Source organism: Anopheles moucheti, chromosome 2, assembly GCF_943734755.1.
Source record: "Anopheles moucheti chromosome 2, idAnoMoucSN_F20_07, whole genome shotgun sequence".
Taxonomy (NCBI): domain Eukaryota; kingdom Metazoa; phylum Arthropoda; class Insecta; order Diptera; family Culicidae; genus Anopheles; species Anopheles moucheti.
The window spans coordinates 46,582,763-46,701,400 of NC_069140.1; the positions used below are offsets into that span (position 1 = coordinate 46,582,763).

At 45.4% G+C, this 118,638-nt stretch overlaps 9 protein-coding genes, 1 non-coding gene and 1 pseudogene across 15 annotated transcripts; 5 read left to right on the plus strand and 6 right to left on the minus strand.

The window, feature by feature from the left end:
• The first annotated feature begins 20,117 nt into the window (after positions 1 to 20,117).
• On the plus strand, positions 20,118 to 21,344 carry LOC128298663 (probable global transcription activator SNF2L2). The gene has a single exon (XM_053034432.1). It carries the CDS (start codon positions 20,118 to 20,120, stop codon positions 21,342 to 21,344), a length of 1,227 nt encoding a protein of 408 aa, XP_052890392.1.
• A 4,728-nt stretch (positions 21,345 to 26,072) lies between these two features.
• Positions 26,073 to 46,497, plus strand: LOC128299669 (ATP-binding cassette sub-family D member 1). Its single transcript, XM_053035690.1, has 8 exons — positions 26,073 to 26,165; positions 26,251 to 26,811; positions 34,819 to 35,596; positions 44,169 to 44,580; positions 44,647 to 45,524; positions 45,591 to 45,680; positions 45,753 to 45,878; positions 45,955 to 46,497. Exons 3-8 carry the CDS (start codon positions 34,992 to 34,994, stop codon positions 46,076 to 46,078), a joined length of 2,235 nt encoding a protein of 744 aa, XP_052891650.1. The 5' UTR covers positions 26,073 to 26,165; positions 26,251 to 26,811; positions 34,819 to 34,991; the 3' UTR covers positions 46,079 to 46,497.
• A 1,222-nt stretch (positions 46,498 to 47,719) lies between these two features.
• Positions 47,720 to 61,917, minus strand: LOC128309966 (uncharacterized). The gene is made up of 4 exons (XM_053046487.1): positions 61,898 to 61,917; positions 50,988 to 51,293; positions 48,301 to 48,481; positions 47,720 to 48,168 (listed from the first exon to the last, which is right to left on the minus strand). Exons 1-4 carry the CDS (start codon positions 61,915 to 61,917, stop codon positions 47,743 to 47,745), a joined length of 933 nt encoding a protein of 310 aa, XP_052902447.1. The 3' UTR covers positions 47,720 to 47,742.
• A 5,814-nt stretch (positions 61,918 to 67,731) lies between these two features.
• Positions 67,732 to 69,399, minus strand: LOC128297028 (E3 ubiquitin-protein ligase RING1). Of its 2 annotated transcripts, none has more exons than XM_053032579.1 (3): positions 68,244 to 69,399; positions 68,003 to 68,175; positions 67,732 to 67,924 (listed from the first exon to the last, which is right to left on the minus strand). In XM_053032579.1, exons 1-3 carry the CDS (start codon positions 69,286 to 69,288, stop codon positions 67,880 to 67,882), a joined length of 1,263 nt encoding a protein of 420 aa, XP_052888539.1. In that variant the 5' UTR covers positions 69,289 to 69,399; the 3' UTR covers positions 67,732 to 67,879. The 2 variants fall into 2 exon arrangements, with proteins under 2 accessions (XP_052888539.1, XP_052888538.1); XM_053032578.1 differs by having other exon boundaries at positions 68,000 to 68,175.
• A 126-nt stretch (positions 69,400 to 69,525) lies between these two features.
• Positions 69,526 to 70,789, plus strand: LOC128298109 (uncharacterized). Of its 3 annotated transcripts, none has more exons than XM_053033844.1 (3): positions 69,526 to 69,653; positions 69,874 to 69,977; positions 70,044 to 70,789. In XM_053033844.1, the coding sequence occupies exons 2-3, from the start codon at positions 69,972 to 69,974 to the stop codon at positions 70,500 to 70,502; spliced, it is 465 nt and encodes a 154-aa protein (XP_052889804.1). In that variant the 5' UTR covers positions 69,526 to 69,653; positions 69,874 to 69,971; the 3' UTR covers positions 70,503 to 70,789. The 3 variants fall into 3 exon arrangements, with proteins under 3 accessions (XP_052889804.1, XP_052889805.1, XP_052889806.1); XM_053033845.1 differs by having other exon boundaries at positions 69,553 to 69,685; XM_053033846.1 differs by having other exon boundaries at positions 69,606 to 69,653; positions 69,890 to 69,977.
• A 108-nt stretch (positions 70,790 to 70,897) lies between these two features.
• LOC128309976 (uncharacterized) lies at positions 70,898 to 71,829 on the minus strand (annotated as a pseudogene).
• Positions 71,830 to 72,183: 354 nt separating this feature from the next.
• On the plus strand, positions 72,184 to 83,808 carry LOC128305388 (vacuolar protein sorting-associated protein 72 homolog). 2 transcript variants are annotated; one of them, XM_053043827.1, is made up of 5 exons: positions 72,184 to 72,384; positions 72,457 to 72,887; positions 72,981 to 73,167; positions 73,238 to 73,727; positions 83,690 to 83,808. In XM_053043827.1, exons 1-4 carry the CDS (start codon positions 72,251 to 72,253, stop codon positions 73,707 to 73,709), a joined length of 1,224 nt encoding a protein of 407 aa, XP_052899787.1. In that variant the 5' UTR covers positions 72,184 to 72,250; the 3' UTR covers positions 73,710 to 73,727; positions 83,690 to 83,808. The 2 variants fall into 2 exon arrangements, with proteins under 2 accessions (XP_052899787.1, XP_052899171.1); XM_053043211.1 differs by lacking the exon at positions 83,690 to 83,808 and adding an exon at positions 73,802 to 74,113.
• On the minus strand, positions 76,112 to 98,618 carry LOC128309984 (protein unc-80 homolog). Its single transcript, XM_053046511.1, has 36 exons — positions 98,537 to 98,618; positions 93,528 to 93,699; positions 92,494 to 92,520; positions 91,321 to 91,341; positions 91,093 to 91,238; positions 90,869 to 91,022; positions 90,141 to 90,791; positions 89,874 to 90,064; positions 89,402 to 89,801; positions 89,213 to 89,325; positions 88,757 to 88,774; positions 88,301 to 88,451; positions 88,137 to 88,233; positions 87,783 to 88,064; positions 87,514 to 87,711; positions 85,818 to 86,106; positions 85,631 to 85,727; positions 85,123 to 85,543; positions 84,852 to 85,042; positions 84,575 to 84,787; positions 84,369 to 84,513; positions 84,139 to 84,304; positions 83,888 to 84,074; positions 83,670 to 83,803; positions 83,459 to 83,563; positions 83,206 to 83,401; positions 82,520 to 82,689; positions 81,880 to 82,447; positions 81,246 to 81,806; positions 81,021 to 81,186; positions 79,870 to 80,954; positions 79,656 to 79,804; positions 78,258 to 79,575; positions 78,018 to 78,186; positions 77,312 to 77,950; positions 76,112 to 77,155 (listed from the first exon to the last, which is right to left on the minus strand). Exons 2-36 carry the CDS (start codon positions 93,669 to 93,671, stop codon positions 76,893 to 76,895), a joined length of 9,825 nt encoding a protein of 3,274 aa, XP_052902471.1. The 5' UTR covers positions 93,672 to 93,699; positions 98,537 to 98,618; the 3' UTR covers positions 76,112 to 76,892.
• Trnat-cgu (transfer RNA threonine (anticodon CGU)) lies at positions 82,788 to 82,859 on the minus strand. Its single transcript has one exon. It is a non-coding gene; the product is annotated as a tRNA-Thr (tRNA).
• Positions 98,619 to 100,297: 1,679 nt separating the features above from the next.
• On the minus strand, positions 100,298 to 102,102 carry LOC128298633 (trichohyalin). The gene is made up of 2 exons (XM_053034403.1): positions 101,817 to 102,102; positions 100,298 to 101,757 (listed from the first exon to the last, which is right to left on the minus strand). The coding sequence occupies exons 1-2, from the start codon at positions 102,100 to 102,102 to the stop codon at positions 100,349 to 100,351; spliced, it is 1,695 nt and encodes a 564-aa protein (XP_052890363.1). The 3' UTR covers positions 100,298 to 100,348.
• Positions 102,103 to 106,482: 4,380 nt separating this feature from the next.
• On the plus strand, positions 106,483 to 108,852 carry LOC128309822 (myosin light chain alkali). Of its 2 annotated transcripts, XM_053046300.1 has the most exons (6): positions 106,484 to 106,589; positions 106,933 to 106,963; positions 107,104 to 107,412; positions 107,512 to 107,598; positions 107,886 to 108,020; positions 108,467 to 108,852. In XM_053046300.1, the coding sequence occupies exons 1-5, from the start codon at positions 106,587 to 106,589 to the stop codon at positions 107,936 to 107,938; spliced, it is 483 nt and encodes a 160-aa protein (XP_052902260.1). In that variant the 5' UTR covers positions 106,484 to 106,586; the 3' UTR covers positions 107,939 to 108,020; positions 108,467 to 108,852. The 2 variants fall into 2 exon arrangements, with proteins under 2 accessions (XP_052902261.1, XP_052902260.1); XM_053046301.1 differs by lacking the exon at positions 107,886 to 108,020 and having other exon boundaries at positions 106,483 to 106,589.
• Positions 108,853 to 118,638: the final 9,786 nt, after the last annotated feature.

The following is a 118,638-nucleotide window of genomic DNA, read 5'->3' on the forward strand; positions in this document are numbered from 1 at the left end:
CATCCATGCGGCAGCGCAGTGTTCTGGCGTATCTTACACGCTGTTTTTCTCCTCCCGATACCCCGGTTACGACCTTTCATCGTACCCTTGTCGGTCAATAAATCGTGCAAGCGTGGACCGGTTCACTTAGCCCGTTCACTATTGAGGCAGAAGTAAAACAAAAACATTAAGTGTGCAGCAGCAGCGAAAAAAAAATAGACTAACAGGAATGCGTCGCCCAGATCGCTCGGACATTCTGGAGCTATTCTCGGCTCAACACGCGCTCGGTCGTAGGCACCGGCACCAAACATAGGGGGATGGGTTTGCAAGTGGGGGATAAAAAAAAGAAATTACCTGTTCACAGGTCGTCATCGTGGGCACTCGTCTTCAACGCTCTGGCGCGGCGACGAGTGCCTTCAGGTAACGAAGGTACGTGCAATGATTAATTAATGGTGAAATGTTGATGAGCGAACACCACCGGGACCGATCTCGAGCAATGAACGAGCTGTACACGATCCACATCTACGCTCGACCTCGGCACCAGAGCAGCAGAGATTGAATCCCAATAGCCAATCTCGATCATCACATCCAATTTGCCTGCCATGCCATGAGCAAAAAAAAAAACAGGGGAAAGAATTTCATAATCAATCTGTTTCAGGGTGCAAAACAGAAAAAAAGGACGTTGATGGAAAAACTAAAGCAACAAAAGAGCCGACCATGGTTCTCTCCGCACACTGATGATGGAATATCTAGAAGAACTTTTTGTTTTGATTTGTTAAAAAAAAATTACACAATCAGCAAAGAGAAAAGATTACTTACAGCGTTCTGGTGGTGTTTCATGTGGGGCGAAAAAAGCAAAGCGGAAGCTACGAAACACACCCACCCCGAACTTGTTGCGGTGTTTGGTCAAATCAGCCTACCAAAGTGCATCCATGTAACATATTCTAAAACAAGCAGCTAAACAAAATTTCACAAGAAAACTTAAATATTGTATCAGTACAGAATCACACCGTAATAATAAATACTCATATTTAATATTTCTCGGCCAACGAAGGTTCGTGTCTTTTACGGGCGTTGAAGTCTTTTGTACTATTTGACCATATGTAGCGCTCGCGTCCTTTCCATCACGCAACTAGGAAACGTGCACGCACCAATACATCTTTTTTCGCACGTTCGTACTGTGTACTGTGGTTCGTTGTTCCGTGGCGAAAATGGGAAGCAAGAATTGGCATGCAAAATGATATTGGGTTGTGCCCGTTAAAAAAAAAATCAACCAGATGATGCTTTGATTATATGCATTCAGGTCAGGGACAAGGGTACCACGATAGGGTATAATTTGGTTTTGGACGGCTTAAAAATCGTGTTAATGTTTATCTTTTCTCGCACACTCGCACGTAGGAAGGCATATTCCCGTATTGTGCACACTTCCTACTTTCTGCGTTTATCTATTGCTCCACTACCAAAACCAACTCCGCCCGCCACAAACCAAACCGCTTCGCCCGGCGGGTGCGCGCCTTGTGCACTGAATGCGATTTTCGCCGTCCATTTCACCAATTCACGCGTTATGCGCCCCGTTCGTTCCGCGTTTAACGGAACGCAGCTTTCGTCTTCGCTGCTGGTTCTCCCATCGCGTCAGCACCGATACAGCTCCATTTACGTGCACGGTGGCTAAAAATAAAATCGTTCTGCACCGGGCTGCTGGTGGATGATCCTCCGTGCTTGCTCGATGTCAGTGGATCACGGTGAGCTGGACGTGTAAAGGTCGTAATCATACTGCGGGAGAGTCACTCGCTTGTTAACCTCCTTGCTTCCTGTAAATCACCTCCCTTTCCCTCCTTTCTTCAATACGGTCAACAACCACCAAATCTTAAGGAAATGAACATAAATTTAAAGGGAAAGGAAGCAACATCCACCGCATGACGGAAGCAAGCGAACGTATTTATATGTAGGATAAATTTCATTGTGCGTTGCGAAAGGATTCCATTTGCACCACCCCCCCAAAAAAAGGGGCGGGTTGTGTATCCAATTTCCAACCCCCGGTCCGATGAATGGCACGCAAAAGTGACAGGAGTGGGCCATCGCTGTTTTGAGGTTAGACAGCTCAAATCGGATCATGTCCAGCTGCCCAGACAACTGTCTGTCTGTGGTGTCCCGGTGGTTAGACGGCCGCGATCACGATTCGTGTCCGTTGTCCGGCCGAGTGCGCGTGTGTGTGATGCGATTCCAAAAATTTCCTCCCGATCCAATATGGGAATGGTTCATCTCGTGCCATTCCATTCAATACACACGCACGCACACGCTTCAGCAAACGCAGATGGCTTCCGTTTGCGCTTAGTCATGGTCTTGCCGCTTGCCTCACTGGGCGATTGCATCGGCAATCGGCTACCGCAGAAGCCAGCCAGGTACATGATGTACATGATGTTCCGTTTTTACCGTGGAACCGCACCGGCTTCTTCGCCATTCCCTTTCCATTGGCCATTCCCGCCCGTAAACCATTCCGGGATCGTAATTTCTTCTATTTATTACATTTTGCCCTGCCCTCACCGCTGCTGCTGCTGCTGCTGCTCCGCTCTCTCACTCACCCGTGGTGCGCTCGAGCATTTCCTGAAAGGCCATCACACCGACCGCGGGCCGGTATAGTCCTTTAGGTTTGGAAAACCGCACAAGGGAGCGAACGCACGATTTAATCCACTTTTCTTTCCACTATTTGTGTGGGAAAATGGCGTTCGGCATTTATCAATAAACCACTTTGCTGCCGTTGTTCCATCGGATGGGAGGAGGGATTGCTTCGTTTTTTCCTTCGCATCTTCGTATTCTTCATAATCGCCACCCCAAGGCAGTGGAATGAAGAAGGAGTGGGATAGTTTAGGGAGGCAGGCGAGAGCAGTACGGCACAGCGGTAAATGTGGTGCATTTGCCTTGCAATGCAGCAATGATGACGCAGACGATCGGATCGATCTGATGCCGCTATGATGCTGCGCTATTGTTGACGGTTATCGGCTAGCTGGGTAAGGATTGCTTTTAATTTGTATTTCCCGATTCGAGGCTATTTTTTTAGCGGTACAGTATGATTCATGCGAGGTGAGAATATTTTAACCCTTGAGAACCTTTATGCACCTTATTACATATTTTAGTAAATCATTAAATTGTACATTATTCGATAAATTATGTTTGAATCATGATTATCATTATTGACATCAACATGATTGTTATTTTCATTTTACAATTCCATTTTAACCATCAGTTTTCATTCACAACTAAGTGCAAATAGTGCTAATATTGCTAGCGATTACCATGAATACATTGTCTAGGAAATTTCACGACAGTCTTCTATAAGAGCGTAATTTAATTATAATATTTAACTACAAAACACAAAATGATTCTCGATCCTTATCTCTTATCGAAGATCTTTTCCAAGTACAAGGTGAATATTTGGGAACATTTTCCGTATTCCGTACAGCGTTTAGAGGACATCTTCTATATTTACACATCGCATCATTACCTCGACTCCAAAAATTCATTTTAAACTTATGATATATCTGCAATCCATTTAAAAAAAAACATGCACCCAAATTGAAACATTTCGTGGGTCATAGTCCAGTCATTCTAAAACGAAAAGATGCGCTAGAATGGATGAATATATTCCATTTTACCACAAAAATTATATGTTATATCAACTTTGGTAACATTTTTTGTGTCACGTAAGTTTTGGGTATCATATTTTAAGCATTTGTCATAAATAAAAGATAAAGTTGCCTTACCCTGTGACTTAACTAAAACTCCCCAATTTGTAAATAGTAATTCGAAGAAGAATTGAAGCTGTCTAAAAGCATGCTAATCGAACCCCCTGCACTATCGAGGGTTATTGTACACTGTTAGCAAAGATTAGAACAGCACGAAAAAATATAACTAGAACACTTCCCTGGGCCGACCATCTGCTGCAAGACCGAACGCAAAGAATGGGGTGTAATGAAAGTTTTAATTTCGTTCAAAATACCGGTCCGTTCGAGGCGACGAATCTTGGCCGATGCTCGACTCGATCTTGACCGCGAGCATAGAACCTCTAGCGCTAGCAGATGAACTCTCAAACATCCGTTAAATTCATTTCACGCTCGAATTTTTGCCCACCCCATTCAGTGGTACCAAAAGGGCCAAACAATTGTACCATTCCCTCTACCCCGCCACCAATTTCCAGCAACAAAAGGATTGTAATTTCCTTCCAATTTAATGTGAGTTTCGTCGTCCGTGTATGAACATCATACCCAGCATCGGGGAGGTTTTTTTTTCTCTCAACTACCGCTCGCTATTTTTCCGTTCTTGCCCTGGGTACGCTTCAAAACGGTACGGTTCCGGTGCGGGAACAGTGCTGGGATGGGGAAGCGAGCAGATTGGAGCGGTTGGCGATCACTCTATTATCACCAGCATCACACCGTACCGGATCGTGAGCGGTCCGTCCTTCGCGGTGGCTACCGGCATTTTTGACGTAAGCGACGCCCGTAAATAGGGGACCGTTGGGTTGTGCGGCACGTCCGGAATTTGACCGACTTCCGAAACAGGGCCGGGTCGAGGTTGACGGCTAAATGAGCAACTCCCGCGCGTTGCATGATCGCTTTGGGAAGCGTCCAATTCATTACGCCGACATCTTCATCCTCATCATCATCATCATCATCATCAGTGTCGGTGGTGGATTTTTTGGGGGAGTGAGATGATTGTTACACCTCGCGGGAACCGCGCACCCGCATGCAGTGCAGTTTGGGGAAAGTCGAACCCTTCCGACATGGTGGACCTGGGTGGAGAGCGAAACCATCGAGGGCAGAGGGTTGGGCGGTCTAAGTTTGACCGCTTAATTGACTCATTTGGAAATTGGAGGCAGCAAAAAAAACGATTCGCTCGTTTAGAGCGGTTCCCACGTGGGTTCCCCCTCGTCTGCATCTTCCTTCCCTTGCTCGGCTAGCCCTCTCCACCAACCAAGGAAATGCTGTTAGCGTGCAGATGCGTGTTGCAACGAACGAGAAGTAAAAAAGCAGAGCATTTGAAGCAACAAGAAAGTGTTCCATCCCCCTTTTCGGCCCCGCAACACAACTGCATACAAAGCTCTTTTACAATCTCCGTAAAAAAATACCATCTTAAAATCGAATTAGGAAGATCATTTCTCACGGGCGGGAACCCACTGTTAGGGAAGCTATTAAAGCCAACCAAACGGCGACAAACGAAACTCGGGAACTGGAGCAACCAGCTTGCCGGGTCCATGCGCCCTCGAACGGTGCAGCGAAAAACATCAAAGCGCAAGCAGTTTTACAATTATGTAAACGTTTGTAAGAGAAACAAGCAATCGAGAACATTATTAGGGGGTGTAAAATGTCGAGTGCGGAAGTTTGCTATGAAGCGAAAGAAAACCCAAAAACAACCCGTCGCCCAAGCCACCACAACGGACGGTCAACCATCTTTACAGCCACGCTAACTTTATATGGCTATAACCATTACAAAAACGGCAAATGAAAACCGTTTGCCACTCGCGCGCTGTCGGCAAGGTGGTGAACGAATCTTCCGGGAACTTCCACGCGACAAGTTTCGGGAAGGCCTAGAAAACAATGAGAGAACCCAAACAACCTTGCTTTTCACCACCTTTTTGCCACTCAATAAAAGATGGCTATCGCAATACTAGCGCGAAAAAGAAAATAAACAGGGGAAAAAACAGCAAGATCTTTGGTTTTTTGCAGCGTCCAGACTAAACCGACTAACTTGCAAAAAAAATAAAGGCAACATGAAGCTAAGGGAAACATCTCCGACCCAATTCCGATTAGCTTTGGCTAGAGTGTGGTTTGGGAAACTTTAATTTTATCGCTATTCTATTTTATGGTTTCGCGTCGTTCGGTGTTCGTTCGACTTTTTTGTTTTACTTACTACACCCGACAAGTCATCGAAGAGGATCCGTCTGTGGGCGCGATTTCCTTCCAGACGGTAATGTGTGCTGTTGTTGTTGCTGTGTTTTTTTGTCGCTTATTTCACATCACCTTAAACGATCGATCAATTTTAGCGAGAATTTACAACGCGACCACGAATCCGTTACTCAATATTTAACCGCAGCGCCAAGGGTTGCGTTATACGATTGACACGGATGGCTATGCGCCGTCCGCGAGTACCCAAAAAGATCGGCAAATTAACGTGACGGGCTGGTGGTTTTTTCGTTGTTGTTATTGTTATTTTGTACAATTCCCAATTCGTGTGGTTCTTTATGGCGATTTCAGCTCATCAATCAGTGTACCGTTGACCTACCTTTGAGGTAAGGTGTTTTTGTTCTAGCGAGCGCAAATCGCGAGTGCATTGCGTGTGAAGTGTGTCGGCGCTCTTCGCCAGCTGCACCGACGTTCGAGGACAAGGACAGGATGCAAATTAGTTCCTCTCATTCTTGACGGCCTTCTGATAGTTTGGAGAGGGACAGGGTTTTTTAAAATTATTTTAATGTGCATATAATGAGTTACCTGCTAAATATGGTGATGTAATGAGATTCGAATTGATGTTGAATTATGAAATATTATATACGAATTCAATGTTAAAAAGACTATTAATATTACGATCTACGCTGTCGGAAACAAATGATTAAAAAATTGCATGAATACTGCATATATGCAATGGAACACTCAAAAAATCTATTACTATATAAGGACTTAAGGATATACGAACTTGACGAGCAATTTAAGTAGAAATACGTCAAAGGTGCCGTTTCGTGTCCAAAGAATACATCTATTATTTAATAGAACATTTTTAGCAATGCAGATATTGAGTAAACCTTGTCAATTTGGATAATTTTGCCACGAATAACAATATTCTCGCAAATCAATAGTTTAGTTTAATTAAAACACCTGTTAAGTAAAAAAATATATATAGTTGTGAAAAAGAAGCGGATTCTACAAGATGAACTGTTCTTCTGACATTTATTGGGGATAAGACAAAAAATAATGATCAAAAGATTTTTAAATCTTAAATATTTTCCCCTTTTTTACTTTTATTTTCACCACTGTAGAATTTAGGTTTTGGTATATTGGTTGCAGCACCGGTCTTCACACGACTGGACTAATCCAAAACCACATCAGGACCAATCCTCCAATTCGGCTACGGGGTAAATAAAATCAAAAGAAGCCAGAAATGGACCGGCAAAGCTAGACCTCTTGAGGTTGTTGTGCCGATAAAGAAGAAGTACTTTTTTTCTGCCAACACCTGTCATCTACTATTAAGGCTTTTCTATGTCACACGAAGCGAACCGGAGCGCAGCTTGGGATGGACATAAATTTACGCTGTATAAAAGATCACCCTGAGAAACGAATGCTGCGTGGTTTGGCAAGTTTCCAGCGAAAGCGAAGCGAATTTTTTAACATTCATTTTCTAAACGATCACGGAAAAGATCGCCAAAATGTTCGATCGATTTGTTCCGGTGTCGGGGACCGGTTGTTGTTTTGTTTTGTTTTTTCTTCTAGCAAAATGACTACACAGCCAACTGGTGATACTGGCTTTCGAAAGGCACCGTCACTGTCCGGCCGTTTGATCTTTATGCGCTCAATTTATGCACAACTCCGGGACGGGGCGGATCAGTATTGCGTCCCAGTACGGAAACTTCCTAATGGTCGGCTTGTTTTTCGGGGATGAACGCGATGTTATTTTTTGGCTTGCTTTCTTTTCGCTCGCAGCTCATTGTTTCTTTAGTCATCATCGGCCGCCGTTAACCATCGTGGCCCCTCGCGCACCGGTAAACCGGTAGATCGAAACGATGCCTAGTTGCGGCCTAGCAGTCCGTGCGCATTTCGGTATGCTCCAGTTTAAGGTAGGCACATGCGCGTTTTGGGTTGCTAGCCTCCACAAACTGTGCTGCCCAGCCCTGTGATTTGGCCTTGGGTTATTGTTTTTAGGCGCCACATGGTTGGGGATGGACGGCAGGCGTGGAAATGTATGGAAATACAACCACTTTACGCATGTAGTTACAGTGTGTTGTTGCTACCTGAACGTCTAAAGACAGGCGGGAAGCTTTTTTGATGCCTTTTTATTAGTGGAAAAATAGCAGTGGCGGGTTTCGCTGCCTAACGAGGTGAGAAAGCAAATCACCCTCATTTTTAAACATCCACGTCAACCATTTTCCTGCGCGCATATGGATCGTATGCGCAGTAGCATCAAGGTCAAAGAAATGAATGAACACGGACGTGTCAAATGAAAAGAGGTGGGAACCACAACCTTAACTTTGCATAATTTTTACAAATGGAAATTAGTTTTTCATGCAACATAATAGTGTTGATAATACGAAATATGAAACATGATCGTCTACAGGTGTTTATTTGCATAATTTAATCAGCATAGCTTTTTTTTAAATATAAAATCATTCTCTAATGTTGCCCATTAATATATTAACTCATCTAAATTTCGCTTGTCGTTTAATCTTCGCAGCTGATCGTTTTGCAGTCGTGAAACGAGTTATGACTGTTACTAATTTGACCATAGCTAATTTAAATTATAGAGCTGCTTTTGTTTTGCATTTCGTTTTGTGTTTAAATATTTGCTTCATGCTATGGCCCATGGCAGGAATGAAATTTCAAAATACCTAACAATAAACAAAATATGCTTCTTTAAGCATTTTCAACAGTCTTCATCGATGTCTCGCTTGGCCTTTCATTGTTTTAAAGCCATGTAAAGCAGAGGACTACAAATTAGGGTACTAAATGTATTGTTTTGTTCTTGGTGCAAAGTTTGCTCCAGACAGCTCAATATATTCAATGAAATTGATGTAGTAGTAAATAGGGAAAGGAATTTTCCACATAACTGAAAGTTGATTTCACAATTTGTGCAAATGTCATTTCACACGGATAAACCACAACCCCGGATAAACAATGTCTTATTTCATATTTTTGAACTTATAAGTAACTCGCAGAGAAGCTTGTGTTGGTGTCTATAAATTTATGATTTTTTTTTATTTAACAAAAATAGTTATATACACACAATTTGCTTATTAAGTAGCTGAATGTATTTTAGCTTCATTAAATTTCTACTTTAATGAGATATTTCGCCACTCGCGCCATGCATACTCAATTAATAAATCTCCTAGTATGTCTACCTAAAGGTAAAACATGGAACATAAAGCAGATGACTCATTTATCTCGCCGGTTAACTGAACACCGCCAATCGCGTTTCGAAAATCCAATCAAATGCTCGGAATGCGCAATGCAAGCGGAAGAACCTTTTTAACAGAACTAGCACAACAACCTCGGCACAACAGAGCGGATTCCTTCGCTTAAGGTTTTCTGATTAACGCTTAGTAGGTTGGCCCCATACCCTGCTCTACCGCTACCCGCCTGATTGGCCAACCACATCCTTTCCCGATGACCCTTACCCGCGCGCACTCCCATCATAACCCCCACCGGGAAGGGGTGGCCGCCGGTTGCTTCCCAAGTCAAAGATGAAATTAGACGCCACAATGGACAATGTTGTGCATCATTATCGCTCCCGACAGTCCGATCCGATTTGTTTGTTTGCTACGCTCCTCTGCTTTCAGGCCGCCCGTTTCCACAAAACGGCCAACTAAACGCCACAAACCGAACGCAGCGAAGCGGTACCGATTTCCGTGCCCAATTCTTCGTGCGCCGCGCGAGAAGAATGTGCGCAAAGTAAAGCCCGTGCGCGGGCTACTATGTTGTTTGATGGTGGAAAAATAGCAAACGCCCGAGCAGAAAGAACAAACCTAATAAATCAATCATACGGGCGCACACGCGGACCCCAAGCGAAACCCCGTGATGGATAAGGCAAAAAGCTTCACCAGCTGAAATGAAGAAAAGCGTATACGATTTGGCATGTGTGTGTGTGTGTGTGTTTCGTTTTTCACAATGTGAACACAAACGTGGTGAAAGAATCGTTTCGCCTGCCGATTTTCCGCTCCCCGATAACCACACATTCCCTTGGAGATTCTGGCCCCATCCCTTGCCACGCCTTGTGGCGTGTGGAGCGCGAGGGCTCATCAGCTTCCACACACACCCGCGATCGGCCCGGATTTATTTCTGGCTCTGCTCGAATGGCCCACTTCGCATGCTCCTCGTGGGAGGGTGGTGATGGTCAGTTGGGAGGAGGGGGCGCCAACAGTATGTTCTTTTGCTGGCCCAATGACCGGCGTACGGGTGGTGATGGGATGCGAAAGGAGGAAAATGGGGGGTAAGGGAAAGGGGGAACAGTACCACCGGATGGATGCACACCGACCGGCGCTTCTGGGCCGGTACAACATACAGGGTTTACCAGTCCTGAAAACAACTGTCCACTTGATTATAACAACCGTCTCTTTGATTAGTCACCACTGTCTACCACTTGTACACACGACACACAGCGTAAGCTACTCTGTCCAAATGATTAACACAATTGTCAATTTCAATTGAACAACTGTCATTCTTGCTATTCAAGCTATATCTTTATGATGTACATGCACATGTATACCTGCTTTTCTAGATTGCTTAAAATATTGTGTAAAGATGAGATCTGCGAAAGGATAATCACTTTTTTCTAGTACTTAAAATACCAATTATCCTTTTTATTTCTAAAGATGAAGACGTTCTTTTTATTTTTTGCCTAACTCAACTCTACAAAATAATTTAGGTAATATAGAAATGCTAGGTGCATGTACATCATAAAGATATAGCTTGAATAGCAAGAATGACAGTTGTTCAATTGAAATTGACAATTGTGTTAATCATTTGGACAGAGTAGCTTACGCTGTGTGTCGTGTGTACAAGTGGTAGACAGTGGTGACTAATCAAAGAGACGGTTGTTATAATCAAGTGGACAGTTGTTTTCAGGACTGGTAAACCCTGTAAGAATCGAACAGAAAACATAGCCACACGCGTATACACACGAGTGATGTGTGCAATTTTGACAAAACGACTGCTAATGAGCCCTCGATGATGGTCCTGTTAGGCAGGCCGATTCTATTATCTTCAGCGCATTGGTTCCGGTCGAACGAAAGGGAGAGGGGGCGGTAAAGATGGGGCAAAGCTGCTACCCCTAGTGGTTTGGCAATGGTGTGAGCCGCGGGTAGAATTGGGTTATCCGAAGGCAGTGTGCCTAAAGAGTGCGAGATTCGGCCAGCGGTATTTTTGCAAGGCAAATTTACAGCCGAGAAAGAATGAAACAAACGTTAACTTTGCAGGCCCAGTATTGATTTCACATGGGTTTCTGTTTTGCTGTGTTCGCTTTTGTTTTGTTTAGCGAATTGAGCAGCGAAATTCCGACGTTCTTATGTTTTATGTAAACTCTGCTAGCGTACGGGGAATGCTGCATGAGAAAATGCGCGTACACAGTAGTTTTGGTGCGATCCGGAACCGCCAAAAGGTTATTATCCATGGGGAGTTTCTTTCGTTCCTGCATTTATGTTCGAATAAATTTGCTCTCTAAACATAGAGAATGAAATCCCGCAATTGATGTAATTGTGATTATTTTAACCGACAAATTACTGTGAGCTTGATTTAGCTTAATAAAAGAGTAATTAAAATTTATCTCCGGTTCAATGGATGGAATGGATGGATGGAAATATAATTCATAGAAATCTGTCTGTTCCATTTCTATGCTGTGGAAAAATAATATCTTAATAACTTAATTTAAAAGATAAAAGAAGTGAATTTCCACTGTAAATGTGATTTTGTTTAAAATTTGCCTACATTTAGGCGCATAATGCGATTGAGTGCTTTGTAAGGATTTTTCCATTCGAATTTTCTAATTCAACACTTAACGTCAGTTTATCAACCCCAGAGACAATGACGACCTTTAAGCACATGTACAACCGACCCCCTACCCCATAAGACAAAAAGGTTCTCCAGTACGAAACGCTCTTGTGCCGGGCTTTGTCTTATTCTCATCCTCAAACTTGACCCTCTAGGAAAACACATCCATGCACGTACCGGTCGTGGCACGAATCCGCACACTTTGTTTACACACGCTGCCAAACGGTTCACGTCAAACGGTGCGCGCGATCTTCACTCGCTTTTGTTCGTATCAGCGTCCCGTCATCAGCGTGTTATTGTCGGACGAGATTGATTGCAATAAATCTTCGCCTCGTCAGCACCGGACGGACCCGGACCATTGGGGCACTATTAATGTTCTCGCGAATAGAGGTTAGCTTCCTTTACGGTGCTCATATATATATATGTAGGCCAGGGTGGGTCGACAAGCAAGGGAGAACAGGGTCGTGAGATGGTAAAATTATTTATTTTTCTTCTGTCGCTTGCCAATAAATTCTTCTACCCCATCGTGAGCGCTTCTGGACGGGGGTCTTATGGGATGATTTTTATGGGAATCTTAATTTTATGGCCCTCCTACCGAACGTATGGTGTGGTGATCGATATCTAACACATTCCGATTGGAGCTTCACCGAACACCCACTGGACATTGTGCGATCAAAAGGGCATCAGCTTTAAACGTTAAGATCGTCATAATCCACTCGCTTTATATGCTTCTTTGCGATTGCTTAGATTGATCAAATCAAAGTAAAAGAGCTGCAAAACAAAGCAAGAAGAATGATGATCTATAGGGTATCATGTAGCAGCGACCTTGCCCATTGTTACACGATCATTTCCACATCAAGAAGCTTCGGCTCGAGTCAGTCAATAGATATATTGTTGAAATGTAAATTCAATCGCGATCACAAGATTAATCCACTCACGAGAAAATTCATTGAAGCATGGTCAGTTTATTGATTTCAATTGAATCGTGCGCCTGATGTTGCACAGATGATCGACGATTGTCTGAAGGTCTTCAGTCTTTTATTGCGCCGATACACATCTGGATTTGCGTACGCGCGCCTGATACAATATGTTACTGATGATCTAGTAAAAAAAAAATACAACCCTTCGTCTAATAATACCATCCGATGTAAAGCTTATTTGATTATCTCTCCGTCCATCAAAGTGAGGATCACTTCCTTCTATAACACATTTTTACCCACTTTGAGTCATGTTTCTGCTTCTCACCTTGACAAAAAAAAAAATACAAATATTTCCGCTACAAATTGCACATTTTCGCTTTCGCCAAACAAAGACCGTTTATCGAACATCAAACTTTCTCAACTTGGGACACTAATCATCTCACCGCACCGAAATTTACCAGCTCTCATTTTAAGGGTTTCCACTCCCTCCCCTCTGAACTAGCAAAGAGAAAAAAAAAGGCTCGAAGTAATCAAGTTCCAGAAAAGGCGGCCACGATACCACGATTTGTGTCGATTAATACGAATTAGTGGCAATATTGCGCACCGCACACAATTGGATCCGATTCGGAAATGGCCAATCGGAATCATCTCGTTTGAACGTGATCCACTGGGAAATTAACCGCGATCGTAGGGGCCAATTAGGGGTGTGTTTATTAGTAACTGCAGCTAAAGTAAAAATTCCGCCGCCGGTGTGATGATGATTGGCCCCGAAAAAGGCGGTCGGGAATGTGTGTTTTGTTTGGGGTGAGGGAATGCGACTGCAACGGCATGCACACTTTCCCCGGTTTGGGGAAAATGAACAAATAACGAGTCAAACTAAATATGCTTGATAGGGCTAGGTGATGAACGTTTCGCTCTCGATGTTTCCGGTGACGTTTTGGGAAGAAAGTTTTCGTGACGCTGTTGAAAAGCTGTTAACGCACTATCCGATCCGTCCGACTCAAACGTGCTCCACTGATGGTGGAGTTCGTGAGCTGCAATTTATGGCTCGTTTGGGGTTTTTGATTGATTACTGGAGAAGCGTAAAGCATTTTGATTCCGCCAGGCGTCAAACTCAAACTGCAGCGTCTTGGAGAAGAGAACGATGTCGGCAACACCACAAGAATTACCCGACCGCAATTCGATCGATCCCCAGTACTGCTCCTGTTCCGCAGGTCGTTCTCCCACCATTCGTCATGCATCAGGGCAAATTGTCGGTTCTGTGCTATTGTTTGACAGTTGGAGGCGGTATGTGCGTGTATTTGTATAAAGCGGCACGATCATCAGAACACCAATTCAAGATCGCACGGCTCCACCAGCCAGTTTGCCCACTTTCTCCGCTTCGCTGCACCTTAATCCAGTGGTGGTTATGTTTCGCCATGGTTTCGTTTTGCAACAACAAAAAAAATGAAATTCACTGTGTCCAGTGGGAAAACCTAATTGCCTTCATTAGCTTTTGGAGCACCGGGCCCGCAACTTGTTGGCGGAGTTTTGCAAAAGGAAAGCCACCAATTCGGCCACAGTAATCGCGTTGCTTCAGCACCCCTTCTGGGTGTGGGGTAAGGTTCTTCCCGGTTTCGCATACCGGGTCGGGCGGCTGTACCTTTGCGGAAACATGATCATGCCCGCCAGGTTGGAGATGAGAATTTTCGATTATGAATGCACCACCACTTAACCTGTGATTTGTGTGCAACCTCGCTAAGGGAAAGCCCACCGGGTCACGTTTAACGAGCAAACGAGCGTGCCTTTCTTCGGCGAATTGCAAAACCAGGCCGCACGTCACGAAGCTTGACAGTTTATGGCGGATTACTGACTTCCGTTTCAGGGACGGGTGCTGGGTGCACCCTTTCAAATCGTGACAGCTCATTTGCCCGTACGGTTTTCCTCTGCCTTAACACTCCGTCGGGTGCGGCGTTTCCAACCACCAGACACAAAAGCCTTCTACAAGATGTTAAGTAATCTCGGGCCATCTCGTTGGGCCTTAGAGGGAGAACAACAGAAAATGAAGAAGCATAGGTGCATGTGCAACGGGATGCTCGTGCCCTGTCAGCTGAAACACCTGTACCGACCAACAACGACCCGCCGAACAGGTGGGTTGAAAGGCCGCCAGAATATTTGCCCTGAGGGAACGGTTCCCTCAAGGTGATTAAACTGCCACCTCACCTGTCGTGTTGCTCTCGTTCGAAGCTGTCTGTCATTTCCCGCACGGCGCCTGCACGTTGACGTAAGAATGCCCAGCAACCGAATGGGGTTTTTGAGAGAAAGGATTTACGACCGTTGCCCCTTTGTCAGTGTCAAACCGGCGGATGGAGGGAGCGTCTGGTTGGCGTACTGCATCGAGCGCTTTACGTTTGGTGAAATGTACTGAAAATGAACGCAGCATTGGGTGGAGATGAGCTCGGTGGAGTAACGGTTTGTACGCAACCACAAAGTGTCGATCCAGTTCCTGGTGGCTGGTGGTTCAATAGTCCCGTCAGAAGCATTAATCTGACAGTTACGGTCAACCGTTCTAGCCGGTTTCGAACCGATCGCTATTCTGGGAGCGTGCGTCGTTCACCATTAATCATGTATGATTTATGGATGGCTATCTCAAATGAATAAACGATTTATAACACTTAATTATTACCAGTCTAAAATTGGATTTCCACAAATTCCTCCCCCAAAACGGATCATTTAACTCGTCGCTTGGGTATCTTGATCCCGCACGATCGGATTCCCGACTTCTTTGCCGTTTCCCTCTGCATGGAAAGTCTTTGTTTTTGCTTTTGGGGAATCTTATGAATTTTTATCATCCTAACGCTTAGTGAAATGTTGTTACGGTTCGTTGCAGAACGTTTCGTGGCAAAGGCGTCAATCCGCGACGGAATGACCACTGCACAAAACCGGGCCCCGAACGGAAGACATTACCATCGCGTCAGGAGGAAGGGGTTTATGTGCGAGGGTTAGCTTAAGGTAGTTAATTAACCCCAAACTACGCGGAAAAGGTCATCGCCGATCGCGCGGTGGTACGATCGGAATGGACCATTCTGAATGTGATGGCCATTTAATGCTGTCCTCTTACGAGGTCCGTGCTGGGACGATGTTTAACATTTCTCCCTCCCCCACGTCTCTGTTGGACGGTGGTCGTAAAGCAAAAAACAAATGCTGCTGTTGCTGCTTGGTAATCAAATATTTCACGATGCACGCGACATTTACGAGCGAATCCTGATGAATCTTGCAGCAGAGGAGAACAGAGCGCACCAAGCGGCGGAAGATTTAAACATTACAGCCTCAGAAGGCAAAACAACCACATCAGGTGTACGGACGGTCCGGCATCGGAATGGGTTGTCGGCATGCTAATTACGCTTACGAACGTACCGTAGGGAATGTGGCCGTCCGCGATGCGTTTCGTGTGGATATTTGTGCGGTTTGCTTCAAAAGCATCGGCATACATCGGCACCAGCAGGGAAGGGAGGGTTCCGCCTCCCGATGGGTGCAACACATAATAACATGTGTTATTTTATGCACTGTTGAAGCGTGTCTGAACGGGGCCGGGATAAATGTGCTGCAAAATCGAAACCTCCCTCCGATACGAGGGCCCTCCTCGAGGAGGCTGCGAAGCAATGCCATGGACGCGAGAAGTGCGTTCAGCCCTTCAAAGACCTTGGCATAAACGCATAGACGATCAATGCAGGATCAATGTCGTTCCCGGGGGATTTGTATGGTGCGATAGCATGCAACTATGTGTAATGCTGCCTTACCGGGACGCGTTCCGCACCGGGCCGGTAATTGATAGTGGTGATGATCCACTTTTGGCAGGTTCCGCAGGCCGGAGAATGCTTTACGCACGCAACCTGGAAGTGCTGGCACGAAACGATGGTGTTTACGAGTGCGGACAACTTGCCTGGAAGATGTACGCCGTTCGTGTGCGAGCGCGTCAACACAATTTGTACAAGTTGTTGCCTTCCTTTGCCTGCAGTTCAGTGACTTTGGACGAACCGCACGGTACGGCACATAGTAGGCATTGGCAGGTTAGCAAGCTGTCAGATTTCTGACCGCTCTGCTTACTAAACGTGTTGGAGAGAGAGAGCTCAGTTGTTTGTTTACTAGCTTTTAGTACGTGCTATTGTCATTAGATGTACTTAATCACGTGCCTCACACGTCATCTCACGTAGTTCCGCCGTTTCATCCAGCGAAAAAGAAACTGTCCAATCAGTATCTCTGCTGTATTGGAGCAGATTTCCAGAAACCTCACTATGCCTCACTATGCTGTATTTGTCACCCGGAAGTCATCAATCCGTTCGTGATGTTCCCGTGATGCGTTTGTTGATTCTTGGAATAAGATAACAGCTCGTCTAATACGGTTGTGTCTGGTGATTCTTGTTAATCCGACTACTACACACTTCGTCCCTTTGTGACTCTTCTTCAACTCTTCCCGGGTGTTTAGCTGTCCGCTGCTTCAGACAGGCTCTGTTTGATAGATGTGTCGCGGTGTTCTCCCTACACCGCGCTACCATTGGGATTAGGGTGAATGATGAAGCGCTGCAATGTGGTCTAAAAACTCCAGCAGAAGCTATTTGGAGTGAGATAAATCGCTCGAGCGTGCGTCAGCAAACCTGCTATCGATGATGCACTAATTTCCCTTGCTCTATTCCGGCTGGTGCGAAGCCGATAAGCGTGGAATACAACACGCAAACGAGTCTCGGAAGTCTCATTCCAGTAGCCGAAGAATGTAGGGCTTTCGGGCTACTTGGCAGCTACTTACCTATGATCACCGTGAACTAGAAATCTGAATTCCATGCGTAGAACGATTTGTTTTTACGATCTATTGTTTTCCGCCCGAAAAACATCTCAAATTCCCAATCCCTTTACTGTGTGTGTGTGTGTGTTTTTTTTTGGAAGATAAAGGTTTCATGCGAAGAACTCGCGGGCCCTCGCGCGGTGTGTTAGCTTATCTAAATTAATCAATTGAAATCGCTCCCGGTAACTGTTTTTCCTCGTTTCCATTTCTGCCCATTGTTACCGCCCATCTGTTGGCCCCTGGTTCGTTGAGGTGGCTCATTCCTGTACAGACAAAAAGAAGCTTCGTGATCGTTCAATTAAAAGAAATTAAGAAAATTCAGCCCCAGATAAATGCTTAACTCCTTCAACTCCCACCCACCCAGACCCCGGCATGTCTTGAGGACGCCCGTCCCGGATTGGGCGAACGATTTTCGAACGAAACTCAAACCCACACCTTCATGGTGGGTTTTTTTCTTCTGCGGCTTAGCTTCTTGCCGGTGGGCCGAGGAAATAGTCATAAAATTGTATTTTATTTTGCAAGCGCCCGCACAACATCCGGCCCGGGCGGGTAATGATCCTAGCGAAGCAGTTCAATCGCTCCAGCCCGTGGTAGCAGCGCTCAAACGCTCAAATGCAAATTATACGGTACACAGGCTGAAGATCTGGATCGTAGTAACATTGAACTTTGGCTTCGATTTATCGTTTAAAGGTTACGCTTTAAAACGCCCAACTCGCGGCATGAGATCTTCTCCCCGGCCGGCTACCGTTTTAGCGTGGCAGCTGTGTATCCACTGGGCAGCGATACATTTTCGCCTCACTCGGTTGATTGCTGCCCATTTGTGAGCTGTTAAGGTGAAACCGACGCTGGAGCAACAACAGCAACAAAAAAAGCTTACTAAATCGTTACTTACCGCTCCAGATTAAGATGCGCGGACGGGTCTGTTCCGCGTCTGTCTGTTTGCACCTCGCCACCAGCGCCCGGGGTAGGTGATGCATCCGCATCACGCCCACTACAGCGCTAAGGGCACCGACCGCGAAATGTTGCGATCGGGTGTCATTAAGCGCTGAAAATGCGCAAATGGTGCCCCGGGAAGGGATGGACAGCGCCCAGCAGCAGCGTGGTGATAATTTCCGAGCCTGCACATAATCCTGCTGCATGGGATGCGCCACAAAAGGGTTTTACGTTTACGGCAGATCTCATTAATCAGAATGTGGCAAATTATTAGGTAGCGGTAGCTTTATTGGCGGTTTTGCGCTCATCAGCCGGCACGAATGCGCGTGGCTAAGGCGTGTTCGTTCGGGCACGGGAGGGAAAGGGGATGGTGCCACTCCCGGTACGCGGATGTGTGATGACGTACGGGACGGATCAGAGATAAAAACATAAACGATCACACGATCGCGGCCCGGTGGTTCGTGTGCCTCATCCCGCTTGCTCGAAATGCACTCGCTCAATGGTGCAAAAATAAATAGAATAAAAGAGAAGCACACTTATTGACAACACCCAACACACCAATGATCCCTGTTGGAGTCGGAGGGTCGGCGCCATCACAGCGTTCACACTCGCGACTCCCTCGCCCAACACCCAACAACGTCAATCCGTGCCAGCATAATGAGCGGTTTGGAGGTAATTCAATCACACTTGATTTCAATTGTCACGTCACGCCAAGGTCGTTATGGTCGAGTTATCTCGCCCGCTTCTCACACTCCATGTGGCTGTGTGTGTGATTTTTTTCTTCTCATTATTTTCCTTTGTCCACGCCAACGGAATGCCACCTTCAGAAGGAAATGGGAAAAGAAAAAGGAAATTATATATTTATTTTGTTTTTCTCTAACACCCTGCCCGCCGGGAGCCACCCTTACGACATGGGGCAAAGAAAACGAAAAACAACACACACACACACCCCGTAGGGATTTCGTTTTTATCGCAAAGAATAAATCGAAATCACAATTGCCATTTTACGGCTGAGGTCATAATCGGGAGGGGTGGAAAACAAAAGGGTGGAGCGCCCTCCCTCCCTAGGGTAGGGTAGGGTTGCCGGGCATAAAATTGCATTGCGGCCCGTAATGATAATGGAAATGTGCGGTAAGGCTAGGTCGGTGGTTGTGCCAAGGTTGGCCAACAAACGGTGGCAAACTACGGTAATGATGATGGGCACAATTAATTGGCTGCGGAAATATAATATTTTAAAGTAATCAATTATCGTAAATATATTCTATCGGAAGCGCACCGGTACTGACGAGTTGGAAGAGGGGTCGGGAGGACTTTGATTGGAAGGATATAAATATAAAATTAAAAAAAGAGAGCGAGATACAAGCGAGAATGCAATTTGCTACACGGCAAACGACTTCCAACAGAACAAGCGGTTTCATATCAATCAAAACGATGAAGAACTGCCCACGTGGTGTGTGTATGTGTGCGTGGTGTGCAAGATTTATAAACTAGAGCACCACGATCGGGTCCGTTTATTGAAAAACGGTTTATTGATGAGTTGTTGAAGCTCTCGGACGGAACGCAAGCCAAACGGTCGATGATTCCCGTGGGAAATAGGGAGTCCCTAGATGGTGGGGGGGGGGGGGGGGGGACGATAGATTTATGGGGGCGTACCCTAGTGTAACCGGCACAATTTCTAACAAATGTCTTCTCTTGCTCGTCCAATTACAGAAACAATTATCCACCATGACGCAAACGAGCCATCTGATAGCACTGCTCTGTCTCGTGTCGGCTGTGGCGGCCATCCCCGTACGTCAAAGTCAACTCCTGTCGGCGATGCAGAACATGCAGCGACAGTACGACGCACGAACGGGCAAGGAGGCGGCCGGCTATCTGCAGGAGCTGGAAGGTGAGGCCGCCGGCCCGGAAGCTGACAGTGGGAAAGCATCCCCGGATGTGGACCAGAGTTCGTCCGCTTCGGCCGGAAGTCCCGAGCCCCTGCCCACCGCGCTTCCGTTGCCGAATCTTCGCAAGAACAAGATGTTGGGTTACTTCGGACTGTACTCACCGGCGGCCCTAAGTGCGGCAGCGGCGGCGGCATACGCACAACCGTACGGTTACCCGCTGTATCACTCGATGCTGGACTACTACGATGACTATCTACCGGTGGACAACTATCCGAGCTTGAACATGCTGGCCAACATGCAAACCTACCCGCAGAATGTGTACGCCAACATGGCGAACGGGTTGGGATCGTACCAGACGATGAGTAACCTTTCGCCCAACCTGCAGCAACAGCTCAATAGTCTCGTACAGCAGCAGCAGCAACAGCAGCAGCAGCAACAGCAGCAACAACAGTCTGCTAATCCACAACTGGCCAGCTTGGCTGGTTTGGATGCGAATGCGGCCGCGCTAGGAAGTTTTCAGAGCCTTGCCGCTAGTTTTGCCGCCGGCAATGACAACTTCCAGGGTTTGGAAGATGAAGACATCCTGTCCCGCCACAGTCAAGCCGCCCGGCGTCGTCCAACCGTGAAGAACTCACCGATCTACTACATCCGGTTGCCTCCAACGCCGTACATGTTCGTGCCGGGTGTCGGTTACATCTCGCAGCCACCAACGATTCAACCGATGGCCTCTCCGGTTCCACAGTATCCGCAGCTTGCCCCACCACCGCCGGTAACTATGAGCCCGTTCTATCAGCTCCCGATCAACTTCGTATCGAATGGTAAACCATCCGGCATTTACCAGTGGAATGGTGCCCCGGCAGCACCGGCAGCTCCACCACAGCCAACGTTCGCCCTGCCCTATCCGCGCCCTCAGCGACCCGCCTTTGCACCGTCTCCATTCATCCAAGACTCGAAGATCACCCACCTGAAGGGTCCGTTCCTGTTCAATGGGCGACCGGAAGAGATTTTCCTGCTGCAGAACACCTTCAACCCGCTGTTCCAGAGTCCTCTGAACTCGTACTACTAGAGAACGGCGAATCCCTGCAGCACCCGCCCGAAACGACTCACGCCCACCGGCTTGTGGTGGACCGAACTTTAGCTCGGAATGTTTATAGAAACGCATTTGGCGACTAGGGCCAGCTACGCGGCATTATTGCAATATCACAACTATCAAGCAAACTATACACACAACCGAGACGCCCCGAGGATCGTGTGTGTCCCATTGCGATAGCTTACACACTAGCGCTCGTTTAGGTTTAGGCACGTAAGGGAGAAACTAGACGTAAGGACCCTAAGCATCACAACTAGCTTTCGGTGGAACTGCAGCGTCCGGTTCCTAACATGTTAGTTAGTGGATGGCTTGCTGTATAATGATTGACTTGGAGAAACGTTTCGTCGATAGTTTGCCTGGTTGCTTTCTTACCAGTGTGGCAACATTGTGTTTTTTTTTTTTGGGAGAATTAAGATGAGACTTGACTGCAGTGCATTGCACTATTTCACGGCCAATTGGTTCGACGAGCGTGTTGCCAACTTTCCAAAGAAAGCCACCTTTTAAATTCACACCTACACACAACACACGGGCACGCGCACACTATCGATGAAATGTTTCTTCGACATGACGGTATTTACCTTATTTGGCAGAAAACACACATTAGGGACAAACAAAAATACTCGTACTCGTGATCGTCAAACGAAGACAGCAAAGCGAGACTAGTGATTTAGAAGTGAGGGTAACATAAATTCGATAGCAATTAAAGATACTAAACTAAAATTGAAAATAAACAACTGAACAAAGAACCGATTTGTATCTTGAGTAATTTATGTTTGAGAAAGAAACAGTTTTTGATACACATATTTTCTTGTAGGGGTAAGTAGGGGCAAGATGGATATTATCGTAATGGTGTGACAACCCAAAAGCAGCTCTTAAATTCTAGGGAGTTTCGTGTCAATTCAAAACAATTTCTATCACCATTTCATCGTCCTTTCATCTCACTTATGCCTTTGAGTCATTAAATTTATCCAAAACTGATGAAGTTGCACTAGAAGCTGAAAAAAATTTCCTGAACGTGTCATTAAAATAGTCTGCTGTAGAATTTTACAGAAAGAAGAAAACTCAAAAGAAATTTGCAGAAAACCTCAATATTGTGCTGCATTCCCTTAAGCTTGAATACTATGGTTATGTTCTGACAATGACACCAAACAATCAATTATGTAAAACCATTGACAACTACGGAAGAGGCATGCCTGGTTCAAATCAGAAGAAATGAGATAATGATCATGATAATTAACGGGTGATAACACTCAACGGTTTCAAACATCATCACTCTTATAAATGTATTGTACGATAAGTAAGTAAAGAAGAAATTACTGAGTTCTTCTCTCAGTTTGTGGTATATTTACGAATTGAGAAATAATTGTTCATGAAAAATGCAAGTATTTTTCTAGTCCGCAAAATCCTTGAACCTATCCTTTGTAGCCTTTAAACGAATTGCATATAAATAAAATTAATTACGGTATGAAATATCGCATGTATTATAAAATAGCTAAGGGTATCTTTTCTATTTTGGGGTAAAACAACCCTACATGCAAGAATGCATCTCCTTAGGACACATATACGCCTAAAAGTATGCTATGTAATTCATTTCCAATAGCCTGAAGTTAGGCAATCCAAACGCTTCACAATTACCACCATGAAGCGTTTCTCCCGCACTGTCATCTGTACTGATGGTTGCATACCTCGTGGGAACCAACGGGTACAGTGTACGACACAGGTTTGGTGGATGACATTTTACTTACTGTATAAAAATTAAGACATAAACAATACGGCCTAGCTGTTCTTGAAGAAATAAAAGAAAAAACAAAAATGTATGCAATTTGTTTCAATTTTCAGTTCTTTTTGTGAGTCTTTGGAAAATATATCATGGCATCGAAGTTGTATTAATTTTTACCTATTTTCAAACATTAGTTGATTTCGTGACCTTCTATGATAGTAATGGTCGTCCAACGTTAAGAATAACTAAAAAGTATGTATCTTCAATCATTCGTCGCAAATCTCAGACGAGTTTTTGCTTTCAGTTCGGATGGTGTCCGCATATGTTTGAAAGCTCATTCAGCACATACAAATAAACACGTTTGTCCGGTGATTCACAATAATAAAGAATGGACATGGAGAGCATCATTGTAAACAAATTGATGATCTAAAAATAAAAAAAACATTCTCCTTGATTCATTTCATTAAAATAAACGGACTTTTACATGCTTCAGCATCCGCACACATTTGAACGCTTACTGGCATTAATGCTAGAAAATATAATATGCCTACCACTTCATAATCAACTTCAAAACTCGGCCCAAACATCGTACACATAATTACCGTGCCATCAAATGGTTAACCTGAACCGCTTCCCATGCTGCCACATGCGGTTTTGTGATCTGCTGTTTCCACCCATTATGTTCTAAAAATTTTTGCGCGTTTTCGACCGTTCTGTATGCGTGTGTTTGTGCTGTCAGCATCGATCGCACAAACACTCGCGTTAGGGGGTGTTTTTTTAAGGGATGCCGCAGTTTCGAGTGTGCCGGTTTGGGGAGCTTGCGCAGAACGCATTTTTGGTGCAATCTGCTTCCCGCACACATGATGGACGGTCCAAACTCTATTGCGTGTAGTCGTCGGTCGCGAGCGGTGGTCACGGCACGAGAATCGCGGCACGGTTTCGGTGGCTAAAAATAATGCCAAACATGCTTGTGACTGCACGGCAAAGCCGGAATTCATAGTTCATAGCCGACCATGCTGGTACGGAGTGTTTGGTTTCGTTCGTTTAAGCGGTGGTGCGGTTCGACGTTAGGTGTTTAGAGCAGTGATGATAACTGTTAGCCAACAGCACGGGTAGCAGCAAAAGTAATTCGCGAAAGTAAACGAAAGGAAAAGGCCGGCCTACTATCAACAAATAAAATCTTCGCTCGATTGCTTCACACAGTGTACCGATGCACAATTATCGCATCTTGTAAACATACACTCACACGCACTAGCACGGTGCAGTGCATCTCGGTCCTAACGCTGAAGAGCGACAGCCCGTGGGTGAATTCGTGCAGTATGTTTGTGTACAATCGGCCTGGCCTGGCTCGTAGTTAGTGATGCTGCCAGTGTCTGCCACTGCTTATGGGCATCGTCCGCTTACACGCGACAATCTGTAGGGTGGAGGGCGAGTGCAAAGCGCGGAACGATTTGTTTTGTGCAGAGGCGGACGCGCGCGCACACACAAATTGCCCGATCCACCACTCCCCCCAATTACACACCACTAGCTTTGCTGTACGGCCCGGGCTGCCTGTGTCTAATCTTCCCTTGTCCGTTTTCGAGTCCTTCGGCGCGCTGGAGTAGGTCTGACTCATGGAAGGGAGGCATACGTTCGCTCCCCATGCGGCTATCTCAGTCTTTCCTACCCCCGAGGGAGCAGCAACCTTCAAACCAACAACCAAACCAACCCCCTTTCGCACATACTGAACATCGTTCATTGTGGTAGTGGAACGATGCGCGTTTTGTGTTGTTTATGCCAGTGGTACGCAATCGTAATGGAAGGGCTAATTTGAAATCTTTGACTGGTGAACTGATGAACAATGAATTGTTAATTTGTTGTGTAGATAATGTAAGCAATGTTCAGTTTTACATTACACATAAAACTGAAGGAACAATTTCGTCTTTAGTATTGTTTTAGCTCCATCTATCTGCTAAAAAAAACGACTAAATCACGTTTGGTTTTCGTACTAGTGGATAAATTAAGACAATTTTTTATATATTTTTTTTAAATTGAATGATTTACATGTTGTATATTGTACTGCAGACATAAATGCTTATATGCTTATGCTTATGCGTAAATGGTTTTATTGTAACAATACAACTACCAGACCAGTCATTTTTGCTAGTTGACCTCCTTTCAATTACTTTTATTTTTAAAGTTAAACATTTGTACCGAAGTTGTTGCATGACATTTACAGACCTTTTCCATTGTGTTAACTTTAAAACAATATGGAAGGATAATTTTTATTAAAAAATTGTCTATCAATAAAAATCGCTTAAAACGCTTAATAGTTTAAATAGTTTTCTAGCGTAGTTCTAATCTTTTCAAGACAAATTTGTCCGGTCTTTACTGTGTTTATTGCTTGGAATAAAATCTTTCGTGCGCCTTATCTCATACTTGCAAGCATAACAACTCACTTAGGGATATAGCATGTCGATCGACCTTGAGGAGATTGAACCAAGCGTTTCACTAATGTGCGTAATAAATACAGTTAAATTTTTCTACATGAAGACACGAATAAGATAAAATTGGTACAGTGCTTAGTGTCCGCGACTCACCCCGGTTGACGCCCACTGGCCCACGCTATTTACGTACGCGACGCGCCTATGTACGCAGCAGCTGGCAGGCACGAACAGTACCTACAATTACACTCATTGCATGTAGTAGCATGGGAGCTCGAGGGCAACTCGAAAGTAACATACATACCATTTCAATGCGCACCGCGACCATTACCGTGCAGTGAGCGAACGGGCGTGCGAGAAACCAGTCCCGCCAGTGGTCGACGCAGTACGCGCAGTTGCTGCTTTGCTTCCAGCACGTAACGAAACATCTGACAGTAGCGGTGGAGACGCACCGTACAACACACCGAAGCCGAACATCGAGAACATCTTGCGTTAAATATTTGTCCAACTGCGTCCGCTTTGGTGTGTTTGTGTGTTTCTTGTTGTTATTGTGTTGCCAGGAACGGGTGGCCGGAGAAGCGCATCCTGCGATTTCTTGTCTCCGATCTCAATCATCCGACCCGCACGGATTGAGGTTGGAGATGGCCCAGTCCGGTACGAGTGCATCCGCGCTGTCGATTCTGCTTGTGCAAGGCTGGGTGGATGTGTGAGTTTATAACGCTGGATCTCAATTTCGCAGGAACGTGAAGATCCTGTCGTGTGGTGCTAGACAAAGCCGATTGGCTCTCAAGGTTTATAGCATCGAGTGATCGGCACGGTTGGATCAGCTCGCAGCTTTGGTTCTAAAGATTGCTCACAGGGGGTGTCTTTGTGTGTACTAAGCGATAACCTGTACGGTAGAGCCGATAACATCTAGCAGCGCGTGTGTGTATTTTTACGAGTGATTGTGTGAACGAGCGGCGGCAATTATATGTGCTACAGTGGAGGTGCCCGAAAGTCCGCAATAAAGGGCTACAGTGAGTTGCACAAATCTGTGCATAAAGAATGTACCAAGACCGCACTGGTGGTGTTGCCGTAGTTTTTGGTCCGTGAGTGTACAAAGTACCGGTCAGGTGAAAGCAAAAGCTGCGGGTACCGAGGTGCGTAAAGAGTGGGTCGCAACACCGTGTAGCCGAGTCCTTTCTAAACCGTAGAATCACCCACCGAAAGTTCCAGCGCGTGTTGTACCAAGTGCGCGAGTGAGTATTGCATTCAGCGGTGCGCATCATGGTGGTGTGAGAAATTGGTTGGCGGTAAAAAGGTAAGTGCATTTTTGCGATACTTCAACCACAGGAAGCAACTGAGCGTTACCCTTGGCGTTTAATGGCAGCGAACTGAATGTGTGCGTGCGGCGGACCGAAAAAAAAAACCCGAAGTAGGCCGCAGTATGCAGCTCACTCCAGAGCATTAAAGCGGGAGCTCAATAATCGATAGGAAACCGGGGTGGCTTTTTTGTAAGGTAACGCTTCAAGGCTTCATTCAGCTGTAAAGTATACGACTTGCAGGCACTGGGGCAGTGTGGCAGAAAACAAACAGGTTCGCACACTGATCGTTTTTCTTGTGAAATTAGACCGCGTACAAGATGCAACTTCCTCGTTTGAGGTTGCAACGCGTGCGATCAGCTGTTCTCGCCTACTGAGATGGAACGGGAACGCGAAGTCGCGATTACCTCATCGCATCTTGTGCGAAAACGATGATGGGAGGCAAGATACTAAGCCCTATGCAAACCGGGTACGTTGGAACTACGTACCTCTTACTTGAATGAATGCAATTCGCATGAATGCATCGCGTCTCGCACGGTGTCTTATAACGTGTGTGTCATGATCGTGATGTACGTCTGATGATCGTACATATTGTTGCTGATACTTTCCCTCAACAAAGACACACGCGGTGCGGAGGAATTGATCGTTGCCAGTACGAGCAAGAGAGTAAGCGCCTCGGTCCCGTGGAATTGCTGGAATAGCTGGACGGGACCGAAAGGAAAGGAAGTCCTGAGGTGGGTCCCATTATCTCAAGACACTCCATGGGGGCACCGGTTCGCTTTAATAGAATAATCGTTGCTGGACCAAACATTGAATGGCCCACGCAGCTGTTGCCAACTTGGGTCTTGGGTGGTTGGGGATTGCGAGACACATGTGTAATGCTATTTACCATCTACGATCAGACCCGCAGGCAGCATAGGTGCCAACGGCCAACCTCCCCACAGCCAGCCCTCACTAACGATCGTTTTGCAGTTGCAGCCGTAATGTAGACGCGACCGGGTACTAACCGGCACTAACCGTGGTAATGGAGCTTTGCAAGCTCGTCTAAGTTCCCTATTCGCACGCGGCCGTGTCTTAGGTTTGCTTTCGGTGTGTCTTCTTGCGCAACCACGTACGTACCACTCACGATCGCAGTGGCTTAGAGTGTTCCTCTGAGAGCATTAGAGTTAGCGAAGAAAAGCCTTGCCAGTAATTCAAACGCAAGCCCATCCTAATAGTTGGCCAGCAGTCGAAAATGTTCTCGAACATGTACGATCCACTTGAACAACGCGAAACAATGGTAAACAACCGGAGCCATACTTACTGTAAATCCGGGACGAGTGTAAAGTTCGACCGCTTATCACAAAACTCAATGATAGAGCCTCTTGCTCTCTGTTCGCCCTCTTCAAGCATAAAAAACAATTCCTCCAATGAGACTTACATGTACCAAACAAGCACACGTCTTCTCTTCGCTGCGTTCTCCACTATCGTGTCTAGGGTTTACTAATCTAGGCGGCGATTACGATTGAACAACTCCGCGAAGGATGTACTTTGGAGTTTGAAAAGCGCTTTAAATCCCGTCCGCTAACGCTTTTTCTCTCCCGTCGTGGATTACATCGGACTACCGTCAGTCGCTGACAGCAGCCGCGTTGTATCACTAGAAATAAAGCAATAAAGATTGGGGCTGGGAAACACAACAAAAACTAAACCGCGCACATAAGCGAGCGATAAACGACGCATGAACAGGCCGGAAAGGTGTACAAAAAGTACACGTCAGTAACTGGCACGGTAATGATGACGAGCGTACAGAGCACTGGGAGGCAAAATTAAACGAAAAAAAAAACAGACTTCACCTCCAGGCCACAGTGGACGCGGAAAGGTTAGAAGCCATTCGGTGGACTGCTTCATAAGAAGGGGCATCTTTCTAGCGTCATCGAGTGATCGCACGAATCGTTCGGTACTTTACGCGCTCAATTGCAGAAGGATCTCGAGAGTGTGTGCGTTTACGTGCAAGGTTAATCATGGCTGACCGAACCTCGCCGTCCCGTGGCCATCTTAGATGCGTCCTAATGCGATTTGGAATGAAGATGATGATCGAAAGACGCAGCGTCCTGGGTAGCGTGCGGTTTTGTCAGGCAAGACACCGGACACCGATGGAAGGAGTGGTGGTGTTTCTAATTACGCTAGACCTTGAGCGCCTCCTCTTGTGGAGTGGTGGTCCGCTTCAATGCTGTAATGCGGCTCATTGGCACACGGTCTAACTCCAGCGTGAATGGTAATGTGCCGAACAAATGAGCATACATGCAATCTCCCATCGCTTTCCACCGACAGAACCGGGCGAGCTTCGAAACGGCAGCGTTACCCGTCATTGAACGGTGTGCGGCTCATGCAGGTTGACACATTGTGCGAGAAATTTGACGAATATAGGCTCGGTCGGTTCTTTGGGTCGGGGTGAAGGTGAATCGGACCCGGTATAGCTCCAACCTCCAACGAAAGCACACGCGGTACGCACGCACATATATGCACATCGCGATTCGTGGCTAATTGCTATGTAAAACGGTGTTAGCAAACGTTCCGTATCCGTCGCGCAATCCGTCCCAGCGGTTAGGAAGCGTAATGGTTAGCGTTTGGTAGGAAGGCTCCTCCATTTGCATTTAATAAGCCAAGAACAACACAAGTGAAAATCCGCTCCGTGCACATCGAATGACGGCGGGCGGTTGTGGTTCGAGGTTAGGTGTGACCCGTGTGCACTGGGACATAAATCAATTACACTTACTAAACTGTCCCGGGTCTGAATCACCGACTCCTAGGCCCACAGGTACTTTGCCGAGTGGTCTAACAATGGTTATTGATGGTCTGGATGTTATTGAAGTTGTAGCGTGGAGGCCATCACAACTCAAGCAAGGGAAGATTTATAAGAATGAATTGATGCGTTTTCAAGATTTAACGAGTGATGGCAAACAACAATGTGTATCAAAGTGACACTGAGCCAAACAGCGGTTATGGTTCTTTGTTTGCAACATGCTTCTCCATTCAATATACTCAGTTGTGACAGTTTTGTTCACCAGATTGCATACATTTAGGCATTTTCAAGTGTAAATATAATGGAGAAATCAAAACGGAGTGCTTTAGGGTGTATTCATCTTTAAAATAATTAATTATTTTTGTTACAACAATGAACGCTACACGATGATTGATATATAGACATTGTAGTTCAATAATTAGCAAGTTTTCACAGCTCACCTCTGAATTTTTCGCCATTGACACTAGAATTACCAAGCATTTAAAGCGTTTTCCCTTGATAGTCACTTTAGAAACAAATTTCGAAAAGCTGGATTATATTTCAATCCATTTTTGAGTTTTTGATTGCATGCTACAGAAACGATACGACAAAGACATACATCAATATGATGAAAATGAAGCGTTCTAGTCGAGCAGAAAATGAGAAATTATGTTCATTACCTCGATTATTCATTTCCTTTTAAACCTTTTGATGATAAATCTGGTTTTATATTGCATGCCACAAACACGTGCCATGTAACAAAGGTTACCTAGCCGTGCTTACAAAGTGCAAAGTCTAGTCATAAAATTCATCCCTAAGGTATTTTCGTTTTTCACACTTAAGTACGGTTTGTGATATAGCACAATGCACAATCGCTTGAAAAATGTTGTTATCAGTTGGGATGCATATTGGTACTTGAGACCCCTTATCTATTACCGCGTAGTTTCGATCGAACATATGTTGTCTCAAGTGGGCGGAAAGGAATGAGTCGTCTTAGCATACAAAAATAATCAAAATGGGGCATCATGGTGTGGGAAATATGGCGGATTGGTATAATTAACTGAAATATGAGAAATAAACATATTTAATAAAATTGCAAACTATCGCAAACTATCCGAGTTATAGTCGAATGTCTGCTAAACATTTCAGTTCATCCACGTCACTCCGTAGCGCACGTCATCCATCAGGCCACACTGGGCACGGCATCGACGGTAATAGTTCAACTTGTTCGGTTTAATTACACCTTATCAGTACCCGTTCTATTCGGGTACGAGATTTCCTGAACACTTGCCACCAGACCTCATGTGCACACAATCTCGCTGGAGAACAGATTTTTTCCCGTAATGGCCCCGGAGTAGACCTTTGAACATGTGGGGGTAGGCGTTACAGGTTGCTAATATAGACTGGTGGCTCATTGGTACTAGCCTACACACTGCCGGGGTTTACCAGGTATTAATAATTTGTGCGAGCAATCAATGGCTTCATTAAAGGGTTCTACTGGATCCTTAGACATAACACGTGCCTTGTAAGCTGTCTAGATTGAGAGGAAATCTTGCCAGTTTTAACACGTGTAGCTAACCCTTACCAGTTTCAGCTTTTATTCGTCGGTATGGAGAAAAATAGCAACGTGGCTTTTACACTGCTTCCCACATTGTACCGCACTTATGCATCCTTGAACTGGGCACCATATGTGGCAGATGTTAATTTTTGCATCTTCCCTACCATGACCGTCCATGACTTATGTTCCCGACTTAACAACGAACCACTGGAGGTCATTGCCGTGAGGTTAAGTACACAGGGCCCAGTGCGAATAGGTCTGAATGCACTCTTGACCCATGAGCTGCACGAGGGGTCATTGTGTTGCGTGTTTTCCAGGTGTCGTCTCATGGAAACCGAAAAACCGGCCCAACGGACCAGCTACTGACCTAGACAGTGACCATTTCTCCCATGCAGTCCGGTTTTGTTGCGTTGTGCTTTGTGGCTCTTCTCGCGTTCTAGCATGGTTTATCTTTGGCTCGATTGCACCCCGGGTGGGGTGTGGAAACCGTGAGGAAGTAATAATTAATAAATACACTTGTTGTAGTGTTTCTCCGTTTTCACGCATACACACGGTTGTATGCTACCGGTGATCGTTTCTGCTTGTTGGGTCGTTAATGTTGTGTATGATCGATTGTATAATCAACCGCATGTAGCCATTATCGCGCAATCAATCACATTGAGCCATCCGACAAGAGCAACTACATGTCTATTTCAGGAAATGACTTTTTTCGGTAAATGTTTGTAAATATTTACATCAGTAGAAGTGGGGTACTGGGATAGTCCCAACCGAACAATAAAATAACGCTCTTCTCAAACAAACTGCATCACAATAATAAAACAACTTGCAATCGTTGCACATTTGAGAATAAAAATTAGAAATGTCAAACACAATCTGGCAAATGACATGATTGGAAAATGGATAGGCTGCATTGCGCCTGAAAGTTTTTTTTCCTAATTTTCCTATGTGCTTATATCTAGCAACCATAGACAAGACAAGCGTAGTTTCGAGGAACTTTTTAATATTGGAAAACGAAAGTAAACGACTCTGGTGTTCTTCTGGCTTTCGTAAAAAGTACAAGTATTTTTCAAAATAATATTGCATACTTTTAGGCGTTTACGAACGGCACGAACGATAAGTTCGTTTTAGTTTGACAACCCTGTTACCAGGTGAGTTGACACTAGAACTACAAATCATTTATGCGTTTTTATTGATTACTTTATAAGCAATTTTACAAAAAGGCTGGATTTCAATTATTTGTTGTTAGTGCAGCAGAAAGGGTAAAAAAGTCTTCTCATTTTTCTTTTTAGCGTAACGACCTACTAGGTCATGTGTGCCATTTTTGGATTACTAGACTTATTATAGCCGGATTCGTAGCCGGATAGTCAAGTCCTTGTTACGAGGGATTGATCTGAACAGGACTTTGGACCAGTCCTGCCATGTGAAGACTAATACATTACTAATATTACCAATACATCACCGGGGGGCACGAAAGTTTATGTGCTTGGTGTAGTGTTAATGTGTGTTAAAGTAGTGTTAATTGACGATCACTACTTCAAGTTCTAAAATAGCTTCGTGCATTATTAAATTGCATTACTTTAATCGGCTAATTGAACTGAATAAAATATTAGCTGATGAGAACTTATGTTGGTTCAAAACTATTCGTATAGCAAACAAAAAACTTTCCATTTCTTCCCATTTTCATTTCCTATCTTTATGCTGATTACGTTAAATGTTAGATAATCTGCACAATAAATGGTGAAACAGTAACTACTCTTGCCACAATAGTTACCCAATGGCATCTAACATTACGCCTAAACATTTAACTATTTGTTTATTTCCCTTTTTGTTGACCTTTAGCCCGGTCTTTGTGAGCAACATTGTTCCGAGCAAAACGGAGATAAAAAGACTCGTTGAATGAACGCATTACCAGCACTATTTACGACGAAGATAGTCACTCATGAGTTGGCATCCGTACGCATTTGCATACCGTTCTTGCATAATGTCATAGTCTGGCTTATGGCAGCATAACGCGCGCCCGGCCACGAAACAAAAACGAAACGGCTCAATTAGAGAACCAAGGGGGGAATAAAATACAGCGCAAATGCTGCCTTTTGCCATGCCAAAAACGCCTCCCCACGAAAAACGTGACTCTGGCCGGTTGAATCTTTCGCAGCAATCGGAAGGCCATCTTTCCTATTGTGTACCGTTTGTGCATTTCGGTGGCAAAAATGCTTCGTGTCGCTTCCGCAAAGGGTACAGGTACTTTCGGGTGTTGGCCGTGAGGTTTCCCTTGCCAACCCTTGCAGCGTACCAGCCGAAACCAGAAGTCACCGCGATGGCAACGCGATTTGGAGACAACAATGCCACCCTTGTGCGGAACGTTATTTACAGCTGGTGGAAGAAAACAAGGAACTGCAGAATGGAAACATGCATGCGGACGTGTACACCAACCGTCTGACGAATGTGTTCCATTCTGGGTGACGCAGGAAGTATAAGCTGTGAGCTAACTGTGTGCATGTGAGTCATAACGGCGTGTCGACAATGTTGAATTTACTTACCGCTCCCAACAGCCCAGTCCACGGGAAGCGAAGCAACCCGCCCTTTATTTATTGCGCGTGTTTTACAGAATGTGTGCCGAAGAACTCTGCCACTGAGAAATGAGCACCGGATAGGTTCAGAGAGCAAACACACAGCCCACGGTGATTCACAAGGCCGGTGGGATTGTAGGGCAAAAAGAAATTAAACGACCGACTACATCGAGAGAAAGGGTAAACCCAATAAGTACGATCTGCGTGGTTTGGTCCGGCAGATTTTCGGAGGGCCCATTACTGAGTTGTACTCGCGGTGTCAAGGTTACGTTTGTCGAGCGATCTTAAATTGCTGCCTGTGGATCTGTGTCAAGGGTGTGGAATTTCGATCGGGTTGTACAGTTTGCGACAAGATAGTTTTCCATTTGCAGAGTATCAAACCATTATGAAGTGATTATTGAATAATTTAAATACTTCACAATACCTTCATTCCCAAGTTGATTGCAAATCAACTGTGAGAGAGTTTAATGAGAGCTGTGCAATTGTATCAAGTGTACTGAATAGGTACTAAACGTCAGCATAATACTATTTTTGGAGGACATCGGGTGAATTCCGCGGAATACCGCGGACATCTCTCTCGTTTCTCGTCATCTTTTGAGGATCTCAGCAGGTGGTTGGGTCCCAGTCGGGTCCTGGGATATGTTTTAATCTCGAGATTTGCTTTATCTCGGATCCGAAGCAATAGCCCATTTTACCGTCTCGTTCCTTTGTTAAATTATTTGTCTAAAAAAGAAACCAAAACGTAGAACATTGAAGGAGAAATGTAATAATGAACTCTTCGGTGTAGTTCGGTTTGCCTTTATTACACAAAATTAGTACAAGTAATAGTACATCTCATCTCATCTCATGAACGATTACAGACTAAAACGCTCTTTGTCTTGGGTATCGATCGCCTAAAAGTATGCAATAATTCTGAGTACGATCAGTTATCCGTAGGTAACGGATCTTCAGGGATCTTTTGAGATGATTTATCACGTTTCGATCTGACAGATTGTCTTTCCTCGTTGGGAGCACAATAAATAAAAACCCGTTCTCAAGACTCCAGTTATCCATTTATTCGTCAATTATTTTGATATTAATTTAATACATTCTCTTACATTTGCTTTCTCTTTTCCAGATGATGGGTTGAAGAGTGTGCTAAAAGACAGTCAGCCTTTTCTACGTTTACTCCAACCAAACCAATACAATCTGCACGATCGAATGTGGGTTGTGCCAATTCACCATACACACCATTGCTAGTGCCCTCCCGATTGTTCGTTTCTTCACATCGGGTCGATCGCCGCCAGCAAGATGCCAACGATCATATCAAAGTTCGCCAAGCGATCGTTCGACACGCTCGAGGGGCTCGGCTACTCGCGAGAACTCGTGTCCAAGGGTCTGATAACAGGGGCGGTCGCGCTGTACTGTCTGCGCCTTACCTATCCGGTGGTGCGTGACAAATTGGCCAACGGTAAAGGCTCCACCGACGCCCGGGCCGACGCGGGCCACCATCGCAATGAGAACAATAACCTCACCAAACAGCCACCGGACGATCCGGAGGCAAAGAAGGAACAGATCATCATCGCCAAGCGGAATCGGAAACGGCAGGCTGGCCGCCAGCCCGGACTTAACCTGGACTTCCTGTTGCAGCTGCGCCAGCTCGTGGGCATCATGGTACCGCGGGTACTGTGCGAAGAGTCCGGCCTGCTGGCCGTCCACACGCTCTGCCTGGTGTCACGTACCTTTCTCAGCATTTACGTCGCCTCGATGGAGGGTGCAATCGTCAAGTTCATCGTGCGGAAGGACGTGCGTAACTTTGTGCTGATGCTGCTGAAATGGTTCGGTATCGCTATACCGGCCACCTTCATCAACTCGATGATACGCTACCTGGAGAACAAGCTCGCGCTCGCCTTCCGGTAAGTGGTTTCCCTTGGGGGCAATCAGTGTGAGTTCATTAGCGGAAAGCAATTGAGGGAAAGAAACACAAAAAAAAACCCGCAAGGTAGAATTGACCACAACCGCAGTGGCAGCTTGCAGGCACAAATTGCGTTTGGCGTAATGAGTCGCAGAGGTGCGATGCGTTCCAATTGCGCATTTCTTGTCAGTGTCAGTCGAGGGACAAGGAGTGCAAACAGAAAAGTGCTGCCAGTAGAATTACTGTGTAGAAAGTCCGGTCAGGAGAAAGTCCTCCACAAGTTGCGCCACAACTATTGCTCCGGTAAGAGTTGAAATCTCTTGCCATGAGTACGAGATAATAAGGTGGTTTGGATGTAATCAGCGTTGAATTTAAAGCTGCCAGATAACGGGTGTTATCTCCTAATCACAAACTATTGCACCTATTACAGAATGGGAGCGAAGGTTACGCGAGTTAAAATTGCACGTCATTACACGTAACTTAAAAGCTACAGATTCGTATGATAAAACAATCCCCCCACCCACAGAACCACACACGTTTTCTATTTGCGTTAATCGGGCACTGCTTTACGTGGGTTTATTGCAATAAAACCATACTCTGCCAGATACCGCGCGGCCGTGTGCTTCTGTTTAAATTTGGTACGTTATCGTGCTGATAAGTGTTATGCGCTTGTGACGAATCCGATCGATAAGAATAATCGTTTCTTTTGTTTTTCGTGCCCGTCTGTCCAAAACATTGGTCTGAAATTCCCACCTTGAAGGTTGAATTTGTTGATCAAATAAAATCATGATGTTACCTTTATCTTGAGATTACCACGTTCACGTTGATTGGAACTTTGACCTGACCCATCATTGTACTGAAATATTAATTTATTACGTCGACCAGCATTAAGCTGCGTGCGTGTTTTCCCCCTTTTTGGGTAATGATCTACTAGATCATTTTTGCCATACAATGTTAGGAATATAATGAACTCCTTTTGATGAACTGATTAAAACATTAATGATTAATATTAATGTTTATTGTATAATGCGTCCACCTTAAAAGAATTAACGAAGATATGTTGTACGTAAAACAATATAAAGTCAATATTGTAAAGACAAACACGCTTTAACTTACATTAAACGGAATGAATTTTTAAATTATGACATGACATGACATTGTGAGATCGAACTGGTTGGAAAAAAACATCCTCACATTATTAAAATGAACATCTTCACCCGTATATTTCCACAACCTATCTGGAAAATACCTTTATTACTATTGAAAAATGTTTATACAATCACCAATCAAATTGCCGAGAATAGTTGATAATATAAAATTATCTGCATATCGATATATAAGTCAGATAAGGCGTACCGTATAGCCTTCACACCACAATACAATGGCAGAATGTGCTGTTATGGTTATTGTATCATTAACAAGGCTATTTCTGGTACAATATCAACACTATTAACCTCAGCTTTTACAAGGGCTTGCGCATGGTCTCGCGGGTCTCATGGACATTCGGTCTATGAAAGATCGTGAATCGTACCTTATTGGTACTGTAGCCAATGCTGTGGCCGACAAATATTTTCTTGATCTTTATTATAAACTATTATTAAACTCGTAACCGAAGGAGCAGACCTTTTCACGTTGGCTGTTGGATCCAGACTGAGTTGTGCAGACTGCTAACGCTGCACGGTCTGTATGTGTGTTGTATCCGTGAATACAATCCCTTGCATTGTTTTCAGTGCAACTGCTTGCGCAGTTGCGCTTGTAAGGACGGGGAACTGTATTCCAGGAATTGCTGTCGTTGTTGGGGATTGCGACTGTTCTCTATGTGCTATTGTCCTCTCTTGTTCTCTATGTGCTGATGCGTCTGGGAGTTGTGGCCGGTTCGCCACAATACTCTCCCCTATGTTTTTAAGAACCTGAGTGGGATCCTCACGTGTCGTCCTGAGGATGTAGTGCGAGGTTCCAGTGAAGGTTTACCAGGAATATCTTGCTGTTGTTCGTTATGTACGAATGCTGCTTTAAGACGGTCGATGGATATGGATGAACTTTTTCCGTTGATGTCTACTATGAAATATTTCTTTTTTCGCCGAATGACGCGGTAGGGTCCATCGTAGGGTGGAGTTAAAGGCGGTTTGATGGCTCCGGTTCGAATAAAGACATGTGTGCAGGTTTCCAATGATTTTTGGACAAAAGGTCGCTGTGTAGAATGATGGGAGGTGGAAGTTGGCTTAAGCTTTGCCATTGTCTTTTTTAGATTTTCAACGAAATCTGTTGTTGGCTTGGTGCTGGAGTTTTCGTTGGTGGCAAAGAATTCCCCTGGTAGTCTAAGCGATGTACCGTAGGTTAATTCAGCTGCAGATGCTCCTATGTCGTGTTTGCATGAAGTTCGCATTCCGAGTAATACTATTGGTAATGCTGATGTCCAACTGGGGGTGTTGTGACATTTCAAAGCTGTTTTGAGCTGGCGATGCATGCGTTCTACATGTCCATTTGCTTGAGGATGGTACGGTGTAGTACGCAGATGGTTTATTCCAAGAAGATAGAGAAGTTCTTTGAAGAGTTCGGATTCGAATTGTCTGCCTAAGTCTGTTGTTAGCTTGCTTGGTACGCCAAATCTGGCGATCCAACCGTTGACAAACGCTTTTGCTACTGTTTCGGCAGTGATATTTGGAATTGGCATAGCCTCGGGCCATCTGGTAAACTTGTCTATTATGGTAAGACAATATTGATTTCCCTCAGATGGTGGCATAGGTCCAATAATGTCCATATGAATGTGTGTGAACCTATTGTCTGGCATGGCTATGTGTTCGATCGGTGATCTGTTGTGACGTATTATCTTCGACTTTTGACATGGAATACAGTGCATTACAAAATGTTTGCAATCACGCCGTATTGCTGGCCATACGTATGAGTCGGATACGAGTTTTGTTGTCGATCGAATGCCAGGATGAGATGCACCATGAAACTTTGATATGATCTGCCTGCGAAACTCTTTTGGAATGAAGGGTCTGATTTTCTGGGTGGATATGTCGCAGAAAATTGGTGTCGATGTTAGATGCGTTTGGAATGTCTTTAAGCAAAGCGATGTGTTCGGGTCTGTCAAAAGATGTTGTAACTCTGGATCTGTTCGTTGCTTTACTGCTAGGTCTTCGAAATCTATTGGCTGATTATCGATGGATTCTAAACGGCTTAACATGTCTGCTACTTGATTTTTTGCTCCGGAAATGTGTCTGATGTCCGTGGTGTATTCGCTGATGAAGCTTAAGTGACGTTGTTGAGTTGGACTTGCACGTTCCGGACGTTGTTGGAAAGCTGTAACTAATGGTTTATGATCGGTAAAGATGCAAAACTCACGACCGTCGAGATGATCTTTGAAGTATTTCACAGCTTCGTATATTGCGAGAAGTTCTCGATCGTAAGTGCTGGCTTTCTGTTTGCTTGCGCTTAGCTTACGAGAGAAGTACGCTAGTGGTTGACGTTCATTTTTCCAAATTTGGTGCAATACAGCTCCGATTGCGTTGCCAGATGCGTCTACTTCCAACGCTAATTTGGCATCCGCACAGGGGTGAGCGAGTAGAGTTGCACTAGCTAAATCTTGCTTGCATTGGTGGAAAGCTTTTGTTGTATCTTCGTCCCATGTCAATGGTGTATTGTCGTTGCGAACATTTCCTTGCATCATGTTTTGGAGGATTTGTTGGTTCTTCGCTGCGTGCGGTATGAAGCGACGATAGAAGTTTATGGTTCCCAGGAATCGTTTTAACTGTCTGGCTGTTGTTGGCTGTGGGAAATTTAATATGGCTTCTACCTTCCTTTTTGATGGTTTGATTCCTTCAGCAGTAATCAAATGTCCGAGAAATATTACTTCATTAAGTCCGATTTGACATTTAGCTGCGTTGATGGCTAGTTCATTTTCCTTTAAACGTTGAAAAACCTTACGAAGATGTTCTTTGTGCTGTTCAATGCTGCTAGAAGCGATGCACAAGTCGTCGACGTAAGGGAAAACAAAATCTAGATCGCCTAAAATGTCGTGAAGATGTCGCTGAAGTGTCTGACCTGCATTTCGGAGTCCGAACGTCATGAATTTAAATTCGAACAATCCGAATGGTGTGGTGATAGCGGTTTTTGGAATATCTTCTGGTGCGACCGGAATCTGGTGATAAGCGCGTTGTAGATCGATGCACGAGAATATTGTCTTGTTGTGGAGAATGTTTGAAAAGTCCTGGATATGAGGTATTGGGTATCGATCTGGAACTGTTATAGCGTTTAAGCTCCTGTAATCGCCGCAAGGACGAAATGTTCCATCAGCCTTCTTGACCAGGTGTAGAGGACTGGCCCAAGAACTTTTGGAAGCTTGGCAGATTCCTTGTTCCATTAAGAATCTAAATTCAGCTTTCGCTGCTTCCAGCTTATCAATGGGTAAACGACGTGGACGACAGAAAACAGGTTGGCCAGTAGTAATAATTTGGTGAACAGTTTTTGCACTTGTTTGTTTGCGATTGATATTAAGCATGGTGATGTCTTTGTACTCACTTAATATTTCCGCAAATGGTGATGTTGAATCATACGATTTGATGACTGGCTCGGAAACGCTGCTGATGTTTGATATCTCTAATCGTGTGGTGTTATCGATGATTTTGTTTCGTCGTATATCTACCAACAGATCGTGGTGGCTTAAAAAATCAGCTCCGATGATGGGTGATTTTACATCTGCTATGGTGAATAACCAGGTGAACGGACGACGCAGGCCAATTTTGAGTGTAAGACGTTTTGTGCCGAACGTTGCTATTTTTGTTCCGTTTGCTGCGAAAAGATGTTCTGATGAAGGATTATCGCGTTCCTTTAGTGTTGGCGGAATAACGGAAACGTCTGCACCTGTGTCAATCAGGAAGTTTTGGTGTGAAGCTTGGTCCAAAATATGAATACGGTTTACCTGTTCAAGTTTAGTGCAGCTAGGCTGCACACCACTTAGTTTTTTGGAACCGAAGTGAATTGGCACTTTTTTTCTGGATTTTGATGATTCTCACACTTCTTTGCTGCACTACCATAGCGGCGATGGTAGTAACAGATGAAATAATCACGCTCTCGAGACTGGCTGCGATAATTTCCGTTGTGTCTCCCCGGATGACTGTTTCGTCGATTCCATGGGCGCCGATGCTGCTCTCTTAGTAGATGATCAAATTTCTTGCTTAAGGCGGCGATTTGCGATTCCAGTGATGTTTGATGTTGGATAGGTGATGTAACTTGTACGGAATCTATTTCGTTTCGGGGGGCTTCCATGATCTTATCGGCAACCTGGGCTTGTTCGTCTAAGGTAGCCGTGGACATGGCTGCAAGAATAGAACGAACTGTCGATGGTAATGCTCGCATCCAAATATTGGCCAGGATTTTGTCACTGCATCCTACTCCACCAGTACGTCGCATCTGTGTGAGGAGCGAACTAGGTTTTTGATCACCCAAAGTTACTCCTTCTAACAGGGTGGAAATGCGCTTTGTTTCAGATGGGTGGAAATGAGCCACGACGTCGGTTTTCAGTGTGGAGTATCGGGTCTGGGTTGTCATTTCAGCACAACGAGAAATGGTCGAATATACATGCTTCGCTCGAGTGCCAAGTGCTACTATTAGAGCGTTGAATTTAGTTTTGTCTGCTTTTATGCCGTTCACTTCAAACGCTGCTTCGAGGCAGACAAACCATACATCCACGTCATCGCCGTCGAATGGTGGATAGTTTATCTTTAGCAACTGTAGCTGCGGAGAAACTTCATCCTTAGTCAATGTATTTTCCGGATTTTTCGTCGCATTTTGGGTGTCCTCTTGGCTCGTTGATTTGGTTTCCGGATTCATTTTCACACGTCAGATTACTGGCAGCGTGGTTTCGCGGGTACACGGTTGTGTTTGTCGGGCGCGGGACGTGTTTTTTTTTTTTGTCGGGCGCGGAGCGCGATACGCGAGTTGGCTCGTTGAACGCACTGCGAGGGTGCTGCGTGGGGCACCGTTCGTAAGGATTGCCACGTGAAACACAGGATCACTACTATAATATCGTGGAAGATCAACTATGTAGCTTGTCGGGGAACACTAATAAAGTTTGTCAGGGGTCACCAATGTAGCCAATGCTGTGGCCGACAAATATTTTCTTGATCTTTATTATAAACTATTATTAAACTCGTAACCGAAGGAGCAGACCTTTTCACGTTGGCTGTTGGATCCAGACTGAGTTGTGCAGACTGCTAACGCTGCACGGTCTGTATGTGTGTTGTATCCGTGAATACAATCCCTTGCATTGTTTTCAGTGCAACTGCTTGCGCAGTTGCGCTTGTAAGGACGGGGAACTGTATTCCAGGAATTGCTGTCGTTGTTGGGGATTGCGACTGTTCTCTATGTGCTATTGTCCTCTCTTGTTCTCTATGTGCTGATGCGTCTGGGAGTTGTGGCCGGTTCGCCACAGTACCTTATCAAACTAACTGATCGACTACATATCAAACAAAAATTAAAAAAAAACCCATAATTGCTTATTATTTGTTAGTAGGTCATTACACCAAGAAGAATCTCATCCGTTTGATAAGCATTATAGCCAGTTGACAGAGTCTTATCGGACTTCATAATAGCGAATTTGTAGAGGATCATTCAAACATGCTACAGCTATTCTAAATTTAACTTTCAGCAATGGAGATTGAATATGTCAATAAGTCGAATAGATGATACTTTTAATCCTCCTATTTGTCTCTGTATCTGTGGATTATTTTTCTGTCAGATATTTAAACGATATTGACGAAGCATCCCTAGTATCTCCTAACAAGCTTAGCAAGACAGCGATCGTGATCGACCAGTCAAGCTAAGCCGAACGGGACAGATTTCTTTCTGCACACAATTCTGGTTTTGATGCACGCCGTTGTTTACTCAACTGCACTTTTCGAGTAAGAAAGAAAACGCGCAAAAATGCAAGTGCAGCATGCGAAAAGCTTGTGTATTGCAAAATCCCTACACCCAGCTGGTAACGAAGTCACATCGAAAACGATTTTTCCTTCCATGATCGGTTCGTTACGGCACGGGAGAAGCTGAACAACGGAGCCGGTGGCATTTAGCCTGCAGTGGAGATCGCGTATGCTTTGGTATCTATCGGGTTGCCAAACGAGCGAACGTGATCTAACCACTCATAAGCGTTCGCTTCCAGTTCGTTACTGCCAAAACCATAAATTCTCGAAGGCTGTCCACATTTTTGCCGCATCGATTGCAGTTCCTCGTGTTGGTGGTCTGTTGCAGTCAGCAAAAGAACGGCACCAAGAGCACCAAGCCATCTAAACAAACTGAAACCCTCCCAACTTGCTAGGATTTCGTAACAAACAACCGTTTGCAAAGAATTCTGCCAGAATCCGGCTCACCTTGTAATACCGGTATGGGTAACGGAGCTGAGCGAAGACAAACCGTACTCCGTCTGCAGTCTGCCGAACAAGAAAGTGGTTCATAGGCACGGGTTTTCTTCGGCTTTTCTTTTTTTTTTTATTGCCAATTTGTGTAGCAATTGAGCAATGCAGAAACCTCCGCTGATCCGATGGTCGTCGTCAATCAAGGCAATGAAGGATATCGGCTGTGCACATGCATTTGGAGAAGGTGTTAAACGCTCCGTCTCGGTCACAAACGATGCTGTATAATTTCTCACTAATGCTTGCGGTGTGTTGATTTTCTTCGCTTACCCAAAGAACAGAGACCCGTTTGTATTAGGGGTTTGACTTGGGCATTAACTGCCGGATAGTATGGGTTCACAGCTGTTCTCTTGAAGTTGGACCGATGGTGGTTTCGACTGGACACGTTCGAATCTAATGGATTGTCTGTCTTCGGAAGGTGTGAATGAATTGAAATGCCGTATCCAAATTGCTGAGTTTGAACAGGTCGGAATGGAGCTAATGTTTGCTGTGTAAACTTTCGCTTCTTTGGTATTATAATTATGCACGTCACAGCAATAACATACTGGTATAATAATTAGGTCAGTAGTGATAGTTCAGAAGGTCCATTTGGGACGATCTCACTACGACACGTTGAAGGTCATGTGTGGTTGAAGGGTTGACCAAATAGACAATAACCGTCAACAATGGAGTTTTCTTTACTCCAAACAGCACCTACACGATAATTAATGTTTTATTTGAATGATAAGGGCTTCTTTAGTAAATTCCCTTCTTGTGTGCCTGAAGGAAAAAATAATAACTTTTAATGAAGGTCCATGTTAATGGAATTGGGGTAAGGAGAATTCAATATTTCAAGGCCAAAGTATGTTTTGTGGTTTAGCTTTCTGGATGTTATTTTTTATGTTGTACTCTAAGAACAAAACCGAACTCAAATAATCTAATTACTCTATGCAATGCATTTTACGCCCGGAGTTATGCAATTGTTTTGTTTGCAAATCTAATGATTCTAAGTAATTTAAGCCTAGAGTTATGCAATTCGCTTTCTAAATCTTTAGCTTTATGATCCGGGTTCCTATGTACTTTGTTGGCCAGTTTAGTTCTGTTATTTTCGGTAAAAATTGCATTATTTGTTATCGTCTATTCTGTTTTTATATATCTCTTATCCTTGTATTTCTCTTCCAGTACACGGCTAGTGAAACATGCGTACGGCATGTACTTCAAAAACGAAACCTACTACAAAGTGTCGAACCTGGATGGACGAATCGAAAATGCGGACCACCGGCTAACGGACGACATCTCGACATTCTCCAGCTCGGTGGCACACCTGTACAGCTCCCTTACCAAGCCATGCTTTGATTTGCTGCTAATCGGCATAGCAATGGCCCGTTCGTCCCGCCGAATGAAGGCAAACATTGTGATGGGTCCAGCGCTGGCAACGATCGTCATCGGTACGACTGCTCACATCCTGCGGATAGTGTCGCCCAAGTTCGGACAACTCGTTGCGGAGGAGGCCAACCGGACCGGCTATCTACGTCACGTGCACTCGAAGATTATTACCAATGCGGAGGAGATTGCGTTCTACGGTGGTCATAAGGTGAGTCGGTGCAGATTTGTCGATGGAGGATCGATTTTAACAGTGTGTTTCTTTTCTTTCCGTCAGGTGGAACACTCACAACTCCAGGAAGCGTACTCTCGGCTAGTGAGTCAGATGAACTCGATATTCACGCAGAAGCTGTGGTTCATTATGTTGGAGCAGTTCTTCATGAAGTACGTGTGGTCCGGTACGGGTATGGTGATGGTGTCGCTACCGATTCTGACCGTCGGTGCAGCGGCCATGCCGGTCAGTCCCGAGCACAGCAACTTGATCAAATCGGACGAACAGGGCGTGAGTGAACGCACACAGTACTTTACCACCGCACGTAATCTGCTGCTGAGCGGTGCGGACGCCATCGAGCGGTTGATGTCTTCGTACAAAGAAATTGTAGCACTGGCTGGCTACACGAGCCGTGTCGCCGGTATGTTCGAGGTGTTCGATGAGGTGAACCGTGGTATCTATCGTAAAACGACGCTCTACACCGAGGAGCGCAACTTGAACGGCATACTGGAGTTCCGCGATGGACAACCGGTCGCCAAGGGTGAGATAGTGTTTTCCGTTGACGCCAACGATACTAGCATCTCGCTGGAGAATGTACCGGTGGTGACGCCCAACTGTGACATCGTTGTGCCAAGCATTAGCCTTACGATCGAGGCCGGTATGCATCTGCTCATCACCGGTCCGAACGGATGCGGCAAGTCGAGCCTGTTCCGCATCCTGAGCGGCCTGTGGCCAATCTATGGTGGAACGTTGCGCATCCCGAAGTCATTCGGTGGAAGGCCCAGCATGTTCTACATTCCCCAACGTCCGTACATGTCATGTGGTACGCTGCTGGATCAGGTGATCTATCCGGATACGCGCAAGGACATGGAGGCGAAGAAGATCAGCGAGGCACAGCTGCGGGAAATAATGCGCATGGTGTCTCTCGAGCACATTCTGGATAGGTAAGTGCAGAAGAAGGGTGGAATTCCGAGAGTTCCAAGCTAATGTGAATGCTCCATACACAACAGGGATAGTTTCGACGAAATTCGGGACTGGAAGGATACACTCTCTGGAGGCGAAAAGCAACGAATGGCCATTGCACGACTATTTTATCATAGGTATGCATTAAGCACTGGCAACCCATTGAAAGATCCCTCATTTTGGACTTACATTCGACGTGTTTCTTTTAGACCAAAATACGCCCTGCTAGACGAGTGTACGAGTGCCGTGTCGATTGACGTCGAGAGCTGTATCTACGAAACGGCTAAATCGATGGATATCACGCTTTTAACCATTACCCATCGTCCAACATTGTGGTACGTATCAATTATGTCTGCATATCTCGTCTTACATGCAAACCTCAACCTAATCGTCCAACTCACCCTCCCACAGGAAATTCCATACACACATCCTACAATTCGATGGACAGGGGGGATGGGTGTTTGAGAAGCTCGAGGAAGGTGCCCAGCAAAAAGTTCCTACGGTGAAAGCCAACGCTTCGGCACCCAGCAGTTAAAGGATCTTGTACCAAACGGAGAAACGGCGGGAAATTGTACAGACAGCAATGGGCCGACAAATCAAGCGATACACAAACGAACGATGAGATTATTTTAAAGTATTGCTATTAATATGTTTCTATTTCGTTCGGTTGTAAAATAATACAAACAAGCATTAAGCCAAAAATGAGTTAAAAAAAAAGCAAACAAACACAAAAAACTTGCGGACCCCTGTTCGCGGTTGAATGGTGTGTGATTAAAGAGATAAATGGAATATGTTTTAGCAGTAAGAGAACTTTACACGTTTCAAGTTCGCTGGGCGAGCCGCTGTTTGGCAGTGGCGTTTCAGTTTTAAGGGCAGGTTGGGTTGATGTTTCGGCTTAGACAAGCTGCAAACAGCTGTAAACGAAACATTTGTGAATAGGTACAATAGGAATGTTACGCGTTTTTTTTACTGTTCGTACTTAGTGCAATGAAAAATAAAGATAACCAAAAGAATAGTATGAAATTTTAAGCAACGTGTCCCATTGTTTGCTTCGAAAAGTAGAAAGATGAGTTTTGTTCAAAGGATTGCATACATTTTAAGGTTTCATGGTATAAGCGCCTAAAGTTATGCAATGTATTGCACAAAATTTACAACGAAAGTTGCTGACGATTTTTACATCCGTTAACGTATTTGTTTAGCACTATTTTCTTCTTAACAACTTCGCATAATATTTCTTTCAATTATGTAATATTACAATTTAAACAAAAGCTTTATTTGGTTGGCTGTGGCTGCACTTTTTCTAACATAAGCGGTTCTTCGGATATATATTTTGTTCAACCATGACAACTCTTATCACATTCTTCCAATATGATTAAAGATACCTTTATTTACAAGCACTTGCTTAATCAACCCAAATAAGCACCACAGCGTTCTACAAAACCTCGAAAGGCACACCGCGAAGAGTTTGTTGCGTGCAGTTTCGTTTGCTTTGAATGTTTTGCCTCCTGTTAAAACAATTGCCCTCATTTGCTCGCACCTGAATACAGATTTGTTCGTTGAACAAGCCATAGATTCTCCATAGGCGTAGGTTGGCCAGATTCGAGAATGTTTAAAGTTAAAATATAGACAGTTTACATAGTAAGTTATACATGTTGCAGCTCTGCACACCATGCGCACAAATGCACTCCATGCGCATCGATCCCATGCGGAAGGACGTGATTTCAGGCTTAACAATAATTTAAGTACAGTAAATAGTAAAGCAGCACCAGTGCGCTTAGCGTATGGTGCGTAAAGCGATAGACTGTCGTCATCTCCGACTTGCAAGAATGGAACAATGGAGGACATTTTAAAACCTACAGTACTAATTTTCATGTGTGTTTTCCGTTTTCTTCTGTTTGCGATAGCAATAGCTTGGAGTATTGTTTAAGATACACAGTATAACTTTTTTTTAAAAACATGTTCTCATTTCCTTCTCATGCTCTATAATGTTGAAGAAATGTTGGACAATCCTTTGGAAGCAGTTCGAAGGCGATCGCTGTTATACCGCCATCAGGTCCAGCGTGCGCCCTCTTCCGGCAGCGCAGTGTTTGGTTGTGGTCTGCCTTATTTAATCTCTCCCTGTCTCTCTATCTCTCCTTCTCTCTGTTAGTATTAATCTTAGCACCTACTTCACTAGTCATCTACTAGCACTAACCCCGTTTACACACCAACCACCGGGTGACTCATGATCTTCGTTCTGCTGCTCTTGTCGCCCAGTATGTAGAAACTTTGCGGTTTGCCATTGCTACCGGTGTTGTATTTGCCACCGGTGTGCTTCTTCGATTTTCCTCCACCGGTTTGCTTCTTCGCCGGTGCGTAATACGTGGGGAACTTGCGTTTGGCCAGCCGCGACTCTGACTCCCGCTCGTGCGAACCCATCTTGAGCAGTGACTTTTCGCGCGGTGCACCCTCCCACGGTTTGCTCCAGGTAGGAATTTCCTTAATGTCAATCAGCTCATCAATGTCATCATGGCGGCGCGAGTTTGGATGACGGCTCTGTTTCGCACCGAGCATCTTCTTCAGCACCGGAATGTTCCAGTGGTAGATGCGTGCCGGTTTACCATTCGATTTAAATCCAACCGGGACCTACAAAACCGAGACAGCGAGAAAGATAGAGACTAGGTTAGCAAATGAGGACACGATGGGAGGATGGCAACAACCATCACACCAAAAAAACCAGGCACACATGTCCAGAGATTGTGGGACTTCCTTCCTTACCTGTTTGCCAACGTCCGAAATACTGTTCAGTGGGGCGTTATTTGTGTAGTAGTACGGGTTCGGGGGCAGCTTGATGACATACATGTGCGAATCGTCTGGCCGTCCGTAGTGCCGTGACTCCTCCGCCAGGCGTTTCTTGTGATGATTGGTAGCGGGACGTACCTTACCCAAGCCAAGTTTGCTGCAAAATGCCAAAAACACCAAAATACCTCAGTTAGCACACGTTGTAGCAAGCAGAAACTATTCCCAATTGCTGTCATTCGTCCAAATAAGCTCCAAAACAGTCGCATGACGAAAGAAACCAAAAAGAAATGACGCATTCAGGGGCACACGGGCTTACGGGCAGGATGATTCTCGAATAGAAAATCAATATTTAACGACTGCTCGAAGACTCGAAACCGTACGAAAGGAGGCGATCTTTTGCTGGTGTTGTTAATGTGAGGAGCATTGATGCTGCCGAGGCAAACAAAAAAAAAGCCTCGCATGCCACCGAAATTTGAACTCATATCGTCAATCCGCAGCCAATGGGCATGAGTGTGCGGAATTTGTAGATATGATGTTTTCTCCATTTTTTTTCCACCTCTGCTGTGGCTCAACGATAATTTCATGCAAGATAAGTTTTTTTTTTGTGTATGCATGGAAGTTGGGCCAAAAACGTGAAAACAAAACGAAAAAATATGCATATGTATTACTGAGAGTTTTGGATCATACCGAGCTGAAGATCGATTCCAACAGGGAAACGGATAATTGTTGAAACGTAGCGATCAGATGTGTTTTTTATGGTCTTTCAGATTTTTTTTTTCGCTTACAGTTGTATGCAAAACAGTAGCAGTGGCAGATGTTTGATTACCTACACCGGATTATATCATTTATTATTAGCAATACCCTTATGCCTCTCCGAACTTCTGATTTGCAAGCGATTGATCTTTCTTACTTTGTACTGTCTTATGGCGTGCATATCCATTATTCTTGGAATTAAAGTCACAATGTTCTTATTTTATCTTTATTCAAGAAGAATGACCGGCTCTCATAGCTAAAGGTTTATGATTTATGGTCTACCACTGTATAAGGGTTTCGAGTGCAATTGAGCAAATTAAAGATCGTTTTGAATTCCTTTCAAGTTGATATTACAGGGTTTCGAATCACATAAGGGAACATTACAATCGTTCAGGAGATATCGTTGCAAGAGATTGCGGAGGGATATGCAATTCATTGAGGGATATTTTCAGAAGAGAAATTTGCAATCATTAAGGGGAAATATGCAATCATGCAGGAGGATTTAGTTAACAACGCTCCCGAGAGCAATCTTTTTGGTTGCTCGGTTTGCTTAAATTATTTATTTAAAAATATTTTACTACATAAATTAGTTTGGTTAAATAATTGTCAATTAATTAAACGACATCGCTTCATTATCATGTAAATGTTGATGAGTTGATAAACATACCACAGAAATCATAGTAATTTCTAAGAGCTTGATCACAGGGCTTGTCACAGCTTTTATAAGGAAACAGAGAGGGTGGAACATAGATCTTTGCAACTGATATTGTAGAACATCTTCAGAAGCAAACCACACGAATACGATTTGAGCAAATAATGTCAGCTTTTTCATTTTGGTATTACGTTTTTTCTTGTTATGCTGTTTTTTTTTGTTTTAAGTTTTTTTTTTGTGGAGTAGAAAAGAAACTGTTTACCTTTGAACATTTTTTTGAAAGCAAATGAAGGTTGAGTTTCTAGAGTAAAAACATGACTGTGGCAATCTATTCGTTAAAGGTCTTGTCGTGATTTTGTTGTCGAAACTTAAGCAAACCGAAGACAATCCAACCAAAAACAAACGATGACAATGAATAGATTGCTCTACAGAGCGTTTTTAGTTAAAATACCCTGTATATCTGCACAATTCCCCTTGATCATTGCAAATTTCTTCCAAACGTTTAAAATGTCCCCTTATATGACTCGAAACCCTGCAAAACTTCTCAATTTCGGGATTTTGTTTAAAATACAATTTCCTTCTGTCTAAAGCTTGCTAAACAATCACATACTCCTTGTCTGAAAGCTTCGCATTTGTGTGTGTTAAGAACGTTTTTTGTAGAATGCGTCTCACTTTGTAAAAACAATATCGGGAAGATCTCATCGAGGAAAGAATATCGGAACAGTTCCAACTTTACAAATTCTACTCAAAATCTCTGCCAAAAAGACAGATATTTTCATTTAATTCATAATTTCTTTAAACTCTCTTCACTAAAATGCTTTCAATTCTAATTCTCATCGTAATTTATTCTCAACGACAAAAAATATTCTCTCTGCATGATGTACCATATCAAATCGCGAATCATTAAGATCGATTACCAGCCCTATACAGACTTCGCAAAAAACTTTTCAACAAGAATGGCACTGGTTTGCACATAGCTGTAGATATCACAGCTTAAGAACGTTTGTGAAACACCGGATCTTCTCTTCAATACGCCACATCAAACCGTCATAATGATATGTTTGAAACCTTGCGAAGTATGGGCATGGATCGAGAATTGGTCAGGAAATAAACTGATTTACCGAGATCTACCCCGAAAAAGGGATACGGTTCTAATAATAGGTCCAATCCGTCCAGTAAAGTGAGGCTAGCAAAACCCCTACCTATCGTCGTTTAAATAATATTTCTAGAAGAACACCCCCTCCTTATCCAAACTTACCCGAACAGCTCGGCATTGCTCAGGTCCTTCTTGGACGAAACGTCCAGCGATTTCGGTGCGAATCGATTAGCGTTCCTGTGCATAGCGTGGTGACCGTCCAGCTCATTGGACGTGCTGTCCATGGCGAGCGTCTTGATGTACGTAATAGGAGTGGACTTTTTGTTCGCCTTTCCCAGCCGGATCGCTTTTCCGGCCTGCACCGTCTGGGAGGCCGTATCCGTTTCGTGCGCCTTTATGGATTTAGGGGTGGCGGATTTTTCTGCCACAGCGCACCCGACCAGTACTATGCCGAACAGCAGCAGCAGCCTGCAGGGGTTGTTGGAGGAAAGGGAGAAAAAAAACAACGGTTGGAAAATAAATAACTTGAGCGTATGAATAAATTTTGCCAGCTGTCGAACGGAAGAGGACGGCCACGGCATACCACACGGGCGAACGGCGATGAACGGATGGGAAATGAACACTTTACTGTCTTTAGGGCCTTAAATGGTACTAAATAGTGGCGTGGTCGTAGGTACCGCGGACTTAGGACCCTTGCGGGCAGGTGTGTGCATTCGAGCTCGATCGCGTCGTGCGGCACAGAGACAGCATCTCATCGCTGCGTGCCATTCGCCCCGGAGGACGGGAAATTTGCCATTTTACGCCACTCGTTCGGAACGCATCGTGAAGCATGGCGATGGCGTCTGCGAGACGATGACGAACGCAAGACGATGTCCACCTCAACTCGACCGACAACCGTCCATGGTGACAGGCGCGGTGAGGCGGTCAGGTAGCGGTGGAGGGCTGACACGGTCGCTGGTTCCACACGGTACCGGTACCGTTAGTATCATTTGCCTCGGCCAGTTCGCGCGCACGATAAGGGGCCCGCGGTTGGCAAGGTTCGTCTTCGTCGGCCGTGTTCTTGCCGTTCCCCCTTAAGACCGTCATTAAATCAGCCAATGTTAAGGGGGGCTGCCGAACCGGTGGTGCGCTGATAGCTGATGCGCAAGTGCAAAGAACCTGCGCGGCCAAGAACCGGCACGTTCTGCGCGCCCGGGCGCGTGTCTCCGGCGAGCGCGTATAATCCGCAGCTGCTATGTATTATTGATAAGCTGCCGCTTGTCGCACACAGGACATTAGCACCTCGAGCGATGAAGCTAAACCGAACGCTCTGTGGAATCGATCTGCAGATCGCGCCCGGAGGTTTTTTGTAGGTCCTCACGGATGCAGGGAAGAGGGTTGAAAAATAAAGGAGGACGTGCGCAGCGATCGATGGGGACGTGTGCATTCCGACCGCTGACCATTTGTGGTCATAACACCGCCTTTTTTTGTATGTGGGAAAAAGGCACCCTTTCGGCCGCAGGACGGCGGGGGTCCCAGTTTCGGTTCCCATTCGATATGGGGTGGGAAATGCCCAGTATGGTACCGAACTGGGCGGGTATGGCGGTCTATGACTGTTTCGAAATGGGAGTGAGAAAAAAGAAGGCATCCCATGTACCCATTTCCATTCCCGGATCTTCTTCTGCCCGTTGGTACGTGATCGCGATCAATCTGTTTCACAACCCCGAACGAAAGAAGGAAGCAAAAAAAAACTAACCACGGGCCATAAAACCTTCTACCGGAGAGGGTGAACTCCACTGATCTCGTTGCTACTGCCGTGTCCCTTCCGAAACGGCCACCACAACCTGTCAGCAGGTGCCGGTCCACCCCCGTCCAAACGATCTTGCCGGAGTTGCTGCTTTTTTTTTATCGTCCACGTTTACACGATGGATTTTCGCGCTTTTCTGGCAATTATCGCGATACGGTCCGTGCGCGAAATCGCCCCGTAACGAGTTCGGGCGTTCTTGAGCGGCAAAGAACTCCACGTTGTCTATCGCCCCGGGTGGGTGGGTTTAGTTTGGGTGGTTGGGTGTATTGTTTAGACGCGTGGCGCGTCTTCCATCTCGCGCTGAACCATGGAAGGTATTGTGTTTTTTTTGTTCATGTCTGTCAGGGACTGTAAACTAGAAAAATCAGTCATCTTCTCCTTTTTCGAGAGTGTTCGCTTCTTCCATTTCCAGTGTTTTTCCTACTCGTGGAGCTTTTGTTCTTTAGTTCGACTTCATTTTTTATGGCCGCTGGTGCAGAATAATAGCAACTAGCTTCTTCCTATTACAATTTTCAAACTCCTCTCACCGGATCGGGAGTTTCGGGAGTAGTGGCTGCCGTTCTTTTGACCTTTCGGTCGGTACGCATCGGCCAAAACCGGGCACACGTTCCAGTGTGCCCGGTGGAACGAGACCGGTGGAATGAGAATGTCAGGCTTTTTACATGCTTCCAGCCCCTGCCGGGCTGCAGCTTTTCATCAAGCTGTACCATTACGCGCCGGCCCTGCTTGGGTGGTTCCGTAAAGTGTGCCCGATCTGTCAGAGAGGTCGATGCTACAGCCGCCTCGCTGCTTCACCGGTACAGTTAGCAAGGCGCTGGCACGCCACAGACCCGGCCAGCATGACACATTTGGAGGTGGAAGATTGTTGTAGTTTTCAAGGCTTGATAATTGCCTCGGGACCCGAAAATCCTGACCCGTCATCGTTTGCCAACCGACCTGCGCCGGGGTCCAATTTGTTCGCAGCGAAGAATCAATTTAGATACGCGAGGCTCCGATTGTGTGTTTTTGCTGCGCAATTTGCCGCGTGTGCACCGTTCGGGTTCGCGTCCTTAAGTTACATTTTATTGTCCAATTTGTGCGGTGATGTCATTTGATAAAAATTGACCGCAGCCACAGTTTGTTGTGCCGTTGGGTGAGTAATGCGTGTGGAGCATAATGGTTTTTACTACCATGCGATGTGCTTCCCATTTCCGTTGGGGAAACAGTAGCTGATTGAGCAATGGAGTTTTATTGATTCGAAAAATAACCGACGTAAAATATTCAGGAAAATTGACATACATGACTTACGTTCTACAGCGAATGATGACTAACGCTGCGTACAAAAGCTCGATTATTACGATCATTTTAACGATACTGTCAAAATGATTCACAAAAAACTTGGGAGGATGTTACTTGTGATAAATAATTATAAAGCAATACTGCAAGCGGACAATTAGTGCCAGTTTTTCAACATTCATACAATTAAGTAGTTAGTAAACATTGAACGGCGCATGTAGTAGAAGCCTTGAACTTTTTATCCATTACAAGATATGAGGATGATCAAGAACTTCGGAACACCGAATTCTCTCATCTCTGTTTGATTATTCAACACCCTCAAAACTATGATTTTATTTATGCCCATTATTGCCAAAATTAATAACGTTCTTTATTTGCAACATTCCTTCATTTTTATGTAAAGTAATTAAATATGTATGCTGTAAAAACGGGATATGATCTTTACATAAAGGATAAAAAATAGATTCTAAGAGAATGACTATTGATTAAGTTTATGATACAATTATTAGTTACAACCTTAAGAATATATTTTTCAAAAAAAATCGATTAAGCTGCTGCGATGATCGGAAAATTGAATTTTCTTCTCCAAATATCTCCAGTGCTGGATATAGCCAAATGAACATAATGTCCTTGATCCCCGTTTTTAGTGATGGCTAGAAGGATTACAAAGCTTCATGCGATTATAATTAAAATTTCGTACCTTCGGGATATGATGGGTTTAATGAGTAATAAAAATCATTTTTTCTAGGCAAATAAATCCAGATCACATAAACTTCCACAGTGCATATTGACAATAATACCCTCAGGCGCCTCGTATAACAAGTGCATAGCTAAACACTCCACCGGTCAAGAGTGCGCTGCTAATATGCTAATATTAGCTGCCTATATGCTAATACAAGCACGAGAAAACGACGTTTATAAAATTAAGCTGACCATTTTTTATTCAAATCTGTAGAGTGTCGGAAAAGGTCCTCCGTTCAAAGTAATTAAAAACCCCAAAAATCGCAAAAAGAAGTAAGCAAACTAACTAATGAATTATAACCAACACCAACTCCAAACACTCCATTAGCTTGGTGATTAAAATTTCTTCTCTCCGGCAGCAAAAAAAATAGCATCTGTCATCATTGTTTGAGCAATGGTCACACGGCCCCCCCGGCGAAACAGCATCAGAAATAACATTTCTATTTAGCGCCAACCTCATTCGGTTGTGTCACCACCGCAACGCGGGATAGATTTCACCCAGGTTCTTCCACCATTAGATCCCATTCTGGTTGCCGCATTAATTGGGGACAAGAGGCTCCCAAGCCAGGCAAGATAGCAGAAAGAAGCAAAAACGTCAAGGTTTCTCCTTTCTTTCTCGCTTCTATTTTCCAAAATGCTAAGCTAATCTATGCTCATTCATTAGGCCAATTAACGGACGGGCCTCCGGGGAAGAGAAAGGGATCTTTGTTTTTTTTTTTTTTGGGTGATTTCCTTCGTCGATAGAGAACTACCCCGTAACGGAAGGAAGGGTGGGCCGGATTTGGTGGACTGGGAAAGAGGGCGGAGGGACAGCTTTTCTGCCCAACCAGAAAGTGGAAATTTCTTCCGTTAAATAAATCATTTCTCCACTCACTTTTTTTCTTGGCAAAAAAAAAAAAACAATAATAAAGTGAGAAAAACTTTACTCCACTTTTACTGTGGTTTATGCTTAGCCGGCGATCGATGATTTTCGTACGCACTTTATTGCCTATTTCGCCAAACATAAACTACAAAAAAAAGAGCACGCCTGGGAGAAGTAGAACGGCAACGTGGTGCCGGGGGAAAAGGAAGGAAAAATCAATCAAACTGATCCCATCCCTCAACCGACATAGATTTCCACCGGTTTTCAAAGACAAATAAATAATGGAAAACGAACCACAACTTTTTCCTTCGCTAAATAGGTAAGCACCGGCCCAACCGTCCCACCGATTCGGGCCAAAACGATCGATCTGGTGCCGCTCATTTTAGTGCTTTCTCATTAGGTTTAGCTCGAGTGAGTTGTTTTATTATTTTCACAATTAACAAACGATTCCATTCCTTTTCAGGGAATCCGGTTCAGCCGGGTGCCTGCGTGCTGCTGGAAAAAAGGGGCTTATTATGCTCACCAGTGCTTGTAGTAGTTGGTTGTCTTACGACAGATTTTAGATAAAACTACGAATGAGTACATGATAAAGGAATTCGCTACCGAAATTCTATTCCCGAACACGCACACACCGACCGAACCGGGCACGATCAAATCAAAGCCGTACCGTAGCAATAACGATGGGACGGCATCAATTCGTCGGTTCACTCCTCTGATTTTCACTTAACGATCGAGCGGACCATAAAAATATTCCATCACACCGAAGATGCACTTTGGCGCATCCGCATCATCTTCCCAATCTCGCTAGACTGATCACTGTTTAATGACTCATTTTACTCTTCGGAACCAATAAATTAAACGAAACCCCCCGATGGTGAACAAATAAAGCGATCGGCTGGAAAACGGGTCAATGGGGTTTGGTTTTTCCGCCGGCCTACCCACCGTGCACCCACAGGAAGAACACCCGATAAGTATGCTTTAATGAATCTTGCCGATCGTAAAAACGCTCTCCCATGGTCTACCCATGGGATAAAGTCCTCCGTCACGGCGACGGTGTCCCGTTCCTCCTTGCAAGATATTTCATTCTTATCTTTTGCCGGCACACCTCTATGTATGTCGCACCATCACGCCACCATGCGTTCCGAAAATCCGTTAGCGACGTTCTCGTGTTTATCTCGTGAAGATCTTGCCGCGAACCTCGCGGTACTCGAACTCGGCAGGCATCGCAGGGCAAAACGGCGCACAAAATAAAAACAGACTTCCAATTTTTGCACGCCTCACCGTCTCACGCGGGGCGGCTAAACAAACGGGAGATAATGGCGAAATAATAATAAAAAAACGGAAAAGATTCACGATTTTAGCCCGCAAAATAATAGATAGGAACATCCTGAGCGCGCTACTAAACGGGTGGGTGTGAGGCAGAGAGAACTATTAGAGGGAAAGATCAGCACACGATTTGCGGGGGGTTTCGGTGTTTGGAGGCGAAACGCGCAAGCCCGGGCTAGCTTGTTGCAATTAGGCGATGAAATTAGGATGAGCTTATAAACGATCTCGCGTCACAGCAGGTGCGTTTAATGGAACTTTTTTGTGTGTTCCCCCGATCGTCATCGTCACCAGCTGGTAATGTGATGTTCTTTACCGGTGTTCCGTTGGATGGCGATGGCGGACGGTGTATGCCGCCGATGCCCTTACTTGGTTCCCAGAGATTTACAGTCTGACACCTACTACGCATCAAAAAGCGCGCAATTACCACCGATCATATGCGTTTCCTAATGAGGTCGTTGATCGGTCGTAAGCTTCAAACGATCGGATGGGAAGGGTAAGCCGGGAATCGAGGTTACTTAACTTGTAAGCAACCCTTCGTTTTTATTACATTCATTTTTTCATTCAAAATAAGTTATTTAAATGAGAAATTGATTCATTGTTACTCGCCCAGCATGCATTACAAGTCGATATTGCGACGTAAAGGTAAGCTTGAAGAATTTATTAAAACGAATTTTGAATAGAAAAAAATGTTTTTCTTTATAACTTATACACGAATTTAGCATGATATGTATTGAGAAAAGATTTATGCTTAGAGATAAAAGCTAAAATGTCTCATTTTGACATTTTTTTCATAGACAAAGGAATTTTAATGTAATTTATATATCTTAGGCGTGTTATTTTATAATGTGTTTGTCTTCTTGATTTCATGACCTAATAGATTTTACACAACTAAATATACAATACAATACAATTACAATTATTTCATAACAGCCTGATCTATTAACAAACCTTCAGAAATTCAAATCAGATTCGAACCACGGTCTTCAGTGCGATAGATTGGCATTCGAGGCACGATGCCATGGGAGCGTATACCACTTCAATAGCTAAGAATGACAAAGAATCTTGACAAATATAATGCTTAATATTATTATTAAATTCTTGAAAAGATAAAACTTGAATCGCAAGATGAAATGATTTCGATCACTATCGTATCAGATATTCGTTAATAAGCCGTTAACGAGCAATTCGGCCGTTTCTAAATACAATCATTAGCGAACATTTCTACATTTAAAGTAAACACGTGGAAATTGTACATTGCCAACGAAAGCAGTAAATCGTATCGTTAGAACCCAACAAAATGTTACACTTAAACTCCAAATTTACAATAACACACTTCAATCAATTTCAGTAAACTTTTTGATATAATAAAGAACGTTTATGACAGCAAAATTGATTTCGAATTGTGGCTCCTTTCTTCATCGTTATAGAAGTGTTACGGTAGTGCGATATTAAAGCCATTTGGCAATGTTTGAAATGCGTATAAAATTTTCAAATGATGTTGTTTAATTTATTCCATTAAAATGTTATCGCACCAGCTGACAGCGATCGCGAAATTTGGGTCCCGTTTTGAGCAGGTGTAAAGTCGACTGAAAGATGCTTTACTCGTGCTGCGTTCGTTCTGTTCCTTTCCCGCCACTTTCCGCAGTGCTTTCTTAACCCTCCCACCCCCTCTCGATCTACCGGGCAATGATTAATGCTTTCGCGGGTGAAATTTCGGTGTCAAAAATAATGATTCTCGCGAGTGTGCGAGTTTTTTTTTTCTCTTAATTCGTTACCTCCCAAAAGTGATCCCCAGAGCCACCCCGGGGTGTGATGCCCTGAAAGCCAAAATCCAGCGCCTTAATCCAAATACCCGATTAACCACAGCCGACGGGACACAGATTCGCAGAGTTTGTTTTACTCCAATTTATTCCACCGCGGGGTTGGTTTAATTTCAATGCTTTTTTTGTGTTTCGTTTATTTGATCGCGATCTCGTGGCTAAAATTGCAATTGTGGCCGATTATTTTGTGTTATGCTCTCCCAGGTCACGGTGCGTGCAAATCCTGCACCAAATTGGGACACACGATCGATGCAGTTTTTCGGTGGGGTTGGAAAAATCACGCTTTGACCGTGAGACACCATCGGAAACGGAAGGCTGTGGAGAATGATGTGGAGCGAAAATAAACCACCCCTATTGACTGCTCGATTCCGGTGTCTGCCCCCACCGAGAGAAGATGCTATGAACTGTCGATGGTTGGCCGCGAGATATAATTGGCAAATGTTTCCCCGCGTAAGGAGGAAAAAAAGGCACACATTTGCTCCCGTTCCCGACCGGCGGTGGCAACTCTCAATCCCCCCCGTGGAGTCTGGAGGGAAAATGTTATCGGGAGCCATCGGGCGATACCCCACGATCATCATCATCATCATCCCGACCGGTTGTTTTCCTTTTTAAAATCTCAAACGATTTTCTATTTAATTCTAGCGTCCCGAAATGCGGACGTCGTGATGATCGCCGCTTGCTGCCCGATCGGACTTCCGATTGTTTTGCTTTGCGCGCACGTTCCGTTAGGGCCGTGGCAGCTCGTTAAGGGTGTTGATGCACCGCGGGAAGGAACCGGAGCGGGTTCGGGAAAAAAGAAACCATTGGGGTGTTTAAAGGCCACAACAAAATGAAGTGACGAGATGGATTAATCATGGGTCGACTAATAGGGTGACGATCCACACCAGCTGGGGGGGGGGGACTCACAACAGGAAAGATTGTGGAAAAGGTTAACTAGAACAAGGTGCGCTAAAAAGAAGGTAAAGCAGCAAGCAAAAAAAAATGTGATCACAACAAGAGATCGACAGCTAACGGTGGGGTTTCTTTCTAAGCAGATTAATAGCAGGAGGACAATTTGCAACCAAATGTGGACACGAAAGCGCGTGAAAAAGAAAAGGCCATTAACAAAATAAAACATTTAGTCAAACCATCAGAATTACAAATGAAACGCGCAAGAAAAGTGTTTCGAACAAACAGCACCGCACGATTGAAAAAGATAAACCAAATTCCAACCAACGTTCCCGTTCGGTGCGTTTGAAACAAACAGACAAAAAAAAATACTAAACAACCAACTGTCCAAAAAATTTCGCTTTTCTCTTCAAGCCTATCCGTGCAGAAAACAATCACTCTTGTGCAAACGTTATCAAAATAACGAAAAAAAAAGCCCGAAGTTTGTTTAATAGAAAATGGAATGTGCCCGTTTAAAGTGAATGCGTTCGTGTCTTGTGCGGGCGTAGAAATACTTATAAATGATTCAAACAAGTCAACACAACTTTTTAACGCTTCAACGCAAACACAAACCCGAACCATCTATCCACAAACCCCCAAACCGACCTCCACGTCACAGCAAAACGCATTATTCCCATCGCTAATTCACATCGTTTGTTGCGACTTCCGTATCTGGACACGCCATCATACCATCATGCCGGCGCATCTTCACCCACAGCACCGCCTGAATGACCCTCGTACGTGGGAGGGCGAGAGATTGTGGGCTTTGCGGCACGCTGGGAACCTTCAACCTTCGCCCCGGCGGTCTGTACATTTCCACCGTTGCCGCACTGCTCCGAATTCCGTGCATACACTAAGCGGCAGGGGGTTCGTCGCTTGGTAATGTTTCCGGAACAGCCAGCCGCGGCAGGTGCACCTTGGACAGCCCTATATTGCGCTTATCTAATTGACGACCAGCGAGCAAGACGATTATCAAAACGCCATCAAACGCACACAGTTTCTGTGCTGTCTCCCTGCTGCCCTGGAGGATGCGGTTAGTGGGGACGCCTTTATAGCAGGGAAATTGGGTGGGAACGTTCTACGGGGCCCTGCCATTCAAGTACGGGTATGAGTGTCTTTCAACGATCAAAAAATTCACTTTTCCTCCACAATCACCCCTGGACGGGGATGTTTCATCTTTCTTCATGTACTTTTATCATTCTTGCGCCACCACGCGCACATTCTGCCCCTTTCCGTCTCGCTCGGCAACATATCCTCCACCACACTGCGGACCGGGTTTTAACTTGTCAACCTGTCCTCTGCCGGATTGCCGGGCTGAAACCTGAAATCCGCCCGAGCGCACACCGGTCATAACCATTAAACCCGCCCAGCCGCATCGCCAACCCGGGCACCTGCCTGCCTGAAAACGGTACCGTTGGGTTCGAAACCGTCCAAGGAATGCGAAAGAAAATGGCAAATACGCAAAGAGGGTGCCCTCGCATGCCTTTCGATATGTGCCTTCTATTCTTGCGTGTGGTTTGTTTTTTTCCCCCCACTTGCTGGTTTTTTTTTTTTATTCTCGGAATAACCCCAACGCTCTCACCCATCGGCAGAGGATTCCGCAAAGAAGATGGCACGATGCACTCGTTCCAACCTTCGAAGCCAGCGGGATGTGCAACAACGTCATAAAGGCAGAGACCAACAACGGCTAAAACTCACACACAAAGATCTAATGCCCTTCGGCACCGGACATTCGTTCCAGCCATTTGACCGTTGGTGCGAAAATTTATGGATTTCGTTTGTGCATTTCGTTTGTGCGCTTTCGGTACGGTCCGCCGGTACATTGGCGAATCGTTTTCTTTGGCGTTTTCGTTCGTTTGGAGAATATTAAATTCTCCAAAGTGCATCACCCAGAACACCCCATGCACGGGGAGGGCGCCAATGCGTGCGTGAGGAGGTATTGCCAAGAGTCTTTCATCCCAAAGTTCCGAAGAAACCCTAAACCCCCAACCCCGGCCCGAATGTGTCTGGACATACTCGACCCATGAATCATTTCCACTGCGTTCCACAAGGGATAGTGGGGAAACCGGACCGTTCCTGCATTACTGGCACGTTTCCATTTTGCGCAGCATCATCGCGGAGATGAAACATCACCAGCAACCAGTGGACGGTACCAAATTTCCTCGGAATTTTCGACCACCGCGTTGCCTCCCGTTCGGGTTGAGCAAACAGGTACTTTCGGAAGCTACGGAAGGGCTTCTTCCGGCCATTTTTCCAACCTTATTCTTTACCGGTTTTGCTGGGACTTGTGCGTGTGTTTTTTTTTCTTAGTGACGCGCATTTAGACGGTACTTACGGAAATTGATTGCCAAACATCGTGACACCGTTGCTGCAAAACAGGGCAAAACGTCGAGACAAGTTGTTAACTGGCACGTTGGTAAGTAGTAACACACCGTCACTAGCACAAATCACAATTAGTTTAAACTATAAATTGATTCAAAGTGATCCGCAACACAAAACAAAAAAACACTTGCACTTCCCTAGTATTTGCAGGCTGTTTATGATGCTTGTGTTTTGTAAACTCTTGCCACACTGAATCGTTGTAAAAAATGTTAATCAAACAGAGAATGGAAAACAGTAATCTTCCACAACACTCTTACTGTGCTTTAAAACGCTATTGCCCACGACACGGTGGCGTAAGTACACTTTGCACAAACCGTTCGCTGTGACGGAACCGGCCAGAATGAAGTGATCGCAACGGTTATACCACGCAGGAAAAGCTCCGCCAAGGGTAACGCACACGAACGTCGGACGGACGGAAGACAGTGGACAGGCGCGCGCGCGCGTACACGCGTGCACGGATCGAGTTTCGCCCGAAGACTGAGTGAGTGTCGTGAGTGGCCGATCATCTTCGTTGGCCGGTGATGCTGCGAGCATTTTAGTGGAGCAATGTAGCGGAAGCAGAGGGAGCAAGCGATCGTGAGTGATCGTCAGCGAGCGAAAGTCATCAGTAAAGGGGAGCTCCTAGAATACACAGTGGGAACTGTTGGTTTTGACGATGTGTTTGAATGATTTTCGTTGGAATGATGGTGTCAAAGCGTCCGAAAAAAAGGGCTGCGACATTCGATTGGCATACTCGACCGTGCCGGATTTAGAGGGCACCTGCCAAGACTGCGAAGCGGTTTTATCTCCTGATAACTAAGCAAGAAAGTACAACCATTTCTGTGAATGCAATTTAAGGTTCAGTCTGAAATTTAAACGTTTAAATAACTTAATTTAAAACTATATCGCGCTGTACACCATGACGATGATGATTTAAATTTAGACTCTACATTTGGACCGGAGTTCATCTTGACGATAATGAGTTCACTCAGCATGCGATCGGTAAATTCCTACAATGTCCACTCACGATGGCATTGTGGTCCTGTTTCATTGCATTTGTTTGCTGCAGCTCACAATGAACAACCTCCAGCAGATCCCACCAATTCCCCATATCGTTTTGCTCCTGTAGATACTAGAACTCCAATAGCTAAATGAGCATTATTTCCAAAAAAAATGTTCTAAAGACAGCCATTGTTTGGGCCCTTCTTTTTAATTCCGATGTATAACCTTTTCTTTTTATTTTAAACTACGCCCAAGTTTTCCTATAGTGCAAGGCGAACCGACACTCAGCCAAACGCAATGCTCTGGAATGAAAAGACGAAGTGTTTCATTTAAAAAAAAACAACTCTTTCTCATCGTCGACTTTTGCAGGTGCCCCTCTACGGAAATGATGAAATGTGAGAGCCCAACACGATCGCGCTGTACATCGTGACGATGATGATCATCAACATTCTTGGCTGTGGCGCAGGTGAGTACTGGCCATACACGCTTGTAAAACGCGGCAAGACGCGCATCTTCGCATATATTTCTACGCTTCGCGCATTCTCATCGCCCTGTGTCCGTTCCGTGCAGAGGGCAATTTTATGTTTCGCTTTTCTTTCCCGATTCTCCACCGTGCTCGTTCGATGCGGGAAGCCCCCGACGCAGGGAACACGGACGCGGTTTTGGGGGGTAGGGCATAAAAGCATCAAGCAAACTTCACAACGACTGAAGAAATCACACATTGGCAGCGATGGAAATGGGGGTTGGTTCCCCATCTAACGTATCGTATGGTGCGCTGGTTCTTGGTGTGGGAGCGCTATGGCCGGGAATGGGTGTTATGAGAAGGAAAGTAAACGCATCCCGAAAACAAAATGCATCACCCGTGTGCGCGTAGGCAAAAGGCAAAAGATTACCGGGGAAGATGATGTTGCAGTTGTACCATCGCTCAAAGGCGATGGTTTGGGACGAACGAAACCAGTAGAAAGGTGGTAAATAAACACAAATCTCCAACAAAACCACGAACTAAGAAGGGTGTAGATCGGCTGCACACCAACCGTCGGCAGGAACAATCCCGCTCGCTTGTTTGGAACGTGTCGAAGACGAATGGCGCTTCTGCATTTTTCATACACCACCAATGCACCAAATGCCGGTGACCCTCGGAACCCGCACTTGAGAGCATCCCTTCTTCACCCCAACACCTCGCATCCCCCGCACGATGCGCGTTCCGTGCATGATCATCGCACCATGCCGGCCATTGTAATACTTTCCTCGGCACAGCTAGCGAATGGAAGCCGTAAAACTAGGACAAGTACCAAGTGGGCACGCTAGTGCTGAAGGCTTAGAGCAGTACCGTGCTTAGATGGTGCCGTGCCGGGACTGGGTCTGGGACATACACGGTTCGGTGTGATTGGTACCCGGCCGGTGAGCATTAGCTGCAACAGCAGCAATGATCACGAAATGCGGTCAGCGCTTCCAAGAATGGCGTTTTCGGGATGATTTGCGAGGATTATCCGATTGTGTTTCCAGCCAGACCAGGTGGGGTTCCCACAAGCCACGACTATTGCGCATCGCGGGGGGTGGCCGGTCCGTCGATGCTGGCAGGAATTATGGGGTAGCGATCGGGCAAGAATACTCGCCAGCTGCTGGACGATGAGAGAAAGCGAGAGCTTATCCGTTTGCAAGGGGCAAAACAGCGTTGCCCGAAGTAACCGAGCGCGAAGAAGAACGCATCCAGCGACATTAGACATCAGGGGGGTGGGACTCGGGAAACTTTCTCGCCCTGCTCCAACAACGCCAACCAAGATTGGTACTGGATCAATGAAAGGCGACGAGGTGGTTGAAGACGAGTAACTTCTTTACCTTTCTGTCCTTTGCTTTCTGTCGCCCTACACCCTACATCCCGCCCAACGACGACCGCATTCCCCACCGGCGCGAAAGATTCTCATCGGCATACGTACGTGATCGTGCGATTCTGGTTTGTATGCTGATGTGGTTGTGCGGCCCTTAACTGTTCGGTTGTTTGGCTTGCGTGTGCTTTCTTCAGCTGCTGCTTCGCGCTTCCACACGCTCCAAAGATTGATCGATTTGACCGGCACTTCGATCCTATCCATCTCGTGCTCATCACTCGCACCCATCGATTCGTGCCCGGCCGGGCCGGACGAGCAAAAGGTCAAGCGGAGTTTGAAATATGGAATGACTTTTCCCTTTTTGGCGTCCACAGGCACACACGTACCCGCACTCCACGACCCGCACTCCTCGTAATCTGCGTCTAAAAGTCGTAAAGGACATAAATATTCGTCGATCATCGATCGATTGGTCGCGCACCGGTTGTGCCGAGCACATACAAGCAAAGGTGAGCACATTCGCAACGGTCGCACGAGAACTCGGTTTGATTAGCGGGTCAAGCAGCACGACTCCTTTCTCTAGTGTTCTCTTCCGTCCACAACTGCCCCGGGTGGGTAGGGGGAAAGCACTGCCGATCCTTTTACGGGTGTTTGACCGCGCACAGCTTCAATCAAGCGTTAATTGCAGCGCCCATGCGATGGGTAAGCGTCATAACCGCGCTGGTAGTGAGACAAAAAGTATAGCTACCCGTTTTGCAGCGAAGCGAACCATTCAATTGTTGTTTGCAAATTTTATGTGTCACATTCAGCGCGTATACCGTTACGATTGAATTACGAAATTGACGGTGCGAAATTAGTTTTTTTTTCTGAAACGCCGTGTTTCTGGTGCTCCTACGGGAATCGCAATTCCACATTTAACAGACACTTGACAGCTTCATTGTGCCTATCGACATCTATTGTCCAGCACAGTGGCACTGTACGTGTAGTGCGAATTATTCACTTAAAAACAATTCAAGATTTAACTCTGTTTCGATACAAATTGTTCGTCTTTTCTGGAAACCTAAAGAACCAGCTTTAGTAAAACGATATAAATTCGATAAACCCAACCACTCTGCTTGTTCATGATCTAGAAGACGAGTTCTAGACGAGTGATCTAGAAAATTGGAGTTGATTCTAGGCAAGTGAAGCAATTTATATTCAATACAAAAACTGCTGGTAACTTTTAACCAGATAATTTCTATTCGATTCGATGCATTCGCTAGGTTGCTAGCTAGCAATCGGTCTTTCCACAGTCTGAGGAAACTTCTCTACTCAAAGCTCCTGTCGGAACGAACGAAGCTGGGACTTAATAGAACTGATATAGTTCCAGTAATCACAGAAGCCTCTGAGACATGGAAGAAACTCTCTAACCTGCGTTCGACAAGAGGACGTTCAGAAGGATGTTTGGCTCCATTTGCAAGAAGAAGTTACAATCATGAGCTCTACGATTAGTTTATTGTCGTACAGCGGATTAGGCACTCGTCAGACTCCGGTGAGCTAGATTCGTTCATGAGAATGGCACCGGACGACCCAACCCCTAAAGCCCTGTTAGGTCGTTCACATGAACAAGAAGTCTTCTTCTTGGCATGACGACCTACTACTAGGTCATGCCGGCCCCTTTCTGGCTTACTAGACTTTTTTACCACGTAGCCAATCCTTGCTACGGAGGATTATTACGGATGGGATTTTTGACTGGTCCTTTCGTGAGAAGACCGGCGCTACTACCAATACGTCGCCGGGCTGAGGACAGAGGAGGGTAGGTGGGTCTACATTTAAATGGAGTTGTGGCGTTAATGCGTCTGCCAAAAAGGCTGTAACATTGGATTGGCTAATGACGACGCTCGACCGTGAGTCGTAAATTGTCGATTGATTTTTAAAACGGTCAGAATTACAACTTATGTCTAATAATTCAAGATAAGGTGTATAAGACCATATTTCTAGTCAAACATTCTTCTTCTTGTCTAAATTAGACCTTACACCTTCCATACAATCTGCTTTTAGTTTAGCATGTATAGTAGAATCTAATAGAAAAGCAAGTAGTTATATAGTCATTCCTATTACTTCGATCGAACTCATCTACATCAAGTTTGATCCACAATCTTCGAGATCCACGTTCCACTCCATGGATTGCAATCATTCAAAAAAGTTTCCTATCCCAATTCCATCCTCACCCGGATCAAACTTATTTGTTTCCCATCTACGGGTCCAATCAACCACCTTGTCCTAGATAGCACTGCGAACGAAAGTCAAAATATATCAGTCAATGTCAGCAAGTCAACGACACCCGGTTTTCGCTCTCCTCTTCCCACACGCTGTGCGCATACCACAAATGGTGGCAGTTCCCGGCAGATCGGCGCTACCAATCCAGAGATGCATTCGTATGCATTCGTACCAATGCAGCATGCATAATGCACCGCATTCTGCTACTGAATAATGCATAGACAAGTAGATACGCGCAAAAAAGGCCGCCTACTGCCATGCTCGGCGTAAACGGTTGAAGAGAAAGCCAAACTTATTATTGCAGCTAGAAACGAAACTGGTTCAAAGTTTAGATCTTAAAACAAAGGTGCAAAAAAGGCCGATTGTGAGCTGGGCTATTTTGTTCAATGCAGTTTCCACTAGCTCGGTACAGTTCACCCGCGTATTTCACCCGGTTCGTTCGTTTGCTTTGAATATAAGAAAAGTTAATGAGAGAAAGAGTTTTCTCACGGCGTTTTTAGCATACGTACCGTGCATGCTTGGGACAGCAATTTGTTTCTTCCAAGTATTTACAGCATTTTTATAATCGTTTGCATGATGATTGATGCAAACGGTTTATCGTTTAATTGCGAGCATGCTGCACGGTGCACAGCAAAGTGCTTTAACGAGCAAATTAAGCTAATGGAGAAGGTGTCGGTTCTTTCACAACCAGTAAGATCGACAGGAGTCGAGAAAGTACGGGATGAAATGCGATTGTCTGCACAATCTGCCTTTCTTTATTAGTTACCTTAACTCTATCATCCTTCATGATGCATTTTATCTTCAATGCACGATTAATAGCTAGCATATAATGTTGTTCAAATAGCAAACTACTGCTATCACCGGTGGATATTCTAGGATTTCTTCCAGGAGTAGTACATCTCCAGCGGCTTGTTGACCTGTAAGAAATGGGATAAATGCGGTTAGCTAGTTGCTAGATACAAACGGATCATCGCTACAGGTGTATGTACCACTACCTTCCAGAATTTCTCATTCACTTGTTGGAGCGTCTGATTGCCGCTAAGCACTACCAGCTGATTCGGTTGTTGTGCTATATAAATGCAGAAATTTAGCAACCGATATGTTTCCGGTAAGGCCGGATCTAAATCCAATGTTAAACGCATGGCCAGATATTTGCTCAGATGGTCAACTGTAATGAGAAAATAGGATTCTTTAAGTCTAAGTACAAAGAGAAAACAGGGCAGACGAAATGCGTACTAGTTGCATTCGATGTAGTTTTGATGTATCGGATCGAATTTTCTTTTAACGCTTTCAGCAATGGGTTATCGCCGGCCATTTCCGTCGGATGTGGCTTAAAGACGAGCTCTATTTCGTCACTACCATGCTCGGAGTTGCCTTCACCCTCCGTGTCAAGGTTGGAATCGTTCTCTTCCGTCCGCATGTCCATTTCGCTGTTGCTTTCTGATTCCTCTGAACGTTCCGAGGTCATTACCGAACGGGGACGCTTAGCTTTGCTCGCTGAGCTGATATTCGAAGGGACCGGTGATGGAGTGCTCCGTACCGAGGGTGGATTTGAAGACTGGCGCATCTGGTCTCCTCCTGCCGTTGAACCACCACTTCCACCTCCACCACCAGCACCCCCTCCACCACCACCAGCGGTAGCAGGTGGACCAGCGCTACCTGTACCAGCCGGGGTTGCATTAGTGCCTGTAGGTTGGCTATCTTTACCCGTCTCACTGGTACCGTTTGCATTTGTCGGTGTTGAGGCTGCAGGTACAGCGGTTGAGTTAGACGACGAGCTGGCATTCGACGGTCCCAAACCATCATTTTCACCCTTCTGCTTTCTGTTCGGTCGGTTCTGTGACTGTAGCTTTATCCCTTCGTTAATGGAATGCACCAGTGCCTGTTGGGAGTGGCTTTGGTTAAACTTCGCCAACACCCGTTCCTGGTGTGCCTCGTACTCGTCCCGGCTGGGGTAGATTTTTGATATCAGCAGATCAAAGTTTGGATCCGGACGCAGCGATCGTTTCGAAACGAGCTTCTTGCGACAAGTCGGACACTCCTTGTTGCCGGACCGCAGCGCCGTAATGATGCAGTCCGAGCAGAACCGATGCAAACATTCCTTGGTGGTCATCGTTTTCTTCAGCATGTCCAAACAAATTGGACACATCAATTCGCTGTGCAAGCTCCGGGGCGATACGGCAATTTCCGTATTGTCGGTGATGGCTTCCTGCGGTGTACGGTGCAATTCGTACAGCGACAAATCCCATGTTTTGTTTTGCATGGGCTCGATCGAAGCCATTTCGGATGCTGCTTTTTCTCAGGTTTACCGGAACTGTACCACCGTCCTTTACTATTTTGCAGCAACTTACAATTGTTTGTGACGAAAACAGCAACAAACACAGCCAACACAAATGGCATCAAAACAAGACTTTTTTCATCTTTATCCAAGGTGAATACAGTGAAGCTACGAAATTGAACTGTCAAACTGACACGGCGGATGCAACTGTCAAAGCGGCAGACGACCATCAATGAAAAAAGGTAAAAAGTTATGGCCGGGTTCGAATAGATTTGTCCGGGAAATACATTACTATTAGTTGCGGTCATTGTTGGTCTTAGGAAAGTGATAAATATAGGAAGCAGAGTGGAATGATCTTTACCATATAAGTATGTCTTTCGTGAGATTATATTGGGTCATGGTACGTGTGTAGAATGGTGTAATCTATGCTATGCTTCCAAATCCCCTGTCGCACGCATTGATAACAACAGTTCTCAAGATCCCACAACTATAAATGTACGATGTAGTTTTGTCGATACATGGCCCATGCGGTTCCCATAGCCTTACTACTGTTGAACTTTTTCTTGAATCCTCTAATAATTGTAGCAGTTTGTTTGCTCTCTAGCTACACCGAATAGCAGTGTGACGGAACTTCTTTTATAACTAAGATTTGGAAGAGTTGAAGCTACCGCCCTACGACAGAAAGCATGAGTGTAAGTAGCAGTTATCTGATTTATTTATTAAGAATGTTCTCTATTGGTGATCCGTTCTTTTTGCAGTTCCTAAAGTGTAAATGTGGCTGTGACAAACTTAGCAAAGAAGAGCTAAAAATAGTAATGACTTCTTGCGATAGACCAAGAGATTTTTTGAACAATCCAACCGCCCGAGAGATGTTTCGAAGTGAGTTTTCTCGGGATGAGCCCGATAGGTACGCATCGCAGCCCTCCGGATCTAAGAATCGTCCGGTGGGACGCACTCCCACGCCGAACGCCATCAAATATCTGAATTTGATGGAGGAAGCCGACAGGTTGCTTCGTACAAATGATTTGAACGACGAAGAGGTTGAAGATTTCTTGTGTGATCAACTGTACGACAGTACCAGCACGAATCGCGCTGAGGCATTGGAAGCAATCGTTTCAGAATATTGGACTCGCCTGAAGGCAACCGAGCAGTACACACAATTTTTGGAAAAATTGAAAACAGCATACGAGGGCAAAACTAGCATCAGAAAACAATAGGCTAACAATGACTTACAGATCCGGCGCTGTTTTCTTTGACCATCACTGTTGCTCGCATCACTTGCTTACTTTTTATATGTAGATTAAGCACTTACTTTCGTACAGTTAGTTTACCAAAGAACTATTCTGGCGTTTTTAATTTAACTGCAAATGATTTAGCATTGGTTCGAATGCATAACATTCGAAATATATTTTTTTTAATTTACGTAAGTTATTACTGCCTAACTTTACCGTGGAGTGCCTTGCGCAAATGTCGGTAGGCGTCGTGTTTGGGAATACTGCCACCGCTTCATTGAATAATCTGTACTTAGGAAGCTGAACACAAACTCTATGGAACAGTAAATATAAATTATTTCATAAAAATGTTACCGTTTTTATTGGTATTTATCATCTTCATTCAATTCTGTTTGCTTATAGATAATTCCTCATGCACAGGTGTACAGGTAAAGAGAGTCTGTATAGATTTTGATGGGCTGTAGAACACATGCGTATAATCGATATTGCATCACTTGATAACATGTGCTGATAAGAGTTCGTCGAAAATTGACTTCGCCCAATCACAGTCGAATCGATGCGATTACTTCCATCTTTGTTCAAACTAAGGTGGAGCATCATTTCGACTGGTTACGTTACAGGTTCGGTTTTAGTGTTTCTATTTCCCCTTCAAGTCGTTGATTGGTTTTTGAGCCAGTATATACTGATGTATGTACAACGATTTCAGTTTGTACGCAATGTGTTTACCGAAGATGTCGAAGAAGACGTTAATATTACTCGTTTGCCAGTAGCGTACCTTGCCGGCATGTTAGCTGATCAAATGAAGAGAATTTTAGTTTTTCAATTATTGCAGTGGAGGACATTCTGCACGATAAGTATAGTCGTTCCTCCACTGTCCATCCACATTCGTTGCTCTTGTCAGGCGACTCATTTTCGATATACCAAAAAGAAAATAATCCAATAACATGAAAGATAACTGCAGTTAAAGAAGTTTGAAAAACCCCCCGGTAGTGATACCGCTACTCTCGCACGATGACTCCATCTCCCTACTTTTCGATTCGTCCAAAAATGTTAACAATTCAAAATACCATGTCGCCACAGCTTGAATGGAGCGATTTATTCAATTTGTTAAGCTGCCTACGCTATCATGTTAGCAGTACGTTGATCTTTCTCGGAACTGTACTTCGGGTGGCATGTTGGTCTTTTTCTTTGTACTTCCGTTTGAATACACCAACCGTTTGAATGTTCACTGTTTTTCCTCTCGATCAAAGTATTCCTTCCCGGTTTTGTCCCACAAGCATGGAAGACTTTTGTACAGTTAAATGAAATCCGTTTAAATCAGCCGCTGGAGTGCAGCGGACATCGTTGCAGGAGTTTGTTTACTCACAATCCCATCATTTGACAGTCTTTTCAGGGTTGAATTGAATAGAGATTTATGTACATTTTACAGCATTTCATTTTTTGCGTATTTCAAATGTTTCTATTTATTTTAATTTATTGGTAAAACTTCCGAACGGAGGAAACATGATTGAAATACGAGGAAATGGCATCGAGGAGATGTTTTAAAAATTCAGGATTTTTTGACAAATTTCATCATATATGTAGCAACCTTGATGAAAGAACGCTTTTGCAAATGTCAAGCGGTATCAACGAGTTGTTTACATGGAAATAGCTAACGGAAAGAAGCGGCACATCATTTCTCCGATTTACTACAACTTTTAGGATACAATAACATTCTCTGCGCGTTTTACGCAATGGCTGCTTCACGGGAACGCCGATCGAATGCTGGCCGACGGATGGCCACTTTGCTAAATGAGGAGGAAGAGGATGAGTTTTATAAAACTTCCTACGGTGGATTCAATGAGACGGTCGACGATGGAGATTATGTGTAGGCTGAGTTGTTTGCTGCAAGCCTTTGAACCATTTCTTCTCACTAAAACCTTTTATTGATGTGTTTCAGTCAGAAAAATGACGACGAAGAAGATATCATCGATTCCGACTTCAGTATCGATGAAAACGATGAGCCAATTTCCGACGTGGAAGAGGAACCGGCAAAGGGTAGCAAACGCCGGAAAATGGGCACAGTAACGAAGGCGTACCGAGAACCGGCCCCGAAAAAACAGGCACCCAAAACGAAGGAACCTAAAGCGAAAAACGAACGGCAGTCCACACTCCGCAAACGACCAAAGTTTACCGTGATTGATTCTGGTCGCAAATCGTTCCGCAAGTCAACTGCAGCCAAAACGGCCGCTACACAGAGCCGGCTTAAGCAACGATTCGAAGCGGAACGCAAACGAACCCGTGTCATAAGGACGGAGGAATATATTCCGACGCAAGAGGAGCTGTTGGAGGAGGCGGGAATTACCGAAAGGGAAAATTTGAAATCTTTAGGTATGTTTCCATCAAACTGTTGCAATTTGATTTCTGCTGGTAGGTTTATGCTTTTGAAGCAATTTCTATTCATGATCGCTTGTCTTGTTTTAGAACGTTTTCGAAGGATGGAATTAGAGAAACAGAAAATGAGACCTACAAAAAAGAAATTTACCGGTCCAACGATACGTTACTTTTCCACTGCAATGCCCATCATTGAAGAAGTTCACGATCACAATAACGATGTAGATCCTCTCAGCCTAAGCGATCCAAAGGAAGCGGACGAAACGAATGAGAGAACGTAAGTTTTTCCACACATAGTTATGTTACGCAACCGAAAAAAGGTGTACCTTTTCATCCCACCCCTACAGGACGAGAGAAAAGTCTGTGAAACGAAACAAAAAGAAAACAACCGTGATGGAAGTAACTGGACAATACGAGCGAACCTTCATCACGTATGAAAATGACATCGATAACAAGGTGTTTGATTCGTACTTCCCCAGACCGGACACGGCTCGTAAGCACCGTCAGATTTGTGCCGTTACGCGACTGCCGGCTCGATACTACGATCCTATCACGCAGCTACCATACCGGAATATGCAAGCGTTTAAGATATTGCGCGAAGCGTACTACCAGCAGCTGGAGGAACGTGGAAACTTCGACAATCCGGACGTTGCTCGATGGTTGGAATGGCGCAAGAAGATAAAGGAATATCGGGTTACCAGTATGAAGAAAACGCAGTCTTCCGCCAACGCGACGAAACCAGCCGCAACAGCTGGGGGTCTGGTAAAGTTAAACTCTGGAACACCTACGGTGTTAGGTGTCGCCGGAACGACGAAATGATTCCATCATTAACGAACGGTAAGCACGATAAGAATAATTTACATAATAATAAAAGCATAACTATTTCGGAAGAAATCTCACCACTTTTCTAGGCTAAATTTGCAATTTATTTACTGTTGTATGCGTGGTTGTGTGGTTTGTGGTTCCTTTTGCTAGGAGCGACTGCCATTTCGGACAGATTTGGTATTAAAAAGCCACAGACAACAATGCAACTATCACATTCACAATCAGACTATCTTCCTAGGGTGCTGCGTCTAGATATTCCAAGCCATTTGGCAAGTTGGCGTTACAGTGCAAGCCCAGGTTTGGGTATGTTTTTCACTTACTTTGCCTAATCTCATCCGACCTGCCCAGCTGTGGTTAACTATCTATCTATTAATCAACGACATCAACGGCAACAAGTTACACGGATAGCGTATTTTAGACGACTGTGTGTGTATATATGCCGGAGGTGGTGGTACACTTACCGTTACACCATCCGTGGGCGCAATTATGGTTGATTACATATATATGACATGCCCAAATGCTAGTTTTAAGCTGATGTATACAGCTAATATATCTGCTGCTTAGCGAATAGTTCAAAGTTACGATACATTCTAAAACACGCGCAACGCCGTTTTTGCTGGTTACGTAATCTTGCCCCCTCTTTAAAACACGTAAAATGGTATTAGTCATTCAATGTTGTAACATTTTCTATAAAAAATTACATGAAAACGAAGATAAATCTTTGTTACTTTTCTTCCCTATCGTTAACTTCCTCGCCATGAACGGTTTTGCTATAATAGTGATCGATGTATGATTTCCTATGGACTTGACCGGGCAAGAGTGTAGCATGTTTTCTTGCACTGTTGAATGTCACTTATAGCTTCAGCTAACAGTCGTTTCAATTGATTTGTCTATTAAAATGCTTCAAGTACTGTCGGTGCACACGCTTTTTTTAGCGACACAGATTGGCCAACGACTGGATCAGTTTTGGTGTTGGTGATTGTGAAGAAATTAGAGATTACTCTTGGTAATTAAATAGCTCGAATAGTCAGCAATAATATTGCTATTTATAATTGTATTGTAAACATCGTGAAAATTAATGCTATTAGAAAAGTGTATAGTTCCAATTACACCTCTCTTGGCTGCAACTGGCTTCATGACAAGGAATCTTTTCTATCAATTTTTGAATTAGGTAAAACTAAAGTGTTGTTTCTTGCTCAATAATTGCTAACCAGTTTGGACGGAAATAAAAATATCCAACTAACATTTTTAACAGTAAAAATAATTAGAAATTTAATTGAACCTCAAATATGAATTGCAAATCCCGCCGACCATTCGTTATACTTCTGATCGTACCAAGCTTATTTCAAACAGGAGTTAGTTGACTGAGGTAAAATGTAAGTTAATAATTAGAAGTTATCTATCAACCAACGAAACACAACATCAAACTGACCAGTGTATTGCCTCTCTCCCAAATTGCCCAGAGTGAATGCCGCTGAACGTATTGATTGTTATCTTCTAGTTACCTTCGTTTTCATGTTTCAATCCCACACGTACAACTTCCGCTTGGTTCTATTTTCAAAAAAGTGTGCTAAATACTACCAACCATGAATAACGCTCAAAAGTATTAACGTGTGAACAACAAAATACACCTTCTTGTAGAAAAATTCTACCATTTTAAACAACTAATCAATATATATATATATATATATATCATCATCATCTCTATGTGTATACGGTTTATGTGTGAAATTTATGAATTTGTGTGAGTGTATATATATAAATATTATTCGTATAAAATAACACAACAAAAAAATCCATTGAAAACACCCACCGTGGGCACTACCGCTAAAAACCACCGCTCGATACATTTCGTTTACTAATAACCGCCATCTGTCGGAAAGTTCTCGACCTACAAGCCTACCGCAGCTACTTGGGCGAATACTCTGCATCCTCCCGCACTCCAAACGGGTTTCATGTTTCTATTTCGGTTCTGAAACTGGTAAAAATTGTGGCCATACGTCGCATGCCCCGGCTTGTCTCTGGGTGGGATAGGTATGATCGGTAACGAACCATACTGTCGACGTGTTGTATTCTATGTTTGCTTTTCTCCACGGCTGAAACTACACTAACTTTTGCATTTCGTTAAAACCTAATCGTCTACAAAGTATGTGCAGCATCCTCCAATGCTGCTTCCTGTGTAAAATTGAACCTAAGTAAAACCTTTGCGTGTGTCTTGCTCTGGTGGATACGGTTTGCAGTGTTTTATCATTTTAGTTATCATTCGTTTGTTTCGTGTTTTATTTTTTTTAGTTTTCAAAATACTGATTGGATGTAGGACTCAACAACTAACGTGTAACATGTAGTCCCCCCCCCCCCCCCTCTCCACCTCTCCCACTTCCTCCATTTACTGGCGCAATCGCTCCAAAACCACCCCACTGATAGCTTTGCCTTTAACAACTTACGTTACTAATTTAAACACCCAATCGATCGCATTCGATGCGCCCAAATTAGTACAGCCACACGAATGTCCTGTAGGGGACCGCTCTGGGGGGAAAAAACAGCGTGCTAGGAGAGTGTGTGTGTGTGTGTGTACACGCGTACACGTTAGTGTGCAGCTTTGTAATACTGATACATTTTGGCAAACATTCCAACAACTTACGCACATAAACTCACACACTATTGTATATGCTGGTAATAAACGATGTTGCTTTGTAATATGCAACATTTCATACCTTTCCTAATCAATCTCACTGCTATCAGACTACAAACGTTAACATGAATATCTTCACAGTCACTACTACTCTATGGACGTACTTAGTCGCTAGGTGTGTGTATTTCTTTGTTTCGCTAGTACTCCGACGCGCTAGTATACCGCGCCTGGCGCAATATGCTAGTTCGGAACAGCAAAACGGTGGTTGTGACGATTTAACTGTAAGTGCATGTTTTAAAAGTTATTCGTTTCGCTTTGTTAACACGTAGTTTCATATCAATCATTTCATCCAATGCTATACCCGTCAAATGTCCGGGAGATTACGAACCCGGTCACTCCGGACCAGCAGCCTTTTTGTGTAGCGGTAAAATTCAACAATCATTTCAGCATCATCCTTCAAGGTGCTAGTTTGAGAGTGTGGTAATAAAAACAGGATCGTATCTCCGCCAGATTGTGATCCACAGTTGTGGGTGGGTTTGGCAAATTTAAATGAGTGTATCCTCATCCTGCGTTTCAAATAGCATCAGCAGCGAATGCTGAGACGAAGACCGTCCGCCCATCGCATTGCCGGAAAGGGAACCGTCCGGCGAGAGCAGGCCGGTTTGCAGACTGTAGTTATCGCGATACCCGGATGTGGAAGACGTTTGCGAAACCGAATCCCAGCTAAGATCGCCCAGCGTGGCAATGGCCCGATTCAGCGGTTCCACGTACGGTGGTTCATTGACGATCGGTGGCAATGCCGACGGTCCTCCGCCGGGTATGATCGTACCGGTCAAACCACCCGGCACACCCACTACCGCCGCACTAGCGGTACCCGGTACCGATGGGCCAACCATCGACAGACCGGCACCCGCAGCAACGGTGGGAATGTAGCCGGTTTCGTTGAAATTGTTCGACCGCATGCCGCGCCGATTGCGGAACGTTTTACGGCTCTGGGCGCGCGATCGTTGCAGCCGGTGTTTGTTGTGATTCTCACCGGAGCTGTCGTCCGCCAGGCTGTCGGGCGATAGCGGTGTGGTCGACGTTTCACCCGAGGAGGTTTTAAACTCGACCGATGATACGAACCGCAAACGGGGCGGCTGGGTCTTTACACCGGACGCCTGCAGCGATACGGAGTGGGACAGGTGCGGAATGCTGCCGCCGATGTTGGGCCCATCCCGACCGACCGGGGTTGCCTGTAGATCTACCGAGCCCGCATCGGCTAAGGTGCAGGAGGTGAGGGTCAGGTCGGCACTCTGCGTGTCAGCAATCAGGCCAGCGTCACGGTTGGTAGTGGTGGTAGAGCTGGACAGGGATTCGCCTTTAGGCGCTTGAAGGGTTTGCTGCGAGAGGGTATCGCTGGAGGTACAGATACCGGTACCACTGCGGGCATCTGCCTGTTGCTGCTGCTGCTGCAGTGATGCAGGAAAGCCACCCGGCGGTTGCACACCGGTTAGCATCGATATAAGCGATGGCCGCTGCTGATGGCGTACCGGTGGCTGTTCCGGCACGGGTGGAATATTAGGAATATCACGCTTGGAGGTTTCCGTAGACATGTCACGATCTGGATGGTAAGAAAAAGTTGCAAAATTAGAACCATTGATAATATGTTCAGATGTGTGTGATAGTACCATATCGTCTCGTTTCCAATTCTTCCCGCAGTTCGCGCAACTCGCGCGAAAGTTCCAATAAAATAGCACCACGGGACTTTGTCCCACCCGTCGGCTGGGTGCCACGCATTCGTTCTCGTATCAAAAACTGCATATGCCGCTCATGATCACCGATGGGGGGTTGTGAGATCTGCGTGTAGAAGATGCAAGCAAAGCAAATTTTAAAACCCGTACACGTTACCCGCTCCGAATTCCAACTACCTTGTGCATAATGAACGGCATTAGTACGATGTACAGCGGAGTCCGCTGGGTCACGACAAACTCCAAGAAACTCCACAGCTCCGGTGCCGCTTCATTGCGGCGTCCTAGATCACGCATCACCCGCGCAATCCGTGGCCATTCGTTGGATAGTCGCGTTTCGAAACAAATGCACAATACGCGCAGGGCGAGAAAGGTGGCCTGATACAGTGAGCTGGATATTTTCGATGGCCGTTTTGCGTCCCGACTGCCGGTGAACGTGAGCGATCCGGCACGCAAATCCACCCCGGTACGGTTCGTCTGCATACCCATCTGTGTGGTACGGCCCGCAACCGGGCTCATGGCGTTCAGTACCGCCGTCACCAGAAACGAAATGTCCGACTGCTTCAGTTCACCCACATCGAATATACCCCGACCGCTGCAAACCTTCAGACACAGTGGCATCAGCAGATGCATCAGGAAGCTTTCCGCCTTTTCCTGCGTGGGAAAATCGGCACTACCGCCACAAATTTGCTCCAGCCCGTGGGAGACGGAGTCGATCGGCGACACCACCTGTAGTGTGACCAACCGTACCACGTTCGAGCAGAAGAATGCTGGCGGACTTTTCGACATCAGGGCGGCACCGGCACCGGACACACCTTCCGGGAAGTTGCCCGGCTCGTTCACGATCAAATTCTGCACGTTCGTGAGCAGTGCCTTCATCTCGCGCCAGTGCAGGATGTGCGGATAGCGAATGATTGCTTCGGAAACACCCTTCAGCAGGCCGGCAGCAGCCTCCCAGTTTGTGTTGCGACGCACCGAAGACTTTTTCGAGATCTTCAGGAACACCTTATCCAGCCGACGCAGAATGGTAACGAGCGTTGGCTTCATGCCATGGTCGTCGGCCCATTCGGCCCGTGGGAAGATGCATTGCATGTACCGCTGCAAACCGCGGCAGGCCATCGATTCGCGATCGTACGGTGACACCTTCAGCAGCGAGTGTGCTATCTCGGCTAACCGGACGTGACACTTTACGTCCAACAGTTCCATCGGTTTGGGTTCGCCCTGTTTGCGCGCTAGCTCTGCGAGCCTGGTCGAAGCGGATATGATGAACTCACCAACAACCGAGAGCAGCACATCACGCGGACGACGATATTCACGTATCGTTTCCGAATCGTCGACCGATTCGTTCAGCATCTTCGAGCGTCCGATATCGCTGACGTACTTGGCGTGCGACTCGTCGTCGTAATCCAACCCCGGAGAGCATGGCGGACCTCGGGAACAGTTCCGCTGGCTGGATCCCTTGTGCTCCGGGCTATTGCGGAACGGACCATTGTAGCTCCTAAAGAGGTATGAGAATTATGAAAACGATGTTCACACTTTTGTAGCTCAGAGGCCAAGTGTCAAGTGTCAGGAACGTACTTCGATAAACCCTCGCAGTTATGCACCATCGTACGAATCGTCACGGCAAGCTGCAGAATAATGTCCCGCTCGCATTTCCCTTCCAGCGGGATGTACGATGAGGATTGTATCTGCTGCATGTAGCAGGGCAATATGGCTTCCAAAATGATCTGCAAAGGGATAAAGATTGCCTTACACCTCCCGGCATCCTTCCAAACAATTCGCCCCCACTTACCAACATCTGATAGCCGCGTGTGCTTTCGGCGGAGTAGGACACAACCATCACGCAGAGTGTGATGCAATCCAACACCGTCACCATCTCATCTTCATCGTGGTAGCAGAAATCGATCGCCTTGAGTGGTTTCGGTTCTTTGACCAACTCCGCTATGTTGAGCGGATCGGGCGACGGTGTTTCCAGGCTGAGCAGTAGATTGAACAGACAGCTCGACTGCACCTTATGCGCCTCGCCGTACGTTCCATTCTCATCCGTATCGAGGATGGCCGACACGGAGCCGAACATTTGCAGTATGAAGGGTTTCCGGTTCAGCAGGTAGAACTGCTTCACCGCATACTCGATCGTGGTCGTGACGAGCTTGTTCGTTTGATGGAGCGAATACACCTGCAACATTGCCGGCATGATCATGAAGTAACCGTTGGTGGAGAAGATGTTCTTAAAGTTGGACGCGGCATTGATGAAGGTGGCGGTGACGTAGCGCATGATGCAGGAATCCTCCGAGTGTAGCAGTGCGGCCCCGGACAGCACATTCAGAAACAGTTGTATGTCGGCGGAATAGGCAAAGTTGCCTGCCATCGCTTCGAACATGCGCGCTATCAACCGTACCCACATGAACTTGTGCAGCACATCCAGCCCGAGCAGTTCCTTGCCGAGCTCGCCGCCCTGATGCAGATCCAGATCCACCTCGAGCGCTTTGCGCGGGAAGGATGGCAGCTTCATGAGCTCTTCGTGCAGGAACACTACCCGTTGCACGACCATGTCCACGTTTTTTAGGATGGCCCAGGTCAGATGTACCTTCCCGATCTCGACGAACTTTTTGCACAGCTCCTGGCGCTGCAGCGCATTGAACGATTCCTCCGTTTTCATCTCCACCAGGCGCAGTTGGGGGTACTGTGACCGCTTGAAAAAGTAAAGATCTCGCACGTACCAGTTGGGGTTCAGAATTTGGTGGCTCTTGTAGTCGACCAGCACGTGCTGTGCGTGCTTTTTCTCATCGATGCCGAAAAAGTCTAACGATTCGCTGAGTAGCTGAGAGAATTGTGTGTCTTCTTGCACCGGGAACTGGGACGGTATTCCACCTTCATCTGCAACGCAAGCGCGTTAGTGTGTCTGTATCCAGGTGGAGGACTATCGCCCACTCAATTACTTACCTTCCGGTCCGTGTACGATAATTTTCTTCGCCGAGGGCACATTGGCTGTTAGTAGGATCGATGCATCGCACTGCTCTTTGCGCAGGATCTGTTTCAGGTCCTTAAACATTATACCGTGCACGCTGTGCACTACCATCCAGAGTACGGACAATGCCGATCCAACGAGCTGAAAGCAGAGGGAGAGATCGTCAAATTCTGCTCACTAAATCTATCACCCGGACCCACCTGTTGGCTGCATTCATGTGTCGATCGTACGTAAAACATCACGTACCCTATGATGTAGTTGTACAGTGCGAATGCCGCCTGCTGTGGCAGCCGCGGCACAAACCGAATCAGATGTCTCAGCAGCTTAAACATCTGATCCTGATGGTCGCGCGTTAAGCGTTCGAGCACGTAGCGCAGAAACAGGGCGGAATCCTCAACGAGACATATCCAGATGACCTGATAGGCCACCTCGTACACGGCACAGCCGTCCGAGTTGACGGCGGCATCATCCAAGCACGCCACGATCTGCATCACGGACGAGCACAGGCAGGACGGGAACAGCGAATGGGCCGCATGCATGTGGATAGCCGACCTGGTACCGTCCTCCTCTTCCTCGACGTGATCCTCAGCAGGCCCATGATCAAGACCGGGTTCGTGTGCCGCCTGCTGCGTAATGGGAATCGTAGTGATAAGGAAACTCTGCCGCTCCGAGCGTTGTTTGTCTTCCTGCTGCAGCATCGCATGACGGATCGCTTCCGTTTGCTGCTTTTTGCGCGTTTTTGTAGCCGTAACCAATGAGCGCTGCAAAGGGAACAAAGGGTTCATGAAAACATTGATTCCACAGCGTACGACCGAAACGCTCTCATCCACTTACATGCCGCTCCTGATTCAACGTGACCTCCATGTCTTTGTTTTGCTGGCGAGGCATCCAGGGCGGGTCAACCACCGGTAAGCTTTCGATGCCAATCTTCGGTGAAGGTAGCGTGAACTCAATACCGGGCGGTGGCACCTTGAACGAAAGGTGTGCGCCTTCCTCCATGCGTGGCCACACCTGGAAGCGATTCTTCCACAGCACCTGGTAGCGTAGAATTGCCTGAATGCGAGTGTTGGGACATTTGTTCTTTAGCGACCGTTGCATAATGTCCGTCGCGGTGTTGGGTGCCTTCACCGAGGCCAGTATGAACAGGGCCGCAGAAGCAGCGGACACTTCCTGGTCAGTTTCCAGCAGCAGTTCCCATGCAATCGGAATGACCTCAACAAACTGTTCCTCCGTCAGCACGGCTGCACCCTTGACGAGTGACGCTATGGGAGCGTGAAAGACGTCACGGACTTGATTTTTGATGTATTTTAGCACCGGTGGATCTTCCTGGTGGTGTTTCGGTTCGTGTATGAACGTTGAGTACTGGGAGGTGTTTGGTTCGGACTCGTCTTGCAGCAAGATCCTAACGGTTTGCAGATTGACAGACGTTAGAACACGCTGAGAAAGCTAAAAAAGACTATGGAAGTAACCTTACCGATCACGTTTCGTGACGCTGTCCTTGCGCTTGGAAGGTGAAGTTTGAGATGAACTCTGATCCGACACCTTGCGGCCCTGTTTTGATCGATCGCGACGCGTAGTTCCCTTGGTGGACTCGTTCGGCTGCGCGTAGGTGACTGGAGTAACGCCAAACTCATCGCCGTAAACCTTCGAAATGTGAAAAAAACAACGTTGAGTGGTGTGCAGCAGATGGAAAAAAAAGATTATGCATCGCGTCACACACAACAAAAAAGTTTCACAGCATCTGCCTCCTGTGAGGATTGAACTCACGACCGCTGGTTTACGAGACCAGCGCTCTACCACTGAGCTAAAGAGGCTTGTTGGAGAGCTGCCATTCATGCCTATATATAAACACCGCAACGTCAGCGCATGCGTCATTCACGCTCTCAGCTATCGCTTCCAATTGCGATGCTTCCCCTGGATATTGCTTACAGTGGCACCGTACCGCTGTGCCAAACTTTTCCAAGAGAGTTTTACAAACGGGAGCGCAACCAAATGCTGGAGCGAACACAAGCACAGTGGTAACTCTCACGGACATTATTCAATGTTTCATCCTGCATGGGACTTGTTTCGAAATTTAACTTTTTCAAAAGGCGTAATAACTTTTTATGCTTGCTTGTGTAACCTTAAAAAATATTTTTACGAATGAGAACAATACCTTACCTTGCGAATAGCTCGTATCAGCTTTGTAGCAGCACGCATATGCCGCCGGTAGCAGTACGGGTGGCAAAAGTTTTGATGATCACAGTAATAATTGAACGAGCCCAAAAAATTCGATACCGATTTAAGCCATGGAAGGTTCTTGGTTGTTTCGTCGGATTCGTTCGAATCGCACGGAGATTCCGGTGGTTGATCATCGCTGTTGAGAGGAGTACGGTTTGAGTAAGCATTTAAATGAATCAGATTGCCGATCTACCTTAAGATGCCTGGTGATTCTTCTCCGCCACTGATTTGTCCTGGTTCAGAGTTATCGCTTCTATCGGAGAGTGACGATACCTTCCTTTTAGATTGAATGGAATCGGTACGTCTTACCGGATCTAAGAAAAACAGGAGAATGGACACGTTAACCAAGTAAAGCAAACAGCAATGAGACGACGGTACGAATTCACAAACACTAACGCTTACATTCATTTTCTACTTCCTTCAGATCTTTAGCACCGCGGCGAAGCTTCAGCGACCGTCGCTTAAACGAACCACCGGCCGGTGTTGCGGACGTGCCACGACGCAACAGAAAGTTCCTTGATGTAGCCAACGTACGCTTCTGCCCTTCTGTAAATAAGCATCATCCAACATCATTAATTGGTCCGACGATGAGCCAACGGTGACCCAAATACGTACGCTGTACGTTTTCCTCGCCCTGGATGGTAAGTGTTGTGTTGCTACTGTTTTCCGACTCGTTGTCCGGTTCCTGCAGTACGAACGAAATCTTGCGTTCCGTCTGTCCGGCTATCGATTGTAGACTCTGCGCTGACGTTTGCGAATGCCCGCCCATAGAGCTGAGGGCCATAGACCAACGACGATTAGTTTCACCTCTGCAAAACAGGGAACATCTTGTTAGAGACGGCAAACACAAATAACAGAAGCGATGTTAGTCACCGGCAAACTTTATCCCACGGTGTGTGCTTCTCCTTGGTGGATAGTCGTGATGCTTTCGGCAATGTTTGGTACGTTTCCCTCAGGAAGGCAGTGATCTCTAGCAAAAGTACACAGGCGATCAGTTTCAGTGCCGGTGGACAATCGTTTCCATGTGGATTGACGCTTGCTGAGGGAAGGACCACGAATCAATTAATTATTCACCCACGACCCAGATCCCTATCGGTACGCACTTTCATCGAGGAAATCTTCCTCCTCGTCCTGCTGAAGCAATTGTTTCTGTTTTTCAGGATCAGATAAACTGGCAGCCAACTGCTCTGAGTTTAGTTTATCGTTGTTGATCATCTCGTTCAACCGAGCGCCTAATGCTTCGCCCCACTAGAAGTGAAAGACGGTCTCATGCGACTGTTTGACTAGAAACCGGGGCACTGATACGAACCTGATGAAACATTTTGCCAGCCGCACGCTGAAGAACGTGTGCACGACGCGTCCCGGCCGCCATTGCCGTACGGGTTCCCATTGCCGGTCCCGATGGTCTAAAGATTGGCAGGTTTTGTTTCATCCACGATGGCCACTGTCCGCGATTGCACAGATGAACGAAGTGGGCACACTCGATCAAGAAGGCCGCTCGAGCAACAATCGGAGCTTGCGGCTGTTGGGGAAGGAATCGAGTTGAATAATTGTGGTTTAACATGATTGATCGCCATCTTTCATACCAGATCGAGCAAAGCAGTGATCAGTGCGGGATCGGGAACTGATCCAGGGGCGCACACCTCCAACAAAAGTGCAAACCGAGCCATGCCTTCCCGAACCGGTATCGTTGGAATGAGGCGTCGCTCTTTCAGTACTACCACCTCAGATTCACGCGGTCCATCACTCACGTCAAGTGAACTTCTTCTGCTGAAATCTAACGAACGGAGAAGCAACAGCGTGTGGATGTGGGTTAACCGTGGTCCACTGCATCTAACAACTCACTCTACTTACAACTTCCCCCAACATCTTCGGTACCACCCGTCTTCTTCTTGCCCTTGCCAAGACCCAAGCGATTGAGACGCCGCTTCGCCTTCTGGATCGATCTGCCGATACCCTCGGTTGCACGGTTGCGTGTCTGGAAGTTGAGCGAACCCTTCCGCATGAAGTTGGCCATCGATTCCGATCCGCTCGCCGCCAGTATGCCCGACTCCAGGTCCACCGATTCGCGATCCTTCGAACGCCGGAACCATCGCACGATCCCCGTCAGCCGACCGACCGAGTTACGCTCCGAGCTGGAAGTAGAATCAGACAATAAAGCCCGCTCGCTGTGGCGAGGGGTAAGGGTGGGCCGCACTTGCGGCCCCTTACGGCGCAGATTGCTTAACGGGCTCTGGCTGGCCCGGCTCGGCTCCTCAAAACCCTCCGTCTCTAACAGCTGCAACAGGAAAGGAACGATCTACGTGTTTAAGCATTTAACTTATTGAGAGTCACGTACACCAAGAGGACATTTAGCTCTACTTACGACACACGTCGAGGATGTGCTCTTCTTCTTGAACAGCAGCTTGCGCTGTGCCTTCTCATCCTGCTGCAATAGCTGGATGTCGTTCGTTGGCAGGTGGCTGTGAAAGTACGAATGGACGAACGAATGGACGTTGAGTTATTGCAATCTATGCGGAATAGTGGCCGCATGGTGGCCATAGTGGTCTTACCGTATGACACGCGTTGTTTGCATGTTTGGTGCCTGCTTGTGAGGGCGTGGCGTAACAGCCAGAATGCCGCTGAGCGCTACCACACGGAATGGACCACCGTGGGCACCCTTCACGTACGTGATGAGCTGCCGGATGTCACAGTAGAGCGCAAGGTTGTCCTGGGATTTCAGTTCCTTCAGCGACTGCACCAGCCGGGTTGCGAGCGTCTTAAAGATGGCCCCGATCAGTTGACTCTCCGTGCCGCCGGTCAGTCCGCTACCGAAGTTGGTCGCGTACCCGCCCTGGCCGCCTGATATACCGCCAAAGTCAGCGTTCAACGATTTTATGCCAGATGATCTCTTATGGTCTGAATCAGGTGAAGATGAAACACATATACGTGCAAGCTTTCTACTTCGGACAAGCAACAGGAAACGTGTTAACATATAGTGAAAGTGTGTGTGTGTGTATATAGCGCACAACCAAATGCAACGCAATGGAACTGATTATGCTAAGGGTTCACACAATTATTACGTAACACAGAAATTAACATTTTCGACTTGCTGAGAGCCGCCTTATCTTAATATAACGTAACACTGGAAGCAACTTCTATCAATTACGTAACAATTCATCTAGCTTAAAGAACATAATACCCACGCAAACCGATATCACCCGTTTAGAACTGGACTTCGTGCGTGATCGAATTTATTCTACTAGCAACCATTTACAGTTGCACCATTTCGACGGTTACAATCTACCGGTGCAACGATGAAGTTACTTTGTCCTTGGTATTCATCTTTTGCATTTGACACATTATTCATAACGAATTTAACCAATCTTTTACCGGTCAAAACACAGTTTAAAAAAGTTTTAAAAATGACGATAGTACATCAACAAGGTGCCGGTTGAAGTTGAACCTCAATCTCTCTCTCTTTCTCACCTCCCCCCCTCCCTTCTCCCTCTCTTACCACTATGTAACAAATCGAAAGCTGGTACTAACCCCCCAATACTGAATGATACTTAATTGCCCCCTGGTGATAGTAAACCCCCTGCCATCCGTATCAGCGTTACGTAATAAATGGATGTTCCCTTATGTAAAGATAACTTTAAACTATTTTTTCTTTTCTATTTACAGCATCAATTCGGTTTGCTGCTACTACACGAAGCATAAGAAGGACAATAATTAGAGCATTTATTTTCGGTACCAACGGAAAGATAAATTGGTAAAAGGCAACGGGGAAAAAGAAAGGAACGGGATGGAATATCTAACAAGTGGCAAAAGGTTTACGCTTGAAGAACAATACTGAGTGAGTCGAACATAAATGATACTTCAAATGGATGATTCCCGATCGACAGCCGATCAACAGATGCGTGATCCGTCCAGCTCAATACCCTCCAGAATGCTATTACAAAATGGCAGTAGCATTCGTTGGAGGCTTTAAAGTGTAAATTTTGAACGATACTAGATGAAAAAATAGCGTACAACTTTAAGTAGTGGAAAGAGAGAAAAGGGACACAGTGGATAAAATAGTTTACACATGACAGTTTAGCGACATAGCGTTCCAACGGTTATATGGTTCCTGGGGCTAGTAAACGAAGCTGATAAACCTCTTAAACAAAGAGAGTGTGAACAACACCGAGCAGGAAAGAAGCAATAACTGAGCAAGGTTTTGAAACCTGCGCACGTGTGAGTATCTGACTGGGGCTTTGCGCTACTTACTCAACGGTGACAGTAGCGAGCTGGGGTCCACACAGAAGCCGAGATACGCGTGGAAAAAATCGGTGATCTCATGTATCGGCGATTCCTTAATGAAGGCACGCAAGTTTGCCTTCAGGATTTTCCCATTCTGGCGTAGCAGTCGCGATAGGATGGAGTTACAAGTGGTACGTAACACTTCTGCCGGTGGGCCACGGTTGGCTGTGCAGAGCAAAAAGATGTGAATGATTACGGAATCTGTTTCGTTTCAGAACTGCTGACCAACAACCTACCATCGTTACAGCCGTGCGGACACCCGAGATGCATGAACGCCCGCTTCACGATACCGATCGCTAGCGAATGCGCATGATCACCCAGCTTCAGTACGCCCAGATCCAGTAGAATCTCGCAGATGTTGAGACCCGCCTCCAGCACGCGCAACGTGCAGACACTGGAGTCTCGCTTGAACACACAGTGCACTGCAAGCAGGACGACCTCATAGTCGATCGTACCCTCCTTAGTGATGTAGAAGCAAGAACCGGGCGCTTCAGTTTCATCCGAGATGCATGTGTAACCTAGTACGGGAGGAGACATAGATTCGAAGATCAATCGTTCGAGCATCCGGCATATCGGCACTATCGGCTTACCGATGTGAGAATCCGTATGTGATCGTAGCATCTGTGATTTGAACATTCCTGTACTGCCACCAGCACTCAGTGCGTCCAGCTGGGAGTCAATGGAACCCTGCGAAGAAGGAGAATTGGACTAAGGTTATGAACTGTGGCAGGTAAGTAATGTTTGGCTACTCTACCTGTCGCTTCATATAATCCGGTGACGGTGTCGGCGTGTGCTCCGTGACGGTGATGATCGGATACTTGGGCGTTGTGCTCGATTGTCTCGACTGTACGTTTGATTGGACGTTACGTATAACCTTCGGTGGTGGTTCGATGTTTCGATGACATCTACGGAATTTTGGAACAGATTGACATATTAACAAGCGGAATTCGTTCCGTACGACACATCACTGTTACAAACAAGGGGACGGGAAACACAAGTAAACATTATAACGCTAAGGAGAGCAACAACTAGAGTAGGAATATCGAATTTTGAAAACTAAAGACACTTCCAAGCAACTCCGTTCCAGTGCCAATAAGCGTGAATTTGGTGAGAACAGGATTCCGTACTTGATGAAGGTGCACGAATAATGCAGGATAGTACAGCGGATAGTGTTTGGGGTTGTTTCGCTTTCGAATGTAAAGAAACTTACCCGCCATCAATGAGACAGCTGGTATTGTATTTTGCAGATGGTTAAACGAATAGATACGAGTAGTGGAGTAAAGTAGAGATAGAAAATGGTTTTATATGCTTCGATCTTACTACAAACACTAGACGATTAGATGGAGAAAGCGTATGATGCTAGGCACACACTCAAGAAAGTGAGAAAGAGAGAGAGAGTTACATTGCTGATTACTGAGGAAATAGACGACTAGGTAATCGCTTAAAGTTTGTACTACTTCACGATAAACCTTTACAATGAACAGATATAACTAGTTAAAGATCAATCTATAATGGATCACAAGATCAGCAGGTAGTTCAGGTCAGTTAGATTCATTAAGCAGTTACTCATAAAGTGGCCTCTCCTGCACACAATAATGACAATGATCCACCGATGTTCATGCTGATGAGTGTGAAGTGGTCAACAATTTTCGCTCACGTTACATACCTTAAACTGGGCATACTTTTCCCCTTAACGAGGTTCGTTGATGGTGCACGCGATATCATCGACGCCGAGCGGGACAGTTGTCGTTCGCCTGTGTCCAAGCTGCGGTGACACTCCTGCAAGGAGAAGCCGTTCAAAGATGTTAGTTGGATAAAGATCAATCCGATGAATCAACTGCAAGCGGTGTAGTACCATCTGCTGGAGTCGCTTCCCGTTGGTGTTTGCATCGAGTCCAATCTTTTCCAACCCACGGTCCGATTTGGACAGGATGCGTGTTTCGATCAATGTGCGCAGGTCGGCCATCTTGACGCGACGCTTCTTTTCGCTACCCTTCCGTTCGCTGAGCGGCCCAAGGGACGATTCATCGGATGGGAGTTTGGAGACGTAGTACGGTGCGTCTGCCAGCAGGGCGGGGATCGGTGGATCCGGTATCTCTATGTAGTCTTTGTTCGCTGAACCGATGCTGGGACTATCCCGACTACTGCTGGGACCTTGATAGAGTGAAATCTCAATCTGCGGTATGGGTAGCGAGTTCGAACGCCGTCTCGGGTGGGATGGAAGGGCAGACGTTTCTTCGCTGATGTCACGCAGTCTGGGAAAAAAACAGACCCCAGATCACATTTGGTTCGGGAAGTTTGGCGAGTCTGCCGAGGGTCATACGTACCGATTGTACAAGTAATGTAAACTCCAGTATACACCTTCCTCTTGCCAGTGGGAAATGAACAAGCAACGCAGTACGGCTACATCAAGAAAGGTGGCAGCTATGACATCACACTTGTGACCTTGCGACATTTTAGGATCCGTATCGAAGGACTCCCGTTCCGTCGAGGAACTTGTCTTCGGTTTCGAGTCTTTCTGCAGGAACAGAGATGAAAGGGTTTTTGAAAGTGGACATTGCAAAGATTCCATGAACATTTGACGTTCAACTTACGCTATACGTGTCAATCCTATCGAAATCGAAGCTTGTAGGTTCACCGCGATGATCTGATTGGTGCAGTGGATGAGGCCTCATCCCAATGCCGCTGCTGGTCGGTGTTTGATGTGCGGAAGGTTTGTTGAACTTGGCACCATGATGCAGAAGGCTAGCGTCGGCCGTATAGTACGATGGATCCGGTACGCCACCATCCATCGGTAGTCGAAAGATCACTACACGCTCCTCCTCAATGCTGGACGCCTCTTCCGGGATGGTTTCCGGAAAGACGGAATCTTTTGGGGACGATACGAACGACAGCTCGTCATCGTGCTTGATGTTGCCTGAGTAGATGCTCGGTGGTGATTCAATGTTTTCCATTTTCTCTGCAGAGATGATAGAAGGAAATCGAACAAGTTTAGTCTCATTCTTGAAAAAAACCCTTGACACGCTTGTCTTACTGGGTGAGAACACCTCGGGCGACGGAGTAGTGCTAACGGAGCTCAGTAAATTGCGTGCCTTCGGTTTCACCGGTGCCGTGAAGCAGGGTGCATTCGGTGCCCGATACTCCCACATTCCCTGCCACATTTTCAGCCCATTTTCGAGCCGAAAGTTTTGGAAGTCGGACTCCTTCAGCATGTGCGCGATGGGTGCGAACAAAAATACGAACAGCTGCAATGGAACCGAACGTACGGCATTAGCTACAAGTGAGTCATTTTCATTCCTGTTAACCTGCCGGAAACTCGTACCGATATCGTTGGTATTGAGAAGAGGTAATTGTTCGTCGCATTATCCTTGTCCGTTTCGGCATCCGCACATTCCTCGGCAGCAAACAGCAGTATCCAGTGAAGCGTATAGAGTATCTTGGTTTCGGCCGACCCAAGCGCCTGTAGATCTTTGACACTACGAAAACAGAAAGCGAATAGGAGTATTTAAGCAAGGCGAGTGACATTCATTGTTGCGGAACTGTTACCGATTGTGCATCAGGGCACCGGCACAGTGTATGACGTGCGGTAAGGCAGCCTGCACAATGCGCCATCTTGGGATCGATTCCAGCGCGGACGTTAGTGATGGTGAGAGTCCAAACTGTATGTTCTGCACAAGCACCTTCTCGAAGGACTAAAATAAAACCGTAAGCAATAGGCAATTAATGATATGATTTGTTTGATTTGCCGTTTTTGGAATGGAATTATCCAATTACCTTGCACGCTTCCTTCAGCTCCTGTGGATGAAAGCAAGCATTAGTAACGATGGCTTTTTAACCAGTGAACGCTGAAATGTTTTGTCATGTGTTCGATATACAAATCGTTTTTACCGCATCGCTATGCAATATACGCTCACAAACCTTACAAAAAGTAATACATACACACACAATTCATGCGTCGGATTTTTATTTTTGAATAACACTACCGACAAAACAGTACGGTGTTGCAAGCAGGTTTTTAGTTTGATGATAAAATGATGAGAAAGCTTACTTGTACGAGTCACTATTTAACACAACGATCCTAATTTACATGTTGCACACGCAAAACCACTACAAAAGCTAACGCAAAATTTGCCTATGTTTGTAGGATTAAAAAATAAATGATAAAACTACAAATAAAGCTGCTAAGATCATAACAAGAACCAAATTTGATCAGAGATTTGCATACATTTAGGCGTTTTGCTTGCCGAGTGGCGTGCATGAGTTGATTTGGTTTACGCCTAAAAGTATGCACTCCTTATGACAAAATATTTGTTGTTACATCTTTTTTTAATGCTTCGATGCCTGTTTTATCAAGGCTGCGTGTTTCTTTTTGACTTTAATGCCATCTAACAAAGCCATTGGATGAATAATACCGTGGTGTTTTAGTGATGGTGAAAGATTGAGATTGAAATAAAAGCGTAACGTAAGTAGTATTTGAAAGACGGCTAAGGTGGAAAGCGTTTGCCAGAAGGAAAACTCGATTAGCTTTTGAAAGGGAATTTTCTGAGGGAAACGATGTTATGGCTATTACTACTGTGCTGTCGTAAACGGTCCTATTTACTAATTGAGAGAAAAAGCTATAAGCTAGGTAGGTGGGCATGATAAGATTTGCAAAGCAGCATTAGCAAAATGTGTTGTATTGCCGGTTGGTCGATGGAGAAAAAACAACGGCTCGTGTGGATAAGGATACAAATCATACGGCTAACATCGTGTGCATGGCACAAACGAAACAGCATCTACTACGTAAAAACTCTACGCCCGCAATTGGTCTACAGTACTCGGATAGCTAAGTGGAGCAACAGCACTAATATTTGCAATAATTCATTAAGCTAGTATTACGAAACGAAAAGGTACCAAGCATGAGCTTTTTTGTTTTGCAACATATCACATGTAGTTATTTACACTTACATGGTGTCCGGGTGCGTGTTGACAGAACTATCGTACACAAAATTTTGTATTGCATCGTTCGAATTGAGTAATTGGGGAACCATAGTATTTTTTGTTTTTGTTTTGTACCATAATGAAGTTTGGTTGTTTTTTTATAATTTGGATCGCATAATTGTGATGATCGTGTGAAGGAGTTTCGTGAGAGAGTTGGTACGGAGGGCGAGACAACGTTTAGTTGTTGTTGATTTTGGTTTGTGTGAGTGTTGTTTTCGGTTTTGTTTTTGCGAAACGCAGTTGTTTTGGCACACATGATGACAATAGCGAGATACACACACACGCACAAAAAAAGAAAGAAAAAGAGAGAGAAAAAGAGAGAAGAGATTTCGTTTTGGCGGAAATGGAGAAAAGAAAAAAAGAAGAAGAAGCAATAAAACCAACATCAATTCACACCGGCTATATATGTTTCGAGGGGTATTTGGCAAATGGTAGTCAATGGTGTAGTATGATAACGTTGCTGATTAAATTTTATAATCCCTTATTGGTTTTTGGTTCGTAATGTCCTGCACTGCATATTATGTACACCGATCAGTCACACTGTTAACACACATGGAACATTATGAGCGCTCGTGAACGAGAGAGTCCCCGTTTGAAATGAACAAAAAAAAAACAGAACAAAAAATCCGCAAATATGAAACACAATTAATTGACACAAAGAAAAAAAAACAGATCGAAAACAAAAACGGTTTTGAGAATGTTTGAAGCAAAACATAATGTAGTGTTGTTCGTGGTGTTTAAAATTAATAACACTTAATGGTGTGTCAGCACACATCCCGCACAGGAGCAGCTGAATCGAACCACTTGTTTGTTGGCACACGGAACAGCTCGAATGATTATGTACAGTTTGCGTTATTGTAGAATCCGATGATAATGATGTTATTTGCATGTTTAATGTTTGATGTTTTGCAAACGATTCACTGCTTCCGAACCGGTCAATTTGCAAACGGGGTCACACTGTGATGGGGTGAATTGTGCATTTGTGTAACCTGCATACGTACCATGCAGCTGGCCTCGTGCAGTTTGCCCAATTTTGGCCGGATGAAGGGTGCTATCTGTTGCCACAGGAACGTCTGCACCGGCACCGGAACGCCCAGATCTTGGAGGCCCTCGTCGATGGGATTAGTGGACGAAGCGTTCGCCATGGTGACAGTAACGGGGTGACGATGAGTTCTGTCCAATGGGAGAAGTAGTTGTAATTTGTGCTACCGTTAACCTGAATGAAGTTTTAATTTCCCAGCAATACCACAATATTTGCAATATGAAGTAAAATAATGCATCGGTTCATGAACTTTTGACTGCAAAGTTTTGTGAATTACTTTTGTCAAAAGATTCAATAAGAGAAACACTACGTTCAAGAGAAGTTTTTTTTACAGAATTTTATGTTCTACTCCCTTAAATGAGATAAAGACATAGCTAGCGAATCTAATGTCTTAATGAAATGATCTTATAAATATCCCTTTTCTTTGACACTACAACCTCCAGGGGTATTCGTCTGTTGTTAATGGCTTTCACTGACTTTTGATTACTCGCAGTGATTTCAATCAGTTCTGCATACAGAGGAATGATCTGTATGATATTTCGTACCAGTCTGGATTCGTTATGTTGGATAATGTCCTGTCTTTCTCCAGACAAGTTGCTCCAACTCGAAGTCCAGAACGCATGTTATGAACAGTGGAGGATCAATACCCTTGGAGGCCCAGGGCGGATTTTTTAAAGGGGGGCCTATAATTTTGCTACGACATTATCGGTGTTAGGGAGGTGTACTTCAAACATGATTTAACAACACCAGCAAAGTCTCGGAAAGAAAGCTCCCTTGCGTACACCTCAGAGTTCTTTTGCGTAGCCCTGTAAACGGGCCTAGTAAGCCACTACTTGGATCACATTTTCTACGATCTACGTACATTTACGAATCCTGAGTAGTCCAACGCCTTCTACGATTTTTCGCCCAAGGTACAGTTTTCAATTGGTTTACTTTACGGTAACAATCAGAGAAATTTCTTAGAAACCTGTTTCGCTCATGTTGGTGTTTAAGACCATGAACGACACAATTGTTTTCAGATTTGCGAAACCAGGAAAACATGTTTTTCAAGAGGTGACACCTGCAGTGTGGAATAAATTTGCCCATCACTATTGCATTGCATACTATCAAATCCGTGAGAGCGATCGCTAGTGTAAGGAAGATGGATGAAACGGAAAGCATCCTTCATCTCGCTCAAACTTCCCGTCGGTTGGTACGAAATTCCATACAAAACCAGCTGTTTTCAGATTCCCGATACCAGGAAAGCATCCACGGAAGAGGTAGCACCTTGTACAGCAATTTTGCCGCCGAAAGGTATGCAATGTTTAAACACTAACTTTCCCGTTTTTCGTGAAAAATTTCTTCAAAAACTACCAGTTTTCGAATGTATAGTACCAGGAGAGTATCCACGGAAGAGGTAGCTCCTGGTACTGCGCCAGAAGGTATACAATCAACTTGCAATGCAATGCGCCGTAAGGTATGCAATGTTAATATACTAACTTTTCATACAAACCAGCTGTTTTCAGATTTCCGATACCAGGAGAGCATGTTTTTCAAGAGGTAACATCTTCCTTCCCCCTCCCCTCCCCCCTTGGCGGACAAGATGGCGCGCAAGATGGCGCTCAACGTCGAACTTGCATGCAAACTTGCATGCAAACTTGTATGCAAACTTGCATGCAAACTTGCATGCAAACTTGTATGCAAACTTGCATGCAAACTTGCATGCAAGTTTGCATACAAGAATTTTCATGCAAAAACTTGCATGCAAGTTCGTTGCATGCAAGTTCGACGTTGGGCGCCATCTTGCGCGCCATCTTGCTCGGCCGGTACAACTTGCATTGCAAGTTGGTTGCAAAGTTAGAGTATTAACATTGCATACCTTACGGCGCATTGCATTGCAAGTTGGTTGCAAAGTTAGTGTATAAACATTGCATACCTTACGGCGCAGTACCAGGTGCTACCTCTTCTGTGCATGCTCTCCCGGTACTATACATTCAAAAACTGGTAGTTTTCAAAGAAATTTTTCTCGACCAACGGGAAAGTTAGTGTTTAAACATTGCATACCTTTAGGCGGGCAAAATTACCAAGAGCTACCTCTTCCGTGGATGCTCTCCTGGTATTATACATTCGGAAACTGGTAGTTTTCGAAGAAATTTTTCTCGATTAACGGGAAAATTAGTGTTCGGGTCGTGGTGCAATTTCGTTTATACTTTTAAGTCACAAAGTCGATATTCTTCTTTGCATTTAATTTATCACATAGAAACAAATGTTTTATTTAACCAAGGAAGATACTTTTGATCAATTTTTTACCATTTAAATGATTTTTTTTTTGTTATAAATTATCTCTGCTGTAATATTTTCAAAAATCGCAAAATCGGCACAAATTTGTTGGGGCCCCCAATACGGCGAGGCCCTAGGCGACCGCCTACTCCGCCTACCGTATGATCCGCCGCTGGTTATGAAGGCAGTTGCGTTTATAAGTTGTTCGTCCGTACAAATCAAAGCCTGATTATCGATGCCATGTAACATGGTTCGTGAAAACAAGCCCAAAAAACAATTACAAAAAAGTATGAAACAATGAAAATGCACTGCAAATAATTTGCAATCATAATTTTGATCACGGCATGAAGATACAGCTTGAAAAAACGCCATGCGTGCCCTAGGGACAGTATGTTAAATCGTACTTTAATATTAACGTATATCATTAAAAGCAAGCAATTAATTTCTTGCAAACTAGAAATGGTAGGCATTTCTAAGGCAGACCTAGTAAGTCGTCATGCCGAGACAAAGTTCACTAAAAGCACAAAACTATAGATAATTTGATTGTCCAAGTAACAGTTTAAAGAATCATTGGTCCTCATTGGTGAAACATTAAAATACATCATTTAGAGGAGAAATATTATAATAGTCCAATAAAATTAAATAAAAAACAGGAATGTCGATAAGATCAACAGTCTGCTAATAGTAATAAAATATAGAGAGCGATTGTGCCGTCATGGAATGCACCTAAAATACTGCATTGAAAGCTTTCGTTATCCTTTCGATAATCGATAATATACTGCCAGCGCATAATGACATAATTAAGTTTTCAAGTTTCCGCCTAACAAATGAACTGTGCCCGTCCAACGGCCAAGTTCGTCCGGCGTTCAAGAACAACAAATCAATTTATCCTCCATCATGAAGCCACCGTAATTGCATTTAGGGCAGCACTGCTACTGTTTGCCAAGTTTCAAACTACATGCGCGACACAGTCGGTACCGGACACGACGACACGCGCTACACATGCATCAAGTAGTTGAAATGTCCAGACTCGCTTGCTGACATCAATAGCTTTTTTCCCTCATTGAACCTGTTGAGTTCGATGCCTTCGTACGGGGACGATGCTTTTACAAAACAAACAAACCCCATAGCGGGAGGGGGACGGTGGCCGAGTGAAGGCGAAAAATTTGGCACCCGATATGTGTGTCCACTACTGCTTTTCACGCCAACCGAACCGAACCAACCGAGCGCCAGCAACAGATGATGAGCTCGATTTTATGCGCCGCCGGCGCAATGGGGTAATGAAATGCGAACGACGATAATCTGATTCGATTTTCCTCGATTATGCTGCTGTTTATGTTTTCTTGAACAGTTTTATGTGTATTTGGACCAGCGCCGGACTCTCCCATCGGGCAACGGACAATTGCATTGAAAAGTCATATTCGTCGCCGAGCCACTCGCATAAACTTTTGTTCGGTTGGCCACGGCAACGGACTGTTCCGGATTTTGCGATGGTATTGGTTGGGCTGTAGCAGCGCGGTTTTGCTTGTGGTGGTAGAATTGTTGCAATGTGCCTTGCGCTTGTTGATACTGTTACGGGGTACCGGGCGTCTCCATCGATGGGTGTGTTACTTGCGAGAGCGCACCGGGAGAGCGCCATCAAGTGTCAAATTCAACAGCTGATTTTATCGATCGAGAAGCATTCATCTTTTCGGGCTGGAATTGTTGTTGTGGTTGTTGCTGTTGTTTGTTTGCTAGCACGATTTAACCTGTGGGCCTGTGTAGCAGTGCGCGTGGAGCGATACGTTTACATGACACACATCAGCACCAACACACTGACACACGTGTCAGCGACTGGATGAGGTGGATGGATGGTCTCTGGTCTGTATGACCTGCCCAGTGAGATCAAAGCGTAGCATTGGGGGGGAAGGATTGGAGCGAAGCAATGGTGGATGGCGCTGGCGGAGAAGCTTTCTTGGGGAGTGGTTCAATTTTTACTGTCTGTGGAACATAAAAGTTTTATGTAACACACTTGAGTTTCTTGTATGTGGCAGGTCGATGGCTTTCGTTTCGATTTGCCCGGTACGTGTGGGTTGTGTGTTGGAAAATTGCTACCAGCAGATTATTACAGCATGTACCTTTCATCCGGGGGGCTCATTTATGGGGAAACCATTTTATCACACCCATCAAAGCTAATCAATGCCCATTTTGCGCTCGGTGCTTTGGTGTACGTACGGAATTAAGGAGCAATTTTGAAGCTACGTTTTGTATATGGCTAGCAATTGTTTGATTCAAATCAACCATGTTAACCAAACTGCACCCACTTCACACACTGTTCACGATACAGCCCCATTACAACATCCTGCCGTAGTACATGGCCGCCATATTAGAAAACAGGAAACTGACGAAGGGGAGAAAATATCGAAACGTTTGCATCAACACATAAACCCTGAATGGCACCATTTACGGAACTTTTCACAGATTTTCTTCATTTCCACTATTAACCATTTCACGCCTTGCTCCAGCAAGCAAGCAGCTGGATAAAATTATATAACCATTACACCGTGCAGATAAAATACACACACGCACACACGCACACATGGTGGCCGCCTGTGAGCTTTTCTATTCCAACTTCTTATCATTTATCAACATCCGGACGGAAATATTCATTGCACAGATTTATCCACAGCTCCCTCACCCACACGACAATGCGCGTTCCGAAAAGCTTACCGAAACTGAAAATTTACATCTTCCGCACAACAGAATGGGTGAAAAACGGTAAAGTGAAACCCAACCGAAACGGCACCCCTGTCCCGGGGCGATGTAATGGCTGCACTACTGGAAAAATTGTTGAATCTGAGCGAAATTTCTAGCCTGACCGAAGGCGGCTCGCGTCGTGCATATATGGCCGACCTCGTTCGTGACAGTTGTGTGTAGTCGGGAATTTGGGAGCATTTCCGTTCCGCTCGCAGTAAATGGACGCGCGTGCGCAGCGCGCCGCTCGATTTTGGAGGTTTATTTACAAACAAATGCACGTGATTCTGGCGAGAGGTTCAAAACCGGGTATCTGTGTGTCTGTGTGTGTATTTTTTCTCTTTTCGTTTTTTTTTTGGGTGGCGGCATACTGAATGTAGATTGCAAATGTTTGCTAACAAGGGAACACAGCAGGCACGCGCGTTTCTTCTTGTGCGAGTGATCGTACGCTTCCCGGAAAGTGCGAGTGCGGATGGGTTGAGATTGGATTGAGCATTTAACCGAGCGAAATACAATGGAATGCGGTTTTATGTTTCATATCCTTTAAATCATATTGACTGTAAATTATAATTCATCTGCTTGCAGTAAAACATTATCTCACAAGCGAAAAAACTAATGTAATTTAATTCGAAGCCAGCTTCAAATAGGGTTTGTTTAATAAATCTTGCCTTTCCCGCCAAAAAGATTTGAAGTCGATCGTTGCAAATGTCGTTGCTCACCTTCAACTCTAACTACCTTGACCCTTTGACAGCTCATCGTTAGTACATGGCTCGGTTGGCACCGCTGTTTGACAGTTTGTGTGCATGTAGTAAACAGTAAACAAAGCCATTAAACATGTAAAAAGAAAACGAAATGCTGAAATTGATCATTGGGAGCATTATTTATCGGAATAACGCAAAAACAATTAAAGATAATACTTTGCAGCCATCTTCGCTTGAATCCTATGTTTAATAAGTATTCAGGAAAAATGTTAATAAGCCATATCGAGCAACCGGCGATACGGCAACTGGCCAAAACCTTAGCTAACGCGACTACAAATAAAAATGTTTACTTTTATTTTAGATGTTTCGCGAAATTGGCAATCAAATGCTCACTCTTTGATGACCTGAAAATTATTGAAATTGCTTGTTTGGCTGAAATTTTTTCAAAAAAGTTATGTCCGCAACTTCCAAGTGCCCTGTGGGGGGTTGGGATTATTCGTCAAAACGTTATGATTAACCATTTTCGAAGTAATTTTTCCAAATCACTTCAGCTGGGCGATTGCCTGCTGGCCAGATGTGACTTGTCTTGCTTGCACTCCGGCCATTCTTAAGATAGGAGAAGACATAAAAGAAGTCAGCTTGAGCTTGAGGGGCGAATATAAAGTGATTTTAATTTGTAAAACTTCTTCGGTTCGGTGTGATGCATGCAGTTTGAACTAATCCTTGGCAGCAGTGGCGTTAGTGTTTTGGTAGTGGCCGTTACAAATTAAAAGATAACGTTGTCTTATTTACGGCTGTGTATGATAGGATAGCTACTTGTTTAAAAATCCGGTGAAGTTTGTCGCTTTTTAATGCATACTTCACTTAAACCAATACAAGATTTATTCACCACAACAACTCCAAGCAAATGTAGATGTCGCCACTGGAGATGGCGCTGTCACTCGAACACTCAAAACACTCTCAAACGTCCATTGAAAATAGTGCAAAAAACGCCTTCCGGAGCAGTTTGGTGCGTGGCAGTTTATTACAAGCAGCAATACAATAAATGGGAAAGACGCGTTCAATGTGTTTGTTACATTTTCACCGTTCACGGAACCACTTTCGTGTCTGCGGTGCGCGTTTTGCAATCGACCAGCGGTGTGCCATTTTTCTCGCACTGCTGTTCGTCCTTCACGAGCGCTTCGAGCGCTTTCGGGGGCATCCGTTTCGGCAGCACCAGCGCTTTCTGGCGGGCCGGCATCGCATCCAGCACACCCTGCTCCATCAGCTTGTTGTTGATGGGGACGCGCGACAGCAGGTGCTGCGGCACCACATCGGCATCCTTGAAGTCGTGGAAGTGCTCCCGCTTGTAGCTCTGTACCGTTTTGAGCAGTGGCAGTATTGGACGCCCCTTCACCTTCGCATCGCTGATGAGATCCTGCGCGTACTGCAGGAAGTGGCGGTTCTCCTTGTCGGCGTGCTCCCGCGCGTACCGCAGCTCGGCCGTGGTGTCCGCTTCGCGCCGTTCGCGCACCTCCTTCTCCACCATCTGGCCGAGCAGCAGTTTGCGCTGGGCGTACGTCTTGACCGTCTTGTCCGTCACCTTGTGGCGATCGAACCCGAACGTCACGTCGATGTTGCGCAGCCGCTCCTCGTACTCGCGCCGGGTAAGGACGGCCTCCTCGGCTTCGCGTTGCCGCTGCCACTCGATCTCGTCCAGGTGGGCCTGCATGCGGGCCGCCTTCAGCTGCTTCTGCTGCTCCGTCTGTTCGCGCTCTTTGATCGTCGCGATACGATCCTTCTCCTCGGCGGCATGCGCCTGATTGCGTTCCTCCCGGGCCAGCGCGGCCCGTTGCCGCTCGATCGCTTCCGTGAGCTGGTGCGTGTTGTCCCGAAAGCGGTGCTTGTTCACGTGAATGCCCTGCTTGAAGCTCGCTATGTTCTGCTGCCCATCGCAGTAGATCTGCAGCAGCGCGTCCTCTATTTCGGACTCGCGCCTCAACCGCGCTCGTCTATCCTCCGCCATGCGGATCGCTTCCAGCGCGTTCATGCGCCGCATCTCTTTGCTCTCCTCCAGCGCTTTCCGCTCGCGTTCCTGCTGACGGCGCATCTCATTCTCGATCACCTCCAAGCTTTGCTGCTCCTCGGTGAGGAGGTCCTGCTTGCGTTGACGCTGCTGCTGCTGGTTGCGGATCATCGTTTCCTTCAGCTCGCGCTTGTAGTTATCGAAGCGCTGCCGGTCCTCTAGCAACCGATCGCCGTGCGACTTCAACCAGTGGTTGGCCTGGGACAGTGTTTGCGAGTCGACCGACTGCTTGCGTATCTGCTGGATCTGTTCCTGCTCCAACCGGAACTGACGCTGCAACTCGCGGCCCTTCAACACCTCGCAGAACTTGGACGCACTCTCCAGCACGCGCGGTCCAACCTTGTCCTTCTGGATCAGATCTTCCGCCTTCTGGATGAGCTCCTTCCGCTTTATCTCGTCCGCTGCCTTCAACTCCCGATAGTGACGCTGATCTGCGAACATTTAATACACTCGTCAATGGAACAGCCTTGGTGTAACTTTACAGCCGTACCTTCCTCCACCTTGGCCTTATCGCGGCGCAACCGTTCCGCCTCCTTCTTGTCGCGTATGTTCTGCACCGTGTTTTCCCACGTGCTGGTCATCTTCTTGGAGCCATTCTTCAGGTACTCACGAAACTCGCGCTCCTGCTGACACAGCACCTCCGTTTCCTTCTCGGCCGGACTGGTCACCTTCTTCCACATCTGATCCCACTTGGCGCTGCTCAGTATGACCGCCTTGTTGGCGTAGCTCGGACGGTGCGACTTCGGTTCGGTCTGCTGATACAGTTCCTTTATCATTGTCGCACGTTCACATGTGGGTGGCTTCCGCCAGCGGATCCAAAGCACGTACTGGATATGGTCGTGATAGGTTGGTCTCGCAATCGGTACCACGCCGCGATTGGGCACGGTAAACAAGTTACCCATGGACACCCGTTGCCATGCGGTGTTGCTGGGGTGAAAGCGGCAAATGGAAACGGTATGATAAATGCACAAACTCCCCGGCTGCCAGTTTCAGGCGGATTTCCGAAAACGTGTTCCAAGCTGCTGCCCCTCGCGCAGAACGCATTTGATGGACGGGCAGACAAATTGAGCGTGCTGCAGTTGTTGCAGTCGATGCATGATTTGTCATTTGGACGCCTCTTCGGGCGGGGTTGGCATTATTCTATTTGCAAGCGATCTATTTGCATACGTGCACACGCGTATCGATTGGATTGTGTTTTTGTTTGGTAATGAAATTGACGATTGGAGTTCAGGCTGTTGCTTGCATAAATGGGTTTTTAACCTTGCCTTTGCTGGAGGTTGACAATCGATTGGTGTTTCTCTTGTGTCTTGCACATTTTTGAGTTGTTCCAAAGACACAATCAGTTCTTTGCAGGCTATTATATCTAATTCTTTGTATAATTTCTTGCTTAATACTTAGTTCTAAAAGCTAAGGTCTAAAACAATTAGTTTATGTAATATATTCTCTTGTAGCAGTATGTTTTACATAATCCAACACTTTAGTAACAAAAAAAATCATAATACTACCTTAATCTAACCGAGTATGCTCGTGATAAGGCAAATTGCAAGGAGGAAATGCATTGTAAGAGTGTGCATCACTCAACACCACGGTGTTGATAATACGGCGAGAACCGTGTTAATGAAATAATACATAAAATAACACAACCTTCACTAGTCCCCATTTAACTTAACCCAAGCAGATAGATTTTATTTCTGTGACACAATTCAAGGAAAACAATCTCCATTGTGGTGTACATAAAACATAACCACATGGTTCGCCTTAAACTGTGCCTCATTCTGTGATATCATCATATCATCATAATGTAGTTTAAGATTACATGTTTATTCGTAAAAGTAAAAGGCCATCTTATACGGTCAGTACTCGACCGAAAACCGACCGAGGTACTTTGCTTAAGCTAAATTATCTTAAATTGTGGCTCACTTTGTGATATCATCTGGTTTGATTGCTTAAAGTGGGCAGACAGTTTGTAGTTTACTGGGTTTTTTTTTTGATAATATTGTTTCCCATACACATTTTACTGTAAAATACATTGACGTTGTAGTGTTACATTGATATCAACAAGGACGCGATATAAATGTGTTATCGCACCACAAAATCAATATCATAATTGATTCATTTGAATATTCTTAATGATCCAAAAATCCCATCCAAATTTATCGAATGAAGAGTTACTGTAGCCAACAAGAACCGAATGACAAGTTCCACAATATTTATCATCTTTCAAAATGTACAACGTTCAACGTACTTTATAAAGAACAGTCTCAGCCTTTCTCACCAGCAGCCATTTTGGGGGAAGATTTCATTACGGTACAAACGAAGAACATGTCGCAAAGAAACAATCGATAATTTAGGTTGCGGACAAACTGTGTCATCCGCGCATAAGCGCCAATCTGGGACGGGCCACTACCGGGGCCGTTACCGACGTCAGTCGTCCGTTTTTTTTTACCCCACCATATCTTCCCGGTATTTTTGCTACTGATAAGAACTGCCACGTCGCCCACATCCTGTAGCTGGTACTGCGCGGGTGGCAGATCAGGTTGAATCTGTCCTGTCACTACCTATTTCTAGTGCTTCTGCGTTATCGCGCACTAGGCCGTCTGTATTGGTGATTGGGTTAGTGTTAACTTGCCCTTCGTGTGCGCTTTCTTTCCCTTCCGTGCGCTAAAGGGGGGAGGGAGTCCTAAGTCTCGCTGTGTGCGACGACCTCCATATTTTCGACCGGCTCAAAAACCACTGCACGCCACCGAATGCTCACAGGCGAGTACGGCGGTTTGGTATTTATAGAATCTGTGCTACGCAATTTTCGCCTCAGTTTTGTTCGCCTTTTGCGGCCCATACGCACACGCAGACACGGTAAGGACGGTGAATCACGGAGGTATTATTTTCGTACATTCCGACACCGGGTCGGGAGTGTTTGGATGGGATGCACGGCGTGCACGGGTGCGTTCCGTGCAATGGATCGTGGGGACGAGATTGGGAAAAGGGTGTTGCGAGATGCTTTCGAATATACAATCCCCACGAAGATACCGAAATGTAAAAAAAAAAAACCCCGGGTGGATGATGATGTTGGTGCCGCGGTACATGAATGGGATTGTGGCAGGTTTTTGACGTTGGTGCCGGTGGTGCCCTTTCACGCTGCTGTTCGGCTTTACGAGTGGGTGGGATGTATGTGGGAACGCCACAACATACCATTATTCCATCTTACAGGTGGAGACCACTGTATGGTGTACGTGATGCGATAAACCTGGCACACGATCGAGCGAGAGACCGAGAGAGACAGAGAGAGAAAGGAAGAGCGCCATAACGATGGATGTAGTTGGCATGTCCAGGGTGAGATTTTATTGCCTTCAATGTGGCTTAATTCCTCGTCATACATCATCCGTGCTAGTATGCGACACAATCTCTCCACATAATGGCTACACCTTCTGCTTATTAATGGAGACTCATTTATTTTGCGCATCATCGCAATCGTGCGTTTCGGCTGCATCGAAGCAGTCCATGTTTTACCCACCCCCCATTGATGGCAATTATGGCGTTCGGATGGGCATCGAGACACGATCGAGCCACATGCGAAGATGCCGCAAAAAGAGACGTTTAATTAAATTACAGCTGACCGTATTGATGCTTTCAGACGGCGAGTTCTAAATTTAAGGTGCGCTAAAGCGCATAGAAGATCGGTTTCATCGGTTTATGTTACGATTATTGGCGGAAAAAATGAAGTAATGGCTTATGTTTTAAAATGTGTTTGATCTTAGTTTTGAAGTGTTCATGTTGATAACAAATTATTCTAAAAGTTTTATAGAAAGGAGAATAAATTTATATCATTTTGTTGTTCCAATGTCTAAATGCCATATATAAAATAAAAGCATTTTCTTATTCATAAAACCCAAATCAACAACCGCCATCGCCTTGTACTGAAACTAAACGGGCACTTGTTTACGTTGCGCCATTTTGAGAGTCGGTGAGGTGTTTTTCTATAACCAGTCAACCTACCAAGGCCACATACCTCGTTGTGAATTTTGCTTCAGATCGACTCACAAAAACTTTTCGCCCCTAAAGGTGATATAGAATTTGTGTGCATTGGTTTCCCAAAATATGAATCTTAATAACTTCACCCTCTGCTGCACGAAACCCCAATAAAGCCATCTATCCCTTAGTCAAAGGGTGCATCATGCGGCGGTACGATGATCTCTCTCGTAAATTCCGATGCAACCAATCATCTTCATTCCGGGCACAGATGGCCCAACATAGTGGTCCGGTCCGATGCCAAGGATGCGATCGCACATCCATCCATCCCCCCCCCGTTGCGGTGCGCCTGTTTTGCCGCAGACTCTCGTAAAAATAGTCGCTGGTCGACTATTCGCCTACTTCACTGCGCCTCGCATCCAGAGCAGTCCGTTTTTTTGGGGATGGGTAACAGCGGAACACGCGGGACCCGACCGGGACTACCGGGTTGCGGGTGTGCGTTCCCTGCCCCGAACGGGCTAAATGCTAGTTCTTCTGCCTATGTAATGATCTGCCACTGGCGGCACAGTTTGCCTTCAGGGATTAAAAATAGACCACGAGCAGCGGCGCAAATGGCGATCGGCAGCGCAGCGCGCTTAGAGACGATGCACGTCCGCCCGGTTCTGGGCAGATTGGGGTACTCGTGTGCGGAAGTGAATGGAGCAGGATAGAGCTCTAGCGATGTGCCGAGTGCTGGAACGAATAGCAACGATAACGCACACAACCTGCATAGTCCGTGCTGTACAGAAATATTAAAAGATTTTTGTTTTATTTGCGTGAAATTAGTAAACGACCGAGCAAGATATGAAACACCGGCCCAAATGAGTGAACAGCCCAGGAGACCAGAAATACATGTCCCATATGCCACCGACAAACAACGGTAGACACGGCAGGTTCATGGGAGGACGTCAAGCTCTAAAGAAGGGTAGCCTAATATGCCGACGTTAGAACGTCGGAACGCCTTGCTTGACCACAGCACACCAACACACACCACCACGGTGGTGCGTACAGGCGGTGCGGTGCGGTGTGGTAGTGGCGCGGCAAAACACACCAGCAAAAGGCGCATGTCCCGACTAGCGGTTGGTCGGGAAAGGCGGACCGATCTCGGGTCGGGTCCACCTAATCGTACCGTCTCCCAACCTGCGAATGCTAAATATAATTCGTGAATGTGATCACTTCAGTGCTCTGTGAACAGTGGTTTGGAATAGTACGCAGTTGAGTCCGAGTCGGTCCGCGAGCTACACAAGATCACAAAATGGTGAGTTCTGGTCTAAGACAAAACAGTTACCTGCACAAAACAACGAAAAGAAACCTTGAAGATAAGCGCATACAGTGTTACTGAACAGTGATAAGCAAATGCGAATTGTGTTGCGAAAGTTTTACGATAAAACAAAAATAGAAGAGGCATGCCCTCATACTAGCATGCCCGAAGTTGTGACCTTATATGGAAGTTGCTAGATGACGTCTAGCGCCACCGTCGAACGTCGTTTGTTGTTCACGAAGAAAATGCAGTTCCCTAACGGTTCTATCTTTCTTTTCTTCTGCTCGGGTTCCGGGTATCCTGTGCCGTTCCGCTGATGTGGATCTTCCAACGCTCCTAGGCCCACGATCTGAAGGATGTTGAAATTGAGAGTGAGTAGTTCGATCGCCCGGGGGAACGTTGCGGGAATTGAGTGTTCGGTGGCCGGAAAAAAAAGATGGACGACTCGTGGTTGTGTCTGGTGATTTTGCTAATGTGGTATCTGGTTTTTCTGGAACACACAACCTTACAGAGGCACAGTTCGTCTTCTCCGTCTACGATTGGGAAGGTTCCGGCCAGATGGATGCCATGGACCTTGGCAATGCTCTCCGCGCCCTGAACCTGAACCCAACGCTTGACCTGATCGGCAAGATGGGTGGCACCCAGAAGCGCGGTGAGAAGAAGGTGAAGTTCGAGGAATTCCTGCCAATCTTCTCGCAGGTCAAGAAGGAGAAGGAACAGGGCTGCTACGAGGACTTCCTGGAGTGTCTGAAGCTGTACGACAAAAATGAGGATGGCACCATGCTATTGGCAGAACTGCAGCACAGCTTAACGGCTCTCGGTAGGTGGACGGGGAGATGGGCGAGGAGATCCGATACGGGAAATGGTCTATCACCCGTTGCTAACTAAATCCAAACACCGTGTTCGCTTGCCCCTTTAGGTGAGAGACTGGACGATGTGGAGTTGGACAACGTCTTCAAGGACTGCATGGACCCTGAGGATGATGACGGCAACATCCCATACGGACGTAAGTATCCACCTTCAAGGCGCAGGATCTCTTATCCTGGAAGCAGATTCATTCCAAGTGTCTATTGGGGGACACTTTGTCTATGGGGGGATCTAGATGGAACCCTGTAACTGTGCTAATCACAACGATCTATGTCTTTACATGTACTCATCTCTTGTAAACCTACCACACATACCACACACCCTGTGTTAATGACCCACCAATACCTTAAACGTTACATCGACATACTGCGTGTGTGCGTGTCTCCTTGGATGTCTCTGGATGGACTTGAAACAACTACCAAACAGCGTTCCTCAAGAAGATGATGGATAACATGGTTGTCATTGACCACGTTAAGTAAATTCATCCCAAACTCAATTGTGTACTTTTCAAAGTCTCCACTTAATGTCATCATACAAGCAAACACACACAAAAGAGTATTCGTAAGTATTTGTTGCCCTGTTTTCGCTGTTGTTCGCTTTGCTGCTTCGATTCGCTACATCTTCGCACACTCCATCGCCCAGCAACAGGGGCGCTCCGTGCTAATTTTGTTATGTGCTAGAGCTCTTTCCATCCTTTCTTCTTCCCTCCTGTGTATCCTTCTTATCCCGTCCTTCCCCACCAACCCAATCGCCATTCCACCGCATTGCCCGGACTGTGTGTGGGGGTAGTAGCAGGTTGCCAAAAATGGGGTGGGCGAACCGCGAGTCTTCTTGCGCCTTACGCAATCGCTTCTGCTCATGCGCGCTCGTAAGCGAGCCAAAAGGATGAAAAAACAAATCCCCTTGCCACGCAGCATGTGTGTGCGCACGCAAAACGGAAAGCCTGTGCGCGATGAAATAACGATCTTACCCGGTGTTGTTTTTTTCCTCCCCATTGCTATTTTCAGCATTTCTTCAGAGATTGTGTGACCACGCGCCGTAATCGAGCTATTTATATAATACAAAATATCAAAAGAGAGAACAACATCTTCACTATCGGAAACAAGACAGACAGCAACGATGGAAACAACCTGGCGAATTTGACAACATCAGCAACACATCTGCGAACATCAGCAAACACTGAGTTTTTCCAGTTGAAGTCAACAGCAGCAGCAAAGTGAAACCATAAACAAGCAAACAAACAAACAAAAAAAAAACAAAGAAACATATGCGAAGCAAATGCAAATCACATGCAGCATATGCTAACCGTGTTACAACAAGATCGGGAACATACGGAAGCGGTTATTACTATTTTTCTGTTAAGATTTAAATAAATTTCTACATAAAGAGGTCATCGTGGTGTGGTTCTGTCCCGGCTGGTGCTGTGTGGATGTGTTGAGTTTGCTCCGAAAGCTACCCTTAAAGCGATTACACTTTTGTGTTTCTGCCTATCAATGATCGTTCTTAGTAGAACAATTGGTTAGCGAACAAGAAAAACAGAAATAATTAAATATTCGGTAAAAAAGAATAGTTTGAAACTAAATTAGCCCTTGTTTTAAGAGAATCTATATTTTTTATGTTATTGATTGTTTTAAATTTCACAGTAATTGAATTTTTACTCGAATCATGTTTTTCAAATATTTAAAAAATGTTTTACTGAAAAGTATAATTGCTCAATCGCTCATGCATTGTAATATTATACACATATTGTAGTATTGTAAAAAATATTCTTTCAATTCTTTGCATTTTATCCTTGTATATTATTTATTTATTAATTTAATTTATATTATGACGGCAATGCATATTGTTTATTTATGTTATTTATTTAAAATAATGTATGTTTTTATTTGTAGAATAGAACAAGAAAGAAGTTATAAAGCAAGATGGAAAGCTGAAGTGAAAGCACCGACGCGCAACATTTTCGGGGAGCTTCAATTTTAAGCGTTTTCGACTGGCTGCACTAGCGCCACCTATTGGTCGGTGCGGAAAGCAACGGTAAAAGTACGTTGAATTTTAACCCTTCGTATTCAAACAATACTTTAACGGCATGTTTTAGTGCAGGGAAGGTTGAATATAATGGTTGTGTGTGTTTTATGCTTAACTTAACCATAACAGACCATAATATATAGTGTATAAGCATTGTTTGCTTGAAATAACGCACTTCAATTTCGTCAAAATGCTTAAAACAAAAGACGAAACGCTTGGAGTGTGAAGAGCTATTACTTTATGCAGGTACTTTTAAAAATTTAATTATTATGTACAAAAATTAGATACTTCAAAGCAGAAAACTAAAATTGTCTGTTCATAAAGAGGCATAATTATAAACTTATTATCAAAAACTTAATCGAAAGCATAATGTCTATTGGAATTTTTATAAATGCGCATCACACATCATGGGTGATAATGAGTTTAATTATTACGTTCTCGCCTGCTGCAGACGTGAGAAACATCCGTACCATAGTGCGAACGCTCAACATGCTTCCTGCCTGCATCTCACCATACAGCACGAGAAGACCATAGACCATTTCCCACCAAAACGCATGCGCACCTGTTCCGTGGGCATCCGTCCAAGTGGCAGCTCACTGCTCATCAATGTTTTATCACTCGCTCTTCCGCGGTCTTATCGGGCAAGCCCTAAACACTTTCCATAACGGCAGCTCTCACTCTCACCCCAGACAGTCTGGTCCAGTCGGTTTGCTCCACACAAAGGCATTGCAACTCCAGCAACCCTCCGGCATCAAAGTCGTACCGTTTTCGGTCGTTAGTACCCCCGTCATTCAGCAGCTTTTCTGCCATCCGGCCACAAATATAAACGGTGGAAAATCAAATCTCGTAATCTAACGTGTGTGTTTGCCCGTTGCATTTGAAATTTGTCCCCTGTGCGAAAGGTGAGGACGCCCGACGTGTGAGCGTCGAAAACAACCGAACCCCACTCATACTAGCACTAGCAGCACGGCGGACACCCTTGTGGGATGCTGCATCACTTGGCTGCCATTTGCGTTTTGCATTTCGAATCTTCAAACACGGGCGGGCTGCTCCCCGACGGTCAGCAGTAGTACGGTGGTTGCTTTAGAGTGTGGTTCACCCAAGTGCGGGTTTGATTTGGTGGGGTGAGAGCATAGTAAACGCGCCATACTTATCCATTTTGGAACTAGTGTTCAGTCCCACGGCGTCAAGTAGGGTAGGGAATTAATAAATTATAAAAAAATAAAACGCACACACACACACACGTTCGCTTTGTTGTGTCCTAGTGTGACAGTGCCCTAGTGGTCACATCGCCAATACGAAAGCGGCCAATTTAAAAATAGTTCTCGGTTACAATCGACATCGCGACTTTGAAAAGTAGAAAAACAAAAATACGCCAAAGGTTGTCGGTAAATGTGAAACGTGCAAACAACCGCCACATAGAGAAAGCACAATACAAAGGTGTGGGCAGCAAAAAAAAAACAAATAAATAACAGCACACATACGGTGTGCGCGTGTACGTGTGATTGTGTGGGCATTTAGGGAAGAAAAGTAGTGCCGAACTCGATTCTAGAGTGTTCTATAGAGCCCGCTAGGCGCTCTCACCATTCGGTACGGTTTCTTTTCCGCGGTCGATCGAGTCAGGGCACCAAGAAAGGCTAAATCAACAAAACAACAACAACGGGCAGACCAAGCAAGTGGCAGACGGTGACACAAAAAACCACCAGACGTACCGTGCGTCTCCATCGAGATAAACGGATAAGAGAAAACGCGAAACAGACGCGCACCCTCACAATCTCATCTCACAGAGGCGGAAGCCGTACAGCGTGAGAAAAGAGCGTGCGAAAGAACGAGAGAGTGAGAGAGTGACAGTAAACGCACACACTTGTACGGAAGAAAGTCCTCCAAGCACCATGGCGACAGCAAGTGAGAATAAAGGAGCAGCAGCGCCTCTACCGGATGCTGCGAGCTTACAGCGCCATAATACAGGTACGGATTTGTGATGATAAGTTTCTCACTAATATACAATTGTGAACAATTTTCACACTTCATGACTGTTCTCTCTAAATTTCACAGACTTTAAAGATCCGATGTAAACAAAAGGTCTGCCAAAAAATGTTAAAGATAACTACAATCTGCTATAAAATGTTAAAGTTCATTCAAATCTGTTATAAAATTTGACAGATCACTACTATGATATAAAATTTTAAAGAACACTACAGTTTGCCAAAAAATTTGACAGATCACTATACATCAAATCTGCTATAATAAAATTATGCTAAAGTAGTAGTAAAAATACACAACGATCGTACGTAGTACAGCTGTGTTTTCAAGAGGGGACAGCAATTTGTTTCACCGGCTGTTTCGCTAAACAAAACCCCTATCGGCTGTTCCGTCGACGGTACCGGCACCATGCATACTTGTAGCGATTGATTAAATGTGCTGATTATGCCGGATTTTGACAAGCGTTTGCATTTGCTCGCCCAGACCGTAAAGGGTGACCTCGGCCATAACCGTATCAGTGATGATCGTTGCGTCCATACAGTTGATAGCGGCAGAATTGGACGCCCACAACGCTTGTTGACCGGAGCCGACTTTAAATAAGTTTGCCATCCTCTGGGGGGTGCTCCAAGCTGCTATGTTCCGTTGCTCTATTCTTTGTTCTAGTTTTTAGAAAGTTTACACACCGGATAGCACTGGGCGGACGGGGGAGGGGAGTTCACCAGTGTGCGTGGTATCGTGGCACGCGACTGAGGCTCCTGTTTGGTGAATGAACTTCCTTGTTAATGACACTAAAGCCGTAGTTTATAGCCGAAAACAACGGTGACGTTGCTAGGCTACCGGCATGCTTTTTTTTGTGTGTGCGAGCTGGAACGATATGCATTCTAATGACCGCGGAGCTCTGGTCCCCGGTTTATGTCTATGACCCACCCCGTCTGGCTAAACCGCTCACCCTCGACAGCAAAACATTCAGCCCAGCTAACCGAATCTGAAATCTAACCTCACCCATCCAGTCGCTGCCTCCCATACCAACGCCCCAACGGTCCCCCCGGGGGGACCAGGACGGCAACATATTGATTTCGTTTAGGCGCGTGGAAACATATCCAACCGGTTGGTTTGAGACTGCCTTAAAACAACCAAGTTTCCCGTTTGGCAACACATCCCTCTGTCACCCCACCATGACCCGTCCGTACCACGGGATGAGGTTGTGCAAGGATTAAACCTTTCTGCGTATGAGGAGCCAGGTGCAAAAGAGAAGACAATCGGGCATTTCCCTACCGCCGGATGTCGCTGTTCTAGCGCGGTTCGGTACAAACTTACTGCCACGCAAATGGAAGTAGCAACCCTGGACACGGTTTACGCCCGCAATAGTCCGACGGCACGCGTAGATTGTTTCATACGGGCACTGGTGACTAGTTTGTCCCGTGCTGTCAGTGTAACTGTCGTGTCTTGTCCCGGTGTGTTGGCCGAAAAACACGAGATCGGTGTCCACTGTTTTGGTGATCGTTGGCCATTCCAGCCTAATTAAGGTATCTTTGTAGGGGACTCGTGTCAGTGGACAGTTTTTTTTGTTGTTTCTGGGGGAGTAGAATAAAACACAAAATACCGACCGCTCCAGGTTGTGTGGGCGTGTGTGTGTGTGTGTGTGTGTGTGTGTGTGTGTGTGTGTGCGTATGTTTGTGTCCAACAAGTGGTTAATTTAATTAGACTACACCCGAGCTTTGTTGCTGTAATGTCGTACGGACTAATGTCAATGATGTAATTGGTGTTTAAGTATTGCTTATTGGAAAGGTTTCACCGGGCAGTCTCAAGCCTTCCCTCCGATGGTGTTCCCATCCCTTAGGCAGTGATTTCGGACCTATATCGATTGTCAACTACGGTGCCATCCTTCGCTACGGTACGGTCTAAGTGAAAGTGGCAGATGCCTAGCGGGCATGTTGCTCGTCCGGAACAGCCCGATAGCGAGTGGGCTTATAACAGAAATAGCCCTTCCACATCGATTTATTTCGCGTGCCGTCAACCTCTTCCGTGCAGTGCACAGGTCCACACACTAGCGCTTTTTTCAGCCTCCTGGTGCGCTCTTGTGCCGCGGCGGTAAAGATAAGGCGTGGTCTTGATCGTTAGTGGCGATAGCGCTTCACTCATTAGTTTAATCGATTTCGAAAGGACTGGCAACCATTTAGGGCTAAGAGGGGAGGGAAAAAAGGACGTAAAGAAGCGGTACAGGAAGAAAGTTCCCTATTTTTAACGTGGAGCAGAAGTACATGACCTCTTTAATAATAACTTGTTGAGATGAACAATTTACAACGCATTTAACAAAACGGTTAACTGATCATGCCTTTTGTTTTGTTTTTCTCTCGCTCTCTCTCCTCTTTTCAGGTACGTTTCTATACACTTTCTAAGGACCATTTTTAATGAGAAAGGATGTTCAACAATGGAAATCGATTACCCTCCCTTCACAGCCATCGTTGTGCACAAGCCATTAACGAATTATTCCATTTCAGATTACTTTTATAGCAACCCCTGTAGCAGCCTAATTTTTCCACCAATTTTCAACAAATAAATCTCCTTTCAAAGCCGTCAGTCATTACGGAACCCAAACTTATGGGGGGGGGGGAGTGTTCCCAAAAACGTACATCCTTCCAAATTATGAAAGAGATACCCCAAACAGTAAACTTCACATTGCGTGACACCGGAACGCCGAACCCCGAACCAAATGTATCGCGCGGGTGCAGTCATCCCCTATCGGTCCCGCACGAAGGCGCACACCTCATTTGGGAATAAAACACCACCCCAGAGAAAAAAAAAGAAACAACCGTGATTCTTCGTCCCACAAAAAAAAAGTTGTGCACCTATGCCTCCAATTATGTTGCTAGCGAAAAATAATCGATGAGTGGCATAATCGTCGGTCACGACAGGTGATCCACCTCACAGGACGCGATACGGTACAGGGGTCTCTTTGCGCCATTTTTGACACAGTTTCTTACCCCGTTCGTTGCGCGGGTACGACGGTGAAGGTGCAGGGTGAAAGAGGTTTTCTTTTTTTTTTAAATGGAACCCGTTAAAGCGCAGCCAGTAATGCCAAACGGTGTGTAATAAGCATGTTTTGATGTGTTTAGCGATAGGCAATGGTGGAGCATTTTCCGTGTTGGGTGCAGATGGGCGGTGAAAATTGGTTTGCTTTTATCGGACGACATACCACACCACGTGAAGTTTACCATTCCATTGCAGGGCGATCTAAATTGGAGGAGTACTAGGAATTCCTCCAAGTATGAGAGATTGCAGAGACCTTGTGAAGCTCGGTTCCTATGGTTCCTTTGATTGTTGGGTGAATCTGAATCAGATTCTGGATGAGTCCCTATGTACTACTACCCCATCAGTTAATTAAATCGATTCGCAAATACATAAAACAAAAATGTTTAAAACCTTGAATCTTTCACACTTCATTCAACTCTAGATGAATTTGTGAAGAATTCACAAATCTTCAAAAAATAATGATCTTTTGTGGTCCATGAATCGTTGGATTATTTTTGTTTTCTTTTGAAAAACCTACTCTAGATTCGAATGATTCTTCGCTAATGAATGTTTCATATGACTCATAAGAGTGACTCAATAGATTCATTCAATCTGACTACTAGCCGTGAAACTACTCATAATACTTCCGCAAGAAAAAATATCGTAGGAGAGATCGATTTTCCGGAAGCTCCAATAAGCTAGAGTCAATTTCAATGTACCTGTACCAAAAGCAAAGACGTGGGTTTAGTGATAACGATCCTATGACTCTAGATAAAGCCTTAGCCATTTCTGTTCGAATTTATTTATCCGTAGCTGGATAGTCACAGTCCTGCGTTCAGACAGATTGATTCGGATCGAATTTTTGACCGTTGCTTTCGTGTGAAAACCCGGCGCCGTTGCCAATACGCCATAACCGGCCTGCCTCAACGCCGAGTATTAATAGATCATACAGGAGCGGATTGTTCAAATAGCAGGATAAGTGGCTGCTAGGGGCCAGAGCTGGCCCGAACGACGGATGATGAAGCAGGCCGTTTAGGTGACTCTCATTGTAGGGGGTTCCGAAGAAAGTTGATATCTGTAGTGCAAAGGAGGAGGACTCTCTGGTTAGACCCCAATTTTCCGCTTGGGGCTAGCAGTGAGCTTGATCCTCTGCATACAACCACATAAACACAGAAGAAGATATTACTTTTCTTCTTTCATTTTAGACATGCGAATATGCTAAGGTTGGGGAAAACAATAATCAATTTACCTTTTTTGTTGACCTTATAATAACAATTGAGGATTTAGATGAAGTCTCTATCGATATTTTATGCAATTATAAAACTTAATCCAGCTTAACTTAACTTAACCTTAATTATAAAAGAATTAAGTTTCGAACCCAGGTCCCTCGCGTTACAAAGACGAACGTTGTTGTCGCTACCATATGATCACTATCGATCGAGTGTGCTTTAAACTTAATAACTTCTTACCGCCATCAACAAAATATATCTTTAATTAAATGTAATTGAGCAAACACTAACAACAACAGCTTAAGTGCCATAAGAGATATAATTGGAGACAAACTACGAGCTTCGTGAGCTGTTTAGGAATGTAGTGTAGGTTATATAATAACAGCAAACCCTTTAAAAGATGAACGAACGAATGATCGCCTACACGTAATGATTCCCTAATGAATGAATCAATTAATTGAGGAAGATACTTCACGAACTAATCTTCTTTAGGGTAAAGCAGAGAGCGCCCCAAGTGATGTAGGTAATTATTTACGTAGGCTTCACCTAGAGCTACATCTTCCAGATGCTACCATAAAACGTGCAGTGCGTGGTTTTGTTCCACAATTTCCCAAGAGTAAATTAATTCATGGTCACCCTGTGGCAACATTCTTATTCTTCCCTCGGGTCCCCGCAACCGTGCACATGGAAAGAGAGAGAGAAAACGATTCCTAGCCCTACTTTCTTTAGCCGTGTGGTCCCAGTGAATACCGAAACCGTCGGCTTCGGTGCACGAGTTTGTTTTGATTTTTCGCCCCCTCGCAACTTTCAAACAACCCACCCGCCCGACCGCTATAGGGATGTCCTTGTGCGCCGACGCCACCGAAGAGGGCAGGCAACCGTCTCCTTAGCATTTTGACAAAACAAGCAGCGGGTTGTGCTTCTTCGGGTCGACCGGTGGGTCTTAAAGACCCACCACGGGCCATTCGGTTCACGGTGAAAGCATTCAGTCTTTGAAGTTTGGTGGCGCCGGGAGGACCTTTTTACCCCGGAGAGAGCGAACAAAAAAAAAAACCCCGCCGGAACCACACGTTGTTCGGCCCAGGGCGCCCAGAGCGGGCGTAAGAGGTAGGACAGGTTAGAAGTCGTTGGACCACACCATGTAAGAGGGAACCCAGTGGGAAGATTTGAGTTTAAAATTGTTTTTTGATTTTTGAACACCCTTCCCGTAGGAGTTGTTAGTATTTTCTTCTACTCTGGTTTATTTTTTTCTTTGGTGTTGTCCGTACACCCGGCCAAATTCCACACGATCACAGGACTGGTGCGGGAGTAATTTTTGTTTCGGCTAATGTAAAATGTATAGCCTTTATTTTTGCCTTCCTTCCAAATGTTCCCATTTACGGCTTGTAGTCTGGTACGCTCCATACACCGATTTTGAACACATACACGATTTGGGTAAATTGCTGGTCTACAAAACGAAAAGAAACAAACGATTGGTACCCATTTTTTGCCCCCACGATCTGCAACACTGGTGCTTAGAGAGAAGCATAGTCCCCCCTTAGAGTCCCTCACCACTCGTTCTTTAGCGTCCGCACACACATGGAACGCCGCTGACCGCGTTTCGTTTGTTCGTTTGTGCCCGTTTTCCGCGACAAAACCACGCTGACGTGCGCGAACTTCATCGAAGTGTGTCGATTTAATTAAGTGATAGGTCACCGCCGCATCCCTTTCTTGGTAGGTGCCGCTTTGGGGCGGGGGGAGGTAAGTGCTAGTGAGTCGTGCCTAGGTGCTAAAACAATTCACAAAACACTTTAAAAGCGAGTGAAAGAACATCAGCAAACAAACAAGTAGTACACATTAGTGTAAAGCAATATAAGTAGGCGATGAAAATTGGAGTGTGGAAGGCTCACCAGTGTGTTGGAACGTTGTGCAGGTGATTGCGTACGTGCGTGCGTATGTGTGTGTGTGTGTGTATATAACAATTTGTGCAGAGTTGTGTTTGTGAGAGAATGAAAGGAAATTTTTATATGTGATTTACCCAAGTGACCTTCTTGCGTGTGGCTTTCATGTACACGAAATAGCCCCCCCCCCCATTGCCTATCGGGTGCCTAAACAGCAGCAAGTGTGCCTTACGCGAAGAACCAGATTGAGGTTGATTTTGTGCCGACAGAGTGGACAGTGGAAGCGATCCGTAAAAGAAGAAAAGAAAAAGCTCCTATCATAACCATAAATAAGCAACTCACTCGGTGCGCCAGCGGGCGTTAACAATTCCGACGCCATTTTCGGTATGTTTTAATTATGATACGTAACAGCACATGTCGCTGCCATAATCAGCCAAACGCCGCGCCGGTATGGGATGCGGTACACTTTAAAGAATCCCCCGATGCGCCAAACAGGGCCAAATGTGCCAAAACGTTTCCAAACATCGAAACACTTTAACTTCCCGTTTTTTACGTGAGTTTTTTAAGGTGCTATTCCATTTAAGGACGCGACCGCACACCACAAGGGAGAGGGGTGTGATACGTTCACTCGACACGCCAACCGCGCGGGCAAGCACACACACCTAACATCCGTTGCGAATGGCTCGCGAACGCTAATTATGAGCTGTGAAAAATGAAAAGTTTCACCTCGTTTTGGTGGTAGTTTAAATGGGGAGGGAAAAAAAATTTAAGCCACACCAACACCTGGCACACACTGCGACTTCCTCTAGTAGAAAGGTAGGAAGGCAAAGGAAAAAGCACGGCAAAAGCAAAAACAAATACATTAAATCGCTTATCCTCACACGCCAAGTGCGGTGTGGGTTTCACCGTTAAATTCCACCACCCAGCGAAAGCCATCCTATCACGCCACGTGGCGGAGCCTTGGTTGGGAAATGGGGTAACAATGAATGTGCATGTGAACTGACCCTGTTTCGTTTTTTTTTCTCCCCTGCCCCTGTGTGACCATATAAC

Bases quoted from the DNA above. Each gene is read 5' to 3' on its own strand.
- LOC128298663 (XM_053034432.1), top strand. From the start codon at position 20,118: ATGACGCAAACGAGCCATCTGATAGCACTGCTCTGTCTCGTGTCGGCT.
- LOC128299669 (XM_053035690.1), top strand. From the start codon at position 34,992: ATGCCAACGATCATATCAAAGTTCGCCAAGCGATCGTTCGACACGCTC. The intron at 45,525-45,590 runs GTAAGTGCAGAA...CATACACAACAG, and splicing joins CTCGAGCACATTCTGGATAG to GGATAGTTTCGACGAAATTC. The intron at 45,879-45,954 runs GTACGTATCAAT...ACCCTCCCACAG, and splicing joins ACCCATCGTCCAACATTGTG to GAAATTCCATACACACATCC.
- LOC128309966 (XM_053046487.1), bottom strand. From the start codon at position 61,917: ATGTTTGGCAATCAATTTCC. The intron at 48,482-50,987 runs GTAAGTTTGGAT...GGCATTTTGCAG, and splicing joins AGCAATGCCGAGCTGTTCGG to CAAACTTGGCTTGGGTAAGG. The intron at 48,169-48,300 runs GTAAGGAAGGAA...TCGGTTTTGTAG, and splicing joins TTTCGGACGTTGGCAAACAG to GTCCCGGTTGGATTTAAATC.
- LOC128297028 (XM_053032578.1), bottom strand. From the start codon at position 69,288: ATGGCTTCGATCGAGCCCATGCAAAACAAAACATGGGATTTGTCGCTG. The intron at 68,176-68,243 runs GTACGCATTTCG...TTCTCATTACAG, and splicing joins AACTACATCGAATGCAACTA to TTGACCATCTGAGCAAATAT. The intron at 67,925-67,999 runs GTGGTACATACA...CATTTCTTACAG, and splicing joins ATGAGAAATTCTGGAAGGTA to GTCAACAAGCCGCTGGAGAT.
- LOC128305388 (XM_053043827.1), top strand. From the start codon at position 72,251: ATGGCTGCTTCACGGGAACGCCGATCGAATGCTGGCCGACGGATGGCC. The intron at 72,385-72,456 runs GTAGGCTGAGTT...GATGTGTTTCAG, and splicing joins GTCGACGATGGAGATTATGT to TCAGAAAAATGACGACGAAG. The intron at 72,888-72,980 runs GTATGTTTCCAT...GTCTTGTTTTAG, and splicing joins GGAAAATTTGAAATCTTTAG to AACGTTTTCGAAGGATGGAA.
- LOC128309984 (XM_053046511.1), bottom strand. From the start codon at position 93,671: ATGGCGAACGCTTCGTCCACTAATCCCATCGACGAGGGCCTCCAAGAT. The intron at 91,239-91,320 runs GTAATTGGATAA...GTTTTATTTTAG, and splicing joins AGCTGAAGGAAGCGTGCAAG to TCCTTCGAGAAGGTGCTTGT. The intron at 79,805-79,869 runs GTAAGTGGGGGC...ATCCCTTTGCAG, and splicing joins CACGCGGCTATCAGATGTTG to ATCATTTTGGAAGCCATATT.
- LOC128298633 (XM_053034403.1), bottom strand. From the start codon at position 102,102: ATGATAAAGGAACTGTATCAGCAGACCGAACCGAAGTCGCACCGTCCG. The intron at 101,758-101,816 runs GTACGGCTGTAA...AAATGTTCGCAG, and splicing joins TAAGGCCAAGGTGGAGGAAG to ATCAGCGTCACTATCGGGAG.
- LOC128309822 (XM_053046300.1), top strand. The intron at 106,964-107,103 runs GTGAGTAGTTCG...ACAACCTTACAG, and splicing joins GAAGGATGTTGAAATTGAGA to AGGCACAGTTCGTCTTCTCC. The intron at 107,599-107,885 runs GTAAGTATCCAC...ACTACCAAACAG, and splicing joins CGGCAACATCCCATACGGAC to CGTTCCTCAAGAAGATGATG.